Genomic DNA, 132721 nt, shown 5'->3' with positions numbered 1-132721 from the left:
GTCAAAAGGTCGGGGTCAAATACATAAAATTTCACTATTTCCACCATATCTATTGAATGCCTGAAGAGATTTTCTTGAAACTTAGTGTATACATGTATTACCCAATTAAGATTTTCTGGTGAAAGTTTGGGTCATGAGGTCAAAGGTCAAAGGTCAAAAGGTCAAGTAAAAATATTGAAACTTCTTTTTTTTCTCCGTACCTTGGAAAATTGTTCAAGGTATCTTCATGGAACATAGTATATACATATACTGACTGGAAGTGATTATCTAAAGAATGTAGGGTTCATGGGGTCAATGGTCAGGGGTCAAAGGTCAAGTGCAAGGCTTCAAAATTTTACTATTACCCTCATATTTATGCAATGCCAGCAGGGTTATTTTTTTACACTTGGTGTATGCGTGTGTAACCTAATAGAAATTCTCTGGAAAGTTTTTTTCTCTCTTTTTGCCTCAAAGGTCAAAAGGTCAAAGATCAAGTGAAAGTGCTGAACTAACTTTTTCCTCCATATCTCGGAAGTGGCTCAAGTTACCTTGAAACTTAGTACATATTATGCAGGTTCTACCTGAAAGTAATTATCTTATGAATTTTAGGGTCAAGGGCTAGATGAAAAAGGTAACAATTTACTATTCAATTCAGAAATTGCACTTTTTCTCCACACCTGTACCTTGAAAATTACTCAATGCCTAAATGTATGAATGGGTCAAAGTCAAGTTAAAGTCCTTAAATCCCTAGATACATGCTCTCCTATTCATCCAATTAAACCTACGTCAAGGAAGGTGAACATTCAACACATTTGTGACAAACTTGTCATTCCAATATTTTGCCAATTTTGTGAAAATGTAATCACACAGTGTCCACATGTACTATCTACACCTATTTGGAAAATCATGCATTATGGCGGAGGCATACCAGTCGCCAAAGCGACATTTCTAGTTTTTTTTTAAATCCCATGAGGAATTTTAGATCCAGCTGATATTTCTAGTTGTTGGTTTGACTTTTGTTTTAAATGAAGACCGTTTGAGCTTGAGTTCTGGAGTAACCCAGGTAGATATATCACAGACTTGGAAGTCTGGATGCCGTAAATTAAATGGAAGTGTCCAACCTCACAGATTGCGTAAAACAGATGTGACACGACAGGAATAGTGATGATGATGATGATGATGATGATGATGATGATGATGGTAGTGATGATGTTGATGGTGACGATGATGATGATTGCATGTGGCATCAAATGAGCAGCTCTTGATAGTCTATTGAATGCAGCTGTGTTGTAATTTTAGTGAAGTGATAATCATTACCAAAGTTATCAGATTGACTTAATCATTGGGTGTGATTTTTTTTAAATTCAGCTGCAAGTCATTGTATATGTGCATGCATGTGTGTGCGTCTGTGTGTCTGTGTGTCCGTGTGTGCCTGTTGTTATCATTCGTATCTGATGTTGTAGGCCGTGATGATTTTCCATTTAATGAAATGGAGTTGTAACTGTGTAAGCGTCAAGTAAATTACAAGGAACGACTTTACCTTGGTAAGAAATGCATCATGTCATTCTTATATGAACAGTCTATGACGAATACATATAATCATTGGACACGTAAGTTTTAACTTTCCTTGCCTTGGTTCCAATCATCATTGTGTAAACTGTAATCTACATGTACTTAGCACACAAATAATCATTGGACATGTATGCTTTGAATATCTCTTGACTTGGTTCTTCCGTAATCCGACTTTTATCTATCTTAAAGTCTGTCATATGTATTAGCAATCAATAGATTAAGAGGAGACTTATATGCAAGCTCTCATTTCATGTGTCAGTGCCACATCCCAAAAGTTATCCAGTTCAAGCCAAATCAATTGCTGATGATGTTTATTGAATCATAAATGAGATCTACTGTAGGAGAATGTGAAAAAGAGGATTATTGTATAACTCTACATTGTACACTGGTCAAAACTCTTTGTATGAAATATCATGCCTTAACAATGCACTCTGCAAATTTTGTCATAGTCCTTTGTCAAATTCGATCGCAAAATTAGTTTACTCCATTCAGTTTAACTTGAGACATTTCAGATTGAAGCTGCTTAAAAAATAGAGAATATAAAAAGAAATATGGGATATTTTTTATCATAACTTCATGAAAATTCTATATCATGTTACCAGTGAGGCATTACTGGAAAGCTTTTATTTGCTCAGTGTGACGATAGACTTACTTTAAAATGTATAAGAATGGCACTTAGCCATTTTGCAATCAAATTCCTCATTTGACATCTTCTGTTCCTGAAGATTGTAATTTATTTGTTGCTTTTTTGCCATTTAAATTATTTTAAACAGTAATAACCACTGTTCTGTGATAAAATCATTAAACAGAGGTACACATATGTATAACTTTCTCATTCATGTCTGCACTTGCACAGCATTCATTAAATTTTCCTCTATTATGTGCACACCAGCTTGGTCTTTATTGGGCCAGTATTGAATCGATGACTAAATATTAATTTCAAGAGAAGTTTGCTTAATGTATTTGCAGGTTGCTTTTATACATTTTCAAGAACATGCTGATTGAATGAGTAAAGCAAAATATACACACACACAAAAATAATAATAATAAAATAAAATAAAATTCAGCGCTTTGCTTTGCCGAAGCCTTGTTTTGTACACAGATTTCATTATGTCCTCTGCCTTGAAACCATGAAATGGATAAATAGTTTACTTTTTCTTAACCAACTCTGTAACAAAGCTTTACTTTGTACTTCTCTTGAAGATGCTCCATTGTACTTATGTAGGTATCCAGGTTAAAGTACCTAGTTGTACAATGGAATGTGGTATAGTAAAAAGGTTGGATATAACAAAACCATGTATCAGTTTTCTGTTGCTGCATGTACATGTATGCATTCCAGAATTATCTTGATTAAAATCTGTAATTTGACTCAAAGGTGATTGTGTGGCAACTATACTTTATTCTGATGCCTCAACAGATGTGTATGGTACTTATGGGTTCAGATACATACATCCAGGTTAAAGTACCTAGTTGTACAATGGAATGTGGTATAGTAAAAAGGTTGGATATAACAAAACCATGTATCAGTTTTCTGTTGCTGCATGTACATGTATGCATTCCAGAATTATCTTGATTAAAATCTGTAATTTGACTCAAAGGTGATTGTGTGGCAACTATACTTTATTCTGATGCCTCAACAGATGTGTATGGTACTTATGGGTTCAGATACATGCATGCATAAAGGCTCGTTTACACCGGATCCGGCACGGCACCAGGGCACGGCATTCCGGTACATCACACTGCGCGGCACGCCGTTTTCCCGTTTCCACTGCATACGGCACGGCAAAAAATAACATGTAAATTCCCATAGACAATCAGCGCTCGATCACCACTTGATTTTTAGCAGCTAGCTCTCGAGAAGTCTTGTAGAGTGACGTAATATCTCTGGACTCTGATTGGCCAAAGTGATAAATGCCGTGTGCCGTGCTCCAAAAATGGCTCTCAGATCGATTCACCAATCCGGCAAAAAATGCCGTATCCGACAAATGGAACGGTACCGATGCAGTGTAAACGGCTTCATAGGATTTACTGGGGAGCGATTTTTCGGGTTGCCGTGATGCCGTGCCGTGGTGCCGTGCCGGATCCGGTGTAAACGCGCCTTAATACTGTACATACATAAATAAGAGTGAGAGAGAGAGGAGAGATTGGGTGATAGATAGATAGGAATAAAAATTACACATGTACTAACACATGGTACAATATTTTAGGACGGCCCAACACACCCGGGGCGACACAGCTGAAGGCATTTGGACTGTTTCAAAGGTGCAAGTGACGTAATGATGTGTATTATTCGTTTTTATGAAGTGACGAAGCAGATTCTTGTTTTTTTTTTTTTGTTTGTTTGTTTTTTTTTTTTTTTTTTTAGGCCCTCAAAATCAACAACTCGGGGATCAAACTGCAAATTGCTCCAATCAATCTGACACGACGAGCAACATTATTTGCCATTATAGAATGGGCTTTAGAATCTCTGCATTCTGATTTGTCAATCATCATGCTTCAATTTTTACTGATCCACACTGAGCCATGCATCCGATAAAATCCGAACGCATGGCTCAAGTCCTGTATAGTGTTGTAGGTGTACCGGACGCATGATGGGGAAAATGGTTGTATTTCATGAATTTACAGGCCCATGTTATAAAACGAATGATGCACAGGCTTTTTTCGTGGGTCAATGAGAATTGGATGTTGTCGTTTAACTTTGGAAACTGCCTAAAACCCATGAGCGCAAAGAGTGGGTGTAAACAGTTCCAATTTTCACCGACCCACTCTGTTTCTGTCATATTAATGTGACGAACAAAAGACATGGCGAGGGAACATGCAAGTTATGCTGAGTCGAGGGGAAGTTGCATTCCAATGTCTTTTGGTAAACATTTCAGTACTTTAGCAATGATTGACAGATGAGGTCATCTCAAGAATATTAATATTGATTGGTTTGGAAGGACTTTTTGTCGGCGTTCCCAAGTAATCTGAAGAAAAATAGAAGAAAAAAATCGTTAAAAATATATGGAATGTTTCTAGATATTCGTTTCACCGCAAAAGTGATGTTGAGAGTATCATAAATCAACACAAATCAATGTGCATTTGGATTTCAGGGCCCCTTTAATTGCGTATAGCCTGTACTATACAACAAGTTCAATTGCAATATAGAACATTGTTATATGACAATTAAAATCCAAAATTCAAACACTTTGTCATTCATTTTATTTCATTCTTTTTGCATCTCAAGTTTGTCGAATTGCTCCTGACCCGAGTCCAAACTAGATAATCCTGGACGTGGATTGACGTAGAGGGGGTGATATAGTCTAGCTGATTGAGATGTGTTGCATGCAGTATGCAACATCGCTTGTTTGTTTTGTGAATATCTGTATTTTTCTAATCATGGATTTTTTTTTTTTTCTTGCTGTGTTGTGGTCAGCCAGTTCTTTTTTTCATTAATTGCTGATAACGTAATTAGATTGTGCAAAAAGTTTGTAATTAACACAGTCAAGAAATAGACCGTCTTAAAAAAAGATGCATATGATTGCGCAGATTATCCACAAACAAGCCATATCTATATTCTTGAGTCGGTGAAAAAAAAGCCCCTAAAAACAAGTCAATTTAATATTGAGATTCACCACCAGAATATTTGCAGTTTTCCATGACACGTCATGTTAAAAAACAACAACAAATAAACAAACAAAAACCTGCTGGTATTCAAACTATTAGTGTGCAATAGGATTTTAATGTCATAGCTTTTAGTTATCTCTAATTTTTATGGACATCAGTATGTCGGTGGAGATTATTCAAAAAGATCGCAGACAGAGCCTAAAAATATTCGCTCTATAAGATTTACGTTCCTGCTGTTGTTAGCGCTGTTATTTCGTCTGGTTTTGTTTGTTTTGTGTGTTTTTTTTTTTCTTCCTTTGTTATCAAAATGATCTCAATATGTTTTGGTGTGTATGTACGTGTGTACTGTTTTGGTTTGTATGTACGTGTGTACGTTTATACCCAACGTGTTACCCTAACACGTGTATTGTGCATCGCCTTTTTTTTTCTTTCTTTTTTTTTTTGTTGTTGTTGTTGTGTTGTGTATCACCGAGTTCTTTGTGACTGGTATAATGTTTTTCTTTTTCCTTGTAAGCGGCATGTTTGCACGTTTTTATGGTACTTGGAACAGAAATTATCTTCATCTCATGGATAGACATAAAGTAATAAATTCAAATGATAACATACATTTGAAACAGTCCGACCCATCTAGTCTAAGCTACAATATGTTCTGATAAAATTATATAAACTCATATGTATTCGTTTATTTTCTTTTACTGATAACCATGTTTGTTTTACAGACAGACATTGCAATACCATATTACTTTCATTTCGTGCAACGTGGGAAGATGGGGACGACGTGCACTGATAATAGGCAAATCATTACAAGACATTACCCAGACAAGTTCAGAATAAATAATAATGATTATAATGAGGACAAAATATTACCCTGTAATCAAACCCACAAATGTAATTTTGTTTTATTGCGTTTATCGCAAAGTTTTATGTGTTCTGTGTACATCAAGGACTCCATAATGAGGGAGTTAAGTTTGCACAAGCTAAAAAAAAAAAAAGAAGAAGAAGAAAGAAACCTGTGAAAATCAGCTGGTAGATTATTCCCGTGAACTAAAAGTGGCCCTGATCTAAAGATGATCTCTGCATTCTCTACGAAGGTCGATCTCAGCAACTGGAGACATCATGGAAAGACGACAAGATTGTGACGTCATCTTTAACAGCCAAGGATTTTTTGTCACGTTTTCCGATACACCTGCCATCTTCAGAGGAGTCAAGGTATACATGTTTTACAAATTATCATATCTTATCACTTGAAGTAGGCCTACGGTAGGTGATAGGGGCAAGTCGTGATTATAATTTTGTGATGTTCACGAGGAAGGATGATAGTGTGATAATTGGTTACAGCGATACTTTAAGATAGATGAATCTATAGTGATTAAAACGATGCAGCAATTCAACAAAAATAATCAGAAACCTACAAATGAAAATAAAACTTCATTCACTTCTTACCGTCAAGAGACATTACAAGTAATAAAATAGACATATTACTAAGTATTCGTGTAGCACAAAACACGTCCTCTTTATCAATACATAAAGAGGCAGATTTGTGGCTTGTAATATGGAACGAGAGAGTGTGCGGAGATTGAGAATGGTGATGCCTATACGAGTGGTTGACATAAACATGTGCGGGTTTGCGGTGTGGGTTTTCGCCAGGTTGGCGGTTTCTTCAGATGACACGTACGATGCGATGCGAACGGACATGGGTCTTCTTTCTGAAGGCATAATATTCAGGCCAGGTCGATTTCTGCGGTCCTATCAATGACGTCACAAGAGGGGTTCAATCCGAACACTGAAGAATAATGTATACAGTTTGTATTCGTTAGCGCTGTTGCAGCTGATAAAACGGAGGTGTTCTCTGGAGGTGCCTCGACTCTCCGAAGGGAAAAACCAGCTAGGAATCATTTCTTTTGCTTAAGATTTAAAAGTGGATGGCGATTATTATAAAGAAAGTGGCAGCAAATGAAACGGATGAGGCGAGGTGAGTAAATGCTCATCACAATTAATCATAATAACGATAATAATAATAATAACGATGATAATAATAATAGTAGTAGCAATAATAATAATGATGACATTAATAACAATAATAAATATCATATATAAGGCGCTTATTACTAAAGTTTCTAAGCGCTAAACATCTTGTAATGAAGAAGAATTAGAAAGGAGAAATTATATCATGAAGTAATAAGCAATTCCCCATCTTGGTCTTGTATGTGGCACAAGAAGTTATAACAAAGATATATACACTTTGAAAATGATAAACTCGCCTTCTGCAAATCATCCGACGACTGACTCCTGGCAACTTGAAATGTCGCTGCTCGTGAGATTCAAGAACAGATGCTAATATATTGAAAAGACAGATTTCTCGTGGTGGACAAGAACTCCGCCCCCCCCCCCCCCCCCCCACTGCCTCCACCCCCATCAGTCACTGGAACAGGCACAGTTAAAAGCAGTTTTCGTTACCTTATATGCAGTGTTTGGAGGAGACAAGTTTATCTGAAATTTGTTATAGACACTGTATGTCGGCCGTAACTGGGGGGGGGGGGGGCAATAAGATAAGAAGAAAATGGGTAATGCAATAATTATCTTTGGTGCATATATAAATTAGCTATTGTTGAACATATTAAAGCCCCCAGTAATGGCTGAAATAAACAAACACCCAAATCTAACAAGTCTATATCTCACTCTGATGTACGTACCATCTAAAGAATTGCAAGTTTGTTGTTGTTGTTGTTGATGATGATGATGATTTGTTTTTATTTCGTTGTTTGTGTGTGTGTGTGTGTGTGTGTGTGTTTTAGGGAATGATGGCAGTGCAAGTGATAGTTTTGCTGCTTTAGTATTTTCGATGGTGTGTATACGTGTTTGAACGTGTCATCACCATTGTTACACAATGTCATCTAAATCAAAATATTTCGTTGAGATAGAGATGTTCTCATGATGGACAGTTTCGCTTTAGGTTTATGTAGTTTGTTTGCGTTTTTTCTCACGAAGACTCATTTCGAAAACAACTTCAGCAACCCCCTCCCACACACACACATACATAACGCACAAACGTACGCAAATATAATCGAACACAAAGACATGCTCATACTCGAAATCCTTTATAGTATATTGTTGCACACATAGTCATATAGGCCTACGCATGGACAATACCGTGGAAGAAGATTATGTTATTAATTTTGAGAACCATGCCCCTAAAATGTTTTCTTGGTGTCGTCTGATTGATCGCAACGTTACTAAACGAAACTCTATACGGGTATTAATACTTTGGCATCTCAGCGAAATAACTTCAGGCATACTTACTTGCTTCACTTCATTCAGGTCCATTTTATACAACGTTCGAATTCTTAATGCCAATGATTTTAAACTTTACGGCAGCTACAGGTATACGTTCTGTCAGCAAGTTTGATACTTGAGGGCTGACACTGCGCACAATTCGTGAAAATAGAATACTAGCATGCAATATCCAGGGCGACACGTGCAACGTGTTCTTTTTCATAGAGTCACTTGAGACATTCACATAGATCTGTTACAATTGCGGGGGTAAGAAAGAACTGGGCTTAAAAACATTTCATTAATGATCACACTTCATAAGGAGGTTTGAAACTAATTCCGTTGAAAATTCACAAAACAATTATGCAAAAACGTAAGTTTCTGAAGTCAATAAACTCATGATATTCGCAAATGTCGGCAGCACGTCGCCATTTCATGACCTGTATAGTCATTGAGCCAGCTACAAAGCTACAAAGCTTTGGGTTTCACAGCAGCGAGGGGACGGAGACGGGACGGGACAGATGAAGATCGTCTTGCAGGTGGATGAGTATGAGAATGATTATTGTTCTTTTTAATGATGATAATCTATAATGATGATAATAATGCCTATTACCACAAATATAAATATATATATATATATATATATATATATATATATATATATATACTAAATATGTTTCATATTTCATATCTAACAATCATTTTGAGAAAGAGGGAGAAAGGGGTGGTAAAAGTTACGCATAAAACACCATCGTAAGTTGTCTGTTTGCAGACTGATCGAGGTTATTTGAGAACAATGTCATTGTAAGTTTACACCCTGCATGTTAACCTGTTCAGTTTCATTGGCATAAAGAGGAGTGGTATAAAGACAGTCCCGATAATGCTCCTATAATTAGTAATAAATTGATTGATGATAATGAAACAACCTTACCGTGCTGTTGTAAAGTCACAGTGTAACATTACATCACACACACACACACACACACACACACACACACACACACACACACACACATTTCAAGCATTTATCATCTCCGTCTCCCTCCCTCCTCTTTTTTTTTCTCTCTCTTCTCTCTCTCTCTCTCTCTCTCTCTCTCTCCCCCTCTGGTATATCACTGGTATGTGATATATTAATGCCCATACATATGGCCTTTGTATGTGTAGTAAAGATGTAATGGCAAACATAAAATCTCCTTAATATATTATTTAATTTCTCCTTAGCATACTTAACATTACACAATAGTCAGACATGAATCTGTACGACTCATATTCTATGTATCCATGCGAATATATTAAGATTTTAAAACTATAAAACAAAACGAACATACAACTGTAAATACATTTTACATACATACATACATATACATACATATACATACATTCATACACACATAATCATACCCAAACATATACATACAATGAATACTGGAAGGTGAAGGTCATTGAGATTATATTTTTCTTATATATATTGATTGCTTGATCTCGCTTTCCTCTAACCACAAATATTATTGACGGCGTGTCACACTGATATTTTAATTCTATTTTGATAAATACACCACACCAGCATGCACTTTAGGTTGTTAGTCTATAGATATTGCGATCTAAACCTAACGCAAAGAACTACGTCATTCTTATGACAGAACCGACACAAGCCTGTCACACAATCTGGGGTATATCTGCTTTTATTCTGTCAATGTATTCATCACGTCGAATCTCATTTTGATTTGAATGTTTACTCTCGGAAATAAATAGAAGCTCAGAATAATGTGGTGTAATTGAGTGAAAAACTGCTCCAGATCTCGTCACCCAGAAATCCAATATCATAATTATCATTCTTATTACTCGTCGTCGGCCTCGTTGTTGTTGTTGTTGTTGTATTCTCTCTTTGCTTTCATCCCGTTTCGCGATCTCCCGGATGCTGACTCGGCGATCCTTCGTATACAAGCTGGCAGCTAGCATGTTATCAAGTTGATTGATGCTGGCAAATTTACACGGCGTCTCATCTTCACGGAGAAGGTTGTGTAATGTAAAAGAAACATTGTATCATCTCAACTCTATCTAGGATGTACCCTGTGTCAACATGACCATTGTTAAAGGGGAAATCCAGTCCAAATATGAATTAGTCTGATAAGAAAGAGTATAATAAATTATTACGAGTTCAACGGTATAAATTTGATTGAAATCGGATGAAAAATAGAGGAGTTATGACATTTTGAATTTTCGCTATTTTTTGCAATATGAATGTGCAAATGGAAAAGTGAGCATGTCATTCCCTCACAACTTGCCATATAGTTTGTACATAAAATTTTGAAATTTCCAGTTTTTCATTCAAACACAATTATATGTAACTAATCACTGTTCTGAAGTTATTCAACAAGGAATAACGTCATCTTTCAGACTTCAATGACAGAAGCATTGAATTTTCGTCATTTTTTTTTACACGATCAATGGAAAATTGTGAGGATTTGACATGGTTAGCTCACTCATTCGCATATTCATATCCACTGTACAAGAACTGTTTTGCAGAAATTAGCAAAACTTCAAAATGTCATAACTTCCTTATTTTTCATCCGATTTCAGTCAGATTTTTACCGTTGAACTCGTAAGATTTTACTCTTTTTTATCAGACTAACTTATCTTTGGACTGGATTTCCTCTTTAAAGGAACCCAAAAGCTCGGATGTTAATGTGGATTGAGTGAAAGCAGCAATATTAGTATAGAAGACATCAGTGAAAGTTTGAGGAAAATCTGACAATCCGTTAACAGTAATTTTTTTATGGATTTTTAACAATTCGGTACCGTCATCGCTGGATAAGAAGACTACTAGAGTTCATTACGTCACTATCACATAGACAACAATGTAAAGAAAATGTAAGGAGAATTGCATGATTTCTTTTTCATGAAAAGTACACATTCCATCGACTTGTTACTGACATAATCTATGTAATGGGTAATATTATTACCCTTATTTTCTGAAAGGGGTAAGTCAAGTACTCTTTCACTTTGCTAGAGAAATGAAAATAATTATGATGAATATTCTTATCATATTTTCTTTATATTATTGTCCAGAATGACGTCATAAGTGTGAAAAGAAGACAGACAAACAATGTGTGGGTTGTACATTACGCACATACAATATAATGTCTCATCTTTGTATTCAACAAAAACATTCATCTATTCATGATTTATTTTCATGATAATTTTGAAGGATGGATAAGCTTTCTGTGCAAGAAATGGAATAAGGAATGATTTTTAATATGAAATCATATGGTTTTCATTGATTCCATGAACACTTTTTGCAGTTGCATTACTGTTTGCATTATTGATATACGTTATTTTTATCTTTTCACTGTGATGAACAGATCAAACAGCCAAACGAGTCACACCTCAAAGCTTCTGAAGAATGGGCATGAAATTAATGTAGCAAATCGACTCTTTCTCAGCCATTTTTATGGTAATAAATGAAGTATTGTTTTGAACCAACTGACAACCACTGCATGCAGCAAGTATAAGATCCGGCGTTAGTTTAGGCCGTTGCTGCATCAAATTCCAATAAAGGCAATGATGTTAAGTAGTCTGATTTGTTTTGTTTTATCCCCCAATAAAATTAAAGTTTAAAGCAAAAATTTGTCCCCACAGATTTCCGTCATTGTAACATTGTAATACAGAGCAATATTCCGCCTCTTGAGCGCAAAAATGCATGTTACCCCCCTATAATGTGGCGACGTATATAGTAGGCCTTAAGCTCCCATGCTGATGAAATAATCAGTCATCCACAATAATTAGTGCAGCGTCGATCCATCATTCGACATTGCCAGCTGCTCAGAAGTTTGAAAAAAAAGGAGCCGGGCATGTGAAGCCTTCTTTGTGAGTCGATGATACGACATTGTTTCGTATGATGTCACGTGTTGAATAAACAGCTTCATCCAGCTCGCGAGCGAGCGTCGCGGTGATACGGAGAGGGCAGCTCCTGTCATAATGTGCTCTATATCGCTCGAAGACATGGGTTGCTGCACATTAATTTTTGCGCATGCATGTCACTCTTCCCTGTCAATGCATCAAATAAACCGTTCGGCTTAGAAGTATAGCTGCGTTTGCTTTGGGAGAACTGTGGTTTAGTGGCTTATAGACTCCTGACTTTAAAACGGAGGCTCCGAGTTCGAATCCGGCCAACGCTCGCAGACATGGGTCGCTACACATTAATTTTTGCGCATGCATGTCACTTTTCCCTGTCAATAACAATGATGCATCAAATAAACCGTTCGGCTTAGACATATAGCTGCGTTTGCTTTGGGAGAACTGTGCATGGTATAGTGGCTTATATACTCGTGACTTTAAAACGGAGGTCCCGAGTTCGAATCCAGCCAAGGAATCAACTGTGCCCGTGGACAAGATGTTGTTAACCACGATGTCCTTCTCGTCTTGGGTGTAAAAACTGTGCACCCGGCAATGCTGGGGTATATATTACATAATGACAGGGCCCTATGGAAGAGCAGCGCTAACATTGACGGAGTTTATACAATGGATAAATAAGACCATAGTGTAGTGTATATGACTTCTTTTGTGAGTTAGATTTATATTCCACCTTCCTTAGGGCTTGTCAGTCGAACGCTCTTCATAACATCGGGCATAAAATTCCTTATATACACTGCCATTTATGTACTGCTTTTCTCCATATGCCGAGATAGTGATGGTAGGAAAAAAAAATCGTGTTTCCTTGATTTGGAAATGTAACACTCTCTGAAATCGTAGACTGCAGCAAACGTTTTCATTTCATATGGAATGAGGTACTTATGTGATTTTCGAGTGCTCGCGAAGGAAGCAATATCCCTTCATTTCAACGATAAACATGTCGAATCGTGAAATCTGCAATCATAGGAACAAATCCTCGATGTTAATAGGTATACCTAAATCCACCTACAAATTGAACATTAATCATATACCCTGATTGGCATCCCGTTCACGGAATCTTTTCAGATGAAAAAATGTCATGAATTAACATTTTTCATTTCCGGTTTTGATTGCATTGAAAATGTCAATGGAGTCTGTTGACAACACAGACTTGTTTGCAACCGTCTGTAGCCATTACTTTTGCTGGGTTTGCAAGTAAGCCACGAGATGACATGAATATAAACTGCTTTTTTAAGGCTAAAATACTCGTGAACTAGAATAAGAAGATACCAATAAGCTTCTGTGTGTTTATGTGTGTGTTTGTGTGTGTCTGTAATGGGCGTAAATCCCGGGGGGATGGGGGGGGATATATCCCCCCCCCCCTGAAATGGAGGAGGGGGGGATGGCCTGTACAATCATCCCCCCTGAATTTTGAGGGAAAAAATGGAGGAAGCAGAAATGTGATTGTAACAATTTTGACATAATTATTGCATGACGTTTGTACGCCGGCCTTCAAACAGGTAACATATAGCTGAACAGTATTCTATCTTGTAGGAAAATGTATACATAATTTTCTCAAGCGCTCGCTCGCTTCGCTCGCTCGCGAAGAAAGTAACATCGACATACAGTCACTGTAAGGTATGGCTCAGACGTTGACAACGTCAAATAGTATAGGCCTACATGTAAACATGCTATGACGCGAGTAACTGGGGACCATCTGCAAAATATGTACGAAAACAAACAAACAAACAAACAAACAAACAAACAATAACAAAAACTATATCGTCATAATTGAACCCCCTCCATTTCCTGAACCATTCCTGAGAAACGACAGTGACTCAGTCAGAATACATCTATGGGCATTCCCAGGGAAGATCAGGGGCGTCAAATCTATCTCGGGGGGGGGGGGGGGGGGCAAAGAGCATTTGCCCCGCCCCTTTGGAAGTGTTTAGGCAGACAAATCATTTATCCCCCAAGCAATTCCCGAGATGAGGACAAATCTCGAACTTTCTTAATGGAAAATTGTCCAAATATCCCCAGAACTATGCACCAGATCGTTGTATTGCAATCATAAGCATGCAAAAGCTCCGCTATACAGGATCCCTTTCGATAAACTTTGTACACTTTTGACATTGACGTATATATCCCTAATTCATCAGTGTGCAGCAGATCTTTCACTTAACAAAAGCACCCTCATATGCAGAGGCGTCGATGGGGGGGGGGGGGATGGTTCTCCCATAAAAGTGGGACAAACAAAAGCGAAAAATATAGCTACAAACGGCAGTTTTTGGAGTGTAAAATATCAAAATTTTAAAGCTCGCTCGCTCCGTTCGCTCGCATTCAACCATAATGCCATTCTCCTGATGTTGCTGCCAGTGACTGACAGCAGTTTTCGGCCGGTGCGCCCCCCTCAATTTCCAAAGCGAAAAATATAGCTACGAACGGCAGTTTTGGGACTGTAAAATGTGAAAATTTTGAAGCTCGCTCGCATTCAATCATTATGCCATTCTCCTGATGTTGCTGCCAGTGATTGACAGCAGTTGCGCCCGGTGCACCCCCCTTAATTTCCAAAGCGAAAAATATAGCTACGAACGGTAGTTTTGGGACTGTAAAATGTGAAAATTTTGAAGCTCGCTCGCTTCGCTCGTTCGCATTTAATCATTATGCAATTCTCCTGATGTTGCTGCCAGTAATTGCCAGCAGTTTTCACCCCAGTGCGCTCCCCTTTATTTCCAAAGTGAAATAATACAGCCACAAACGGCAGTCTTTGGACTGTAAAATGTCAAAATTTTCAAGCTCGCTCGCTCCGCTCGCTCGCATTTAACCGCTATGCCATTCTCCTGATGTTGCTGCCAGTGATTGCCAGCAGTTGCGCCGGGTGCGGCTCCCCTTAATTTTCAAAGCGAAAAAGTATAGCTACAAACGGCAGTTTTTAGACTCTAAAATGTCAGAATTTTCAAGCTCGCTCGCTCCGCTCACTCGCATTTAATCGCTATGCCATTCTCCTGATGCTGCTGCCAGTGATTGACAGCAGTTGCGCCCGGTGCGGTCCCCCTTAATTTCCAAAGCGAAAAATATAACTACGACTGTAGTTTGGACTGTAAAATGTGAAAAATTTGAAGCTCGCTCGCTTCGCTCGCTTGCATTTAATCATTATGCCATTCTCCTGATGTTGCTGCCAGTAATTGCCAGCAGTTTTTCCCCGGTGCGCTCCCCTTTATTTCCAAAGTGAAATAATACAGCGACAAACGGCAGTCTTTGGACTGTAAAATGTCAAAATTTTAAAGCTCCCTCGCTCCGCTCGCTCGCATTTAACCGCTATGCCATTCTCCTGATGTTGCTGCCAGTGATTGCCAGCAGTTGCGCCCGGTGCGGCTCCCCTTAATGTTCAAAGCGAAAAAGTATAGCTACAAACGGCAGTTTTTAGACTCTAAAATGTCAGATTTTTCAAGCTCGCTCGCTCCTCTCGCTCGCATTTAATCGCTATGCCATTTTCCTGATGCTGCTGCCAGTGATTGACAGCAGTTGCGCCCAGTGCGCCCCCCTTAATTTCCAGAGCGAAAAATATAGCTACGAACGGTAGTTTTGGGACTGTAAAATGTGAAAATTTTGAAGCTCGCTCGCTTCGCCCGCTCGCATTTAATCATTATGCCATTCTCCTGATATTGCTGCCAGTAATTGACAGCAGTTGCGCCCGGTGCGCCCCCTTAATTTCCAAAGCGAAAAATACAGCCACAAACGGCAGTCTTTGGACTATAAAATGTCAAAATTTTCAAGCTCGCTCGCTCCGCTCTCTCGCATTTAACCGCTATGCCATTCTCCTGATGTTGCTGCCAGTGATTGCCAGCAGTTGCGCCCGGTGCGGCTCCCCTAAATTTTCAAAGCGAAAAAGTATATCTACAAACGGCAGTTTTTAGACTCTAAAATGTCAGAATTTTCAAGCTCGCTCGCTCCGCTCGCTCGCATTTAATCGCTATGCCATTTTCCTGATGTTGCTGCCAGTGATTGACAGCAGTTGCGCCCGGTGTGGTCCCCCTTAATTTCCAAAGCGAAAAATATAACTACGAACAGTAGTTTTTGGACTGTAAAATGTGAAAATTTTGAAGCTCTCTCGCTTCGCTCGCTCGCATTATTTTAATCATTATGCCATTCTCCTGATGTTGCTGCCAGTAATTGCCAGCAGTTTTCGCCCGGTGCGCCCCCTTTATTTCCCAAGCGAAAAAAATACAGCCACAAAGGACAGTTTGGGGGACTGTAAAATATCAAAATTTTCGAGCTCTCTCGCTTCGCTCGCTCGCATTTATTCGTTATGCTATTCTCCTGATGTTGCTGCCAGTGGTTGACAGCAGTTGCACCCGGTGTGCCCCCCTTAATTTCCAAAGCGAAAATATAGCTACAAACGGCAGTTTTTGGACTGTAAAATGTCAAAATTTTCAGTACAAAAAGATTTATACCCCCCCCCCCCCCCGTTTGCTTCGCTCCCTCACATAACCGCTCCTCCTATAGGTCAAATCCTGTCTACGCCGGTAATAGGCCCCATTATTTAGTAGGCCTTCACAGTGATGTCGCACAGGCGGAGCAAGAGCTGAAATACCACGATTTAGTCTTTCAATAATATATTGTGAATATTTCATTTTCTTATTTTTCTTTTAAGAAAAGAAAATAAAATTTTCACCAAAAGTGTGCACCAGATCGCTGAATTTCAGGTCTGAAAATGCAAAATCTTCCTCGTGTGGGAGAGGGATACCCCCCCCCCACACACACACCCTCCCCCCGTTCGGTCGCTCCGCTCCCTCTCACAGATATTTAAAAAACAAAAAAGTGTCTTCATACTTTTAAGGTCTGATTTTCTGCCGAAAGTCATCTGACAAGCACACAAAAAAAGCAACAAGAACAAAAAGTCTTCATATTTTTGCTGCCACTTTCCTCCCACTTTATATTTCATGCAAAAGAGTGGGACATCCGGTCCCTGTAAAGTGTGTGTGTGTGTGTGTGTGGGGGGGGGGGGGGGCACCAAGCTTCTCCCCCCCCCCCCCCCCCCCCGGTCCGGTTATGGGCTTGTAATCGTGGTGATGGTGACCATCCCCCCCACTCCTCAGTACGGATTTACGCCGTTGGTGTCTGTCTATCTTATACTTTGATGGCAAAAAAGAAGAAATAAACCTTTTAAGAAAGTGTTGTTGTTTTTTATCCCTTCCATCCTTGTCATTTATTGTATCTCCCACCATTCCCTTTTATTACTCAAGTTATTTCATTCTGCAATGATGAGCATTGATTCATAACAAAAACAAAATAAAATAATCTCCGATTCCGAATCTTAGTCTACCTTGGAAAGAGAAAAACACAATAAAATATGTTTATATTTTCTTTATAGGCCTATTTCAAGATCAAGTTTCAATACACATACAGTACATTGCTTATAAATGATAATGATAAGGTCTTATTTATCCAGGGTAGCCTCTTCAGTGTTGCCACTGCTCTACCAGATGTAAAAACATCTTGTCCAAGGACATGTAAGCACTGGACAGGAATCGAACTCGGGTTCTCCGACTGGGAGTCGGGAGTTTTATCCGCTTTGCCACAGCGCCCCTTAATTGAATTCACTATAATCTCATGTTATTTCATTTTCTTCAATTGACATTTATTTCCACTCGTCTATAAACAGATACCGTAACAAAAATACAAATTATTCATTACGCAATTAGTGTATTATTTTCTTATTTTATAGAAAATACATAATAAAAGTATCATGAAGTATAATAAACTACTACACATATTTTTGTTGAATAACCAAGAATAACAATGCACACTTTCACTTTGGAAGCTTGACAGAAAAGTAAATATTAGAATGGGGAAATGGCCCATTAAGTTTATTGTAAGACGTGGGTCACTTGAGACGTATCATATAAATATGCACCGAAAATCATCCCAAATCAATTCATGAATAACAGGTAACCCAAACAAACAAACAAACAAACAAACAAACAAAAACCACGCCATATCATTATAAAGAGTAACTATTTTCGAATACAACCCCCCCCCCCCAAAAAAAAAAAAATTACAAATTAAGACACCGCATGCAGCAATTGCAGTGTATATAAGGTACAGATATCTCTGTCAATGATGTGTTTAGGTGTTGGCGTATAGATTGGTTTGATTTGAGAGTTATAGCCTACTCCAAAAGCCATCAGCTGGCTATGATATTTTTAGCTGTGTTCGACCCAACAGAACACTGCCACCCACCGGAAAAATCACTTATTCAAACAAATCCCCAAAGCTAATATCATTATTACATATTACTGCCAAAAGGGGTTGAGACTCGATTGTCTCTCATTTCAGTTCAGTTCTTAATCACAATTTATCGTGTTTCTTTCTTTTCTTTCTACTAGTATTTGAATAAAAGCGATCACCATTTGGCTCACAGTGTTATTGGCAAAATAAGGTAAGATAGTTGTACCGCCGAGTTATCCACATCCAAACGTTATCGGTGTGACCGATCCAGAAGCTCGCACTGGTTTACATCACTCGTTGCAGGTTTTAACCAGGGCGAGCAGTCGCGTAGAGGCGTTTTACGTCGGAAGATAATTCACATCGTCATTGACTGTTTATTCCAAGTGAGATCCATCTTCCTACACGCTGAGACATCAAGGTCTTCCCGCCTCTTCCATGAATTTCACCGCAAATCGTCTGTCACACGTCTGTGGCCGACCAGGGTAGGCATGTGACGCGAGTAACGAGTCGCACAGAAGGGGGAGTGGCAAGTTCTCGTTTGGAAGTATGTTTTCAGCGGGTTTCGGCTTTGAGGATGACTATCTCCAAATACAACAAATTCTATGCCATCTATACAGGCGATTACACTCGTGTCCATCGATTTTGCAGCGCTGTATATAGGTTTCATGGGCCACCAGGTATTTGGGGCTCCAACCCCTCCCCCAACCTGCTTTTGCTTGAAAAAAAAAAAAAAAAGAAAAAAAGAAAAAAAGAACAAATCTGGGTGGAAAAGTATGAAAACCCATGACTTTTGAGGGTTCCGTCCCAGAAATTTCACGTCGAAGGAAGGCGGAAGGTGGGGGGGGGGGGGGGGGGGGTTGAAAGGAGCAATGACCCTTTACCAATCGACCACGAGCACTGCTCTCCCTCCAGACCCCCCCCCCCCCGACCTACAAATACATAGAAAGCTTTACGTTTCCCCATGGGCTCTTTTCATTGTTGTTTGTGTTGTTTAATATCAAATCTAGAATCGGCTCCAATAGACGTCATCTATAACCTATAGCTGTCGTAATGATCTGCGGTTAGCCCATATGCTACCTTCAAATGCCATACTAAGTCAATATATCTTTAACGCATCCCCCCACCTTTAAAATCAAGATGACATTTTAGAATGTCCTCCTACAAAGAGAAAGGATGGTGCAAATTTTGATCAAAATATACTTATCGAAACAACTAATAATCGCATTGACATTTAAGATGTGGCATTTATAGGATAAACTATAAGAGCATTTGCTGGAGGTTCTCCGTAGGAAGAAATTGGCAAAGAACTTGACAGTTCTCTGTAATTATTGTTTGAAGATGTGAGGGTTAATCAGTGCCGCCATTTATCTTTCCGTTTTCTCGCAAATTAATGCAAAACACTGATAGAATTCTCTCTTCGTCGGCAGATGCAGAGCAGGGAGGTATCAAAGAGGGTGATATTCCTCATTTCGAAAGTTCGTTAATCCGAAAATGAAACACGGTTCGTCATTCTGAAGGTTCGTTCATCCGAAAATGAAACAAGGAAAAGTAGAAATTACGCGGTGCGTAATATATGTCCCCGCCGGAAGTAGCATTTTGTAGCAAAATGTACAATATAGGTCAAAAATCAAGGTAAAAGGTCAAAGAAGTCAAAGGTCAAAATTCTGTGTAGAAGTTTTGAAGCCCTCACCCAGCGCCATCAAATAAAGCAAACGGAATCGAAATCGGGTTAGAAATGGCGAAGGAGCAGCATTTTGTAGCCAATGTACAATATAGGTCAAAAATCAAGGTCAAAAGTCAAAGAAGTCAAAGGTCAAAATTCTGTGTAGGAAGTTTTGAAGCCCTCACCTAGTGCCATCACATGAAGCAAACGGAATCGAAATCGGGTTAGAGATGGCGAAGGAGTAGCATTTTGTAGCAAACTGTACAATATAGGTCAAAAATCAAGGTCAAAGGTCAAAGAAGTCAAAGGTCAAAATTCTGTGTAGAAGTTTTGAAGCCCTCACCTAGTGCCATCACATAAAGCAAACGGAATCGAAATCGGGTTAGAAATGGCGAAGGAGTAGCATTTTGTAGCAAAATGTACAATACAGGTCAAAAATCAAGGTCAAAGGTCAAAATTCTGTGTAGAAGTTTTGAAGCCCTCACCTAATGCCATCACATAAAGCAAACGGAATCGAAATCGGGTTAGAAATGGCGAAGGAGTAGCATTTTGTAGCCAATGTACAATATAGGTCAAAAAAATCAACCTCAAAGGTCCAAGAAGTCAAAGGTCAAAATTCTGTGTAGAAGTTTTGAAGCCCTCACCTAGTGCCATCACATAAAGCAAACGGAATCGAAATCGGGTTAGAAATGGCGAAGGAGTAGCATTTTGTAGCAAAATGTTCAATACAGGTCAAAAATCAAGGTCAAAGGTCAAAGAAGTCAAAGGTCAAAATTCTGTGTAGAAGTTTTGAAGCCCTCACCTAGTGCCATCACATAATGCAAACGGAATCGAAATCGGGTTAGAAATGGCGAAGGAGTAGCATTTTGTAGCAAATTGTACAATATAGGTCAAAAATCGAGGTCAAAGGTCAAAGAAGTCAAAGGTCAAAATTCTGTGTAGAAGTTTTGAAGCCCTCACCTAGTGCCATCACATAAAGCAAACGGAATCGAAATCGGGTTAGAAATGGCGAAGGAGTAGCATTTTGTAGCAAAATGTACAATATAGGTCAAAGGTTAAGGTCAAAGGTCACAACTGAAATTCTTTGTAGAAGTTTCAAAGCTCCCATGTAGTGCTATCATATAAAGCAAACAGAATCAAAATTGGCTAATAAATGACAGAGAAGTAGCAAATTGAAGATTTTGATCACACACGGACGCACACACGGACAGACGGACAGACGGACAGACACACGGACACACACACGTACGGAGTCCGTTTCATAGTCCCCTGCTCGAACTCGTTCGGCGGGGACAATAAGTCTATAGTTATTCCGAAAGTTCGTTAATCCGAAAAAGTAAAGAAGGTGATACTAAGAAACTTTCGGCATTACGAACCTAATTTCGTTTTGATGTTTGTTTGTTTGTCTGTCTGTCTGTCTGTTTGTCTGTTTGTTTGTTTGTTTGTTTGTTTTTGCTTTTTTTTTCGTTTGATTTATTCATTTATTTATTTATTTTTGTAAACGAAACCTCGGAATAATGAACCTTCAGAGTAGCGAACCGTAACCGATGCAGCAATGGATGTTGAGGATTCTGAGACATCGACATACGTATAGTATTTACTTGTTTACAACATTTTACATCCAGGCTTGAATTGTTGTTGTCCATACAACAGTTTTATCTTGTTATTTTACTTACAGCATGATAAAACAAAGGAAGACAAAGTAAGGAGTCGACAATGGTCTAACACATCATCGACCATCTCGTGCTCTGTCTGTCCGATTGTTTTCCATCTTCATCATGGCGTAACCTGTTTACAGCATAAACCAGCATAAACCTACAAAAATACAAATTAACATCTGTCATATTGTTCTTTATGAGTCATTGTACTATGAAATAATCAAGTGTCCAGGAAAGATCCGACATGTTCGCTACTTTGTTGGTCTTGCATCCATGTGGGTTACACCCAGTAGGTTAAAATTCATACAGCAAAGTCATGAAAGTAAAACAAAGTATACAAGACAAAGTGGTCCCAATAAAAGGTTGGAAACCACATTTTACTGTTGTATAGGACCTCTTTGCTTAAGGTTATCTCATCCATTTAAGAACTGATTTTTTTAGCAAATAAACTTTGAATTCCTCTTAAAATTGTATTGCTTTTTTTATATTTCATATTAGAGGTTTCGCATTATCTTACAATAAAGTTGGAAACCTGAAACCCCATCTCAACCAAAGCTATATTTTATGGGCTTTTGCACAATAATAGACCAGTATGTTCTCTCCCTATTCCTTTTTTTTTTTTGCCAGAGCATTATCTTCACTGATAAGAGCATGATGGTACAACAATCATCGTTGCCGATAGTATAATTGATATTTGATGCAAAAACAGGTAAACGCCATTTCAGGTTGTTGTTGTTGTTTTTTTCTTCTTTTTTTTTTAAGTGAGGTCATCAAATAGAGAAAAATTCAATTTTTTCAATGATATTGCAACCAAATAATAAGAAATATTTGTGGGGACACCATCGATTTCATATTATTTAATATTTTTTCTTGTTTTTCAGCAGCTTCTGTCTCAAATATCTCAATTAAGTTGATAAAAATGAATATATCGGTTTTTGCATAATTGTATGGAAATCGTGAAAGTCAAAAAGGGTTGTTGCTTAAGTTAGTAAACACACACCCTATATTGCCAACACACTTCTCCCCTTTTACCCCACCTCCTCCCCAAATCCCACCCCACCCATCAAGGCAAGCTGCCTCCATCCCTCCCCAACTCCGATGCAGACGCCATGTTCGCGTCCGGCCGGGCGAGAGCTGATGGGCGATCACTCAGCGAGGCGTCCCGCTACACAGTCAGTCCGCCCCTTCCCCCGGTGCCCTACCGCGACACTGTAATTAATGTAGTGACGATGATGGCTAACAGCACACGGGAAACACACCCACATTATCTCGCTTTGACATGCATGTCAATGCTTTCCATACATCCCATCTGCACGAGAAGAAGAAAACGAAAACAACGATCAAAGCTGTTCTTAAAGTTACTGCTGTTTTACGATGACTTCGCTTGCTTTCTTCGCTGGTTCCACTTTTTTTTTTTTCATCTCCTCTAATTTTTTGTTGTCTTCAATGTCTAGACTGCCGTCAGTTTGGGGGAAGATGAACTTTTTATCAGTTTTTGCTATCATCTTGATCATTACCGTATCGCATTATCGCTATTCACTGTCTTAAACTACATGGGTATGCATCGATAGAGACTTGAGTTGTTGGTTTTTTTTTTCTATTAGGGCCTACTATCAAACAGTTTGCACCGAACTGTTCTCAGAACGAGACATCCAATAAAAGCTTTATGGTCACTCTATATAATCTTTGTTTTCTCACCATCATCGATCAACTGTCTGGATGAAGCAGCCTGTATTGCTTCTAATCTCATTGCTCAGTATTGTTGATATGGTTATCAGCATATCATGCGAAATTTTAATATCCTTTAATGTCAATACTGAATACTTTACTTGGGACGCGTGTGGTAGACTTTTGCCGTCATTCATAGCAGACGAACCAAGACTTATTCCTCCTAGCCTGTGCTTTGCTTGCTACCTTCTTTCCTACCTGGAACAACGTGTGAATTTCCACTGGCCAATTAATTAAAACAAAGCGCATATCATTTAGAATTCACTTAGAACTGATAACCACCACGTCATCTGCACTTGAGCACGGAGCTACAACATTGTAGCTCCGTGATTGGAGTCTCTGCGACGGTTTATGTCGCGTCATTGGAGAACGACCAGGGCCCTGCCTCAAAACAACATCTTCAATCGTTGCTATAGGTTACAAGAACTGAAACTACCCGAGCAACAACTAACATGTTCCCCGTTGATTGGTTGTTGCCCCTCGGCTGTCATGGAAACCACAAGTTGTGTAAGATATATATGCAAATCTTGTTAACGGCATAGTAGAGGGATGCTGTCCGTAACAGTAGTGGGTGGGGGAGGGGGGGGGGGAGAGAAAGACTACTATCAGAGGGACAGCAATGAACAAACAGATGGAGAAATTGTGACAGATTTTACGTGTCGATAGAGAGAGAGAGAAAACAAAGATAGACAGATAGATATAGAAAGATAGATAGACAGATATGGAATTATAGATAGAGAGAGATATAAAGAAGATATATAGAGAGAGATTGGGAAAGAGAAGGAGAGAGGGAGAGAAAAAGCCTGAGAAGTAAAGGTCGACGGGTGGTTGACTCCATGAGGCAGATTAGATGTATCAGATGCATTCATGATTTATATTTCACCGAGTTTCAGGGAATCGCTATCTCATAATGCGTTCTGTCATTTGTGGAATTCTGGATCAAAATAATTTTGCTTGGCTTCTGATTTGAGGGAACGGTCGCCCATTCCACAAAATGAATGTAGACACAAGTAGAGTGTTCAAACGTGAGACGTAGATCAAAAGCGATCCATAATTCAGATGAAAATCAATGTTCTGTTGATCAGCATTCATCAACATCAAATTTTGTGTGAATGACCGACACATATTCTAAGACACAAATATTCTTTAAAAGAAAGGAGATTATTATTGAAGGAAAGAAATTATAAATTCATCTCTCTGTCATACCACAATAATCTTCTCATTGAACAGTGAGTATATCAGATATACAGTGTACCAATAAGATTTTGAGTGAAATCCACATTTTACATGCTTTTTTTTTCTTGCATTGTTAAGGTACTAAAATGACTCATGCCAACACAACATATTGATATCGTAAAACCAACATTTCACCTGCATCAAAATATTAATCGGCTGTATTATTCTGATATACTTTGTTACTTTTATCCTATATTAGCGTCTTTATAATCGTCCTTCATGTATTATCGCTTTGTTAGTATATTATTTATGATATTTCAATTATTAAATCATATCATAGTGCACTGTGATTTCATTTTTTTATAGTGCTTTTCAAAAGAATACAGAAAAAACACAGTCAATTTAAGTTAGTTAAAGTGTTTTTATATTAGATTCAATTTCAGTCGGCGTTAATGTATTAAAACATCTTTTCATTTTTTTCCACAGACAAGAAGCTGAACAATAAACGCCAAACAAGTTTCCTCTCTGTTTTCAGTACCATTCAACGAATTAACTCTAGCTCCAGACAATAATAAACCTTTTATTTCTATAATCATGGCATTTTCATTGAAAGGCGAAATAATTTTGCATCACAAACTTCTTGCGTTATCACACGATAATATGACCCAGACCCGAAAAAACCCCGATATAGTTTCGAAAAGTTGATGATATTTGATAGATATATTCATTAAATAAAATTGCCAACTGCTGAAAGTGAGTCTAACGTTCCAATGCTCGTCCTTCAAAAAGGAGCGCCCGAACTGAGCAGGCGCCAAACGCACGACCACACTATATAATCTATGGCTGACCCTTGACAAATTCTGAAATAAATGTCATCTGTTCTAAAACAATTACCGCCTGCTCTTCTTAACGACATAATTATTCGACGAGAGATGTTTCGGCGACGGATGTGGATCATAGTGAGGCGATTTATTACACTGGTCCGTTTTCACAAGGTCTGTATAGATTTTGGTATATCTCATATCTCCTCGAAGAGATGGAACTGTATCCTCTTTGGAGCCAGCAATATATGTCCCGGATGTAGGTGGCGATGTTCCCCAATGACTTCTGCTGAAAGACATTTTTCATACTCATGATGTTAGACCATTTTTATTATCATTATTATTATTATTATTAAAAGCTGTTTAAAATTGACCGCGATAGCACTGAGAGGTAATATCTACAGCTTAATAATGTCAAACGTCATTTTCGTTGACAAAGTTCATAATCGCATATCATTATCTTCAAATCATCAAATGACATTTTACTCATCAGTTCGGGTTTTCCCCTTGCGATGTCTACTCGAGATTAATTTCATTCGAGACATTCAATACTCTACCGCAAATAAAAAATTTGCTCAATACTGTCACATATAGATCAAGGAATGTAAACAACGAAACTATGCGTGTTAAATTTTGGCACATACAACCACAACAAAAAAAGAAAGATTGTTAAAAAATGTTCGTGTTTTTTTTTTTCTTTCATAAAAGTGACGAACGAAATTTATTTACTTAGCAGTGGACGTTGACATAGCAAAGAACAGCAAGGCGGATGGGTATATAAATGACTAAAAGTGTATGAAACTAATAATAATGATAACGAAACTACTTACAGTTTAATTATACAACTCATTTTGAACAAAATAACTAGCCACCTTCAATGAAAGGGAAAGGATTAAAAAAAACCCCACCTATTTATTGTCTACTATTTTCATACACTCCAATATCCTATGAAGCCTATTAATAGGCAGAAATAATTATGTACATCTTTCAATGCAGACTGAATGTACTGCAGTCACTATCTGTGAGCATCGGTAGTGTGAATCTGGTGTCGAGAATTATTTGAGTCAGACCTGCATATAGTCAACCTTATTTAAGCTGAATAGCGAGAATAGTAACCATGGTTACGGTTCATGAATGTATACATTTATTTTGATTAACCTTGACATTACACAGCCCAGAAGCCGTGACCCAATGAATTGGAGCAAATTGCATGCTTTTAAGAGATGAAATATTTTGTTACGAAAGCAGCAGGGTTACGAAACATCTGTCATCTTTACATTTCAACTTTTCCACATTGAACTTAATTCGTACAACAACAACAATAAAGAAGGATTTTATCTTAATACGCAATGTCGCCTATTTCTTGACATCTGCACTCTTGACTAAAATAACATTTCAAACAATTTAAAGCACAGTGTACCTTACTAAAGTATCTTGAGTTTGTAAAACACGTGGCAACTTGAAAACGTACTCTGTAAAGTTGCTGAAGATAACAGTATAAAGTTGTGATATCATTATGATTATAAAGATGTTCTTTGCAACACCAACTTTTAGATTATCTTTTTGAATAGTGATAATGATGAATGATCCTATTATTCACGATCCTATGGGATCATGAATATTGTCATCATTATCACTATAACAATAATCGTTTACTGGGATAATTGCTATAATCATTGTGACTATAGTATTACGATAAAAAGATGAATAACTATCATTACAACTTATCATTGCTATCAGTTCCATCATCACCATCATCATCTGTACTTTGATCCCAAGATCGATACTATCATTTAATTGATCAAAGGGATTATCAAAAAAGAAATAATGATAAGATGCACACACACACACACACACACACACACATACACTGTAAATGTTTTATCAGTACCATGGTCTCCGTTAAAGAACGTGATGTCATCTTTTCTGTATGGACAGTATCATGATTCGTGCCCTCATTGTACCTCCTTCATAGGTTCTGAAAAGGGTCCAGAATGTTAAAGTGTGACCAATAGGCAAGTTGCTGATACAACCGAAACATTTTTGCGTAATAGTTGGATGGATTTCTCGGAATTAATAGCATCATCAGTTGGAAGGTTGCTTTCTGGCAATTCGAGTTGTGTTCACATTCTACGTTAGCAGTCATCTGTCATATCTCTTCGTATCTGTCCATCCATCGACCAAGGACAGCGGAAACGCCCGACGAAAACTGCGAACCTTGGAGAGCAGACGTTCAGATAACACTTCATTTCGTTGCATGTGCTGCCGAGGAGCGGAAAGTTCGCAATTCCAGGCCAATGTTATAGATTATTACCGATGTCGCCGTGTTGTTCTAAAGATATATTGTACACGCTTGTGCATGAGGTTAATTACGTCCCGTAGTAAAAGGTCTCGAATTGTCACTGGGTGAGGATGATGGAAGAAAGACGGGAGGGGGGGGGGGGGGGCATGGGAGGGAGAAGGAGAGAGTAAACGAGGCGATGGGGGCGCGCATCTCGGATGAGAGGTTGCTGCAGGTATTCAATAGGAGAAAAGCTGGTCCGGGACGTCTAGGGCACCATACATGTTTGGCCCTTATCATAGTAGTATAATCCATACTAATATTTGGGCTTTGGTCTTCTTGAAAAAAAAAAAAAAAAAGAACCGGATGGATCTCGACATCAGTTTTTTGAATACAGACCCCAATCATTTAATTTGTTGCTCGTGTAAACTGGCGCTCTTCTAAACAAAATTAAGGACTGTTATTGAAGTATCCACCAATGAATATAACACACAGGTCTTGTTCATTTTTCATTCATTTATTTGCTTTCAACCCTCAACAGATTATGTACGTAAAAAGTCGAAGAAATGTTTACTGTTCACGCAAATGGAGCTTTGTGGAATTCTATTTCTATTTTCTTTATATTGTTTTCAATAATGACGTCATGAAGTGTAATAGTTTCCTTATCCAGCGATGGCGGCACCGACACCTCAAGGGCGTCACCTGTTTTTTTTTTTTTTTTTTTCCCAAGGGGGTGTGTATTTATGTTTCTGGTTCCACTTCCGGGTTTCTTTGTTGCAGCTAACAAGCTGACAAGAAAAAAAAAACAGAAACAAACAAAACAAAAGGCCTCTTACAAACCAAGCCTTATTGTAACTAGAGAGTGAATCAAACAATATTCATGTATATACCATGTAAATACACAATATCAATATTCTTATCGACGACGGAAGAAACCCTTTTGCAAAGGCAGAAGCATTAGGAAAAGGAGATAAGAATTCCATCTGCACTCATGGATTAAATACACAGAGAAATGCCCATTTTCTTTCAGTCATAATTATTACAGTGGTGCTTTATAATTTTATACATTCAATTTTTATAGCATGCTTCTTAATTCTTGCTAGGATCGACACTCTTGTGATGTGTCTTATGTTCTTTTCATCATAATTATAAAATGCTTGTGAGAGAAATTACTGATTACTTTCCTCTGATTCTCGCTCTCACCAGATAACCCACTGGAAATGTAACACGTAAAACAAACACACAGACACACAGACACACAGACACACACACACACTCACAACAACAACAATAATGATGATGATAATAATAATAATAATAATAATAATAATAATAATAGTAATAATAATAATAATAATAATAATAATAATGATAATAATAATTATTATTATTATTATTATTATTATTATTATTATTATTATTATTATTATTATTATTATTGTTATTATTATTATTATTATTATCATTATTATTATTATTATTATCATTATGCCCTAATAATTCCGTCCTCAATGAAAATTTATTCTTTGTGAGAGTGAAAAACATTTACCGGATACCCGAATAATGAAATCCATATCATTTTGACACAGCCCACACGCCTTCCCGACGATTTGTTTTTATGTAAACTTAGCGCTTTGGTACGTCGCGGATAAAACTTTGAAATGACAGCTAGGATATCCCGGGTTTTTAAGTGTCCCTCGTCTACGTATCTGGTCAAAATGTTTCACCTGCCATAAAGTATATGTCCCCAGTGACCCCTAGTGTAAATGGGTGCATTCAGCAATGCCAGGGCACTTTGTAGAACACAAAATAAAATGCACATTACGGGGGGAGGGGGTAGTAAACAAAAATGCACTGTGAGAGACATTTATAACAGTTAAAATTGTAGAGTCCGTGTACGCACGAATAGTGCAAATTTCTGTCATCGAGGAATGAATCATTTCACTAGTGGCTCGTAACAATTCATTATGTCTATTTTATATCCCTCCAACGAGTCTTAAAAAACCTCACTATAAGCCTACATTATTAGAATATCATAAAAAATGTTTACAAAATGCAGCACAGATAATTCGTGTATCGCCATGGATGTGATTTATACACTGCAGTCTATATACGAGGCCGATTACCGATTTTTACCTCTCAAAAAAAAAAAAAAAAAATGTGCATGTCTGACAACATTCGTTGTATATGCGCTCTATACAAAATATGCACCATGAATGTTGTCACGGTATAGCACATTCTCTTCACTGGCATTTTGTTTTCAACATCATCAACATTATGGTGATGTTTATATGTTTTGTCACATGACGCTATGTTGACCAATCACTCAACAGGATTTTATCAATGAATTATATTATGAGAATTATCCACCCTATATTAACTATGGAATTTTAGGGGCTCGAAATAATGCATGATAGTATTGTTTCATATCCCTCTAACGAATCTCCAATAGCGAATAATGTTTATATTGTACTGTATATTGTAATGTTATACTAACGCCCGGACCAGTAACGTGCATTATTTGTTTTGCAATACACGGGCAATGCATTCCATGAGTGCATACGAGCGGTATAACGGCGTTTTATAGTACAGTAAAGTTGGGACTCATGTGATAGCTCTGATTGAGATCTGTATCACCATTTGTGATTATCAATGATCAAGATGATAGCATCCAGGACCCTGAATAGGCAACTTAAGAAAACATGGTCCCTGTTACTATTTCGGTTTTAATGATTATCCTTATGTTATTCTCATGGTTATCATCACTATCATAAACATCACCATCATTGCCAATATTATTGTAGAAATATCACCACCACCACCACAATCACATCATCATCATCATCATCATCATCATAATCATCATCATCACCATCATCATCATCATCATCATCATCACCATCATCATCATCGCTGTCACTTGTACATTGTCATGCCTGTTTGTAAATAACTAATGGTCTTCTGGGCAGTTATGTCACTGAGGGCAGACTGAGGGCGAACCATCTAACAATGCGACCAATCTCGACATATTCAGCACCATTAAACAACAACAATGACAACTTTCGATAAAAATCATTGTATTCCCTTTGTGTTGTCCTCCTCTGTCAAAAAAAAAAACAAAATTAAAGAATAAAACAAGAAAACCCTTTCATCGTAAAAAAAAAAAAAAAAATGCCAGTAGTCCTGATCTTATTACTTAGCAAATCTTTATCAAACGTCAAGCTTTTACCCATGCCTCGGCGATCTTTCGAAAAAAAGACAAACACACAAACAAACAAGTAAACAAACAAACAAACCATAGACCACTTTTTGTTTTGTTTTCTTATGCCTATCTGTGAATTGTTTTCCGGCCTGTATGTCAGTTTCGTCTTGCCCTTGTTATAGTCTTTTTTCTTTGTCCGTTTCGTCTGACGTCATGATGCCAAGATTTTCACGCATGGAGTCCTTGACTGATCTTAACGAGATGCCTTTTAGTATTTTACAGAGTAATTCACAAATTTACAAACTTTGCTCTTCTTGTGGATTCCTCTTTTCCATGCATATACAGTTAAACTATATATAATCTTAACTGCTTATGTTAGTTCATATATCGAAATATAAAGACAAATACTATGTTTGTATAATGTGTAAAATTGAAATTTGTGTGATTAAAAATCTTTTATTCATGTAAGCGTTATGTATATTTATACCTTCGTATTATACTTTATGTGGAAGTAAAATCATTTGAATTGGATTGAATTGTTTATTGAATGACATTGAAATATTATATGCAGAAGTTCACCTTCATAATATGGTTCTCAGAAGGACTCAAAATTCATTTTCCATCATTAACTTTGCTTGCAATTTATACATCGCAAGGGTCTGCTAAGAAACTTATCTGCGCACGGCTGACGCGATTTGCCAGGATGGTGAGTTACTTTGGATCATTTTGAGATCAAAAGTGTAGAATAATTTCTATAGTATGCAATACAACTTTTATTCCTGAATGTGGATAGGCAGAACGTTACGTGACGATTGATCATGTCTTTCTTTCTTTTTTTTATATGCAATCGTATTTTCCAACAAGCTCAATGCGATTCTCTCTAAAATAGCGCGCAAGTGACTTCCGCTGCTGCCCGATTTGTCTTTTTTTTTTGTCGATAATCGATTGTAGACAACAACAACGATGCAACAACAACAACAACAGCAATAACAACAACAACAAATCGTACGTAACCACGATAGGGCACGTGCTCTACGGAATATGACTGTCGTTATTATTTCACATAATAATGACTTCAAGAATGCATTTTTTTTTAAATTCATGTTCCATATTCCACATTTCATACAAGTTTTATATTCCATTTGATTTGAAGCAGAAATGTTTTTCACACAATGGTCAGTTTGAACCAATAATGCACAAAATAATGTATAAGGACATATAATTGGCGTGTAATATGAGGAACCCACTAAAAAGCAAAGCTTGTAGGCGGCATATGAGTACATACAGAGCGTATCAAAAAGAAAAAAAAAAAGAAAAAGGTAATCCAAATTTGGAGGGCTATATCGTTTTATCATGTTTATTGTCCACTATGTTGACAATAATGTCATGCATGACAGAGCACACGAGCTTTAAAGACAATAATGACAAATTGCACTTTTTCCAAGTTTGCGTGTTATTGTGAATGAACAATGCATGTCTCACTGCATGGATGAGATCTGTCAATGAATGTTGCCAAAATAGGCCAGCCTGTACGAATCCAGGTTCGTGTTTAGGATATGTGTTTAGGTTTTCTCCTATAACATTTTATGGTCCATAACCTTTAACATCATGAACATGGCCCTTTGTCCGATAACTTGGTCGCTCCCACAGAGATCAGCCCACATAGTCCATTTTCTCTGTTCATATTCAACACATAGCTCCCTGTGACAAAATCATGTCTTGAATATGAAGAAAGTAAAATGTATAATGGTTTCGCCTTAATGGGAAAGACCAATATCGACAATTTGGCCATGTTAAAGGTTATGAACCATAAAACGTTAGAAGAAACCTATAAACACGAATCTGTAGTCGTGCATGCTGGCCTGATGATTTGACCACTTTCATTGACAGATCTCATCCATGCAGTGAAACATGTATTGTTCCTTCACAATAATAAGCAAACTCGGAAAAGTGTAATTTGTTATTGTTGTCTTAAAAGTTCGTAAATTATGCTCATTCATGCATGACGTTTGTCAACATAATTAGGTATCAGTGGAACGAGGAAGAGTTCCCCTTTCCTCACAACCAACATAGCGCTCTCCATAGCTGACAATATTATTAAATAGTAGCCCTCCAAAGTTGGATTACCCTTTTTTTATACGCTCTGTATAGAGCAAAAATCGACAGTTTTGCAGGCATATGAGAACTATGTTTTCATTTTTGTGCTGGGTGAGTCGTGAAGTAGTCATCTTTCCACCTCTTTCTATTTTTCCGTTTTCAGTCTTGTCGCGTCATTCAAGTATTAAATCTCTTTCTAAAGTGTTCATTTTATCAATTCATGGATGTGAAACTTTATTCATTTTCACTCCCAAGGTAAATATTATATAATGTGCTGTTTAATCAAGGCCTAGTTGGTGCATCTGCATTATCTTAAGATGCTGGCATTTTTTTTTTTTTTGCCTTGTTCATTATAATCTGAACATCACTGCTATTATAGTAACATTTTGAGCTGTAGGCCTATATATTGTATTGTATTGTATTTATTTATTTATTTATTTATTCAGTTTTCTTTACCCAGGGTAACCCCATCAGTGGTTTAAAGGGATAGCAGAGTTTTGGTGGAGATGAGAATTGGGTTTTTAACTTTTTGCGAAATACCAAGAAAACACTTATGATATAGTACAGAACATACCATTTTAAGAGGAATTCAAAGTTTATTTGACGAAAATCGGGTTTGGAATGACTGAAACATCAAAAAACAAAGTAAAACAAAGTGATCGTAATAAAGTGTGGGTCCCACGCTTTATTCAGAATCGCTGTTTTTGGATATCTCAGCCATTTCAAAACCAATTTTCATCAAATAAACGTTGAATTCTTCATAGAATTACATGCTCTTTCACATTTTAAAAGAGGTTTCTCATTATCTCACCAAAAAATGTTAGAAACCTGAAATTAGGTCTCAACCATAACTGTACAATCCCTTTCAAACACAAGCTGTTATCCTAGGGGGCCCTGCAACAGAATGACAAAATATAACAGTTTTGTTCAACAAACACAAAATAACAAATCAAGGACATTCCTTTTTACATCATAACATCAACACAATATCAATACTCTATATCGATGAAGAAATGCAAAATTAATCCTTGACGATAACAATACACAAACTCATATGTATCGACACATTACCCTAAATAAATGACATTGTACATGATATTCATTTAAAATGGACGCTTTTAATCGAGAGGGAAATGGAAGATTTTCATCTGAGTGGCAAAATATCGTGATATAGATTTTTTTAAGTAGAATAAATCGTGCCTTCCACATCAATAGCGCTATACAACCAGTCGCAAGGACATGACGTTGTTGGAGATCTGTGCTATGTATCAACCCAAAACAGGATTTTCATATTTGACGTGTACACACTAAATGGCAGAGTTGCTTTTGACGTGAGTATCATCACGTCTTCAATTTTAAGTGTGCGGTTGCAACGAATTGTACTATTCTGTAAATACTTCAAAATTCAATAACTTCGTCATTTGATGTCTGAATGTGATGAAACTTTTACTAGGCCTACTCTGCTCATCTGATAGAGTCAACTCAAGCAACGTAAATTGCGCGAAAAGAAAGTTATTCAATAGACGATGTCTATACTCGTGTGTGATGAAGTTAATTCGAAATCTTATGAATTTAGAATGAGCTAAATTGAGAATGCCTGGTGAATAAAACATGTCATCTCAAATTGTGATTCACGAAGTCTATAAAGAAAATTAAAGAAAGATTCAATGAGACATGGACAGCTAATGTGACTTAAAATTAATTGTAGCAAATTAATTTATTTGCTTACATGCAAGGATACCAGTTCGTTGCTTTTAGTATAGTCAATCGAAGTCTAACGAAATGTTCAATGAAAATATTTTGTATTCTTTATCCAGCTGTGTGAGGACATGTCGGCTTTACGAACGGGAGCGAAACATTCGGGAGTGGGAAGAGGAGTGGGGCCATGGGGATATAGGCCGAAAAGACACTATGACTAGAGCTTGCCCAGCCAGCTATCATGCACTGGTCGTGAGCACAAATCTCTTTTGTATTTAGCACCCATAGACCACGCATCATACGTCGATCGTGCGCATGACGTTTGCACAGATACAGATTGGCTGCAAACGAAATGCATATTTCGCACTGCCATGAAGCACACACTTTAGGTCGCTGCCAGTGACGAAACAAGCTAGTAGTGATCGTGATGTGAGTGTACTGCTGTTCATAACATGCTGATCCGATGGGGGCTGCGCGTGTAGGCTGTCCGTATCCGTACCGCTTTTACCGTACGGTCGCTGATTCGCGACACACACACAGTGAGCATACGGAAGACTATCAGCTGAGCGAGCGAGACAGGGGCCAATGATGTTCCCGTGTGCTTCCCCGTCGGACCGCTTCTAGAGCCTGTAGCGTTGGATTATTTACACTAAGAGATGCCTAGAAGAAAGCAGCACGCGCCGAAACGGTTGAAAGGTGGGTTTCTTTTCGATTTTTCCTGTATTTTGAGGTAATTCATGTCATGTTTTGCTTCCTCGCGCTAGCAGCCGAGCCTGATCATGCTGCGCGGTGCTTCAATGCAGGTCGCCTTTTTGTACGGCGGCGCCGATGCTCCGAAAAGGCAAGCTGTCGCTTGACGTGTTGACGTATGAGAGTGACATATTTCATTCGCCTTGAAACCATACTGATTGACATTTCTCGGTCAACACCCTCGGCAGGGTCAAGTGTTAGCTGAAACTAATAAATCACCAAGCGCCCAGACAGACATGCCATATGCTGGCGCCGAAGAAAATTAGAGAAAGCAAAAGGCGGCGTTTCTGTCATATCAATCGCCAGTATTTCAAGAGGCGTTCAAATTGCCTTTTCTCCATGACAAAAAGAGAGTTTAGAAGGATTGTCTCTGTGTAATTTAATTAGCCAGCATCATGCAGCCGTCTGCAAAGTGCTTGCAGAGGGTAAACAATAGAAGTGGAGCCATGGGGACCTGGTAGGACTCGCTGTTATGCTCCGGCGGCAAAGATCAAAGGGTCGGTCGGCCTGTGAGTAGAGAATAAGGCACAGAATGATGTGATGGGGAGAGCATTTGACATGATTGGTGGGCAGAGTGTGGTTGAGCAGGCCTTTTGAGAATTGTGGCTTTGCCTTCGTGACTGAGACATTTTGAGCTATGATTTCGATTTGGCTTGTGCTCATTGACTGAACAGCTGAGGAATACAGGACAGACAACTGTAGAAAGTCGCATGAATCAACTAGCAAAACAAGATAAATGGGTCTTTCAGCGTTAGGCTTTTTGTTCTTGCAAGGCGGCATTTGTAAATCTAATGTCTGCTGAGTTACTGGAAAGGGACAGAGTGGACTTCAGACTCAGCTGGGATAAATACCATGCCTGAAATCATGACAAGGCCAATCAATCAATTTAGATTCAAAGTGACTCCATAAGATTGCAGATGAATGATGAACGAATTAAGTGTTCAACTGCAGTGAGGTAAATTCATATTTTGGTTAATTCTGAACACTGTTAGTCTTTGACTTGAACAGCTTTGGAAAGTTTGGTTAGTTTGAAGTTGTTAAGGGGACAAAAAAAAAAGAAGAAGAAAAGAACAGGAGATAATTTTCCAGAGGTTCACTTAAAAGGACTAGGAGGTATCTGCATGAATACAATTTGACTAGCTTAATGACATACCGTTGGTAGTAGATTACTTGGGAAGTTGAAACTGTTTTATTGCATTTAGATTTTTGTGGATAGTCTCATTAGAATAGTTTCTTTTTGTCTAATTGTACAACATATTCCTAAATTGTAATTGGTCTCTGGATTTTCTCCAATATGTGAAGATGCAGACTCTGTAAATCGTCTGATAGTATTACTTTCCAAAGCAGTAACATCATCTCATATAAAGTGTTGCTTATAATGCTTGTGTGTGGGCTCTCATTGATATTTGAGTATCATGTAGGATCCAGTTATTTCCTTAAATGTCTATTACAAGAAAACATTGGTTTAGAGGACATTTTTAAAATGCAATCTGCTCATGGTACAGCACAAAGAAAGTTTCATCACTGGAAGTGAAGTGAAATACTCTTGTAAACTCAGAAAGTAATGCAGATTTTTTTTTTTTTTTTTTTTTTGTTTGTTTGTTTTTTTTTTTGTAAATATGAGAACAGAAGCAAATTTCCAAATCCATGTCAATCAAATGCAAAGAAGCAAATTTGTTCTACTTTGGTCTTCATTGGAAATGTGTTGATAAAAAACAATACAAATTAGAGTAAATGATGGACTTACAATGTACATCCAGATGAATAATAGAGAATCCATAATTGGATGAGCAGTTATTTTCTTGGTGTCATTGATGTAATTAACAATTTATTAACAAACAAAAAGGATAATACTTCATCGATGACATGTATTGGGAGAGTTAAGAGAGTTGTTTAGCCTCACAATGTTGAGGAATGTATTGAAGTCTATTCCACAGATTATTACTTGCTTCACAGCACAGTGTTACCTGCCTCTAAACCATAAAAGGGGTAATATATTAATCATTATTTAATGATTTAGAATGGCAAAAACTTAGAAGGAAGAACAAGAAACACATGTAACACTTCAGTATTAACACCCTCTTAGTGAAATTCTGAATAAGACTCAACACAACAAGAATGAAAATATTTTTACTGTATTAACTTGAACAGCTGTAACTTACCTAACAGTGCAAGTATAGGCCTACCAGTATGTAACTTTCACATCTCAAATGTGTCTTAAAAGTCAGGAAATGTTAAGTGTGTCCAAAATTTCAGGAATCTTTCCTGGGGTTTGGACACAAAGTGCCCAAGATAACACTTTTCTTGAATGAATGGATGAAAGTCTTCATTGATGCCATAGTTTGTAAGAACAAAAAATATGCTTCATGTGTTATTAGAGTCATGAAGAAATTAGAAAACTTGATTTTTTTTCCCCTCCAAGAAATCTTGCAAGCAGTGTCGGTTTATGATTGGCAAATTTTAGAGTATTCTACGAAACATCACAGTTGTGAGCAAGTATTCAAATCTGCACAAGGAGTCATAAGTATATTACAAAACTATCTTCTTATAATCATGAATACCTCACTATTCATTTCCCCTCAAACTTTCATGTAGAGTTACCTTGCTTTTGCTGCGCTGCATTTAGTCAAGTACAGTTGTAGAACTATCTTTGTAGTGCACTTATGATAGCCTCAGTGTCAATTCATGAAAACAATATCTTGCCAAGATGTCCATGACCCGCTCATTTGTGAAAATATAGATCTGTACGTGATAACAACAGCTTAAAACAGTATGTATTTCCTATGCTATTAAAAGTGATTCTCTTTGTTGTCGTTTTTGCCACATAAAAGATAATTACGATCTGTGGAGATATACATGTATACTGTATGCGCAGAGCTTGATACTGTACACTGTACTTTGTAGCTGTAAAGGGAATAAATTTGGCAATCCCCATTGTTACCATGGTGATTTGTCCTTATTGGATGCATGATGTTCAATGATTTGTGCAGTTTTTTCTGAATGTACTTTATGGTTATACAGTAGTTGCAGCAAGATAGACTATAAATTCAAGTATTTTATGTCTTGTAGAAGTGGGAATTTGTGTGCACCATCCTTTGCATGTAGTCTTGTATTAAGATGAATTTCATGTGTTTGCTGGCTGTTGGCACATTACTGATAGCGGTACCAGGTACATGTAATTGTTACATAAATTTACATCTTGAAGACAAATGTACCTACATATGTACAATACATTTACAGGGTGGTCCACAACTTGAAATTTGAGCAATTTGAGCTCTGAATGTGAGAAAATTGCGGAAATTGTATGTGTGCAGAGGGCACAGCAAGAGCACGTAGCATGCAATATTTTGTAACTTAAAAATGTCTGTCTTGTGTTCTATGCACAAATTTTCTAAGACCATTAAATGTCTTGCAAGTTTTGCACATATTTTTCACATGTTTGATTGCATCGTATTTTGAGCATGTTGCCAATTCTCGAGGATGATGCGTACAATTGTAGCATGTTGCTGGCTTTTGAGAATGTTGCGCAAGAATTTGAGCATGTTACATAAACATGCTCAACCCCCTCATGGACCACCCTGCATTTACAAGTGTAATAAAGATGATTACTCATTTTTATTTTCATGTTGTTGTCATTCTATGCACCACACCACATATAGCAATATTCCTTATTTTGGCAAAAAAATTTGACTAGATGTATATTTTATTCTGTTGTCACTTCTAAGTTCGAGCCATTGAAATGAGATTTAAAGAACAAGATTTGAGCAACATTCAAATTTGAAAAGGGAAACTAGTGTTATCCAGAAACTATGATGTACAGAGAGATTAGAAGTTCTTTACTTTGGCATTTTGGAGCCTGCAAGTTGAGAGTTGTTGAATTAGGAGATGCTCACTCTCTATTGAAAAATATTTTGTTCTTTTGATCCAGCTATTTCCTGCGTGTTACCTTCAGTTTATACTAGTACTTTCTTTAGAAATTCCACCTTTTGTTCCATTTCTATAATCCTCTATATTAGAAATGACTAAATGGGACATTGAATGTTGATGCTCAAAAGGTCATGACCCTACAACTTAATGTGCCAAATATTAGATGATTTGTCTTATCAGTCTTTTTGTCAGAAAAAAAAAATTAAATGTTCATCTGAAATTGAAGAACTAATGGCATACCTAAATACAGGACATGACTAATGGACTTTTCCTAGCCTCATGACAAACCTGCATTCAACCCTTTTTATACAAAGAACATTTTTATTGCAGATCTCCAGCTTAGCCACACACAGGGGCATCATGAAGCTTCCTGCAAATTGTGTTGTATTACAGTATACCCTTAGGTGCCATGGAAACATGCTGCTGACTTTTTAAAGTTTTCAAAGACTCATTCAATTATTCAGAGGATGTCAACAAGAATAGAAGGATCATTTTGAAACTTCAAGTTTTTGAAGCAAGGAATAAATTTCATCTAATTTCCATGCCAATTATGAGTGTGAAACCAGTTTGCACTAGTGTGTACTTTAGTTCTCATGCTCCACAGTAATTTACAGGTTGTAATGTGTCTGTGGAGGAATCTTCATAATTAGATTAATTAGGATACAATTTGATTATTTCCTGAGTAGAAGTTGTAAAGTCACTTTGTACCTGTGGCTCTTATTCTTTCATAGCCATATGTTTAATTGCAGTAAAGGATTTTATGAGCATGTTAAATAGAATTGTATAGCTTTTTCATGTTATAAAGGTTAGAAAGAAGTATTTTGCACACTCAAGGTTTGTACATGTATATCAGCTGATTAATTGAATGATCGATTCATTTGGATGGTCTTATATCAAATCACTCTGGGAGCAAATCTCATTTTTTTGTGTGTGTGTGTAAAGAATTGAAAAGAAGGGCAAATATACAAAACTTTCATATTAGTAGCACTTTGGAATTGTGACAATTTGGTAGACTAGACCACATGTTTTCATATTGTGTTAAAGTACAAGGCAATACTGTGTACACAGGGAAGACATCCGAAGTTTTATTTATTCACTATTTGAGCATTTTAAAGTTGTTGAATTGTATGACAACCCGGGGGTACAATTGTTTACAATAGCTCACAAGTCGCTACTAGAATACAATAATTTTGTATCCTTCATTACTCCTGTTCAGTGATTGGTCCACATGGCATCATGTAACCAAAGATATAACATTGCTGTGATATTGAAAACAACATGCTGTTGGAGAAAAATGTGCTACATATAATATGTATACTGTGACTTTATATTCATGGTATAATGCACTATACCATGGATATTATGTCATACATTGTAGATACAATATATCAATAATTTTTCAACAGTAGTATGAAAGTGCCCTCTGTATCACCATTTGGCCTCTGGCCTCACAGACCACCATGTATAACCACATCCATTGCAGTCTAGGCCCTACTGATTATCTGCACTTCAATAATAATGGGAAAATGATATTTTTAACAGTGTAACTGCTTTTTTTTTCTGTGGTAAAATTTGTTGGAGGGATATGAACCAAATATATCATGCACTGTTTCAAGCCACTTGACTAGTGAAATTACGAGTTCCTTGGTGACAGAAATGGCACTATGTTCTTCAGGGCTGTGCCCCTCAGAAAATAGTGCTCGTCTTGCCACCTTGGGGTCCATAATTTTCACTAGAGCCTCACAGTGCATGATGAATTTGTTTATTATGACTGATAAATGTTTGTAAATTTATCTATTTGGACTTGGCCACAGACAACAGTATTGTGTCACTTTCAGGTCAAACACAGCACCATTGTGTAGGAAACGTGTTCTCTCTTTTTTAGGTGAAGTATATTTTCAGTGCAACACATGCCTCATTTGATGGCTCTTCTTCGTTCATGTCCATGTCTGGATAAAAATGCAAAAACGCTAAGTAGCTTCAAATCAAAAGATTGTAGGGAAAAATAACAAACCTCAAAGGTTTTATCAAGAGCTGAAATATTCACACCTGTGCATTTGTATGTCAATTACTGAACAGGCAAACAATACACTGTACTATGTAGGTCATATAAAAAACAATTCAAGAACCCACTAATGGAGAAAATATTCATATGCAAATAAAGATGTCAATTAACAAACAAACAAATAAAGATTTAAAGAGTCACCATAAAACAGCTTTATGCACCATAGAAACGAGTGACTGATGGGGCAATTAAAAAACTGTAGATGATGCAAGTGTATTGCACTTATACAAAAGGAAGAGAAAAAAAAAAGCTAAGTAAGACAATCGTTTACTCTCCATTACTATCTGCAACCTATTTGTTTAGAATGTCACAACCATTCTGAGATAATTGTTCTGAAAGGGGATGGGATGAAGATGCAAAATCTGGCTGTGCTGCAGCAAGGTGTGTGTTTCCTATTCTCAGAACACAGCAGAGTAAAAAAAAATAGAAAAGGTTGACACCTTTTGTATATCATACGCAGTATAACCCCCCCCCCCCAAAAAAAAATAAAAATAAATAAATAATAATAATAAACCCAACAACAACGATGTAACAACAACAACAATATACATATCAGATTCCCCTGTCCTGGGCATGTCATTCCCAGTGTACCAAGTAACACTGGCTGCAAACAACCCGGATTATGGTGTACGTATACAGGATGTCATCCTTCTTGAATGCTTGTTGAGTGCCGCTGTTTGCGAAGTGTCCTTTAATGCATTACATGCATTTGCTTGGTCTGAGGACACCGTACAGAATTGATATTTGCCTCTCGAGTGTATGACTGTATGTGCACTCCCACCTTGTTTTCACTTGAACCATTTCTCACTCGTTTGAAATCATGCCGCTTTGATATGACCCCGCTCTGTCTCCTACCAGGAGAGGCAGGTTCTCATGATGATCACCTTGTAAAGCTCATCTGAATATAATCACCAACGTGTTGATGTCAATTCGTGCCGTGTTCTGTCTTCTGTGTGTACGAGATGCCACGCAGGCTTGACCACTGCCCTAATTAGCATATAGCGTTGTAGTGGTATTGATGTTACGGCTGATTTAATTAAACATGACACACAAAAGTCTTTTGGCTCGGCATTCCCTCTCCTGTCTGAATTATTAATGTTCTTCATCAGCAGCCTCACTGACATGAGATGGGAGATAAAGGCGGTATGGGTTATGTCATGTCTTGCTTGTATCTGCAGTTATCATGGGGTTGTGCTTACCCTATTTGTGGCACCAGTACTGTTGTGTAGGCGATCCTGCTGTTTCAGTAGAACATCTCAGTAGAAGTGTTAATGTGAGATTGAAGTTGAAAAAAAAAAACTGCAAATGGCATGACATCAATTATGCGGAACATGTCCTAGCAACATTGTTACTTTTACACATTGTACATGTACAATTGTAGATGTGTGATATGCTGTGGTTAAGGGTGTTTTCTTTTGATAGAAGTCACAAACCGAGCCCTTGATTCCTCCAAATGCCGAGTTTTACAAATGTTTAGTTTTACAAATGTTTTGCATGAATTCATGGGGTCAGGCTTTGCACACAAGATTAGTATGAGCAATAGGAGAGCTACACTGTATTTTCTATTGTACAGTTTGCAAAAATGAACAGGGCCATTATCCTATCATGCAGTTCCTTTGTATTGACTTGAGACAAACAGATATCGAAAGGAGAGAATGATGTTACAAATTTGATGCTGATATGGGTATAAACATGAAATGTATACTGTGCCTCATACAGTGTTATATGCTTTACCATGTAAAATGTTGCCATGGCATTTGAAAGGACTTCTTGGCAGAATGAAGTTCTTTTAATTCATTTGAATATGTTAAATAGTAAAGAGTTTGCTTTAACTCAAGTAAAGAGCACAATTTACATCAAATGTAATGACTATCCACGATCAGGGTTCTAATTCTGGAAGTTAATTCTTCTTCTCCTAAGCATGGCACAATGCGCCTGGTTGATACTGTTTGCTTTACCATTGCTTGTCACCTGGGGCAGACCACATGAGGTTGGCATCATTTGCCCATTTTCTGGTGTGGGATTGTGGGGTGGACTACTTCATCGGGTTATCACCCTGCTCTTTGCAAGGAAGTGAAGTGGGTTTTTTTATGTGTGAGTTGATTCTTGAAATAAGCGTCATCTAATCATAGCATAATTAATTGGCCAGTGATATTTACAAAGTAAGAAATGTACCACTAGTTGAAATTGAATTTATACAACTACAGGACAACTTTGTCAGGATGAAGGATGTCATTTATTGTGCTGATATTTACGTATGTAATGTACATACACATAATTTTATACAATACATTTTTCGGAAACGTTGTTTATAGTAATAAAAGATGGCAAACTAATCCCTCGAAACATCACAAGTCTTTGTTTATATTTTTTAGTTTGATATAACAGTAGTAACAAAAATCCATGGTTAGAGGGAAACTCATCAAATCACTCGGCAATATTATTCAGCGTTCACCCAATAAACAAACAAAATAGCATGCGTTCACCTTTTGAACTGAATATACTCACATATTTACACCAGTTATCTATAATCAATCATTCTCTGTTCTCTTCTTGTTGTTACTGTCATTATAAGTATTATCATAACAACTTTGTTACTATTAACCTCTATAATTTTCTTTTGGGCAAGCAACAAACTAACTGTCTCTGAATATCTTTCCTCTGCATGAGCACCACGTGTTTTCATTATGAGAAAAATAATCACAAGCGTTGCACTTTAATACTTTCTTGACAGAGATTTGTTATGGCCGATTTTGAACCGGGTCATCAGTATATTAATGAACATGGGAACCATTTTCTTCAAACTCACCAGCTATAGAGTACAGCCATGAAGTATGCGTGGAGGCGGAACAATTAGAATTAACGCATATTTATTTGAGAAACTTCAGTATTATTATAGCAACGACTGTACCAGTCTTGCATAATCAGAAGCAGAGTAGCTAGTAGGCCTATTTTCTTTTATTTCTGGAGTTAAACTTAATAATCTCGCATCTTTTACTTGTTAAGACTATTATACAGAAGAGGAGGGATTACGGGGTAATTTCAAAGTTCGCGCTCTCTATTCAGTGGAGAGCGTTTCTGCGGTAAACGCGGGAGCACTAATCTCTCACTCCTCTTGTGATGTTCAGAGAAAGTTGAGGGAATACGCGGGAGGTACAAAAACGTGCATCCCTTCCGTGTTCATTGGAGCGTACGCGGGAATCGCGGGAGCTACAAATCTCGACTCCTCCCGTGTTCACAGCAGGTTCAGCTTGAATACAACCTTACACAAATCCATTCCAGAATAACAAATTGTCATTATTACTACTATCATAGTAACTTTGTTACTCTCTCTCTTTTATAATTTTCTTTCAGACAAGCAATGAACACACTGGTAACTGTCTTTATCTATCTGTCCTCTGCATGAGCACCAAGTGTTTTCATTATTTAAAGAAAAAAAAAAAATCAAAATCACAAGCGTTGCCCTCTACTTTCTTGACTAAGTATTTGTTATGGCCAATTTTGCTCAGGGCCATCACTAGGTAGTAATGAACTTGGAACCATTTTCTTCAAATCCGCACCAGCTAGAGATCTTCAAAGACTTAAAGCAGGGAGGCGGAATTGCTTGAATTAACGCACTATATAATCTATGGGTACGGTTATATTTGAGAAACTTAAGTATACTATAGCAACGACTGTACTAGACATGCATATCAGCATCAAAGTAGGCCTATTTTCTATTATTTATTGAGTTACAATAATCTCGCATCTTTCCCTTGTTAACTCTATACCAGAGGAGGGATTACGGGGTAATTTCAAAGTTCGCACTCTCTATTCAGTGGAGTGCACTTCTGCGGTACTAATCTCTCATCCCTCTCGTGATGCTCAGAGGAAGTCGAGGGAATACATAGTACGCAGGAGGTACAAAAGCTTGCGTCCCTTCCGTGTTCATTGGGGCGACCGCGGGAATCGCGGGAGCTACAAATTTCAACTCCCCTGCGTGTTCACGGGAGGTTCTGAGCGAATACACTAGTCAGAGGTAAAATGGAAACTTGTCAAATCATTATAAAGATATATTTAATATGAAATTCACAAATGCGTTTACTTTTCGAATCGTGTTACATCGTCTGTGTCTACTCTTTGCCTCCTCTTGTAATCATAATTTTTATTGTCTCCTCTCATTTTGCAAGGGGTCTGTGCCGTCCATTTACTCACTTCACTAATTCCAATAATCATTTATGTCATTATCATCATGACATCATAATTTTCTTTTAGCTCTATAATTTCCTTACGGATATTTCTAAGCGATACGACAGTTGTTTTCTAAATTCTAGCTCTATTTTTCGTATGAGCACGGTATGGTTCCCTTTTCGTATAAGCAAATAAGCAAACAGCGGGCCGTGGGGCGCTCAATAAATTGTCGATTGCGCGTGCCAGCTGTTGTGATCGCATTTTTCTCGATAGGTTGTGAGTATCAATGACATTTCGGGGAATACACGTTCTTTAGGGGCTACACGTGTTTTCATGGTTCTCCCCGACGTTCGTGGCATAAAGTTACGGCAAATATATAGGTCCTAAGTAAGCAAAAAAATCTTTCTCGTACGTTGCCTTACGCTGTGACAGGGAACAGCTGATACGAAATAGCACAGGCTTATTAACTCATGCGGTACCAGAAACACATGGAAGACAACATTTTTTATTTATTTGTTTATTTATTTATTATCATTATTATTATTATTTTTTTTTTTTTGGTACTGCCAACCAATCGACTTGACGGTCAGAAAGCACGGTCGGAGAACTAGATGTGAGACACAAGCTAGTAGGTGCGTCAGTTACCAGGGGGCCTACGGTACTGGTCGTACCTACAGGAATACAATGTACAGTAATACTATCGCGAAAAACACATCGTGCTGTTTTCATGGGACTGGAAATCAATTCGACGTTCTGCATTTGTCATGTTGCATTGATTCTTGCCGTTCGATGTCTCCTCGGGACTCGCACGAAATGAGAAGGTAACGACATTGTACCGTTGCGTTCGTGGTCCAATGCGAATGTCTGCTAGTCTTTAATGATATGTAGCATAAATTTTCCTCGGGTTTTGCTGGGATTAATTCCACATTATTGTTTCAAATTACGCCTATATGTACTGTGATTACGCCACTCGTAACATTCACACAGTGCACATTGCATCGTCAGGAACAGTACTACAAGCAAGCACAACGTTGAATCGCGCGCTGCTAGCTGTGCTGTGCAGTGTGCATGCATGCTGCAATCGCGATCGTACAACTCGCACTGAACTGGAGTCTCGTTCGTGTGGGCGGGAGTTCCCTGTACTGTGTGCGGTATTGTCGCGATTTTTGGCGCCGCACACATCGTCCACGGACTTGCGAAAATTCTGCATGACAGAGCGCGGGAGTACGCGGGAGGACGCGGGCATACGCGGTAATCGCGGGAGTGACACGGACCCCCACAGGTTACCGCGAGCGGGACTGTACATTGTTTCCCTTGTTGGTAGAAGGTGGTAAATGCTGAAACTTTTCTGTGGAGGACAAAGTAAAAAGTCACTGATGCTTGGAAGAGCAGATGAACTCGGGAGACTTGCGGTTCAATGTATGTACATTATACAGAAATCTTACAATGTGCATGCATTCAAACTAAGGAATGAAAGAAATGTCCAGTGTTTTGTCATTGTACACTTATTTCAAGCATTAAATTTTGATAGGAAGCAATCTTGGAGTAGTTATGCTTGCTAATATCAGTGGTAGAGTATTCCTCTGGGCTACAGCTATTACTCAGCTACTGCGATCATTCTGCAACCATGCAGAATCTGTTGAAACAAATTACTCCTTAATGTGAAGGTAATAAATTGTATTTATTAATGATTTTGAACAATGCCTATGTATTCTCTGACATACATTATAAATCTACATGTTTCTTTGATTCAACAGAAGTTGTGTATAAATGCAAATTGTACAAATGTAAATTACTATACAGATTGATATGGTAGATCTTTCAAAAGAAAAGAGCAACATGAAATCAGTGTCATCAGTTAGTGTAAGACTATTCAAGAGAGCAAAAAGCCTGTAATTTCTGAGCAGACTTTTATAGAATACAGAAAATTTGAAGAATAGTTATGTACCTGTACAATCCCAGGACTGAATGGACCTGGCTGCCACCTTACAGGCATACTGTGTGTGTCTACTGTAAAACATGATATATTCGCGGCATGAAATTTTCGCGAATTGGAGCCGACAGCCTTTTTCGTGGCATGAAATTTTTGCGAATTGCCACTGGCGTTCAATGCATGTAGTGTAGAAAAAACTTTCGCGTGCATTTTAATTTCGCGAATTTTGGCACTCGCGAAATTCGCGAAATTAAAATGCACGCGAAAATTCCTCATTTTACAGTATATGCAATAGATAACAGAAGCACAAATGCAACTCTCAGCCTGTGACCAAGACTAGAATTAACAGTAGACCCAAGCGTGTGAGAGAGAGGGAGAAAGAGAGGGGGGGGGGGGGGGTACATTGAGAGATGGGTACATGGATTGCAAGGAGGTGGTGTGGAGAGAAAAGATGATGCAGAGGCTTTTACTGTGTACATGTACCTCCTGCAGCTGCAAGGATGCAAGTGTTATGGCAGAAAGTGATGACCTGCTGCCAGCAAGAATTTAATGAGAGGAATGGCAGTAAAGATGTCGTCGGATGCCACATGAAAGGTATCCCCTTGATTCACCGATCAGTGAAGTTCATTTGCAGGTTTGAAAGGTTGTCGCCCTCAGTTGCAAATCATTGTTGAAGAAGTAGACTCATTGTCAAACAGACTGACAATGTGTGTGATCGTTGTATCACATCAATGTAATTCATGCTCATGGTGTAGCCTCTACCGGACATGTGAAACATTTTGTAGAGGGAGTATGTGGAGGTGACAGAAGAATGCCTTCAGCATTCAACAAAAATCGAAGGAAATTCATTATCTAATGAGTAGCAATGAAAAATCTTTGCATCTGATGAATTGATTTCCCTTGTGTGCCCAAGGTAACGGCACTCAACTTTTCCCAAATAAAAAGAGTCTAAAATATTTGGCATCTTTTGCAAGTCATTTCAATGGTGCACATCACTTTTGTTACTTGAGTCACCAGCCAAATCAACTTTTATAGAGATTTTGTTTGTTCTGTAGTTCACCTGAGATATTGGTGTACTGTGGAGGTGGACTTTTGTGATATCATTCTGTCTGCTATCTGTTGCACAAAGTATTTTGTACAATTATGTCTGTCATGCTGTGTGTGTGTTTCCTGCTGTTTCAAAACTTTTCTGTTCTACATGTACAGGGTGTATCTCTTCTCTTTCCATCTTCTTCATTAAAGTGCATCATAGGTACATTTGAATCAAACCTAATGGGATTCACTCATATAGAGATGGGGGATACAAAGTTGTTCGGCAGGAACAGGTGGCCCCTGTAAGGATCCAGGGCCAGGGCTCTCAGTGGCTGAAGCTGTGCAAACTTCAAACACACTCTTCTTTAGATATGGAAATAGTGGACTTGGGTGATATCTTACAGAGTTATTGCGAGAGGTTGGCAATATAAAGTTGTTTGGCTATGGCTTAGGGGGAACAGGTTGGGATATGGCTCAGTGGCTAGAAGTATAATGATATCAACAGGGATAGACATTAGTGGTGGCCTGGGCCAGTAAAATTGATGTGGGACTACCAAATTTCCAAAATGCTATATTTGATTGGCTCGATGAGGCACTTCAATTCAAGATGGATTGATTATGTTTCAGTTTATTTTTGGCCACTTTACTTCTTTCTTTGGCCGCCAAACTTTCAGATTTAAAGATTTTAGTGGCCCAAATGGGCCACCAGGGAACAAAGTTAGTGTCAAGCCCTGATAAGCACCCCAGGGTGCCAAAAATGCACTTGCCTGCATGTATGGGGGCAACTAAAACTCAATGTCAGGCCAGTAAAAGAAATGATATTTGCCCATTAATGGTATGGGACCCTTCCATAAATGCCCATTGGCGTAAGTGGGAGAAAGGGCAGGGCTACAAAGGGAGGGCTAAGACACTTACAATGCTTTCAGACACACCGCGTTACTGTAAAGGAAGATATATTCGCGGCAAGAAATTTTTGCAAATTAGAGCCAATGGCCGTTTTCACGGCATGAAATTTTTGCAAATTGCCAGTGGCATTCAGTGCATTTATACACTGTAGTGTAAACAAGAACTTTTGCGAGCATTTTGATGTCGTGAATCTTGGCTCTTGCAAAATTAATGACATTAAAGTGCACATAAAATGGTTTTACAATTGTACAGTGCTTATGGAATATCCATGTACAATGAATGGATGTACCATGAGACCATTCAGACACAACATTATGATGATAGTGTATGGCAGCGTCAGGCCCTGCACGCTGTTAAATGTTTCATAGGAAGCTTGAGAATATATGTATGAGTGTTTGCCTTGTGCAGTATGAAATTTACATCATGGGCTTTGGGCATTGTGTGTGTTTTTTATTGTGTTGAATCCATTTTGTAGTTCGCAAAAATACATGTACGCCTACTTATAAGAAGACATGGATATATGAGAGCGTTCTGACAAAAATGTGTGTTGTATATATATCAAAGTGATGCTCAAACCATTAAATCGATATGCTGATTATGACGTATACTATATGATGTATAATATACTTGTGGCCATTTAGACATTAAAAAAAAATCCCATATCAATATGTCATAATACATTGTATATCCATACGGGAAGATTTTACTCTGAATTTAATGCAAGTTTCAAGCATCATCACCAATCTTTATAGTAATACAGGTACATTGCACTATGTGCATACTTTGATTGGTAGAAAATAAGGAGTATCTACAGGGCCCTTGAATACATGGAGGTACAATGTAATCATACTAAATTTATGATTTAATTTTGAGGGGCAGAACAAGAAGGTTGAGGTCAAAATTTTCTTTCAAAGTGAATTTCATCAGGAGATCCTTAGTGTACAAAGTCTCAAATGTAATATTTCAAACTGTACCAAAAATGGTTTATCTTTGTATTTTTATAGATAAATATGCAATAAATCTTTACGACACTACCTTGAATTATCCTATACACCCACAGTGTGGTATTTGATACTAACAGTTTAAATGACAAGCCAGCCAGACAGCAGGACATATAGACAAACAACTAGAAAACAATGCTTCTGGCACCACAAGTGCAGGAGGCATAAAAAGGGAATGATGCATTTATTGTCGCTGTTTTTATAATGTGTTATTGGTCTATAGGCCCTATGATATGTACATGTACATTGTACCATGTTTGATGATGAGTTATGCAGTGTGCTAGGGAGGATTATGTAAACACACAATATGCACATCTTGTATTACTTTGTCTGTATTAACAAGTAGGTTTATATGAACTTGTGTTGTAATGAGGTGTTCTTTCGTATATGAGCATACACTGTACAAAAAACAACATTTTATTTGGACAAAACAGAAAAAATATTTGTCTAATGATGCGAGTGAATTATGTCATGAACATTAGCTTTCTATGGTATGACAATGTTCTCTTGCTCATGTGCAACTGAATGCGTAACACATCGAATCACTGAAAAGACTAGATTACTGCATCAGAATGCAAATCATTCATTACAACAAACATATAGCTGATGAAACATGAATTATACTGGGAGTATGAATTCAATACTTGTAACAGAAACTCCTTGATCGTATTGTAAGTTCCAGGAATAAGTATATGATCAAAAAAAATCCATGGAAATAGTCATTGCAGAACTGCTTTTGAAAAGAAGAAATGAGAAAAACAACAAAGCCTTGAAGTCATTTTAGTCTTGTATATTATCAGTAGCACAGCTGTGATCGGATAACATTCAATGAGTTATACCTTCAGATACTGTAAAATGAGGAATGTTCGCGTGCATTTTAATTTCGCGTGAGCCAAGATTCGCGAAATTAAAATGCACGCAAAAGTTCTTGCCTACACTACATGTATATGCATTGAATGTTTATAGCGGCAACTTATGAAAATTTCATGTCACGAAAATGGCCGTCAGCTCCAAATCGCGAAAATTTCATGCCTCTAAAACATCTTGTTTTACAGTCATGATAGTACATTGTAGTTGGTATGTAGGCAGGTATCAGGAACAGTAAATTTTTGCATGTTATGAAATGAAATTTTTGCATGTTATGAAATTTGCAACACATACCAGTAACCACATGGAATTCCCTGTCATGTATTCAACGTTTGTTGTCGACAAAACTCAAATATATCTGTTTATCATCACAAGTTAAAACGAGGCAACTTGATGATCAAAGAGATGTTTATGTCGATGGCTAAATTTGGGTGCCTCTAGTCCAGATCAAAGTCAGAAAGCCACAAAGTGCATGCCATTTGTTGCCGTTGTCCTGATGGTATTTGACTCTGCTTGACTGCAAGCTGCATAAAAAAAAACACTCTTTGTCAGTTGGTGCGAGGTCAAGAACCAGTTGTCTGTGTATGGAAGTGTGCCTCCAAAATCATATTAATGATGATGCTTGCATCGGCCACCCTTTTGACAAGCATACACGGCGATCATGTGACTGCAGGCCACCATTCCATGGTGACTTTGCTATGCTCTCCCCTTTTCGTCCACACCGAATGCCCTTGCTCTTCGAGAGAATCACTGTTTGTGTACCCGACTTCTCCCCATTATACTCCTAGAATAACACTTCTTGCTGGTTAGGGTGCACAATGCAAAGTGTAATTATGCGACTGTGTTGCAAGCCATCTCTTATGAGTTTGGTCCTCCCGGCTAATTTTTATGATTTTTTTTTCCCCTCCTCTTTCCTACCCAACCTTTGCTTGTGCCAGCGTTCATTGTGCAGTGAAGAAGATGAGTGGATAGGGAGCCAAAGAACCAGTGGTACTGTTCAATGTGTGAATGTAGGCTAGTTCAAAGGATTCCTAAATCCTCTCATATTTTTTTTCTTCTTTTTTTTTCTTTGGCGGTGGGTGCAAAGGCATGTAAATCTGTCTGGTGACCCTTGACCTGTCGTCATGTAGGAAAGGGTCATAGCCACCGCTATTATCCCTGGTGCAGGCCGCCAGTGGAAAGTGCCAGGGGAATGGCTGTTGATGGAGCTTTAGACACAACTGAGTGACATAAGAAAGGCCGTAAAATCTTAAGTGGATTTATATGGAACATCTGTTTTCTGCTGACATTAGCTGTATTATTGACCAAGGATGCTATCTTGATCATAATGCTTCCTAGTTTTAATATATCAAACTAGTGTGTAAGATGTTTTTTTTTTCCAGAAGTTAGAATTTGACAGTTTACATAGAGTTAAATATCAAGTTTCTGTAACAAATGCCCTGCTACCTCCTGCATTCCCTCCACTCACACTCTACTGTTTGATTTACTGTTTCTAAACATTTTATTACTGTAACTCTGTAATCAATGATTTTTAAATACGTTCACATGACTGCACTACAGCAAAGTCTTATTAAAGAAGACATGAAGTTTGCAATCAGAATGAAACTTCAATTTGTTCATTTCTGAAAGAACGTTTGTAAAGCAAGGCACAGGATGACTTCATTTAAATGTGTAATTTGCATTTTCATAGATTTTATTCAATTCTTAATGTGGTTTCAAATTTAAAGATTTTTTTTTATTGTCCATTTCCACGTTGTGTTGATGCAAATATGTATGGATTTTGTTTAAAACTTTTGGTTGCATTTGAATCTTGAATTGACATAATTACTAATATTCAATAGTGAGCCCCCTGTTGATGCCTAAGGGCGTAAAACTTACATTGTTTACCACCTGTTCAGGTGGACTGCCGATGAACACGCAGCATTGAAATCTAATTGTGCACATAAAAATACTATTTCTCTCCTTTATGATTAATTTTACGCCTTCTCTCATTTCTCCTTCACATGTAATAAGATCTCATTTGTTTGGAGATAGTGCGCTCTCTATGTACAAGGCACTTCATAATTTAATGGTAGTTTTAAAAGCCTCTTCAGTCATAAGTATCATTATCCATATCAGGTTGTCTTACTTGAACTTTAACTATTTTGTGTTATGGGCCCACAAATGCATTACATTTACATGTACTTTCATGGAAGCATTATTTACCTTGTAGACCTAGATATCAGGTTATTACAGTAAGTTTTCATGATTCATGTTAGTTGTGATATACATGTATACCTAAAGCCAAGAAGACTTTTTGTACATTGTACATGTATGTATTCTATGGGATGTCCCAGAAATTGACAAAAAAAAAAAATCATGCATGTTTCAAAACATTGTGTTGCTGATCAAATTACAGTGGTTTTGTAAGTTTAACAACAATTGAGAACTAATTGACAAATTGGCCTACATCGACGTAAATAAGCACTGAATTGAAAACATGTCAACAGAAGAATTTCATGAATTTGAATAATTGAGAACTAGGCAAATACTATTTTGTGTGGGTCTGATGTGATTCTCTGTAAATTTATAAACCAAAAATCACTTTTTAACAGTCAAAACATGCAATATTTTATGACATCTGCTCAAAATGTCAAAAAAAAAGAAGAAAAAGAAAGGGTTATTTGAGATGCATGCAGATGCTTATACACATAGTCTGGATGCAGTAGGGTGCATTTATCAACTCACTTCTGGCTCAGAAATAAGGTTTCCAAACAACTTTCAAGGAGTTTTGGGCAATTGATAAATGAAAAGCTGTTTTGATTATGGGGTTAAAAACATGGTTCTGAAAATGCCAAAAATGGGATCACAAATGCCTTTGAGTCAGAAAAGCGTTTCTGTAGAGTTGATAAACACAGTTGTTTTGCCCATGCCAACCACTACCAACTACACATCTCTGTTCTCTTGGGTTAAACTGCTCAATGGAGCTACACAGTGACAAGCCCTCCCAATCGACTCACGACAGAGTTGATGCGCGCAACAACTCAAGAAACGCTATCTGAAAGGCATTCACAAACACATTCTGATAGTGGAAATTGAAATGCGTTTCAAACATGGGAAAGTTGATATACGCAGCCAAAGTCAGATTTTGGGCCTAACCTTTTTTTTTTTTTTTTTAATCTGCCCAATGTTTGTTTGTTTGTTGTTGTTGTTTTTTTTGTGTGTGGTGGTTTTACCCTATTTTTAAGGTGCTTATGTAAATCTGAATCTGGTGTATGATGCAACTCTTGCATCCTGTATAGGATTTTGAGATACAATGTACGATATCCACGATGGCCACCAATATGGCTGCCAAAATATGAAATTCCTGTGCACTTGCTTGTACATGTATTTCTGAATTAATGGTGGAAAATTAAAAAGTAAAAACATGGTTTAAACCTATTTCGCGGGTGCTGAATCTGGTTGAATCAACTCGTCCATCCCTGAGGGTTTTGAGATATTGAAGATAGCCACCAAAAATTGAAACTTCAATATTTAATCATTTCCGTATAAATGGTGAATAAATTGAAAATAAATTGATAGATTTACCCTGCAATTTATTTTTGAGGTACTGAATTCTAATTTAGTTGATTTAATTCTTGCATCTTCGAGGATGTTGAGGTATATTGAAGAGTATTTAAGATCATTTTGGTGGCCATCTCGAATATCTCCTAAAAGAAAAACACACAAATTAAAATTTAAAAGATACAATGCTGTACCACAAAAATTTTGTTCTTTTGACTTGGAAGGACCAGACAAAGGGTATATTGCTCTTTTTCAGTGACTCTCTATGTTACAGCATACATTGTACATTACTTGTACCAGGGAGTTCACCTCCTTGCCTGTACATAGTGATATGGGCACATGTTTTATCAACAAGTGTGTGCTGGCTGCTTCATTAAAAATCAAAGCCTACCTCAGCACTGTCTAATGGGATATCCACTCATCCTTTACTCTGAATCACAATGCTAAGCGTGAGTATCGTGTGACACTGAATGTTGCTGGTAAAACAAAAACTTAAAGCCAATAATCTTTAAAGAGGCAGAAGACTGCAGTGTAGTACTTCCTTTTTCTTTCAAATTTCACAGTTTCGAAGACACAAAGTTACGTTTAGATATGGTTGTCTACACTTACCTGGTACTAATATCTATAATATGTAGAACGTGGAAAGGAGAAATGCTTTTAAATTATGACCAATATTTTTGTAGCTGCTGAAAATGTTTATTTACGCTGTATTATTTGATTCTGAACATGAAATAATGTCACTCACAATAATCTATATGAGATGTTGTCCCACAAACTCATATTGATGTGAGTGTTCAGCCCCGGTGCTACGGTGCAATTAACTCACTGATAAGAGGCCAAAGCTTTTGAATTCTTAACGGTCATCGAAGCGCTGTGCGGAAGGAAGGACAAAAAATCTCGAAAGTTCACCTCCTCGTATCTCCCTTATTTTACCACCAAATCCCTTGAAACTTCACACATATATCAAATATGAATATATCATCCTTCATATGATTTTTGGGCGAAAACGCTGATGTATCTTTCGAGATATGTGTATTTTTCTGCTTGAGTCGACTGTGGGAAAGGGTTACGATTTTTTCCCGACACAAGTCTGCGCCTGCATGAATATGCATTTGATCAACATATTACTAGTCTGTATACACCAGACTCACTACCTGCGAAGTCTCGTGTTTGTGCAATTAGTAGTTAGGTAAAAATAAGAGCAAAAAGACAACCAACTTTAAGAGAAGATACTGGACATGCACAACTAGATCATCCTCCTGCGCATGCGTTTTCTACTGGTGAGTGCACGCTTAGCCAATCAGCGGTGTCAGGCTCGGCGCAATGCGACAGAGGTCGATTTTCGGTCAGCAGGGTGGTGAGTGGGCAAGAGAGGAACCCTGCTTTGTGCTTCAACTGTTTCAAGCAGCACAAAAACCAATACATCGGACTGCGTATTCCTTACGCCATGGATTTTACGTGGGTCACAAGTGACAGTGATCTCGATTTTTTCCAGACATAGCTGTGCGCCAAATGATACAGAAAAGATATTTGGAGAGCAGCATGGATATACTACCATAAGTCATATACCGAAGTTTCATTTTTGTGCAATGAAGGAAAATGTGAGAAAATAACACTTGTTTTGAGACCAAATTTTCTGTTTTGGAAGCTAAGTTTGGACATTATTTTCACACGTTTATCCTCAATAAAACCCCAAATAACTAACATTACGAGTTAGAGAATAGTTTCTTCTTCAGTTTGCTGTATAGATTTAATCATTTGATGGCTTTGAGGTGAGATATTGCGATTGTCCTGCAACACTTCCCCAGCGGTTTTACGCACACAAGCTGTCTACTTTTTGCAACTGAGGCTTCGAGGTCATAAGCTTTTGGCGAGTTAATTGCACCCTAGCGCCGCGCCTGTGTTGTGTAGTTTGTAGAGCACGTGCAGCTGTGTGGCGGGTCCATGAAATCCCCCTCTCCATGTTTGCTGCACTATCAATCACTTGAGTACATTCGGGATGCTGTATGTGCATTACCGAATGCCGTCCCAGAGGGAGTGCTTCCTGTTTATGCCGTATACCTACATTGTGATGGTTTGAAGTCATGTGGTAGAACCCACACATTTTGTGGCTCATCACTTTGATTGGCCAATCCATACACAAGATTTATTGCTTTTTGGGTAGCATTGCCAAAATTGATTTTTATTTGCCACTATTCTCACATAGCACCCCCCCCCCCAAAAAAAAAAAAATTGTTTGTTTGTTTTTTCATGTGAAGCACCGAATAAATTTCTGAATTGCGTATGACTGCAACATGACCCCAGGCACCTGAGTATAAAGCGGACCTACTGTAGCGCGGCGAGTTGCATCATGGAATTAAACAACAAAAGTCAAGATGGACTTTTCATCAATTCAATGGACGGAGTTTTGCAGTGGTGGTGGTGGTGCGGGGGGGGGGGGGGGGAGGGGGAAGAAGATTGTGATAGTTATGACATGTTTTTTGTGTGTGTCCAAACTTGAGAATGAAAGGGTTTTTTGTTTTTTGCGCTGCATTGCAAAATTTCTTCGTGAAATATAATTTTGGGCATGTGTGAACAGGCCTCTTGTTCCTCATCCTCACTTGATTGTCAAGAGAAGTGGTATTTGATATGAAGTAAATTACACATGTTGTTTGATAGAATGATATTATCATTATTCTCCATTAGCTCACAGAGTCTGTGTATTCTTCAGTCGCAATGTTATCTGTAAGGCCCAGTGAAAAATCATGGTTTTCAAAATCTGGTGACTTCACAGCAAAGTTTCTCAGTACACATTGTAGCTTTTACAAATATTTTACCAGGAAAAACTGTACACCGAAATGTGATTTTTCTTACCTTACCTGAAGTTTGCCAATGTGATTTGCAGTGAGATACCATGCACTAGAAAGCTTGTGATATGTGTCACTCAACTCTCACTTGCCAGCTCTCACTCTGTGGATTAGCGAGGAAAATTATTTTATTGGAAGTAAATGGGCCACTGAAATAGAGGGTACAGCACACTCAGGTAGGGTTTTTATAATTTTTTTTCATGCATGCACTATGCATTGGTTTCATTTTGCAAGATGAGCAGCAATATGGGCATGGATATCACCCAAACAAGCGGTGTTGGGTGTGCTCATTAAAAAACAAACAAAAAAACAAAAAAGAGGTTTCTCAGTTAAACTGCTTGAAGCACACATTTTATAATGGGAGACCGTCCACATCACTTTTGGGTTTACAGTGCAGCAAATTCAGTTGTGAAGGCAGCACGATCATATGTGGCATTGATAGCAAAAAAATTGAAAATAAAATGTAGGGTCTGGGGGGTTGCACCAATGCGACATTTTTTTATTCTCCTTCTTTGGGTGGGGGGAGTGGCTTCTGTCACATGCAAAATGTGAATTGCTAGTTTCCAGCTGGCTGGCCAGGCTATTGTTGAATGTGCACATGATTGCATGAAGGCTGCCAAGCCACGGGGAAAAGATTATACAAGTTTTAACTTTGTTTTGTATTGCAGATGTGATTAGATGCGATCTAACTTCACAAATTTTAATTTCATGATGAGCATAGGCATTCTAACATTATATAGATGATGACTGGTGGGGGAGAGAACATACCGAATGTTCCACCCGAAGGGTTTGAAATGCTATTGAGGGAGGTTATGAGGTTTACTTATAGCCTCCCGAAATAGCATTTCAAACCCTGAGGGTGGAACGTTTGGTACATGTTCCTGACAACAAAAGTCATTATCTGTTATATTATATGGGTTAGTCAAATACCTTTCCGTGGAAGCCATGTTCGCAACATCAACCACCAGCACAACGCACTCGATCGCTCGCGCACATTGTATGGAATAGGCAAATTTATCCTATCGATTGCGTGAAAAATATGATCGTTCAATCGTTTGGTATTACAAAAATGTTCTGCCCATGGGCGAACATAACCAATGTGCCTCCAACACGTGACTGTGTTTATCCAATCACTAAGGCCCCCCCAAAAAAATTGTTGCGTTGGCGTAACATGAGATTTTCAAATAGGGTCGGTCGGGCGGAATTTTTTTTTTTTTTTTTTTTTTTTTTTTTTTTGCTACCTGCATTTTACGTGTAAAACTTGTGCTCAGCTCAGTAAACAGTTACAACTGCTGCGCCGAATGTGCTGTGTTCATCTATTCTACAAATCATTTATGAGGCCGATATTACTGGAATTATACCCCTTCACAGAATTTAAAGATGTTGAAATCCCTATCCTGAATGTTTTCACTTCATATTTTACTATTTTGACTTAGATAAAATAGATGCAAATTGACCCATATGTACGATCTTTTCATCGCACACGGCGATCTCTATTACAGTCCCACATATACAGATTCGTGTAAGTTCTCCACACAAGAAACCTACGGCAAAACTGTGCACAATACATCGCAGTCTGAATGCTACGTATACACTGAATAAATCTTGTTAGAGTACGTGTCCGTGTTGGAAACAGATGACGTACTGATCAAGAAAGGCTTATGCGAGGCGCTAGATCTCTCCCTCGTACATCCGATATCCCCAGAGCCGTTTCCACTTCCGGGTTTGTGCGATCGCGATCGCAATCAACAAGATATTTGATATCGATAGCAAAAAAAATAATAAAAAAACATGGGGTCGGCGGAATTTTTAGGGTCGGGCGGGTTACGCCAATGCAACAATTTTTTTTTTTTGGCTTAACTGGTATTTGACTAACCCATTTGATATTGCTAGATGGTGCCTGAGGCTTGCATGAAAATTGCTTGACTTCAAGATAGCATGCGTATTCCAAACAGCTACATTGCATGAAAGAAGTCGACAACCTGGAAAGTCAATTTCCAGGTTGGTGGGCTGCATATAGCAAAACATTTCATGTCGTCTAGATATATTTTGTATTATGGTTTTTCACTGTAGTTATTTTGTGACACCAGCAGTCATCTGTGCTGCTCCGCCAACATCGAGACAGGTGTTGTTGTCACATAAATTGAAAAGTAACATCAGCGATGAGAACAAGAAATCCTTGCAATTGACACCAGATGGGCTGAAGGATGCTGGAAAGTGTTGCACCAGGCTCTGACCAATATTTGGACATTATTTATAACTTCCTGTTTTCCCTTGGAGCAAAGTTGTATAGGATCATGGCCCCCTAGTCTAACCTCTCAGACCCTCTTGTCGGTCCAACATATATTCTATACAACATATTTCATCTCAAACACTGCAAGTTTGAGTTGAGTCTTTGAGGTGTGATATGACATTAGGTCCTACTGTAGATGCAAGAGAGTGGTTAGACAGTAAACAATGAAGTAGGCCTACTTGTACTTTGTATGTGATAATTATCCCCTCCCTTTTGTATATAATGTATAAGAATGGAACTACTATGATATAAGTGCAGCACAAAACTGACACATACACCAGCAAAACTCAGACTGGAAGTTTGTGTGCTATATCACCCCCTCTTGCTTGGGACAGCACACAGTAAGGTGCCTGGGAGTTTTAGAAGAGAGTCGAGCAGAGACATCACGTCACACTTGAGAAGGGGAGGAGGAGAGATGGTTCCCAAGACTTTGTTTATGCCATGTATACTTCAACATGAAGACTTGATCTGACAGAAGTGCACATGTCCAATAACAATGTGCTTGCAATGTTCAAACCATGCCTTCTGCCTTTGCATGGAAGCTGTACATTTTTGAATTATTGTGGAACACATGTCCAAACACAGTGTATGTGTAATGATGTCTGATCCACTCCAAAGTGTACGTCATAAAGTCAGGGTTTTATACCCCTTTCAGTAACTTGTGCATTTTTGGCCAGCTCCCGGATCGAGCTAAATGGGCCTGCACCAAGCAGTAAAAATTGCTTTCAGTAACTGTAGCAGAGCCGCGCTACTTCTACGATGACCCATTCACAAACTTGGCCAGGTAAGGGATAACTACCATGGTAAATGAACGCGTGCTCCAGCAGAGGCACGGCCAAGTAATTGTGACCTTTGACCGTGCAAGGAATTTTGGCCCTATTGTTCATAAACTCTTCGATTGGCACCAGGTGCTAGCTTACAGCAGCGCCAAAATAGCCCGAGCCTGACGCGGGCCACTTTGGCCCGACCCACTCATAAACTCATAAACTCATAAACTCATAAACTCAAAAACATTTTACAACTTAGCTCGGGCCTGGTCCGAGCCAGGAGAGTTACTGAAAGGGGTCTAACATAACTTTTTTTAAACCCCTTTCACCCCTTTTTACCACTTGCCTGGTCAGGCAAGCAGATTTTCAAATTGTTGCAGAACACATAACGAAACATGAATTCTTACTCGCCCAAAAAGAAGTTCAAAATAAAGTTCAGACATTTAAGAAACTGATACAGAAAATCACATGTAAGTTAGCAGCTTACTAAAACACAATCATTTGAATAAACAGCACACATTTATTCACACATAGGAGTAACAAACTTGGTTTGATCGAGTGTTTGTGTTGCATTTCATTGGGGCTTATTCACCTAAATGTTGAAAAGTTGCTGAAATGAAATAATAGTGTGTTGCATCACAAAACAGTCAATATTTTTGGGCTTCTGTATGGTTGACTTTGTGGGTTTGAAGGGGGGGAAAGTAAAAAAAAAAAGTGGCTTCAAAATTTCATGCTTGCCCAATGTGGGTAAGAATTTTTTTTATTGTTCCAAAACACTTGCCTGACTTTGATTTTCACCTTTCCTGGGCTATCAGACAAGTGCTTATGTTGCACCATGGAAGTGTAGACTTACTTTGTGCATTTTTGTGCAATTGTTAGCTTGGGCAATATCTTTGGAAAAACATCTAATGGTAATCCTGAAGTTTTATTCAGGACCTCTTGCAGGCAGGTGCTTTGGCATGACTACATCAGTTTGTGAGAGGTTCCAGTTATGTGAAAATCATTAATACTGAAAAAATTAGTTTGTATTCTTTCTTCCAGTGACCAGTATCACAACATTATCAAACTTTGATGATGCTACAAAACCATTACATACCTACAGCTGTATGCATACATGTATGTACACAAGTTTGTATACAATCCCATTGTAATTGATTTCCAACACAAATAGTGGATACAAGCAGCATGCAACAATGTTTAGACAAGTCTAGAGTCTAGAAGTTGTAGACTAGGTGTTCTGCCGAGGAGCATGAGTTCACACTGGAGATGAGAGGAAGGTGTCCGTTTGTCTGCTGCCTGATGTGTGTGAATCCATTCATCACTGTCCCTAACTTGCCCTCCTCCCTTCTCAAGGGGCCTTGCTAATGACCTTCGGCACTTATAACCCCTACCATCCCCACCCCTCCTCCCCATGTTTAGCCATATAATACGTATCCAGATTATTTCCTCCCATTTCATATCCCCTCTTTACATTTGATATAAATTGCTCTTCAGAAGCTGCTGACCTTCTGGTGTAGACCTACTTGTTCTCCTGCATTACAGTTTGAAGCAGGTTTTTATTTGTCTGCTGTAGATTGTGATATGCTTGCCTCATTCCCTTTCCAATGATTTACTGGTATGTTAGCAGGCCTGACACTATAGAAACCCACCAAGTATATAATTTTTATAATGTATGTGTGCTTTATTGTATTTAATACCTCTGCCAGGGAGATTACAATTCTGTTTATGTTTTTGTCGGTGTTGGATTGTGTGTTTCGGTTTGTCTGTCCATTAGCAAAATAACTTAAAAAGCTGTGAATGGATTCGTATGAAACTTACAGGAAAAGTTGATAGTGACGCAGATAGCAGATGATTAAAGTTTGGAAGTGATCCATATAGCCATCTGGATCCTGGATACTTTTTATATCTTTTGGAAGGATTATCAGTGGCAAATACAGTGTTGTAGGTCCAACAAATGAGGGAGTTCAAGCTGTGCATATTTGATTTGAGGTGTGCATGTACGTATTGAATGCACACTTGAGGCGCAGTGTGCAGTAAGCTGCTGATGAGGTAGACTCGACATCCGATCAAAGATACAACAGAAAGGCTTCTTCATTGGGAGATTAGGGCGATTTACAACATTATGCTGTATGGGTAGAAATAAGCTACTAGTAGTAGTACTTAACAGAGGTCTGTGCTCTCACAGTGCTTTGTTAGTTATTTTTCTTATCATTTTGATTACTTTTATTATCATCAGTGATATTTGATATCAAGAGACTTAGTATACAAATTATTTCTTGACTGGCTAGTGAATGTGTTTCTCTTTCTTACAGCTGTGATGCATCATAGATAATGTGCTTTGTAATCTTACAAATTTCATATAACTCTTGTAAAATTTCTTGGAGAGTGTCTCGGGTGTCTTCTGTAACAGAATCATGCACATACCACACTCTCTGTTGTAGATGGTTTGCTAGAAAGTGGCATATGGGGGGGGGGGGGCTGAGCAAGTATGCTTTGTTCATACAGTGCCACCAATAAACCATTCTATTCTATTTCTCAACAGCAGTTACAATACAGACATTGATCTTCATAAGATATGCTTCTATTAGTGCTAGCTGCATAGGAAAATGATGTTCTGTATTCAGCAAAGAATCAGGGCTATCAAAGGCAATACATACTAAACCTTCCTGACCAGATGCAAGTAGTACTAGTAGCCAGGCTTCTTGTGAGATTTGTGACTGAGAACACAGACTGTTGATGTCTCTTGTATTGCAATAGTGTAATTTGCTTGATCTGCAGGTGACACTGGAGAGCTACTGTTGTATGTACGTTTATGTACATGTACATGTACCAGCAGGGGTGTGAACTTGCATCTGCTTTTACCTTTTTGAGTACACTTTGTATGTTAGATGCATCCCCCTTCAAATGACTTCAAGTGCCCTAGAAAAAGCTGGTTGACAGTTGCACATAATGTAAGTAGATACAGAGTTGGTCTCAAAAGGACTGGGAATTGTCTCATATAGGCCTACTGTAGGCCTATATGCCATATATTTAGAGTCTAATGTTTCACTAATTGGGACTTCCCAATGAGTTTGTTAGTGGTTAAATTTATGATTGTGGAGAAGAGTTATGAATGAAGAAATACATGCATTTCCCTCAAGGGATGTCAGGATCCAAGTTACTATTTTAGCATGTTGTTGAATTTGTCAGCATTTGTAGCATCTGACTCGCAAAATTTGTGAAAATGAAAAACCTGTGAAATGTATGACATATATTCAGGAGCAGAGACTTTATTAAAGATTTACTGTGAATGGAATGAGTTAAATGTTGATGGCAAAATACAATGTAAGTTGTAATGCCAAAAATTTGCAGAGAATGGATAAAATCAGCAGTTAGATGTTTGTATGAGTAGTTATGAGTTCATTTTCATCATTATACCAATGAATTGATAACTGAAGGATATCAATGTGCGCACAGTTTCATTGCAATGGACATGCTGTTTTCTTCCTTTTAGAGTGGGTTGGAAAATCCACAATGTTCATGTATTGAGTGTTCATGTTGTCTACTATGGTATAGTTCACACTGATAAGTTCAGGTAGAATCCATGCTTTTGCATGGTTTCATCAATGTGAATACAGTGTTTCTCCATGAGCAGAGATCATCTTGGTAGGTATGTGTTCACACTGGCACTCAATGTAAATACCACTGATTTACATCTGGGTCAGATCCAAACATCAGCTATGCATCAACAAACAATTCCAGTCTGACCTTGGTTGAGGACAAGTCTGGTCTCCATCTCCAGACACAACACTTTTACTCAAATTGTGAGACAGTGTATGGGCATATCAATCTTGCAATGTACAATATTCTTCTGATTTTTAAGTGGCAACAGTTAAGGCCGCTTTTTTAGTTTCAGCATGTGGAACATCCATTCACAAAATGTGAAGTAGTCTTATAATAATAAACCCACCTTGCCAAAACCCTACATGTAGATGCATAAAAGACAAAAGAAAAAAGAAATGTATACAGGATACACACGTAGACTAGGCAATGGGTGGATTTGTGAGCCTATAGCCAACAATATTTGGATTACATAATCTGATATTAGGCAGGATTTGGGAGAATTAAGGTGTCTCCTATCAATGTTTCCTTCACTCTCTGTCAAATTATGGTTAGCAACCACAGAAAGCAGAAAGAGAAAGAGAAAAAAAAGAACAAAGAACAAAAGGAGCAATGTCTACCTCTTTGCACAATGCTAAGGATAATAAAAGCTAGTGTCGGGGTTCAGCATTGTGTAGCACCATTTCATGTCCATTATCATACAGTTGTGCAATGTTGTCATGGTGACAACATTGCGGTTAAAACGATCCAAATGCCGATATTCCTTCCATGTCAACTTTTAAACAGTGAAGATTACAACAGAGCATGTAAATGAAAAAAAAAATATATAATCATTAGGATGCATATATTGTTGCATCATCACAAACAAGAAAACATTTTTGTACAAAATAGTACAAAAATTATTTTTCACACATTTTTGGTAACCCAGGGTACAGTGCTGACAAAGAAATAAATAATTCAACAAAATAGCAAATTTTCATTTGGTACCCCAGGGTTCCAAATATTGCATCATGTACAGTACTGGATTGTGTGTGATTGCAGTTGTACTTGAATGTGAGAATTTAAAGTGATCAAGGTATCTCTCTGTGATACTGATATTTGGTGCAACAGAAGCGGAGACATAATAGATCCCTTCAAAAATAAACATTTTGAATGACTTCATCATACATGAGCATAAGAGAGAATGGTATGGCTTTCAAATAAACATATGAAACTTTGGGATTCCAGAACTTTCTTATTTTGTGTCTTTTTCCATCGAACTATCCCAGCTTTGCTTGCTTGATTTTGACCCCTTTATTGAATTCACTACAAGGGGTAGGCCTATTATCTCATTTCGATGAAATGGTTTAGTACACAGTGAATACCAGTAAAGGAGTGCTATGGAAAAGACAAAAAAAGGGGGGGGGGGACAATTCAGGTTCAGATTGAGAAACTACCAGAATAATGTTTAAAGGTCTGCCAATGTTTCAGTTGGTTGTGCGATGTTGTCTTAAATGTCCAGTTTTACCAAGTAGGTCTTGTGTGTGAGAGAGTCTGAACTCATGCACATAAAAGATCCCGCTTCATTTATTCATCGCAAAGAGCAGGGTGTTTAACCCGGTGAAGTGGTACCACCTAACATCCAACTGGACCTGATAAAACACATCTTCTCAGATGGAAATGAAACGAACAAACAAACGACTGACAATTACTGTGTTTGATAAATTCCCCTCAAAGCCTTTAAGGATGGTAACAGAGGAATTAAAAAAAAAAAAAGAAAAAAAAAAGAAGAATAAAAGGTGGGGGAATCTCAAAATGCCCCATTTGCCCGGAGTGGGTTTTGCAGTTTACACAAGTAGAATGCATATTAATCCCCAGGTATTTGATTAATAGTTCCCAGTCTGTAAAAGAGTGACTTTTTACACGGATCCCACAGTTGTTGAGGTTGCCATTTCCTTCTGGGTAAAGCGTAGCAATGCATAATTCATACTCCTAAAAGGTCAAAGACATGTAAATGAAAGTGATGTGTTTTGGTTTGAAACCTTACCTCCTATAAGGTTCAGAGCCGACTGTTCTTTGCTATTGAGATTTCTTTTCACCCTGATACTTACATGCTGTGCGTCATCGCGTTACCCATATAAAGTCAAGAGATCATAAAAGGAAGAAAAATACATGAGAATCCAACTTTAGAAACATAACTTTTACAGTTTTCTGGCTTTCAGACACTTCATTTTATTGAAGTAGGGTGAGTTATATATAGATTTATAGCTTTTAATCTGAAAAATGTTTCTTATCAGCCAAAAAACCCCAAATAATCTTATATTTTATCGCTTTCATAATAATGCACCATATATAAGATGAATATTTTTCAATGTTATGATGCACATGTCTTATTTGTTGTGGAATATCCATTAATTTTTGCATTTGAGAACTATAAAGATACTTGTATTCTAAATGTGATCATAAATTCTAATGTGATTCTATTGTTTTCATTCTATTTTTCATTGTTGATTTTTGTAACCAGGTAGTAGTTACAGTCTGTATGCAGGTTAGAACATACCGGTATATCTTAACCCATTGAGGACGGACTGATTTTGCTACAACACGCATTTCCCATAGACATCTGCCCGAGTATACTCAGGACTCGTCCTCAACGGGTTAAAGATATGTTCAGGTGCAGTGGCCCCAGCTTAAAGGGCCCCTGAAATCCAAATGCATGTTGATTTATGATACCCTCAACATCACTTTTGCGGTGAAACAAATATCTAGAAACATTCCATATATTTTTTTTTACGATTTTTTTTTCTTCTATTTTTCCTCAGAATCCTTGGGAACACCCACAAAAAATCCTTCCAAACCAATATTCCTCAGATGACCTCATCTGTCAATCATTACTAAAGTACTGAAATGGTTAACAAAAGACATTGGAATGCACCTTCCCTCAACTCAGCATAACTTGCATGTTTCTGTGATATTAATGTGACTAACAAAAGACATGGTGAGGGAACATGCTAGTTATGCTGAGTCGAGGGGAAGGTGCATTCCAATGTCTTGTTAAACATTACAGTACTGTAGCAATGATTGACAGATGAGGTCATCTGAGGAATATTGGTTTGGAAGGATTTTTTGTGGGCATTCCCAAGTAATCTGAAGAAGAATAGAAGAAAAATCGTTGAAAATATATGGAATGTTTCTAGATATTCGTTTTGCAAAGGCGACATTGAGGGTATCATAAATCAACACAAATCAGCATGCATTTGGATTTCAGGGGCCCTTTAAACAGGAGGGGCCAGAAGACAAACGTTTCTCCCATTCAAGCTGGGCTTCTGTTTAAGCAGTGGCTCGTATTGGACTCATGTAAATCACCCTACATGAAGCCAAGCGTGTGGGCATTACACAAAACCAAGCACAGTTATTTCACCCATTGATATCCACGGTAACAATTACACATGCACTATGACACCCGAGACAAAACAGTCAATAAAAAATGACACAGCAATCTCAAAGTTTGGGCAATTTCATAACTGGAATGTAGCTTATCAATATGTTCTGCAAAGGTACATGTAATAATCATCCTCAGAGTTTGCAATACATATCAAATTACAATGCTTATGACCCTGCCAATGCCAATAAAATATATGCAGTGCTGCTATAAACTTGAACTTGTTTTTGATACATTATTTGAGGGAACAAAATGTATACTAGATACAACTCAGCTTTGAACATTTTTTTTTTTTCTCATATTCTTTTTCTGATCACTCGTCTTCCTCACACACACAGCCACACACATACAGAATGAGATGCACCAATATTGAAGTGGATGTATGAGTAGAAGCTGACACCAGTCCCCTTGATGTGGCCACCAGCACAATGCCACCCTACTGTGTAGTCCCATAAACTACATCCTACAGCCCAACACCAACTGTTCGAATTGTGCACAATAGGCAGGATTTATCTGGGATCAGTTAGCCGATAACTGTTGCAGTAAGGAATCAAAATCCCTGTGATTACTTCAGTGGACTGAGATATCATTTTTTAATATCAGTGAGAGAAAAAAGAAGTGGTTTAGCCAGAATATGACACAATAGAGATGTACAATGTATATGGTTCCAATTAAGCAATGAAAATGATAACATGTACAAAGTTTGCTACTTTGAAGTTTGTTGCACGCAAGCAGTGTTCCCAGTTAAGCGTCTTCACGGATATCAGGTAAGCACTACACATGGCTGAAGCACATCTATTTGAACAGTGGTGATTATGTAAGTATTCTCAATCAAGTGATTTCATTTAATCACTGTCGTAGCAAGCAAGCAAAAGAGAACACTGCACAAGTTTCATCTTTATCCCATTCTTGTTCAAGCAAATAAACAAGCACAGTCACAGTGAAAGTTTCGTGTAATACTGGATAAATAGTCCAAAAGCTTTGGAATTCTAAAATTTCACATATTTTTCCATGAAAGAGTAATTTCAGCAACAAATTACGTACACAAAAATGATCTGAGGTGATGTTACTATTTCCTTGAAATCTTCCTCCAACCTTGAAATGAATCAAACTGGCATATATTATTGTGATATATCAGTTAATTCTTGAGTTGTAATAATATAACAGAAATGACATTCTTGTGTTTTATTTTTTATTTATTTTTTTTACTTTTTTTGGGGGGGGGGGTTGTGATGTAGGCAGTAAATCATTGAAAGAGGGTGAATTTTTGAAACAGTGACAAAGCAATTACAAGTGCTTGCAACCTTACTTCCTAGTTTTACATTGCACCTCCGGGAATAGGTAAATTGAAGACCTCTGTATAAGTTGAGAAGCTCTGTACAAAGGGGGGGGGGGGATTACCCATGAAAATATAAGTATACCAGCATATAGTTATCTTTTGATAATCAGCCTATTTTGTTTTTCCCCAAAATGCCCCAGCCTGTAAGGTGCATTTGATGTACTTCATGATTTCATCAGCTGAATCTCAACCAAGCCTTGCAGCAATCAAAGCCAATGTTGGCAAGGACGTTTTATGGAGGAAACCCTTCAGAATAGCAGTTGACCTTGCATTAGTATCAATTTCCTGAACAAAAATAATCATTGAATCTAAAGCAGTTAAGGTACTCAAACATGTTTTTGTACTATGAAAGTCATAACACTCATCTGAAAGGCAGTAAAGGATATAAATACTAACAAAGAATTATTTTGAAGTAATTGAAACTCCTTTGTCTGTATGAAATGACCAAAAAAAAAAAGAAAGAAAGAAAGAAAATGGGGGAAGAAATAATTCTCCTTATGCAGTATGTGAATGAGACGGTGAGAAGTGTATTTGCTTCTCAAATGTACCAAAAATTATTGTCACTCTGTCAGTCATGCAAATGCACAGTGTGTTACAGCTGTGTGTGCAGATTTCAGGAGTCTTTTATTGGTTTAATGTGGAAATGCATTTTGGCATTGATGATGCTTCAGGTTTTTTTTTTTTTTTGCAATCAAATCTATGATTTTTAAGCTTGATGGGGGGAATGTCGACTTTATGTCATAGTAAAAAAATGATTTAGGAATTGGTTACAAAATGAAGTGTACATCCAAGTTTGATTAACCACAACAGTTTAAATGGACAATAAATTAAAGAAAGGTTGAAGTACAGCTAGTAGGAGTTGAAACCACTGTGAAATATATGTTAGGGCCACATTGGATACATCTTTATATAGTTTTCTTTAAACTCTGGAATCATTTGAAGCAAGAGAATCAACTGGAAAGCTGTTTGATCAGAAAACAGAAAGATGATATTTCTGCTATTTTGACTTACACCTTTTGTATCTCTCAGCTTTTACATTCTCAAATTTCAGGTGTGTTAAGAATTTCAGCAAGTATTCCGAGCAAGCAGATTCTTTCAATTCACCCTTGTGACGGTTTATTTCGGATGCATCTGCATAGAACCTAAAGCATGGAGTGATTGCATCTCTGCAGCATTGCGAATGTAGAGAAACTTGTTAGAATGCTGCTTTATTGTTGTTATTTTGCCATAGCAGCAAAGCTTTGACACAATAGTTTGCAAGTCTATAGCATGAACACCCTGGATAGTGTCAGCATCCAGACCTAAGCAAGAGTTTGCATCAATCCACCCCCCCCCCCCCTCCCAGAGAAGCCTGTGGTGGGAAGAAGCATGATGTACCTGGAAGTTGAGCAAGAAAAAAAAAAAAAAAACCTGTTAATATGGCTCTGTCATGCAATTGTCAATGAGCACTCTCTATTTTCCTTAACACTTGTTCACACATTGTCTCGATTAAAAAGTCTCAATTGAAAATTAATTACAACTAATATGTGGCTTGTAGAATACTGTTTAATCTTCTCGATAGCATGATAAAACAGTGCATTTTTATGCAAGTGATTTACCTGTTTGTGCAGCAAGCCATAATGACCTGACTTCTTCATTTTCATTATAGCACATTCTGTGCTTCATCTGTGAAACAATTCTCACAATTGTCTCTGAAATACAAGGAGATATATAGATGCAAATACCTGTTATATATGATGGCTTGTATATTTCATATTATCTCATCGCCAGAGGAGGATGCTAGGTCAGGATCCAAATGGCTTGTGTATATATTTGCTTTACATTTACATGTCAAACAGAAGTTGAAACTTGCAACATTACAGACGGCAGTTTATTGTGGTATCGCAGACAGAGAGCCTTAAATCCCAAGACTTACATAGTGGTTAATTGCCTCCAGCCGCTTAACTGACAATTTGACTTTTAGTGAGCGCCAGTCGTAGATGAGAATTATACAGTTTGCAGGTGGTACCCCTCAAGGTACATTGTAAATGAAATTTCCAACTCGTCAGGCAAGCATGAAATCCTCAAAGATAGACTCGTTTCAGCCATTCTACGGTGATCGGAGAGAAGAAAGCATGTTTCTGTGGGACGAGTGAAAAATGGCAAAAGACCCCCGGAGAGCGGGATGATTTAAGGAACATTCCCCCAAAAGTTCTAATCAATAGAGGCTGATGCCTTTCAAGCAGTAGAACCAGTGTACATAGATTTTAGTTTTCTTCCTCCTTTACCCCGTAAGCTGGGATTGGTTAAAGGTCCAGTTTACCTTTGGGAACAGTGATTTCAAAAATGTTCAAGATATCACATTTGATGCATATGTGTAGGTCTGTTGTATCACAAAACATCCTACCATATAAAAATTTCGCAGTAAAGCCTCAAATATAAGGAGATATCAGTGTTTTTCTCAATAAAGTGTAACTGTAGACGGTTTAGTCTGGAAACATTTTTATTATAACTGTTGTTCACATTTTGTGTATTTAAAGGGGATGGCTAGTAACCGATCAGTGGGAATCAGTGAGAATGCTGAGGGATGATTGTTCTAATCCTTTTGGGATTCATTTAAGAGTACATTATATATCTACTGTTGTGTAAAAATTATTTGCTTCAGAACGGTCTCATATTCAAGTAATGTGCAGATTAATGCCCCGTCACTGACCAGGCACGCTAACCTGGAAATATTAAACTGCACATTACTTGAATATGAGACCATTCTGAAGCAAATAATTTTCACACAACAATAGATATATAATGTACTCTTAAATGAATCCAGGATTGGAACAATCATCCTGCAGCATTCCCACTGATTCCCACTGATCAGTTACTAGCCATCCCCTTTAACAACACTTACATGTAACATTGATTATACAGATTCAAATTTTTACAGTGATTGTTTCTATCCCTAACTCACATATTAGAACTATTTCAAAACACCAATGTTGGGTTTTTGTTTCATCTGCAAATGGTAAATTATGACTTTAACTGATCAAAAAAAAAAAAGAGTAGAAAATGGTTCATGGATAAGGTGAAAGAAAAAAGTGGAAAAAAAATTGGCATTTCTCTAGATGTGAGTTGTATCCCTATGTGGCTTTCCATAGAAAAAGTAAAGAAGTTCTCATTCTCCTCCTCTTTCTGAAGCCCTTGGGCAGTCTTGAAAATGACTTGTATTATATCAGAATTATATTTTTTGAGAGAAGCATTTCCATTTTCCCCCATGTGAAAATGGGAGGTTGTGGTTGTGGAATAAGGATAGAAAGAAAGTACCGGTATATCATTAGCAGTCAATATGGGCATTTCCACAGTAAAAGGTACTTTTTGGGAATGTTGCATTATTTTGTGTTTCCATTGTGCATTACCTCTAATACAATACTATCTTTTAGATCAGTTTAATGAAAGATAACTTTGCACCAAAAACTTATTAGAATTTGTGCCAAAATGAAAAATTTGGGGCCAACGTATGTAAAGCTGGACAGAAAGCTATCTACATATACTGTGTCATATGAAGGTCCAATAATTAATGATCATTGAAAATATGTTGTTTTTCAACTGAATGGCCTAAAACTGATTAGAAAAAATATAACAGCACTCAAAGTCTGTTAAACACTGTATTTCATACAATTTCTAGACTTTCTGGAATGGTGAACATATGTAACATGGACAGACAAAACTGTCTTATTTTTGTCCATGTTACCTATGACCCAAAGCTGCAGACTTCAAAACACTATTCTTTCTATATAGAAGAACACCTCCCCCAGAAAAACAATTTATGGATGTACCAACATAAGATGTGCAGACCATTGTTGCAATCTACCCCAATAGCCCATAGCTGCTGCCTCTCACAGTTGAAAAGGAAGAACTAATGCATGTTGAGGGGAAATGCACCAGTGAGAGATAACTTGTGATTTCTTTGGCAAAGACTTCAGTTCATTAGATGATATCATCCACTGCACAGTAAAACAGATTTAACACTTGAGGCCTATTCACACACAATAGTAAGTGTTTTTTTGGATCATATTGCAAAAATCGATTACATTCTCCACTGTTCACACATGGCACACAAAAAAGTAATGATTATTTGACTGAAAAACAGCAACAAAAAGCAACAAAACAACTCAAGATAGACTAATTTGCGTGCGTGTGTCCAGACAAAGGCACCAAATGTGTTAGTTTTCATGGTAAATAAATTTATTTCATGAACAAGCAATATCTTGCCTATCTCGCTGCCTTGAACAGAAAGAGAGCAGCATTTGAAGACTTGCCCAGTTCAGAAGTAACTGTCACCATAATTATACTAATTGCTGAAAAATTTGGCCTTACATGTAGGCCTATTTGATGTGCTTTTTATCATAATCATAAGTGTGGATAATTTTTGTTTGAAATACTTCCATTTTCTGCCAAGCCAAAAGTAAAAAAAAAAAAAAAAAAAAAAAAAATGGAAGGGGGAGGGGGAGTCCCTGAATGCAGTGAATTTCAAAGAACTTGCCGTTATTTGCAGTTGTTATGCGACAAAAACTTTTCAAGGTTGGCTGTCTTGGGTGTTGACAAATTGTGTGGAGAGATGAAATGTGAAGTTGCCTTCAGAAATAATTCCAGTGCATATCTCTCTCAGTTTAGAAATCTATATGCTTGTCAGTGTCCGGTGATTTGATGGGCTGAATAGCTATCATTGAGTGGATGTCGTGAACACAAATATGCCCAGAATTTTAGTTGACTCATTCAGATTAAGTATTTAGTTTGAATTTTACAAGATTGTGGAAAAGGAATGTGATGTGAATCTCCCTACATGGGACATGATAAGCATTATACGCTCAAAGTAACGCAAGTGGGTCTGTCGTTGGATCCCGAGGAAAACTCAACTGCAGTAATCTAGGCAGCTACAGATGACAGAATCATTTCGGAAGCAGTCTGTAATTCATTCATCGGGGGATTACATTGCCAACTTCGCTAAAGCACTGCCTAATAATATTATAAGGAATACAAATGATGAACAAGGCAGTGTACCTCATATTCTGTTCAAATCTCCAAGGGGTTCGGTGTCTTTTTGATGAGATATGCATAATGCAGCCCATGTTGAGCCCCGACAGTTTTTGAGTCGGGGGAGGGTATTTTATTCTGCGTGTATTAGTGTGGCAGTCCGTGCAGAGAGGGACCCAGTTCATTGGCCTTGCATTATATGCTGTAAGATATGCAGCACAAGATGGATTAGGCTTCACTGCCTGTCACTGCCGCATCAATCTTGCTTGATACACGGCGTCGTCTCCCAGTCGGCAGTTCCCTGGTGAGAGAGGGGCTGTCACACAGTGACTGATAACACGCAGCTTCTGCTGGCAAGATGCTGTTTTTTTTATTATCCTCAGAGCTTTCCATGGCATCCCCACCCTCCTCCCCCTCCCCCTTCCCTCAGTGACTCTCACCCTCCCCACAACCCCCAACCCCCCCCCCCACCCCAAGCAAACAGCAACCTCCCCACATGACAATGATTTTTACCCTGCGATTATTTCAACTACAAAAGACTAGCTTATGAAAAGGGGGCTGTTGGAAAATTGATTGATGGTATGGACTGTTTCAGCCTCATGGAGATATTTGAAATCAAGTCCCAACCTGCTACAATTACATCGGATAGGGTCTCTCTTCTGCTTCCTTCCACTTGTAAGAGCTGCCCCCCCCCCCCCCCCCCCCATTTTAACATCCATATGGATATAAATGCTCTGCTTTGTACAACATCTAGCATATATTTGGAGTTTCTAGTAAATTCAGTTTGACCAACTGTAATCGGCTATTTGTGTTCTGGATACAGCTAGGCTGGAGATTTTTGCACTGTGAAGCGCAAAATAATTTGTGCGCTCTCACCTTACTAGATCCTGCCAGCCAAGTCAGGCTGTAACTTGCCCTTTTTATCATAAATAAAGTTTTGCTTTCTCACATTATGTGTGATCCAAAAAGGTTGCCTAACCCAGGTGATTTTTTTTTTTATTTCTTATCCTGTAAGATGTGCTACAATGTATTCAGGAGAGGAAATAAAGTTCTCTAAATCTGTTGCCCCTGGCAGATAAACAAGTGATTTGAGAATTATCATATCGCTCCAGCTCTTGGAGGTTCATGTGTGTCATGCTTGTGATCTGAAAAGAAAACTTGGGGCTGGTTTTTCTTGAACCAGAAAGAATTTTTTGCTATCTATAGGATATGAAGTCCTGTCTGAAAATGAAGGGTTAGTCTAGTGGGATTTTAAAAAGATGAATGTTAGAGGCATAGCCAGTAAAAGCTCGGAAGTGAACTCTTTACAGTAATTCCAGATTCGAGTATGCTAAATCAAAAAAAAAAAAAAATTCTCAAGCAAAATTCTTAGTGCAAGACTATCTAAATTGCCTAACCCAAATGGCTGTCATAATAACTTTAAAGTCTGTTGGGCTTTTAAGTTCTCATGAATTTTCAACAGACATGGGAAATTAACGCTGATTTCACTGATTCAGGGAGGCAGAAAAGAGATTAGCATATCATCATCACACATCATATTACAATATGATTATATGAAAATCATTTGCCAAATAAACCAATCAGGAATTGCCTTGCAAGCAGCACGGTAGTATATCGTCTACATGTGGTGTAGGCCTATACAATATGTCCCAATAAAAATTACAATCAAATTTTTGCATTGATAATGCCCAATATGATTAAACTGTCTAAATGCTACTTTAGGGTCTTAAAATAAAACATCTTAGCTTTATTTTGCAGAAAACCCCATTCAATTTGGTTAAGCAGTCACAGAGAAATGTGGAATGTTGTAAAGCATGTCATGAGTCTGATTCTTTCAAGTTCAGCACTTCGATGCTTTTGTGTGTGAATACAATAGACAGAAATTGGAGGTAAGAGATTCTTGACATCCTCTACAAAATTCCTCATTTCTCTTTGACCACTGAAGCAAATCAAATGGGGTTTTCTGTAAGATGTGGGAAATGAGTTAAAGTTTCATACCCTGAATTTGTATTTGGATTGATTCGCTATTTTTAAAAATATCATTGTGGAGGGTCCCGTTGTAATTTTTGGGGACATACGGTATATTCATTATTTCTGCAATAAAGGGAACAAAGTAATAATGGTGTGTTTAGCAGCACAAACACACACATACACGCACAAATGAAATCACACATTCTATTATTGACTGCATTGCATATACGAATGTCTGCAAAATAATTCATGCCCCTGGATTTCTTTTTTAATTCCGCCAATTTCTCATAAAGTACTATATTTGTGGTGGTGATCAGACATTAGTTTTGATGCATTACATTGTCATACTAAAAATCAGTACATTTCTAGTTTCATATCATCAGCATAAGAAGAGACATGTAAAGGATATTTATTTTCAAGGCTTCCAGACTTTATCTCAACTGACATTCATCATCAATATTGATTACAAGCCATTTGCTTGTAGTAACAGCATTCAGTGCACTGGATATCACCATATTTTTAGAAAATAATCACATAATTCAGGACAACCAAAAAGAAGGCAATTTTAATGTTCTATTGTTATGCAAATGAAGTTAAACTCATATTTATCTTAATTAGTAGATGACAAGTAAATACATAAAAGTCACACTGAAATACAACAATCCCATCATTCATTTATCAAAGAAACTGTAAATGCAAACTCACAAAACCTGCATCTGATTTGCATACCGGTTTTAATGTTCTTCCACCCAAAAAGATTAAGATAATCAATTTTCCTCTATCTGCATCCGAGTTGCATACCCATTTTTATGTTCTTTCACCCAAAAAGATAATTAATTTTTCTCTATCTGTGAAAATGTTAATGAAGATTACATTGTGTGCCAAATTTGCCTGTCCGAGGCAAAACAGCAACAATACAAAAACACACAAAACTTGCTTGAAATTAGACTTCAAATGGGGATGCTATATTCATGAATGTTATGAATGATTTAGAACCTCCGAAATGTTCATCCATCAAGCTTTAAATTCCATTCCTTGCATAGCAAGTTTTGAATCATTTGATAGACCTGTTCTGGAATGTATTCAGATTTTATGCATGCTTTGTTCTCAAAAGTTGCCCTGAACAACCACAAAATTTGCCAGAGGCTTGCCTAACGTAGCAACAGCTAGGCAAATTCCTGCCTAGGAAATTCAACGAAAGGGAGCTGATGAACAAAATGCCTCATTACTAGGCTGTCGGAAAAAAAAAATGCATAAATTGTAATAAATCACAGAAACGGTCTATTCAGCTTGATTCTACGAATTTACCAGAAAATAGTTACATTCAGACGGTGTCCACAAAATTGTCATTTTGTTGATGAAATTGTTGTTGTCACTTGTCAACGAAAAAAAAAAATCATCACAAAATTGTCATTTTGTGAAAAATGAGACCATGCAACACTTGGCGCCCTGTACTTAACTACGACCTTATCCTTGAAGTTAGCTTATATCCCCCTCTGAATGTAACTTATGTGTCTTTACCCATTGCCGGAGTCTGGTGACTTGGCAGCCATTTTGGGTATGCATATTAGCAGGTCAAGCTCAATAGAATTTTACTCAGTGACCAGATCTTTCGAGTCAACATATTGAAGAAGGGGGATACTCAAATTAGGCCTCGGCTTTTACTATCAAAAAGGAGGCTGCTAGAACCTTGTGGAGGTCCTTTTTCCAGAAATCTCACTAGACTAGGATAAGAGAATGATGAAGGTATTTTAGGTAAAACTGATATGATATGTATATATTCTGATAGGATATGGAACAAGGTGCAAAAGTGGTTAAAAGACATTATTTACCAGATGAAACAAAAATCAAGCTTTTGTGCTTTAAAATAGTTGTAAAATGTGAGTTTGGGATAGAAACAACCAATGTAAAAATGTTAATTGGTATAATCAATTTTAAGCATTGCCAAATATACAAAATATGAACTAAAGTTATAACAAAATTGTTTCTAGAAACAAACATCTGCAGTTATGGTTTATCAAGAAAAATAGTGATAGCTCCCTATGTTGTAGGCTTTATTGCAAAATTTTAGTATGATAGGATATTTTGTGATGCATCTGACTTACACATACGCATAAAATATGATAACTCAAACATCTTTTACATCTCTGCTCCCAATGGTACCTTTAAATGAAAGTTGCCTTGCCTGCTACTATAAAAGTAGAAATCTCTTTATATGCACGCAGAGTGGTTAACACACCTCTTTCCAATTGATATAGGTCTCACCTTTCTTCCATCATTGATGGATGACGTACATTTGATGAATTCACCATGTAACATAATTCATGTAGCACATGTTATGCCATACGACACTGTGTCAACAGTCAATGTAGTAACTAATGCTGTTTTGACTGACAGTAAATATTATGTGTGTATTCATGAATACCAATGATCTGTGAAAGTGGATTTTTCACAACATTCGTTCTAAGTACACAATTTGAATAACATGTAGACCGCATGGTAATTGTGTCTACTGGTGGCTTAAAAGATTGATTTTCTATTTTCCAACTCTTCAGTCTGAGTTATTCGTTATTCGTTAGTCATTATTCTGGAATGACAACAAATTTTATTAATTACTCTGACAATGCAAATCATGTTAAAGCAACACTATGCTAATTTAGCAGGGTAAAATGTATGTACTCGGAAAAAAAATAAAGAAGCCCAATGTACATGTATGTCGTGTAAGTTACGCAGTGTTGGATCACGTTTGTCTGGAAAATTTCTGCCCATTAAACTGAAATGCCCACCCGATTTTTAAGTAAGTATAATGTAAGACCAGATATTTTTGCGTGCAGTTTAATTTTGCAAATATTGTGAGAGCCAAGATTCGCGAAAATAAAATGCTCGCAAAAGTTCTTGTCAGCAGTAGGACCTGTGTATTGAAAGCCAGTGGCAATTCACAAAAATTTCATGCCATGAAAAAGGCTGTTGGCTCCAATTCGCACAAATTTTATGCTGTAAATATTTCTGGTTTTACAGTAATGTGCATAGAATGGCTTGTTCAGCCTGTGCAACAACAAACAAAGTAGAGTACCAAATAATGGGATATCCCATTGTGTGGAGACTACTGTATATCCATGGTATGACAGTGGTAAGTACATACTGCCATATGATGTTGCAGGGCTAATTACCCATTTTCCCCCTGTAAAGTCAATCACATATGAATGTCATTTTACATTTTGTCAAACTGATGTGGTGGTGACCTCAACCTACAAATCAAGCTTGCAAGATTTCTCAGTAGCATTCCACCTATATCCAAATTACATCATATTTTTCCTGCTATTTACCTTTTTGTTTCTGACTCTATTTACATATTGGTGAGGATGTTGACCAGAAATGCATGGGGACTGTTTATTTGTCTAGACCTAATATTGTTTCATATTATGTCAGTGAATTATGACTCTTGGCATCCAGAGCTGCTTTCTGTTCTGCCCCCCCCCCCCCCCTTCCAAGTAATAGAACACTGCCTACGGATAGTCTTTGTACCATCTGTCGCTGGATTGGCGGTGCTGCTTTCGTTGGTTGGTTGGTTGGCCATGTCGCCTTCCCCAGCTATGGATTGACCTCTCTTCGCATCCTCCGTTGCCCCACAAAGCTCTCTCTCTCTGCAGCCAGCGACACCTGTGCCTCACTCTAGTGACAACAAACTGTCTCCCGTACATCATGACATGTGTGTATGATCTGTCTGCTGTACAGGCCGAGTAAAATGCACAGGCCGAGTAAAATGCACAGATGTGTACATACACGCACACACACAAACAGTTTTTGCACAACAGAGGGTGGGTCTCGCAGGTGAATAGCATTTTTCTCCAATGAGATGGTACTCCATGGTCCTGAATGCAGAAATGCATCCGCGGGACAAAGTGGGCGTTTGAGCCGTCATCCAAACGATTAGACCAGGGGCCCTACGTTTGCAATGAAGCGATGTGACTTGCTTTAGGCTCATCGGCCATTTGAACTTGAGTAACCTGTCCACGCACAGTATTATGGCATGCCTACAATATGCAAAATGGCACCTGTGGGACAGACAAAATGAAAGCACTTGACTGTGAGATGCTACAGCTGTTCCTTTCAATTTTTTGTTTTCTCCCAAACTAGTGTGTGAATAAATGATAACTGTGTAATTTTTGCCTTCTGTGCTTTCATTTGCATGACAAATTTGTTCAAATTCAGCATAGGACCTTGCAATGGCAGCAGAATATTAATTGTGAATTTCCTCATGAAAAGTCTGTAAAAGTGAGCATGGATTTCTTGTAAACTGTTCGTTACTAGGTGTGTAACTGACATGTCAATAAGGTCTAGATGTTGAATCCAATTGTTGCAGTAACCTCTGTTCTGGGCGTCCAACTTTAGAGAAACGTTTCAGAAAGAAGGCAGGCATAGTTGATTATTATATGAAGGGAAGATCGATGAGAAGCGTGAAGTTGTAAAGGATGACTTCACAGTGGCAACCCAGGGACCAGAAATCTCAGATATCCTTGTACAATATAATCCACTTTTCTTCTTGTGACCTGTTGTATGCTTCATGCATGACTTGAAATATGTATGTAGGTTGAAGCTACAGAAACCCCCTCTTTATTACCTTCATGACTTGGTAATCAGTGTTACATGGCAATAAAATGTAAGTGGCTTCTCCAATTCCAAGTTTGCATCACACCAAGTTAAACAAAAATGTAAATGATGTATTTTTCTGCATCGTCAATACACTGAGAAATACGGAGCTCTCCAATCTGCCTCCCTGGTGCCTACAATCAAAAGGCATTTAATTAAGGACCTATGCAATTTGTGTCCTATGCAACTTGTGTTGGTTTATGATACCCTGATTATCACTTTGTAAGTGGTAAAAAGAATTTACACATACAATTGTGTACTATATCTGTATATTTTGCAATGATTTCTTTTCTACAATTTTTCTGTAGAGCACCTGGATAAGTCCACAAAAAAACAACAACTTTCAAACAAAGATTCTGTCCATGACATCATCTGTCAATCTCTGCTTCATTTCTTATTTGATTAACAAACTGGAGTCCACCTTCCTTGAACTGAACAGAACATGCATGTTTCCAGACATTTTCTTTGGCTAATCATCATAGTTGTATGGAAACACACAAGTTATTGTCATTTTGGGGGAATTACGGGCATTCAAATATCTATTATGAATCATACTGGTAATGTAGTAGTGAGTGACAGATGATGTCATTGACAGAATCTTGGTTTGAGAAAATTTGTGTGTGTGTGTGTGTGTGTGTGTGTGGATGTATCCAAGTAATCTACAGAAGAATTGCAGGAAAATTATGAGATATATTGGATATATTCATCGTATTTTTTTTTTGGCCACATAAGTGATGATCATGATATTCACAGATGGACACAAGTCAACATGCATAATTTGCATTGCTTCTATTTTCTGTGAGTGTGCACATGATGGGATACGTGTGCTGTGAGGTAATTGCAGTGAGTCAGTGATTTGAAAATGGTTGCACTAATATTTGTACTCATGAGAGAATGCCTCATTAAAAGCTCTGAAATGTTGAGGTGTATAGTGATGTGTCACACATGGACTCCGCATCCATGTAATCCTTTGTGCTCTCCTTTTGTTGTTGTTATTTTTCGTGTAGTACTTGGCAACTATCCAGGGAAATTAACCAGGAAGTGATACTTGGACAGATGTGTGAGGCATGTTGTTCATGTTCCATCAGTCTTGTGATGGACATGAGAGATAGAAGGAGAGAGAGAGAGAGACACACACACACACACATACATGGGGGGGGGGGGGGGGACACAGAGGGAGAGAGAAAGTTAGTTGGCGGTACCACTCAATCTCACTCCTATGAGGGGTTTGATCTCGACCGCCTCTTACATGACCTCAATCCACATTTAGGCACTAGCAGCGAGAAACTCATTTGCATGTCTCTGGGTGAAAGGCTGTGCCCTGATCTGAATTGCCCTTGTTCACCGAGGGTAGGATGAATGTTGCAGAGATCTTCGGTAGGAGATAAACATGGTAGTTTGACTTAAAACAAAAGTTGGCAAACTCGTTACTGTTTCTCTGCATACCCAAGCAATACGAAGCAAGAAAACTATCAACCGTGTTGTTTCGTTGGCTGTTGCGTTCTAGTAATGCTAGAGCCTTCTGTGTGCAAGATAAAATGCCCCTAGAGGTCCCTGGATGTTGCTGGAAGCTAATGAATTTGTACCTATCATTCTCTCATGATAGCCGTGTGGCTAAGCCACACCTCGGTGCCCCACCCCAGCAGGCCCTCACTCCCCCCCCCCCCCCCCCCCTTCAAATCTGGCAAGTACCAGCACCTGTTTCACTAACAGACACTTGCTCATGTTCATTGACAACTATAAAAGTGATACATGATACGCAACTAGACTCCATGGTACCTGTGGGCTGCTGCACAGCGCACGCATTCCGCACAAGTCGTAGGAAACAATCCTGAGCTGATTCTGTCCCAAGATTTGATATATGAGATCAAGAAGTAAAACAGACGGTAAAATACAGGATACTCAGGGTTCGTTTGTTTGTTTGTTTGTTTGTTTTTCTTGTTTTTGAATATGTGATAGCGTAGAAACTTGCTCATTTTATGTGGACATTGCTCCCCTATTCTGCAGAGTTCGCAAAAGAAGAAATGGTAAGATAGCATAAAGATTAACATAAGCCATTTGTATACAAAGAATTGTATCCATCACACTCTACAAATTTTGCAAACTTGCCTATTGATTATCAGCATTCAGAATGAAAGGGACATTGTCTCATCAACAGTTTAGAATTAAGATTTCCTTTTTGCACTTGCATTCACATCAATCTGTCTTGATGATGTTGTAGAGTATTATACATTTTGGGGCAATATTTTGTGGGGTTACCTGCTCATCTGTTTTCTTTTACGTAATTGAACAAAAAGTGTTTGATGGATATAAATGACAGTTTGCCCAGATGTGCTATAATGAGATGAAGATGGGCTAACCAGATTTTAGTCCCATATTTTTCAGGTCAAAGATTCTCCAACAAGCCCTCCCCCCAAAAAAAAAAAAAAAAAAAAAAAAAAAAAAAATAAGTGTAATTTTCCATCATAACTTAAGATATAAATGTCCAGATATGATATGATTTGTCAAGAAGGATAGAAATGAATAATCCTTTGGAAGCAAGAAATACTAGAGATGAAATGTCAATGGTGAGGGTCAAAGTTTAGTGTGCTGTGGTTAAGAAATATCTATTTCCCACTATAACCATTTCCAGGAATGTGTCTATTATAAACTTAATTAATCGGTGAGAGGGATAAGAATTGATAAAAAAATTGTTTGCATGAAACAGTAGGGTGATGCAGCTAGAAATTATTTAAATCTTACAATCAACTGCTCTTGTTTTGTACTGGGTCTTACAATACTTGAATCTTGAAGGTCCCAACTATGGACCCGTCTCTCCAATCAAAGTACACAAGGTGTGGTTTGTGCTTGTGTCAGGCATGATATTCTGTAGATTTAAATCTGATTTCAGATCTTTTTTTTTTTTGCTCAAGTCTATACACATTTTGCTTTTTCCATGTATCAAAATCACCCCAAAATTTGGATTTCCAATTTTTTTCAGCAGACCTCAATTATCATCTGTAAGGTATGATCTTAATGACACCTAAAGGTCTTGTTTACTTTTGGGAACAGTGATTTTAAAATTTTTCAAGATATGACATTTAATGCACATGTGTAGGTCTGATGTACCACAAAACATCCTATCATATAAAATTTTCACGGTAAAGCCTAAAGTACAAGGAGATATCTGTATTTATCTCAATAAACCGTAACTGTAGACAGTTTAGTCTGGAAACATTTTCATTATAACTATTGTTCACATTTTGTATATTTAACAATACTTAACAATAATCTTACCAATTCAAATTTTTACAGTGGTTGTTTCTATCCCTAGCTCACATCTTAGAACTATTTTAAAGCACTAATGCCGGGTTCTTGTTTTATCTGCAAATAGTACATTATGCCTTTAAGTCTGTCCTGGAGAATAGACCCAGACCGAAGATTGGTCCTCCAAAGAGCCATGATTTTAACGCTGGCCGCATCCAGGGACCACCATGCCAAAAGAGGTACACAGGGTAGGCGCACTTCACAGACAGCTCTCGTGCTGTAGTAGGTGTACGTTCGCACCAAAAGTCTTCTACTGTTTGGCTGTTGGCATGAGAAAAGCCGTTGTGGCATAGTTGATAAGACTCCCGACTCCCAGTCGGAGGACCCGAATTCGAGTCCTGCCCAGTGCTTGGACAAGATGTTTTACCCACCATGTCCCTCTCGACCCAGGTGTATAAATGGGTACCTGGCAATGCTAGGGTGTAATGATAATGGCAGGGCCCTCTGGTAGAGCAGTGGCAATACTGAAGAGGCTACCCTGGATAAATATGACATTATTATTATTATTATTATTATTATTATTATTATTATTGCTATTACTATTATTATTATAAAGCCAATGCCTTCAGCTTTTCAATCCTCCAGCTTTCAACAAGAAAACATTGCCAAAACCTATGTGGCATCTAAAATCTGTAGAACACGCAGGACCAATTAGACATTGTTCTGCATAGAGCCTCCACCATATATTTAGTGAGTCTAATTTTTTTGCAAATTGAAATTTTCCGCAAATTGGAATTTTCCAACAACTTCATGAGTGGTTAAATTTGCAATTGTGGAGTACAGTACTGAACAGAGAAGTGCATGCGTGCACACGACATTCATTCGTATGGTTTTAAATTCACGAATAGCATCCGACTTGCGAAATTTGCAAAAATGAAAACCTTGTGAAATATTCGTCATATACAGTCATTTGCAAGGGAAGTCCCCAAAGCTTACCCCTGCAGCTAGTATCAGTTCTTTCAGCCATTTGTAAGTTCTTGCCATAATTGGCTATCTACTTGTTATATGGCCTCTCTCTGGCTAGATTGTGCTTGCTATTTTTCAGGAAATCAGCAAAGTTATTTTGGAATGTTTAGAATGAAATGATCCAAGGACTTATCCAAACATGATCTACATCTATTATTATCTCATAACATATTTCCTTATTGCCATAATTGTAATCATGTAGTACCTGTAATTCTATATTTAAAAAAAAAAAAAGAAGGATTGAAGTTTGAGTGGCATTAGTAGATATGTTGGTTGTTGAGATAGCCGATGTGTGAAACATCAAAACATTGACATGATGAAATCATAAACCTATTTTGCAATGTATAATGTATGGATAATGTCATGTATATATACAATGTACGTGCCCTTATTCTAAGATATGACCTAGTTTTGAATGGTCGAGTGCAAGATTTCACTTCAGTCTCAAGGGCATTAGTGCCATTCAAGATGTTTTATAACTGGATTCTTTCAGAGGGATGTTTCATTATACATTTTTTCTTTAAATTCCAGATTGAGACACTGAAGCTCAGAACAAGTACAGTTCTGTAGGCCTACAGTAGAACTTGATCACTATCTTGAGTCTGTTTGTTAATCGATGTCATGAATGTAAAACAAAGTCCCACTGGTAGGAAATAAGCACTATTAGCACTAGCACTATTTTATGAGGGGTGCAGCCCTGTAGAAGACAGTGCAGTTTACACCTTACACACTGTGTACATTGTACTAGTATGCTATTGCGGAAAAAAAAGTAATCGATCGCAGATATGTATGATGACATTCATGGTATATACTGCACCATGAATGTCATCAAGGTATAGCATATTTTCTTCCATTGACATTTTGTTTTGACATCATTATCATATCATTGTTTTGTAGACCAATCACTAAACTGGATTTCATTAATTAGGGATATATTGAGTAATTATATATACAATTGTACATGTGCATTGGGTGAATGCAGCAAAATTAGTAGAACACATCAGTTGAAAATTTGAGGAAAAGTGGACCATCTGTTCAAAAGTTATGCATTTCATAAATTTAGTTCCAGCCATTGCTAGATGAGAAGACTACTACAGTTTGTGATGTCACATATGGGAATTTTTTTTTTTAAATCCCAAAAATATAGATTCTTAGGAAAAAGTACACATTCCCTCAACTTCCCTTGATATATATGTTGAGAGTAATATTATTCCCCTTACTTTTTGAAAGAGGCAGATGAAGTACTCTTCCGTTATGCCAGAAAAATGAAAATATGCTGCATTTTCTTTATGTCATCCATATGTGATGCCACAAAAAGTTGTAGTCCTCTCATCCAGCTATGTTGGCAGCAAAGTGTCAGAAATTAGTAACTTTTGAATGGATTCTCCAATTTTGATCAGACTTTTACGATGTGAACTACTAAATTTATTTGATAGCAGAATTATTCATACCCTTGCTTGAACAGTTTTAGTGTTGTGGAATGATCATACTTCGGTATGACTTTGATATATTTAGTTTCCATCTACCAATTAAAGAAATGAAGGGTTTAACTTCATTTACATAAAGATAGAAATATTGAAATTTCAATCGTTTTGGCTGTCCTTAATTATTAGATTTGAGAATGTTGAAATCCAGCGCATTGAATGCTTTCATTACAAACAAATGGCTTTCGATCAATATTGATGACTAATGTCCGAGTTGGGATTAAGTCTGGAAAGCCTTGAAAATAAATAGAGGTACATTTCTATTGCTATCGTAATGGGATGAAATTGGGATTATAATGATTTTTAATGTGATATTGTAAGGCATCAACTCGATGCCTGAGTGCCACCACGAATATACACGTATCATTTTATGAGAAATTGGCCCAATTGAGAAAAAAAAAAATGAGGGGCATGAATAATTTTGCAGACACCTGTATATTTGGGTTTCATTTGCCTTTGAAAGACTTGAATTTGCTGCTATGTTATAAAGCAAATATGATTAAAATAAACTTTAAGGCATAACTTTTTCTTTTTTGTGCAGGGCTCGATATTAGCATTGGCCAGGCACCTGTGTCTACTAAGAACTGATGTCGTGCCACCAAATTTTCAAAAAGGCTATCATTTGGTGGCCCGATCGGGCACCTAAAAATTGAAAATGAGTTTTTATATTGCCTTATTTCGGGCCTCTACATTTCTGTTTCGGGCCACCAAATTTTCGAATTCATAAGTTTTATTGGCCGGAACTGGCCACCAGACAAAGAACTTAAGAGTCGATCCCTGATGTGAGTTTTGATCTTCAAATTAATTCCACAAGATTATAAAATTGAAGTAGAGCACATCACAAAAATCAAGTGAAAGTAATCTTCTAAGATTGTCATGCTGTCTTTGATAGTTCACCCATCATTGCATCACAAATTTAAATACTGTAAGTTGTAAATCCTTTTAACTCAGATGGAGTTATATCTTCTCTGCTTATATTAGCTCCAGTCACATGTATGCTCAATATCTTTTCACAAGTGCAACAAATTTGTGTTTACACTTTAGTATGTGTAAATGACATTTCAAGCAAGTACAAGATTTTTCCACGTTTGGGTCTTATTCTTCAGCATGCCTTTGAGGTGCAGTGTATAAAGAAATGATATTTTCTTGTATGTAAAAAAAAAGATGATATGAGTAAATTTGCTTAATAAGAATATAAGCCACATTGTCGTATAAGATATTAAAGCACCTGTACCTTATTAATATTCATAATAATGGTTTTGAGGGGAGTGCATATTTCATGATCTGCTTTTTTGTTTTTCCTCCATTTTCAACATTTTTAGTAAGTATCATGCATCTACAGTAGGCTTCACAATTGTGTGATTATATCTAATTTTGATATGACTGTGTAGAATATGTTTATTGCTTATTTTGCATGATATGTTTAATAGTTATATTCTCTGTTGAAAATGAATTGAAATGACATGAAATAAATCAAAGAAAAAGGATATTAAATTTTAAAAACCGAAAACACTGTAGAAGCAGTATTGAGACACTTTACTTCATGCATGCAAACAGTCTATATCTTAACAACTAGCTGCTTTTGAGAAAGAGAAGGGGAAAAAAGAGACTACATGCACATTTTCTCTCCATTAACTGTTTGACTACAAGTACCTGAATCTATCTGCCAGTGCGTCATTACAGTTATAGTTTTTCCTGGATGCAAACGTCACCACCCAATAGTCCCGATAATTTGGTAATTTATCTGTGGAGATGATCTCTCCCCTCTCCCTCTTCTGCTGCAAGAGCGCCAGGCCTGCACTTATCGTCGGCCCACTGATCTTGAATGTCAGCTTTGGCGGTGTCATCGTGTCTTTCACAGATAAGCCGGAATGCGAGGAAAATAGATTCTGACACGGCGCGGAGTTGAACGGCAGCAAGCAATCGTCATATGCGGCCTGTCTCGTGCAGTTAGCCAGCACACCTTCGGACGGTTCAATTTCTGTGTGGGCAAAATTAGGGGAGGCGTCGGTCCAACTGTTCGATGCTAATGGTCTGTGATGGGACAGCGTTAAGTCCTCTTTATGGGAACAGTCTGTAAACCCAAGCAGCGCAACATGATCCCGTAAAAGAGCTTGATTTATGGATTGATGTGCAAATAGGAGTGTGTGTCCGTTCACTTCAATTTAAATGAAACGCAGGAATGAGAATTACATGTGGCAATGTGTGACTGTTAGAGTATTTGCCGAACATGTCATTCCAACTCATTTTCATTGAAATTGTCCTCTATGGAGTTTGCATTGGTGATTACCTATAATAGTGTTTAGCAGAACGTGAGATAAACCTTGGTTTCTTGGATGTCATCGTTAATGCCATGAATGAACAATGTGTGTGAAGCAGCTGGTTGTCATGGCTAGTGGATAATGAAGTCCTTTCATATTTGATGAAGTCTTCTTGTCTACTTATTTATGTCTGCTGAGCCTTGCACAGAATGAGATACCTCTTAATTTCCTTCATTCTTAGTTTTTTATGTTTCAAGTTTTTGAAAGAAACATTCTTGGAAAGTGCTTGGAAAGTTGCAACTTCACAGCCCTAGAAACTTTCCTATGTGCAGCATATTAGATATAATGTTGACTATCGCTTGTCAATTACCTTTAAGAAGCCTTCCCCCACCCCACCCCACCCCACCCCACCCCATCCCCGCTGCGCCACAGTAAACCCCATACCTACACCCCTCATAAGATTGAAATATAATTGAATATCAGTTGTCATTGCTTTCAGGTACAACTTTTATTTTTATATAAAGTTTATTTTTGTACGTCCAGACAGCATGAAAATGCCAGTATTATTCAAGTTTAATGCCAGCATTATTGTTGGCAATCATAGCTGCAGATTGGAAAAACAAATATAACCGTAAAAAAAACAACAAGGAAGGCGATGTGCATGATATTTTGAGACAGTAATGTACTACAGTCACCTGTACAAAGCTGCACATGACTGAAATTTATCACTCTGCATGGCTGCTCGCACACTGCCCTCTTTAGCAAACTTTGCTATATTGTCACAGTCTGGTCTGCCTTTTCATTTAGCTTCTCTAGAACCAGTCATTGCCTATGTTATATAATGAAAAAATGGACTTGAATATTGGCATAAGTTCTATGATTGACTTGGGGATCCCAAATGGATTTTAGAAGTTGACACACAAACCAAGGGATTCACGAAAAGGCTGTCATGGGTCAGAATCCTTCCCAGTGCCTTCATCCCTGGACAAGATGTTTTGCCCACAATGTCCCTCTAGACATAGGTGTATAAGTAGGTAGCTGGCAGTGCTGGGGTGATAATTATGTCAGGGCCCTCAGAGAGAGAGAAAAAAAAAGTGCTGAAACTGAAGAGGCTACCACGGATGAATAGCAGCCATATTATTTTTATCATCATCATCATTATTTTTACTGATAGTTGCAGCCACTTGTGTTCATGGTATGGGGCAGTGCAATTACAACTGCAATGTACTTAGTAGACTCAACATCCACATATCACCATTAGATTGATGGTAGTTCAGGTGCAGGGTTGGGCTACATATATCCAACATTCTGTCTCAATTTGGATATCTACACATTTCGAATCGTACGTTTTGTAATCTGTGAAACTAAAGGAGATTGAATGCAGGTGAAAAAAAGAAAGCACACTATGCATTAGTCCAAGCACAGATAAATAATCTCATGTTGTTACCCATTTGCTGGCAAAACCTATTAAGTATTCCTTGCACTGCCAGTGGCAGGCATGTTACCCGATTAACCCTTTGAGGATTACCATCTCAAAATGTCATTACCATCGCGTACGGACAGTTACTCTTTAGATGATGGCAGTTACAGAGTTGAAGAAGAAAATATTCAGGCTCTTATTACGAGCTCACACAAACACACACACACGACATTTGCCCCAGGTTAGACCACCAATGTAGGTTTCCCAAAACAGATAATCTAACTGCATGAGCATCCATTGAAGAGTTGCCATAGCTTTTGAATGTCAAGATATTGACAATTGAAGTTTTGTGTGTGTGTGTGTGTGTGTGTGTTTGTGTAGACCAGAGATAACTGTGCTTGCCCCACTGACCCATTTTTCAGATTGGCTTTCTGTCTGTATTGCCCTTGATATTTATGACTCAGATGATAGTTTATATAATTCTGTGATGTTTGAGAAGGGTAAAGCTGTCAAGAAAAAAAGCATGTGTATTCTCTCCAGCTGTCCCTCTCACTGTGTGTTTCTTATGAAAAAGAAAAATACATTTTTTTTTCTTTGCAGATAAATGTGATGAAACAGATGAAATATCTTGTTAGAAACTGAATTAAGGTGTTAGCTGTCTCTCACAATGAGTGCAAAGAGCAAAGAAATTATTATGATTTCTTGCATCCCCTTTATCCGTATCTTGCTTTTCTTTTTTCTTTTTCTTTTTTCCTTTAGGGGATGTAGGTGCCATCAAACTCTGTGGGGAATTTTGAGAAGGCGCATAATTTGATCCTGTCCTAACCTGAATATTCCCTGCAAAATGTGTCTAACAGTTGTTTTTATCAAACAGGTTCATCACGCTCCTGGTATTTTTTTTTTTCCGTGTCCGATTCTTGCACCCATTAGAAAACCCTCCTTCCCGTGCTTTGACTTTCTTCAAAGCGACAGACACACCCCCTCGGCTGACAGGCAAGATGTAACACTAGCTGAAATAAAAACATCCTTACACTACACACGTTGAGACAGGAGAGGACTGGCAGAGGGAGAGAGAGAAGAGAAGAGGAGAAAGGAAAGGAAGGAGAGGAGAGGAGCAGTGAAAGATGTGTGAAGTATAAAATATGATTGATGGGAAGAAAAACAAAGTTGATGTTGGAGACATGGGATGAGGCACATAACTGTTGGGAAGGGATACTTTATGTATAAGATATGTCACAAAAGTTGATACATGGCCAGGGAAAGGCTAGTTAGTGCACACGGTCAGGTAGGCGCGGGGTGGGTGAGAAGAAAGTGGTTGACGGAAAGTGAGAGACATAGGAGTGAGATATGGACGTGTGAAGAAAAAGCATACCAAACCTGGGGGGGGGGGGGGGGGGATGAAGCCTATTTTGAATGTATGCATATATCTATGATCTATGTGCATGTGTGTGTGTGTGTGTGTGTGTATGTGCGTTGTGTGGTGTGTGTGTGTGTGTGTGTGTGTGTGTGTTTGTGTTTGTGTTTGTGTGAATGTGTTTGTGTTTTTGTGAATGTCCATATTTATGTTGCATGAAGATGTGGAGTGAAAGAAAGAGATAAACTAGAGAGAGAGAGGGAGGGGGGAGAAACTCTTGTGCTCTATTTCTACCCATATCACCTCCCTACCATCTTTTTAAAAAGGGAGAGGGAGAAAGGCAAGCTGCTTCTCAGCCAGCCCAGGGGACCGCAGGGTGAAGAGGGATAGGAGATGAGAGGAAAATAACTGCATGGTGAAAATCAAATCACAGCAGCGACGAAGGGGAAGAAGAAGAGTCCAAGTTGAACTGCGTAACCAAGGTTGACTGAGGGGGTCTTGTTTTAGGAGTTAGCAGATCCGAGGAGGAAGGAAGCAAGGTAGATTTAGGCCATGCTGTGATGATGTAGGACAAAAGGGTGGTGTTTCTCAGAGCCCCCCCCCCCTCCTTCCTGAATCTTCCTTTTTACACTGCATCTTGTGTAATTGCCTATGCATTTATTCATCCATCATGTCAGGAGCAGTGGCCAACCCGTTCGCTTGATAGCAACATCAATGATGAATAGCCCGTCAGCGCCGAGCACTCGTCAAGGCAAGGCTCGGGAAGAGTGAAGGGCCAAAGAGCTGTGGCTATGGCCAGGGGATGTGTGTTTGTGTGTTTGTGTGTGTGTATGTGTGTGTGAGAGGGAGGGAGTCGGTTTGTGTGTGTGTGAGTGTTTGTGTGTGTATGTGTATGTCAGTGTGTGTGTGTGTTTGTGTGTGTATGTGCAAGGAGAATGAGCAGTAAGGCGAGCAAGCCACCTCAGCGAGCAGGAAGCTGTCAGAGGAGCCGTAGAGACATGGCGGCAGCGCGGTGGAGACGTGCTGGCGATGGCTCTGTCACCTCCTGTTTGTCACGGCTCTGACAGATGAGAAGCATGCCCAGATCCTCAAGGTTGCTGCCAATATCCCTCGCTTCCATCAACCCCTATCACTAAAACACATCCACAATCAAACCGACCCTCCATAATTTATATGTCTCTGCCATCAAGGGGGTAACTGCCTCGGCGTTAACCCTCCTCGTGCCAAGAAAAGCGCCCTCCCCGCACCCGTTTGCTCCGCTCACTCGCAGACCCCGCGAGGGAGTGAGCAGTGGTGCCACCGCCTGCCTCAATGTCTGTGTGTGTTAGTGATGGTGATGGTTACATTTCTCTCGTCAAGATATTGGAGAAAGATAGCGACTGTGGGATTCTGCATGATTTATTCTTTGGCCCGGCTTTCTCTCTTGCACTCATCTCTAGGGGTCTCAGAGCCATATCTCTTCAGAACCCTTTTAACCCAAAAGTCTTGACACATGGATTTGTTTTTGAAGCATGCTAACCAGTTCACTATGTGAATGTAAGCCTTTTCCCTTCAATCTATTGATGGCCCTTTTCCCCTTCTACTTCATCCAAACATTGGTCTTCCTGGCAATATTTGTTTTTCTGTTATGCAGGGACAAAATGTATGCTATCGATTTAGTGTTCTATTGGATCTAGAGGCTAAAGATGTTTTTGAAGTGGAAATGTAAAGACTGTATTTAGGTTTCCCCGTAAAAAAGGAAAGTCTCATCTAAAAAACAAAAACAACAACAAAATTATTTAGATCCCACCAATATCAACTCAGTATGCTGACATTTTTTCGTTTTTATACCATGTTTGCTTGTAATCCCTTTTTATGTCTTTTGCTGATGTGTGCTGAAATTTGAATTGCAAAATAAACTGGAGTGAAGAAAAGGAGGTGAAATCCATTCCGTCTTCATTATTCAAGTCTCAAAGAAAGGGAGAAATCAGGATGAGGGTTGAGTCTTGTAATTCCAGCCCATCCTCAGACTTTCTAGTTATTACATATTGAGATGGATGGGTGTTTTTAGGGCTGGGAAGAGGCTGGAAATGAAAAGATGAATACTAATCGAAGTGAATTCTCATCTGTTCTTTGAAGAAACATCCAGATTCTCTGCAGGCTGATGCCACCACTTCTCGTAGAAAGAGAGGGGCAGGGGATGAATGCCAATGATTCTCTCACGGTGGTAGGAAGTATGTTGAGGTGTGTACCAGACTACCAGGCGCCTGGGTACACTTGGTGATGAAATGACTGGTTGATGAAATGACAGTGTATGCAGGTTGCTCTAAGACAACCTACACGGATCATTAATCGCACAATATCAACTTGCACATATGTGTATCAGGGCTCAACACATGCTGTTTTCTATGATGGCCCAGTCATCATCTTTAAATCTGACATTTTGGTGCCCTAAAAAAGAAATGTAGTGTCCCAAAATAAGTGGAATCATAACGATCCATTTTGAATCTTAATTGTCCGATCGAGCCACCAAAAGAGAGCCTTTTTAAAAATTTGGTGGCCGGACATATATTTTTAGAGTGTGCCATCGGTCTTCTGTGAATGTCAAGCCCTATACATACATATTCATTCACATAGATAGATTAGGACACAAGTCACTTGCAAGTTTGTGCTTGTCATGCATCACAGATTTGTCTGCCTCTGTAGCCATTAGCAGCGGTTAAGCAATCCTGCACATCAAACTCCCACCTCCTTGCGGTGTGCCCATTTCCATTGCCAGCTGCTCTCCGCTGTCTTCACTATTTATTCATGACAATCTAATCTTTGTGATGCTGAAGACAGTTTACCAAAACTTGCTGAGTAATCTTCATATCTGGCTGCGGGGGTAATGCCATTATCCAGCTGAAACTCTTTTCATAATTCATTTCAGCCGAATTGATGGACTGATGCAAAGTAGTGACAAGTGTAGTTTGTCTTGATCCTCTGTGGAATCTAATTATTCTCATTGGCACAAATAAATCATGCACATGTGTGTCTCTTTCAGGAAATACACAAATTAAACACTGTACATCTGGATGTTATTAAACTGGGTAAATAACCTTTAAAAAGGTTGATCACTGGCTCATCATCAAATTATCTAATATGCATAATTATATGAAATGGTATATCACTGTTTACTTTCTGAATCCCATGACTTCTTGGGTGTCCATACATTAGTGAAACTCTTAATTTCCTCCATGTAAAATTTTAACTTTGTGTATGAAAGTCAAATGAACATTGAGCAGAGTTTCACTGAAGTAGGGATTAAAGGGATCATATAGTTTTGGTTGAGATCTGATTTCAGGTTTCTAACATTTTTTGGTAAGATAACGAGAAACCTCTTATAAAATATGAAAGAGCATGTAATTCCATGAGGAATTCAATGTTTATTTGATGAAAATTGGTTTTGAAATGGCTGAGATATCCAAAATAGAGCGATTCTAATAAAGCGTGGGACCCACCTTTTATTATGATCGCTTTGTTTTTACTTTGTTTTTGGATGTTTCAGTCATTCAAAACCCGATTTTCATCAAGTAAACTTTGAATTCCTCTTAAAATGGTATGCTCTGTACTATTTCATAAGTGTTATCTTGGTATCTGGCAAAAAGTTAAAAACCCAATTCTCATCTTCACCAATACTATACCATCCCTTTAAAGACCCACTGCATCAAGGCTGTAAAGGCAAGGAGAATTTATCTGCTTAATTCAACTACTTCATCTTTTCATTTGTTTGTTTGTTGTTGTGTTTTTATAGCTTTTTTACCTCACCCAGGCAGAATGCCTCAAGTGAACTATTCTGATCGCTCCCCGTCCATCATCCATAAACTTTTTCACTTTTCATCTTCTTCTTGAAAGTGAGGGGCTGGATTTTGAACAAACTTGGCAGGAATCATCATTATGGAGAGAAGATCATGGTTGTATAAATGGTGGTAATGCCCCGTAGGGGGGTCCTTCGGCAGGCCAAAATACCCCCCTCCCCCATTGGCCAATTTACATAATTTGTTACATTCTCATTGTCTTCTTGAAAATATGGTGGCATGATTTCGACCAAACTTGGCATGAATTGTCAAGGGGGTTGGTGCTCATGGTCAAGACAAAATAATGGTGGTGGTGCCCTGGGGGTAGTGGGGGATAGAGTAGGGTCAAAGTACCCAAAGATTTAAATATTGTTTGCCTTCTTGGAGTGCCATGAAAGCAAAGTGCACTGCTCAGGTGAGCCCTTGACATGCACATCTACTGTTACCTGAATAAGTGATAGTAATGGATTTCCAGATGTCAAGTATCTTGTTAGAAAATGAGCCAAAATAATTGGTAGAAGACAGGGATGCGTTCAGTGATCTGCACAGAATAGAAAAGACAGACGCTTGAGCTTTGAGTTGTTTTGTTGTGCTCTGACAACTTTCTTACAGCCTCATTACAAAAAGTGCGGTGACATCCTCCATTGGAAATGAGCGTTTTTAAATGCATCGCGCAGAGCGCACAATCAGGTATAGGACATTTACACGGACTCTCGATTTTACGAACTCATACCTCCCAGAATATGTCTTTTTGCTTAAATGCACCTGGTTTTTATGAAAATCTAGATTTCAAGCTTGCTCTACATACCTCATTTGTAGAGTTTTGTGAAAATTTTACATCGGTACCTTTCGAGTTGAAAATTGGGTGTCATTTCTCACTCAAACGCAGTCAGCTCTATGACAACACGCAGTTTTACATTGACGGCGCGGTGTGCCAAGTGTGAGCCTGAAGGCCATTTTGGAAGGGTTATTTTACTGCCATACCTGTTGTATTGTTGTACAATGCACCTGCCTAGTAAGTTGCAGCAAATACTCACGTGTGTTCATACTGAGTTTGGAGGAATTTTGTGAAACTTCGTCATATACTTTTTCAATATTCATAAACCATGTCAGTTTAGCCCCAAGTGAATAACCCACCAATATGTTCATACACTAAAGCAATTGCGTGCTTCTCACTTGAATATGCTACGCTGATTGGCTAAATGTCATTGGCCTTACGAGGTCGCATCGTGTCAACACGTGATCGTGACTTAGCGCGTATGCAAATTTATGACGTGACAATAGGTGCGTGCGTCTTTATTACTATTTAGATTTCATTAATACATTAGCTCAACGTAGCATTTGCGGCGCGTGATTGCATCGTGAATAATTCTGTAACGCTCAATGCACTGTGATAGGTGGTATGCAAATGACGGATCTACGTCATAGCTCATTATCTGTTTGTCACCGTCCGCGTGTAGACTTTTTGTAATGTGTGATGCCCACTTCTTTTGAATGGAAACGTATAGGGACTGGAGATGAACTGCAAGTCCAGTAGTAGTCTTGGACATTTTGAGATATATGAGTTCATGTTAATTGCATTTATCTTAACAGTGACAGAAACATGCTACTCTTAGGTTTGCAGCAATGCAATTTTAACCTCTTTTCATGCTATTAGTGGAAGTCCTAACAGGTCATATCACTGTTTTCATGAAAATTTGTGTCAGTAAGAAATTTGGGTTTAACTTCATTTGCATATATTTGCATAATGATAAAAACATTGAGATTTCCCTATCTTTAGCGGTCTTAATTATTTGAGTATTATTATTATTTTTTTTTTATGCCTCCGCCACGAAGTGGTGCCGGAGGCATTATGTTTTCGGGTTGTCCGTCCGTCCGTCCGTCCGTCCGTCCGTCCGTACGTCCGTCCGCTTTCGTTTACGCGATAACTTGAGTAATATTTACTGGAATTTTACCAAACTTGGTCCAAGTATGAAGTATGATGGGGCAATTATTTGATTAGATTTTGGGTGAAATCGGCTGAAGGTCAAAGGTCAAAGGTCAAGGTCAAATCATGAAATTGTATCCGTTTACGCGATAACTCAAGACTGGATGGAGCAAATTTCACCAAACTTTCTTGGAGGATGATGTATGATGGGACAATTACTTGATTAGTTTTTCAGTGAAATCGGACAGAGGTCAAAGGTCAAAGATCAAGGTCAAATCCTAAAATTTATCTGTTTACGTGATAACTCAAAACTGGACGAAGCAGCTTTCACCAAACTTGGTCCAAGGATGATGTATGATGGGACAATTAGTTGAGTAGATTTTAGTGACATTGGCAAGAGGTCAAAGGTCAAAAGGTCAAGGTCAAAAGCTACAAATGTTGCAATTTCCCCCATATCTATGCAATGCCCGAAGGTATTTTCTTGAAACTTGGTGTGGACATGTACTACTGCGTAAAGATTCTCCAGAGAGAGTTTCATGTCATAAGGCTTTGGCCTTATGGTCAAAAGGTCAAAGGTCAAAAGGGGTCATGGGTCAATAGTCAGGGGTCAAAGGTCAAGGTCAACTCCTCAAAATTTTACTATTTCCCTCATATACTAGTATATGCAATGCTTGCATTATTAGTTTCAAAACTTAATACATGCATTACCTAATGGAGATTCTCCGAGAAATTTCCAGCCAGAAGGTCAAAGGTTAAGGGTCAAAGGCCAGGTTTCAATGCCCCCCCCCAAAAAAAAAATCTATTTTGTACCGTCATCACACTCTTTCTTCGTACCTTGGAAATTACTCATTGCATAAACTTTCCCAAAATTCCCCAAATATGTGTACCTGCACTCTTAGAAAATTATAGCAAACCCAGTTCAAGACATTTCTGACAAACCTGTCATTTCAATATTTTGCCAGATATGTGAAACTGTCATGGATCACACATTGTGAAGACATTGTACTATACGCCTATTGGGACAATCATGCATTATGGCGGAGGCATCAGTCGCCATAGCGACATTTCTAGTTTTTTAATGGGGGGGGGGGGAAATGTAAGGATTCTCACTGGGGACATGATGAAACCAAGTGCCTTGAACTAAAAGCAATTGGCTTGTGATCAATATTGATGACTTCTGTCCAAGTTTGGATAAGTCTGGAAAGCCTTAAAAGTGAATATCCTTGCAATGTCTTTGTTATATGCTAATGAGATGAAACTAGAAATAGAATGATTTTTAGTGTTACAGTGTAAGGTATCAAACTTATTTCTGAGTGCCACTACGAATCTATCATTTCATGAGAAATTAGTGAAATAAAAATAAGAAAATATTGGGGTATGAATAAATTTGCAGACATCTATATGAGTTGTTGCTGTGTTGGGCAACCCACAGGCAAACTTTCTGGTTGTCATCGACTAGCTACCACTATTAAAGGGTTATGCATGAAATTTGAATATGTTCATAAATCAGTCTATTCAGTGAAATCATGCAGATATCTTAAGCAACTGATCTCTTTTTGGGAGTGTTCCTGAAGCATTCATCCCATATTTTATCTTCATTCTTTGATAAAGAAACAAGAAAAGAAAAAAAAATGACTCTGCAGGTCCCCCTGCGATTAATAACAACACAGAAGCTAGTAATACTTACATCACACGGAATATGAAGGCATTTATAGAGTAATTATCTTTTCATAGTTGTCTGTATGGATTGCGTATTGGTTCTTCACTGCAACGATGGTTACAAAACTACTGAAATCCTTTGTTGTTGGGAGCCAGCTGAAAACTCATGTTGACAGATAACCAATGAAGAATGGCACTATGGCTGAATGTATTGAAGTTTGTGGAGTTATTGAGTGCCTGTTCTTGTATCTTCTTTTCCCCAAACAATTTAGGATGAGCAGGTAGTGTGACCAGTAATAATAATGGTAATAATAATGATAATAATGATAATAATAATGATGATGATGATAACAATAATAATAATAATGATAATAATGATAATAATAATAATAATGATAATAATAACAATAATAATAATAATAATAATAATAATAATAATAATAATAATAATAATAATAATAATGATGATGATAATAACAATGATAATAATAATAATAATAATAATAATAATAATAATAATAATAATGATAATAATAATAATAATAGTAATAATAATAATAATTATAATAATTATAATAATGATAGTAATGATAATAATCTAATTATCATTATTATTATTATAGTAATGATAAAAATGATAACAATAATTGCATTTATATGACGCTTTATACGGGTGTGTCTAAGCGCACTGGTGTTATTTAAACAAGAAAACTGAAAACACAATTACATTAGGACAATGCAAAGCCAAAATAATAGTAACAAGAAGAAGAAAAAAAAATACAGCTGTGCAAGTGATACAGAGATACGATAATTAATAACTAACAGTGTGTGCCTCCAGGAAATAAAAAATATTACAACTGATTAAACAGATGAGTTTTGAGAAGAATTTAAAGGATTCAATAGATGAGGCATTCTGAATATGAAGAGAGAGTTTATCCCAAAGGGTGGGGGCAGTGGAAGAGAAGGCTTGGTCACCATAGCACGTTTTTGTACGTGGGCCATGAAGTAATTGGAGAGAGGAAGATGATCGGAGGGATCTGGCTGAAGAGGAGGAGCGAAGAGAGACAGTACACATCACTTTCTTTCCTCTTCCTTCCCTCTCCTCTGATAAACCTGGTCTTCCCCATAAATCAGTCACTTTTGAAGCATTTCTTTTATTCTCCCTGGTTCCACTGTATCATCTGTGGCCAAGATTTCTTACAACTACAAGTTTATACAAAGAATTTTCATCCTTCACATTAACTCTGGTCTGGGTCCTCCTCAATCTATATTTTACCATGATACAGTTTTGTCAAACTAATGTTTTTCTTCATGACTTGGTCACAGACATACAGTCTCACCTGTATAGTATCTCTGTAGTGCTCACCGTTCCAATATTTGTACACTGAGGCCCGAATTCACGAAGGTGGTACAAATAAAACCATGGTTTAAACCATGGACAAAAAACATGGAGCGCCAAGTGTCGCATGGAATATTTCGTTACAAAATTGGTCATTTCTTTGTAAAAAAATGACGGTTTCGTTTACAAAATTATCATTTCGAAAACGAAATGTTCATTTAGATACAAAATGTTGTCACTTCGTTACAAAATAATAAATTTCATCGACGAAATGACTGATTTTGTAACGAAATATTCCATGCGACACTTGGCGCACCAAGGTTTTTGTCCATGGTTTAAACCATGGTTTCATTTGTACCACCTTCGTGAATTCGGGCCTGAGTGTCCTGCAAGACCCCTCATGTCGAGATCTTTCTGGTAATACATAGATGCAGGACTCCTAGAGGTGACCATTAAGATGTATGTATGTTATTAAGGAGTTTCTGATACATTTTAAGCATAATTTAAATGTAATAAGAGAGCTTGCTTCAGTCAGTGGCTGTTATTTTCCATGTCTTTTCACAGATCAATGCATTGAAATGTTACAATTAATAAAGGATTATAGAAAAAATATACAAAACTACTTTATAGAGAAGAAACACAAACAAAAAAAACCCATTACAGATGGAACACTTGTAATGATGATAATTTATTTGACCCATAAGCCAGTTAAAGCAGATTCCCCTTTACTGGTGCAATAGTCAGCAGAGAGCCTTTTCAAATAGCAAAAAGAAACTCAGTTGAAAATCTTCATATTTTATACTGTTCCAGCTATATCAGTGTGTCTTAAGGAAACTGGCTTTGCATTTCTTTTCATTGCTATTCTCAAATCAAGTACAGTGAGCCAGAGATGATTTCCAATTGAGTTTTTGTTTGATTTCGGTGGAGCATTTGTCCTGAGGATGGTTTGACCTCTAAAATATGTTTTGGTAGGCAGAGCTCAGCCCTCAGCCTGAACCTGTATTCATTTCTGCGGCAAACAGTGACGCTCTTTTGACATATCATGTGTTATGTGTATGAAGTGCATACAATGTACACGATGTATGCTCACATTTTGTACACACTCTTTGCATGCACTCATTTTTGAGAGCTGCATGTTTGTTATACAGATCAAGAATTTGTGCCACAGCTGTTGCATGGAATGTCATTTACAGTCAGCAATTAGTGTCTGAAATGTTCAACGCTATAAACATGTTTAGAAATACATTTCACAAATGTGGTTACAAATGAGATGTTGTTGCTGTTGTTGGTTGAAAATAAGACAAAAAGAAATTAGGTTCAGGAACCAAATTGCTACTTGTCAAACATTTTTTCGATGTTGTTAATTTTGTGGTTGCCAGGATTTAGTAATCGTTACTTCACATTTCACAAAATAAGCAAGAGTGAGTAGCAAGTGACAATTTAGTACTGAATGTTTTCACTTGATGATTCCCTGCACATAAACAAGTACTGTGTTCGGCGATCGTAGTTCTGTATGAACATGTTGATATGCCCCAGATATTGCTACATCTTGGCCCATATGGTATGGAAGACCTACAGTACTGGTAGTTAGTAGTTGCATGTCATCAAGCTCTTACATGGCTTTTAATGATATTTTTGAGTGTCATTGCTTTTGCACATTTTCATATCCGTGCATTGTTTATTCAAAGTTTGAAGGCAATTCAGAAAATTTGACTCACAAAATATAAAAACTGCAAAAATTTCACCATCAGTAGACTAACCTTTTTTGCATTTATGTTAAAAAAAAACTACAAACCATTCGACTGAGGACATCTAGCAATCCTTGAAGAGTCATGACATGAAGCTGAAGGAGCTTCATTTGTACCACATAGTTAACCCATCAGAGAATTTGACGTTGGAGCGGGGAGAAGATGGTAAAAATATACAATTTCAGATTTCCTGAAGTCATCCTTCACTGAAGTGATGGCATAGTGTATATATTAGTCAGACATCTTTGAGGTAGTCATAATGAAATGTGATGAAAAATTGGGATTATTCCTGAACGCAAGCATCGGCCGGCAATGGGAGTTTTTGCATCGCGCAAAGCGGAATCTGGATGTATTTTCGTATTTGTGCTGACTCTGATGGCAAGACCCGTCCATCCATCAACTCTTTCTGACACTGGCGGCAGTCAGATTCGTCCCGATGCTTCACTTCTTCATCTGCGTGTCCCTCTCACGTCGTAATCCCGCACTGACATTCCAATTTACCGCTTGTCTTCCAGTGCCCCCGACCCGACCACTGGGACGGAGAAGACACCTCAGAACCAGCCCACCCCACCCTAATCCCCTCGCTGAGAGATAGCCTAAAACATTAATGCACTGGCGTAATAACCACACTCATCAAGGCAGTCAAATTACATCACACAGGCATCATCTTTCGTTTTGGGAGGAGGATTTTGTTCTCTACCTAACCCTCCCCCACCTCCCCTCCCCTGTCTGGCATTGCTTTGCCATGGATGACTGATTGATGTATCGGCTGATAGGAGAAAGAAAATTAATTGGCTAATGGGAGTCAAAAGAAAAAAAAACCCTGAAGAATGGATGCATGGAAAATATATCAAAGCAAATGAATGAATGACAAGTTAATTACATAAGTGTGGTGTATTGATAGATCAAATTTAATGCCATTGTGGAAGCAAAACTACTGTAATGGTTCATTAATCGCAAGATAATAAATGTGGGAGTATATCTAGAGACATATCCAATTGTCGATCATTATATCAAACTGAATGAGTTCGTAGATATTCTGATGGCTTTCAGCAAATGTCATAATGCAACTTATTCATTACTTTTATTCTGATGTTCAGTGATACCCAATAGTGCTATACTTGTATGTGCACTATGGACTAGTGATGCAGGAAATTTATTTCTATTTTGACCTGCAATTATTGAAGATTAGAGTTTTCTTTTTTCTTTAGCTCACCTGTGCTAAGGGCTTAAGTAAGCTATATTGCGATCATTAATTGTTTGGTGTTCAAATTTGGGGCCACTTTTCATAGTTTCATCTTCGTCTTCAAAAGGCACGGTCAAATTTGTCACCAAGTTTGGCAGGAATTATCGCTAGGGTGCTAGAATATATACTTGTACAAATGGGCACTGTGCCCCTCACCCCACCCCAAGGGGACCCCAAGAACCACAAATTAGAGAATCTTTACACAAAACCAAAAAGTCTTCTAGGAAATGCTGTGAGTAAATAGATTTAGTAAGAACACTTTATAGTTTGTTTATGGCATAGCCAATTGTGATGCCCTTTGGGCTGGGACCAAACTGGGGGCTACCTTTCACATTTTGATCTTTTTGAAAATGCATGTTCAAATTTTCTAAAAATTTGCTAGGTATCATCACCAGTGTGATAAATTATAAATCATACGAATGGACACCATGCCCCCCCCCCCCCAACACACACACACCCAAGGGCCCCTAAAGCCCCTCAAGCTTGCTATATTCTTCTTAGGTCATATTCAGCATAAATGCTTTGAAGGCGAACTTGCGATACTCAGATGAGCACTAGACTGACTGGGTCTCTTGATTATATAATGTTCCAATAATTTTGATGAATTGTGTATATAATCACAAAACTGTGAATGGGTTTTGAATTGTTTATTAAACTCATATTTGTGATATATAATCATAGTATACACAGAAGTTTGAATTGTATTACGAATGAGGAGAGTAATATAAATCTTTGTAGAAAATATAAGAAACTGGATAAGAAGAGTGCAATGATTATGTCAGATATGTCACATATTACTCTGCTTACTTGTCATGTAATCAGTGGTGAAATGTAAGAACAATGTTCATGTTTTCATGAATTGATGGTCTGCAGATTTACCATGTCGTAATATTCTTTTTTTATTTGCTTTCATTATTCACTCTTGCAGTGTGTCACACGGGTGGAGTTGAGAGTGGTGAATATGACAGCGACAATGACACCGGTGAAGAGGAGCCAACTCCGCTGGAAGAAAGCCCGGAGAATGAGGAGAGCTCCCCAAGTCATCCACCCTCCCTGATGCCGAGCAGTAAGCTCCTCGAATACACCACTCCTGTTGGAGAGGAACCTGACACCAGTGATGCCCAAAGTGGACCCACAGTCTCCCCCCTAGCTGGACTCGAAGCCATGCAGCCCCCAACTGGGATCGGCAAACCTGTCCTTCGTGCCACGGAGTTGGCCATGCAGAGGACGAGTATTCTCCTGTCTTCAAAGAAGGAGTCGTACAACTCCCAAAATTTCCTGATAGCAGCTTCACAGCTGGATGCTTGCCGTAGACGCCTCGATCCAATCTCTGGGGACAGGGAGCATACCCTGGGAAGTAAGCTCCAGGCTAGCCTCAGGTCCAGCAGATTGGCCTCAAACCTAGCCCACAAAGAACAGAGGGAAGTTCTCCCAGGCACTTCTATTCTCCAAGAAGAGGCTTTGGACCTACGCGTTGGACAGAAAAATAGATGCCTGAAGAAACATCATAAGCAGTCCAAGGAAACAACGTCAGATCTTAAGGAAAAACACTTGCATGCAAAGTCCAGTCGTACACTCTCCAGGGCTTCACATAAAGCAGTTCACTACTACAGAGATCCTCACAGTGTCGAGTCAGATTTGCTGCATGCTGAAGCAACCAGACGTTTACTGGACCACAACCAGAATTTCCCCAATCCAGAACATCGGCTGCAAACCAGACATGGGACTGGTTCTTCCAGGAAAGGCAGTCTTGATAGGAAGCTGGATCAGAAAGACAGGAGTGTGATAAGGAAATCCTCTGATGTCCAGTCAACCCAACAGAAACTGAAGATCAACTCCGTTAGTTCCAAAGCAGCCATCACAAACTACAAATGTCCTACGTGCAATCATTCTTTTGAAAACTACTTACGTTACACTGTACACCTAACAACCACTGGTCATGACAAACATCTCTCAAGGGTGCGCAAACACTACACAACTGAGGCTATTGACTTTCAAGATGAAAAATCTCGCAAGTTGGTGATGAAGTGCGTTGTCTGTGAAGCACCGTTTTCAAACTTGGAAGAGCTGACATTTCATATGATGCAGAGCAACCACTACAGCACAGTTCTTGGCCAGTCTGGATCAGATGATGCAGCAAAAGTTGTGATGAGCAGAGACCTGTTTCGAAGTCAGAGTGACAATGAAGATGAGACTGTTCACAATTCATCTTCAGATGGTCCTAGTCTCAACTCTAAGCTCTCTCCAAGCGGAATGCTGTTTCCAATGTTTAATGCCAATGCGTACATGGTCCCAGGCTTTGCCTTAGACCACAAAGCAGCACTCACTTCACAGATTATTCAAAGGCTGCCTGGAGATTCCTCAGTCATCAAACAGCATAGTTCTTCAGAAAAGGAGCTGAACCAGAAAGCTGGCACTGTCCAGTCAGTTTCAGAAGGCCACAGGAAAATGCTACATTCTGGTGACCTAAAAGTAAAGTGCCACAGGTGTGGCAAGGAGTTCAATCATTGTCGAAGCCTCGCCAAGCATCAAAAGCTTTCAAGGAATTCGTGCAAACCAAAGCATCCTGTGAATGGCACATTGAAAGGAGGCAAGAAGAAAGGAAAGCATCGGTATCATTTGCACCATCATCATCACCACCACCATCACCACCATCACCATCGCAAGCACAAAAAGCATCGTCATGAGAAGCGCAGAGACAAGGCCGAGAAACACCGTCTGCGACAGCTGAAGTTGGGAGATTCAGACCACCGCCGCCACAATGGAAAGGTGAAGAAGACTGATAAAGAGCATTTAAAACCAGTGCATCATGACAAGGACAGTTGCTCTAGTTCAGAATCGCATATTAGGGATCCCCTTGTATCAACTCCAGAGGAAGCATTACCTGCCATAGAGAGGTTGTCAAACTGGGCCAATGCAATTGGAATTCTCTCTGAACAGTACCCATCAGTAGCTGATATGGAAAGTGTTAGCCTTCCAAAAACCAGAGTGGAGTGTTCAAGCAAATACATCAATCCAGATGAACTTGATGTTGTCTTGCCGACAGGATCAAGAGTCAACACTGCGTCACTGGGAGGAAATCCACTGGGAAACTTGGCAAGCATGGTTGAGACTGCTAAAGAGCTAAATTTCAGTCCAGCTGCCTTCAGCAGTAACACCAAAAGCTGGGCCAGGCAGAAGAAAGAGAGCACTAAACCTAGGATTAAGAATATTTCTTCATTGCCATCAAAACCTGCATCAACAGTGGTGTATGTACCACCAGCATTAGCTCCGCTGCCAGATCCTTGTTCCTTGATCTACAACCAACAGCAAAAGCCTCTTGATTCCCTTGTGACTCCAGCTACAGCGCCAGCTACAGCTACAGCAATGTCATCCTCGAGGGAACCTGACAATGAACGCGACAAATCCAGCACAGGTAGCGGGGATCATTTCAGGGAGCTGAAATTTACCATGGCAGAAGCTATTGAGAAGCTTGTGACACGCTCTTACCTCAAGAGAGCCATTCAAGAAAAGATTTCTGGAACAGCAGAGAAAGATGACAGCAGCCTGGATATCAAGAAATTGCGCCACAGTACTCCTCATGAAGAGCCTGCCCTCGCAGAGAGGCTAGCTCAGAACACCTCAGCAGATTATTCCAAAGGAGAGCATTCTGGCATTCCTAAACCGCAGACTTCATCAGTAACTGATGACCAAGAAACAGATGGAGGTGACTCAAAATGTGAAAAGAGAAGTTCTGAAGATTGTGAGCTCAAAGAGTCTATGCCAAAAGAAGCAGACCCAGCCAGTGATAGCTGTGATGGCCATGGCTGTGACACAAAGAGGAACTCTGAAAAGTCTACTCCTATGTGTAGCACAAATTCTGTACAGAAAAACATCACTGCCCATGCTGACCAAGAGAAAAGAGGGTCTCCTCATGCTCCTCACTGGAAGAAAAGGATTCGGGCATCTGAGCACCTAGCCTTGATTGCGAAGGAGGCACAGTCGTCTCTTTCGAGAAAGAGTGTCTCCCCACATCTCAAAGAATCACCTCAAATCATAACTCACTCAAGTGCAGACAACTCCCCAAAGGCCACACCTGTAATAAGATCCAGCAGTGATAACACCAAGGGGTCTACTTCGGAGCAGGCTCCAAATTCAGAATGCGAGATGGAACCTACTGCCAACTGCAGAAATGGCTTGAAAAATGAAAAATCGTGCAGCATACTGGACAAGCAGCAGTGTGGAGAGGATAGTGATTCTCAAATGACATCTCAAGGGGAGGATGATGACTGTAGTATGGACTCCTTGTCACCTGAATCTGATGAGTCGGCATCCCAATCTCCCTGTGCTGTCAGGGTACATGAGAAACAGTCCCTAATCAGTACATCTCCCAAACCCCTAGCTACTATCAGTAGGGAACTGGAATATGGAAGAAGTTCTGTGCCACAGTTTTCTGAAAACAGTGGATCGTCAGAAGGAACGTCAGTGTGCAACTCGCATCAAATCCCTCTCGTCAATGGGCGTCCTCTTAAACAGGAGCAGGAGGACAACAGCTATGAGGTGGACACATGCAAGATGATGAGCCCTTCTGCTGGCACAGTGAGAAAGGACAATAGGACTGCAGAGAGGGCATCCCCTGAGATGAGCAAGGATATCAAGGGTGCTGAACACTGCAGTGAACACAATGGTGCTAGCTTGCCAGCTAAGGAATATTCTTCCTCTCATGACACGTCAAGTCAGAGTAAATCTGAGACGGCAAGGAATGGAGACTCTGATAGGGCCTCTCCCAAGCAAGGTCCAAGCAATGGCAGCCAGTTTTACTCTTCTCGAATAAAGATGGAGGTGACGTCACCGGAGCCAAGCAATTCAGAAACAGAGAGCAGGCATGCCCAGCCCCTGCTTTCAAATGGCAACCATGCTCCAGGAGAAGTCAGATGTAGCTCTCCTTCGCAAACATTGCAGACCAGCCACTTGTTTGTGGATACGCAGTCAGACTTTTCCTGTTCCAATGCCCTGGCTGATCTACAGTCATTTACCAACAGAGGGATTTCAGCCTTGAAGAGCTCCCGTTCCAGCTACTTCAAGTACAGGAGCGGCCAGCTTGGAGGGTTCATGCATCACAAGATAACTCCGGCGGAAAGTCCCCAACCGTGTCCCAAACAGCAGAGAGATGGGGTCATCTGTGCACCCAGGAGATCGAGTATTCTCACCAATAGCTTTGCCGTGAGCTCTGAGCATGGCCAGATACATCGAGTCAAGACGGAAGTGGCAGACAGCAAACCAGAGGAACTAGACAGAGATGGCAGGAAGAGTAAGACTCCCACCAGTCAAACAGTGCCTGGTGCACTGAACAATGAAAGCATGACCTCACCTGAGAGGTCACCATCGGCCCCAAAGAGCGATAGGCCCAGGACCCCAGAGTCTAACCTGAGTCCAGTCAGAGCCACTTCCTACCCCATGCCATCAGTATTCCCCGCCACCTCTGCCAGTGATGGCAATCCGCTGGACGCAATCAACAGGCTGGTGAATAAGACTATGGTGAACAGCAATTCCTCTCGGCACATTCCAGTCAAAGTCAACAAGCTCTCTGTCCCCTTCAAGGCACTGTGCGCCAGGAAGCGACCCGAGCTCTACACGCCTCTCCTCCCCAGCAGTGAAGCAATCCTCACCAACCCTCTTGAAGAAATGAACAAGATGGTGAATGGAACATGAGAGGTCTTATTGCCGTCTTCACTGCACATGACACAAACACATTGGCATTTTCGGTTCCCATTTTCATATAATGATCAGATGCAGGCTGCCCTTCAATTTTCATGGCTCGCTTTGAAATTTGTGTATTATGTGGGGAACAGTGTATACGAGCATTGCAAGCATTCATTTCATATCTACATTGTTTTGTGTATGTGAAGATAGGGACTGTAAAATCTCTTTTAGTGGAAAACATGTACTGTATATCAACACTGATAAAGTGCTTTTCATGACAGAAAAAACAGAGAACTTAATCTCACTCACATACCATTCCCCCCACTTGAAAATAATTATTATTTTGGTAGCCTGCAGAGGAAACAGTTGTTTAGTGTCATTGTGATTTTGTGAAATATGCCTCTGAAATATGATTTATCAAAGGATGATTTACATATAATGCCTAACCAAGCTTTCCAAATGGAACAGTTTGACTAAAACAAAAAGATCATGAGGCATTTAGAAAGTTGATCAAATAACACAGCACATTACATCCCGGCTTTGTATCGAAGGTTGCTCTGCAGGATATCATGATATTTCAGGCCTGAAGAAAAATTGTAAAGATTGACTCTTTTCAATCAGTCGACAGCATACATCAGAACTTCATTCATGTAATTTTTTTTTTTTTTTTTTTTTTTTTTTTTTGTGGGCTCCCAGGGTACACAGGTATTGGTATTTCTTTGGTTCTTGCCTCTTGCCTCTTGTCTCATTGATTCATTTTTCTCTGAGGCTTATTTCTTTTGATGTGAGATATTATCACCCTGTTACCTTTGTGGAAACCCAAATCTGGAACCCAGAAGAAAATGTGACAAAGGGTGTACTCGGGAAGCTACCGGCTCGCAATATTTATTTGAGCAAAATTTGGAACAAGTAAATCCCATTTTGTTTGTATAAGAAAGTATTTTTTTCAAGAATAAGCTTCTTTCTAAATTCTGTAGACAGAAACAGTCATATCTGTATTGATAGTAGAGAAAAAATAAATTGAGTTTGTGTATACCTCAAAGATCTACAATATTTTCCTTTGATTTATTTAAATGTATAAAAGAATTACTGCTTCGATAGATATAATTATGCTGAAGGAGAAATATGTCCCTCTCAGTCCTTGCTTAACCTTTCATTTGGCATTTTACACTTTATGATATTTCAAAACTTAGGCACCAATATCTCATCCTCTTAGGGATTCCACTTTGACCCCCACATACATCAAAAATATTTGCTGTTCCTCAATGTCAAGAATAATGTTAATGGTATCTCTTTGAACGTGTTCATCCTGATTGAACATTTGAATGAATCTGGCTTTCTGATTATCAATGAAGTCCCAATCATTCTCTTATTTGCTGTATCCCCCTTTTCTTTTTCTTTTTAACCAGCTTTTATTACATTGCTAGGCTTAACCTTGGGCAAAAATTGATTGCATTAGTGCCTCCTGCTCATAATTATACCAGTTTGTCATAGTTAGAATTCTCTGTAAAAAGTGACATAGAAAACATAGACAACTGCATAATGTCATATGATCGTTCTTTCAGGGTCTCCCAAGGTACACATTCAGATTTAAAAAACAACCTTCACTTCCTTAATTGCTAAAGAAATCTTGACATTGACAGCTTTGAGGAGGTATATAGCCTACCTGTACATCTTGACATTGTCAATGACAAGTGGAAAATACATAAGATCAGTTTTACAACCAGCACAAGCAAGGACATGCAATATTACATTGCACTGGTACATTCTAGTTCAGTGCATTATTGTACAGGTTGTAGCAGGCTAGCCAGCATGGGCATATTGTTTTAGACTTGTTGACCAGAAATAGATTTTTGTAGTTGTTCTTGGCAGTGGTATTGTTGCTGTTGGAATTAGTAACACAGAAGCAGAAGAACAATTTACTGCAAGGAGAAAGATACTCTGAGAAAACAATGCAGCAAAACTTAGCAAGATATCAGTAAAAAAAAGTAATAAAATAAAAACAAACTTTGAGCAAATTCTGGTGAATATGATGACACCTTATGTGTCAATCTTGAATTTATACAGAAATAAAAGCAAGAGCAAAGCAACAACAAATTATTGGAGATATTTGATGGCATCAACTAGATACCAAGAACACAGATGATAACTTTTTTAAAATTTAAATTCAGTGTGTATACCAAAGTTATAATTTCTCAGATTTTTATCAAATTTCCTACAACTTTCTGCATTTGTGTCACTGCCTTCAGTCAAATACCTGCTCCTTAGAGTGTATTCCACTTTGGGGATATGCCTACCCTATAAACTCCTTTGCTGAGGAGGAAATATATGCTTGAGAGTAACTTTTTTTTTTTTTTCAGAATTAAAAAAAAAAAAAAGCTTGCACTTATGTATTGCCCATCGTGATCTGAAATTTGTTACATGAAGTTTGAATTGTCCTGAATTGCAAGTAACACTTAGCAGTTTTCAAATCTCACTATGAAGCCCTTAACAGTTAACAGTGGTACCAATAACAAAAGATGGTTACAAAGGCACATTGACGAGCTGTGACTGTTGTGCGTGAGGCACCCAAGAAAGCAGAGCTTATGTGATACTCTTTATCATCCTTGTGAATGTAAAGATCCATAAAGAATGCTTGTTACGTATGATCTTTTTATGAAGAAGCACAGTTACAAACCAGGAATACATCAGTGACAGACTGGTATCCCAAGTCCCTCTCTGGTTCAGGATTGATATTGATTTTGCAGGAGAGGGGGAAAGGATTAGTATTGCAATATGTGCTAAGACTGCAAACCTTTGCGGAATATTTTGTGTATACAATCAGAACAAGGTCAAGCCAACTACGTCGACCCTGTCAGAAGTGAAAGGGATAACTTCTTTGTTTGATAAGCATCTTAAATACTAGTACATGTATTCTGACAACAAACATGAACAAGTCTTCTCAACAGTGTATGTTCCAAGTTGATAAGTGCATGCTCAGTTAATGGTATGCATCATGTTTCTTGTATTTTGCTGAATGTTTTCCTTCTTGGTTGTAAAGCTGTTGATTTTGATGCAATGATGTATATATTCTTTAATATTGCATTTCTCTAGGTGCCATAGCTGTAATGGAATCTTAAATGTACAAACCTTGACTTTTTATAAGCAGCAGTAAAACTGCTCATGTATTTATTTAAAGACCAGTATTACTGGGTAAGATAATCATATCAGTATTTTTTTTTTTCATAGTTGTGTCTGTGCTAAACTTCAGATTCTTTGTGTTTCCATTTTTTTTCTGTATTTTCTACTCTAGAATCCTGAAATGTATATCAACCGCACAAATATCATGTAGCACTCGTGTTTAGTTATATTCTATTTTGTCATTGTCAGCCATTGATAGAATGCAACTATCAAAACATAACAAATGGATTATTATTATCCATGATCATAAATTTTGCACTGGAAGTGTGAGTTAGACGGATGTAGTCATGAAATTTATACATGTTTGTGCACAACATTTCATTGAGTTGCGTTCCTGTGACGATGTCAGGATTTATATTCATTTACTGTTTTTATTGCGTGGGCTTCTTTATTTGGGGGGGGGGGAGGGGCTGGAATAGCTTTCTCGCCGTTCATCAGTCTATTAGGTTTGAGGTGTTTGACTGAATCATCTTCAAACTGACCTCACATCTCTGTAATATTTTAAAAGTTTTTAATCTTGTTTAGTTGAGCAGGCCTCAACTCCAGAAGAAAAAGAAAATGGAGCTTTCCCCCTCCCGAGTGATCGCAGTTCCAAATTTTATAGCCATGTTTCATGTTTACTGTTCGATATCAGTGTGTAATAAGTGGATTCTGGTAGTTACACATATGGGTTTATTCATCTCCCATCATGTGAACATGTCTTGTCCATGCATAATGTACGGTAATGAGTCTGATGTAACACCATACAGCATTCAACTTGCCTGTATTTGTCTAGCCTTGTGTGCTAATGTGCATTCGAGTATTCTTTTTTTCCAGTCTTGCCATTTAGTTATTTTTTTTTAAAGGAAAATTTGTCCATCCCATCAGTGTTATCAAACTATCAATGCCAAATTGACCACTTGACACAAGGAGTAACCTCCCATGTAAATCCTCGGCAGGTGGCAACATGAGTAAACAAATAGGAGCAAAGCCAGTCTTGTCATGCAATGAAATGAATACTTTGGTGCACAGGTTTTGTGTTCATCTCTGTAGTGTAACTTCAAATGCCAGCAGGACTGATTTCTGTGCTGCTAGTGCAGATATGGGTGCCATTACACCTAACAACAGATTGCCAATACCGCCAATTCACACCTCTGTGCAGGTTTTTTCTTTTGCTTCCTATTGTGGTGCACCAATTAGCTACTTTCGGTACATTCTTGTAGCAGGATCGGTGAATATAATTCTCTTATGTGTATGTCTCTACAAAGTGTGCCATCCACACTTAAGGCCACAAGAAATACTTATCAACGAGTATGGATTTTTTTTTTTGGGACACTTTTTTTGTGTGTTTGCTTGTGGTAGTGGCTTAAATCTGTTAAAGTAAATGAATGTGCCATAGAAAGACCAATGGAAGATTAGAATTTGGTTACTGTAACAGGGTACTCCAACTCTCCCACTTTGAGGCATTTTTTTTTTTTTTTTTTGCAAAATCTCTTGCTCTCCCACTAGATTTTTAATTTAACATGCACTAGTTGCGTGTCTCCCCTTTTTAAGATGCGTTATCTCTTGCTTAAGATTTAACTTTCTCCTGCTGAGGTCTACTCATTTTATACATGTTCAAAAGTAAGGCTGAGATAGCTCCAAAGAGCATCTTTGATCCGACAGCTGGACCCTAGCCTTGAGGGACTCCGTGCTAAGCACACGTAATATTGTGCACATGTTTGTGCGATTGGGAGTCTCCAGTTTGCTAGGGGGTCCAGACGGGAGAATCTTCCATTTTAAGAGATGCTTCGGGTGCAGTCTCTGCGTAACTGCGCTGTTTTCTGTTGGCTAGGTGGTTCATCGGGTGGTTTTTGTTTCAAACTACACTGATTAGTGCAGATATTACAGAGTAACTGTCTAAGAAGAAGATTAAGCACAGATCATGCTAATCCTGCTAATCCCTTGTTTGTGTTAGATTATCATGGGATAATGCTTGCTTAAGGGTATGTCTAATACCAATGTGACAGTCACATTGGGAATGTGGAGGGGGTGATAAATGTAACTGTTTGTGAAATATCTTCCCCAAGTATACCAAAGTGCATGACACAGTAATGATGAATGGTAATAGGTGTATTGGCAAAGATTTTTTTTTTTCAGCTCTACAGATTTTGCCAGAATTTGACATTTGATATAATTACATCAAGTAGTTGACACGATATGAATCTCTAGACACAATATTTTTTTTTTTTTCCTGTTTTGGAAATGACAGAAGAAATCAGTTCCTGGAACTACTGGGTGCAAAAATTGTGCGTACTGCCACATGAAAGTTCTCTCTGACATGCATGCGACACACCCATGGCTTAGCAAGAATTGGCCTAACTCTGCCAGTTTTATCTTTTAAGGGGGAATTCACTTTGGTGTTGGCCATATAACATCATTGAATTTGTATTATGCTGTAGATGTAAATTCAGGGAGCAATTGCATCCAGTGATTTCGGAGTAATAATGCAAGGCAATTGAGAAATAAATCAATTTCTATAAATGTTTCATTGCTGTTATCATCATTCAAAACAAATTACACGTGAATAAAAAGAACAATTGATTCATATGCCATGTGATTAGTGGAGGTGGATTGATTTCATGTTTTCATTGCCAATATGTATTATTAACATTGATGTAAAGTTTTGCAGGTACTGACCTTAGAAAGTCGTGAAAAGCAAATTCAGGCATTTTGCTTGTTTGTTCGTTTGACATTTGAGAAAATAGCCCATGAATATTTAAAGATATGCAATATCAGCAAATTTGAAAAGTAATGAGCTAGAAATTCTATTACCCACTGCAGAGAAGTGGTAGTATAGCCAGGTGCACACATCCACTGGCTCATGTACTCTAGATTGTAAAATTCTAAGACTCCTGTTATATTTTTCATTGCAGTCACCATGACATGGGGGCCTGGCCAGCTCCCATCCCACCCGCATCGGAAATGAATAGACAGATAAATGTGTACAATTATAATGGATGATCAATCTTCTGTGTCCAGTACATTGTTGCTGTGATGTTTGCACCTCTTGATATTTTTCACTCCCACCAAGAACATCATTTGCTTGAGTAAAATGTACAAGAGGAGTTGATGCTCTCAGAAGGATTGCATATTTTTCCTCAACATCTCATCCATTTGACTATTGAATTTTGATTTAAAATTAGAGGTAAATATTGCAATGTGCCACACACTTATCCAAATTAATACCTGTCCTACAGAAATTGGAAGAGAGTCGCAGATTGATGATTGATGAAGTTTATTTAGGATTCACTGATATTTTTTTTTTCTTCGCATTTGTCCCTCCTACAAGCAACATGCTTTGGTGTTAATGTGAGGACATCCTGCATTGTAGATTTCCTCTCAGAACAGGAATTTATACTGGATACTGAGATAGGGCATTATGTGTGGTCACAACCATGTGTGCAAAGTAGGTGAGGATTACGAAATCTGACATGAATGTATATTTGTTGTTGTATTCGGGCACAATAATGTGAAAAAAAAACCTAGCATTAAGCAATGCTTTCTTCTTTTTTTGTGTGTGTTTTTTGTTTTTGCCTTGTTCATTGGTACTGAGGAGTTGCAATTGCACTCTAAATGTTCATAATTCGCGCATGAACAGGAGCACTGCAGCAGAAAATGTGTTTCAAAAAGATAATTGCAGTTTGCATGGTTGTTGCGAAAAGTATACATGTACATCAGGTTAAAGCCCTTTTATATTCAAACGAAATCCCTTCTCCCCTAGCTCTGTTGGATTCATATGTAGGATGAAATCCCCTCTGCCTATTACAGATCAAATTGTAGATGATTTTGCAATCATCCAAATTCGTTTTTCACTTCTCTGGTAATGGTGAAAAAAAAAGGAATAAAAGAAATGCCTTCTTTTACACTTCAGGCAATGAGAAATGACGAAACATGATTTTGTTTTAATTAAGGTCGAAGAAGCTCATCACGTAGCCCAAGGATAAAGAAACGACTTGAATCTCAAGTGAATACCACACTCTGATTATGGATGTAGAGAAGCAATATTTTTGTCCAATAAGCCACCAGTTAAAGCTGCTTGGAGTGTACCTCTTTCATTTCGGATGCCCCAGAGTGATATGCAAATAAGGCACTGACTTCTAAAGAAGTATTACGGTGGCATTTCAAAGACGTCTTGGAAACCTCAACTACAAAAACATTGCCTTGTTGTTGTGATCTGCAGAACCTAGTCTTAAATTTCATTTTTTTTTTTTTTTCTACCCAGGATGTTAAAGCATTCTAAAGCATTCCTGCACACATTCTGAAATGGCACACTCATTGCAATAGATATGAAGTTTTATGGCAACTCATCAAACTTTGTATCCCAATGTCATTGTGTAATGAGGCAAGCCACCTATTCGATGTGGGGTATGGATCAAAGTTAGAAGTTTGAATGGTCTGCAAAACATGATGGAAATGTGTCAGTAACATCAAGAGTTTGCTGCATGGATTCTCTCTCCCTAATTTCAGAAAGCTTCTTGTTTCTGATCAGCTGGTCGGTTAAGGTCAAGGTCAAGGTCAAGTACAGTAACCATCTTTTTGATTCGAAATCACACTGACTAGCAGAAGGCAATCCATTGTTGCTGGGTTTTTATTATTTTGTAGCATTGTTTTCCAATGTAGATGGTTTTCCCACTTATATGTGTGCATGGATATGGTATTGAGGCATAGAACCCCAAAAGAAAAGAATTCTTTGTCTGATTCTATGGTCTTATCAGGTGTACATGATGTAAATATTTTGTGAATCATTGTATTCCATGATATTGTCGCCAGCAGTTAGCATATTTATATACAGGACAAATATGGATATATCAAGGGATTTGTTATCAGTGGACACACGCCAGAACTGAATGTTAAACAGTCGTGAAATAAGACAGTACATGCATGACGCTTAAAACGTTGAACATCATGATATTTAAACTGTGGAAATTACTGTAAAATATTTTTACATCAGATCAGAGTCTAAGATAATGACTGTATGTTTTATTTGCTTGTTTTATTGTTTTGTTCTTGTTACTGTGAATTCAGATATATGTGATGACATTGTACATTGAAATGTGTTCATGTTAAAATTGTATAAATTAATCTAGCCATTAAAATATGATTAAGTGTCAAACCACAAACACTATCTGTGCATATTACTGTTAAAGTCTATGTTATATTTTCTGCCCTTTTTTTTTTAAAGACGAATGGTACAGTGCACATTATGGTGACACATGTTACAAGTGTAGCATTTTTTTTTAAGTGCTTGATATCAGGATACAGAGCTTTGAAATTCCTCTTAAAAGCATGCCTGAACACATGTTACATGGAATTTTGTATGGTTGTATATTTCATGGTTTATGTAAATTGCAGAAAGTGAAAACAGACATATTGCAACCCAAATGTAAGTAGGTATCAACTTAAACAATAGAGTTATGACTGTAAGACTCATATCTAACACAGGGTAATGAAATCAACGCAAGCAATGTAACACCATGACATCAACATATTTTGAAAACATCTGGAAAACTTTACAGGAAAAGACAATGATGGTGAATGAAAGTAAAAAATAAAAAAAAAAGAAAGAAAAAAAAAGATAATGGCAGAAAACTTTTTCTCCCCAGACATAAACTGATGTCATTAATACATGAAGTTGGAGTGTTCAGGATTTCAACAGAAGTCTTCTGTTCATGTTTCAAAGCCTACCCGGCCCCTCCCCCCTTCCGTCTAAAATCCACAAAATCCTCCAACTCCCTGGCGCGATCTAGCATGTCATTTTCTATTGTTCTCATCCATCGACGGAACCATAGGCTATAAAGCGCCAAGTGTCGCATTCTAAGTCCTAGTTTTCTTTCTCGGACTGCATGGTTGCTGGAATATTCATGAGGATCAAGACGAATTGGTTTCCACTTCGGAGGGGAGAGACGGGAGTTCAATCTTTAGGCTCGGGCGCGGAGTTAGATGAATGACCACAGGACTCGGTCTGTGGGGTGATTACGTGACAATTATAGATCTCTCCCCTGCCTCAAAGGAAGTCTTACATCAGGCTCTGCATAATTATTCATCCCTTCGGTTTGTGACTAGCATAATATGAGGCAGATTTCTACACAAGTCTGGTGTAAAAGACTGGTGTGGATAGCAGTCATGACATCATAATCTTAACATGAAAGACATCCTTGAGCTTACATCTATGTATATCATTGGGGCACTCAAAAGGAGGTCTCTCTCTCTCTGTCTGGCTGAGTCTGTTATATCACTTCTCTTTTATTGATTATGGAACACCAAAATTGCAGATATTGATTATTTTTGTTGCCCTGTCTTTTCACTTAGATTAATTGAGGCATGGAATGTTCACTGTGTAGAATTACCCTCAATAATACCCAACCTTAAAAAAGGAAAAATCATCAGATATAATAGCAAAAAGGCATTCCGACAAATTCAGAATTCCATCTTTGCTCTGGGGCAATAATGCAAAATAACGACTGTGTGCGTGTGTATATAATATGTACAGTCCAACCTCTACTAGTATTACTCGGCCCTCTCTTATCCGGACTTTTCTGTTATCGGGATACCTCCAAGCAGTGAAGACAGGGGAAAAAAATTAGACCAAATCGCTCATCCAGATAATTCAATTCCGCGGTATCAAGACATCAACTATAGGAACATATGGTAATATACATATATATATATGTATATATACATATATATACATATATATATATATATATACGTAAGTAGAGTGTGAACTGCAATATGGCTGACAGTGCTCAACTATATAGGAGCCCATGTAGTACAATATATAGTAGGATGGAAGGCGTTGCTTTATTAGTGACTTAGCTGGACAGTCTGTTTCGGCCGAAGCCGAAACAGACTGTCCAGCTAAGTCACTAATAAAGCAACGCCTTCCATCCTACTATATATTGTACTATATATATATATATATATATATATATATATATATGTTGAGAATTCACGTATTGGCTCCACGAAGAAATGAAGAAATAAACTGGTAATGCATTTTTTTTACTAGTAATGAGTTTATTCGAGTCTAATAAACTCATTATTTATTTCTTCATTCTTTATATATACATCCATTATACATGTATATACATACATATATATATATATATATGTGTGTGTGTGTGTGTGTTGTTTGAATAATTTATGTTCAATGTGTTATATTGAAAAAAAAAAGCCTTATATGGTAAAGCTAAAGGTTGTTCAGTCAATTTTGTCTTACTCTTTATCAATAGGAAAGCAGGTGACAAAGTGCCATGTCTTTATAAAAATGAGCCAAATTGTTTCTGTCATTTACATTGACCTGCTTGGTGTAAAAGCCTGGTGTGGCTAGCAGTCATGACATCATAGTCTCAACATAAAAGACATCCTTGAGCCTACCGTATATCATTGGGGCACTCAAAAGGAGGTCTCTCTTTTTCTGGCCAAGTCTGGTATATGATTTTTTTTTTTTTTTTTTTTAGTATTGATTATGGAACACCAAAATTGCAGATATTGATGATTTTTAGCTTTTTTTTTTTAGCATATTATGGAACACCAAAATTGCAGATATTGATGATTTTTAGCTTTTTTAAGTAAATCAAAATTAACTATTTCCACTGCAAAGTCGTGTGAATTAATTTGTGCAGTTAATCAACTTGACAAAGCCCTATGGGCAAAAATTAATTCAAACATTGTCTTTCATGAGTGTCCTGAATAATTACTACTGTTGTGAGCCACTTATATATATGAATATATATACATATATATATATATATATATATATATATATATATAATATATATATATGAATGTGTGTGTGTGTATGTGTTGTATGAGTGTTTTATCTTCATGTGTTCAGTTCTACTGAAATACCTCATTCACAGGAAAGCAAGTGACAATATTACCATATCCTTTACATGAGCCAAATGTGTGTGTCATTTACATCGACAACAGTGCAGTGTTGTGATGTCTTTTAGAATTCTATTCCATTCTATTCTATTCCATTCCATTCCATTCCATTCTTTTGTATTCCATTCCATTCCATTCCATTCCATTCCATTCCTTTCCATTCCATTCCATTCCATTCCATTCCTTTCTATTCTATTCCATTCCATTCCATTCCATTCCATTCCATTCCATTCCATTCTATTCTATTCTATTCTATTCTATTCTATTCTATTCTATTCTATTCCATTCCATTCCATTCCATTCCATTCCATTCCATTCCATTCCATTCCATTCCATTCCATTCCATTCCATTCCATTCCATTCCATTCCATTCCATTCCATTCTATTCCATTCCATTCCATTCCATTCTTTTCCATTCCATTCCATTCCACTCCATTCCATTCCATTCCATTTTTTTCTATTCTATTCTACTCTATTTTATATAACGCTTGAAGAGATCCTTGTCATTTGATTGGTTGCTTGACATTGATCATTCGGCCCATTTCACCATGTCATCATCCGTGCAATTGTGGCTCCATTTACCGTGCAATTTTGGATCCATACGATTTGCTCCATTGCACGCTCGCCGAGAGCTTGTCTACACACTACGCATGTAAAACGCTTACATTTGCAGTGTGTGTATGCGACAGCAAGCTAGCGTAAAGCACTCGGTGAGCACTCCCGCGATCTCAGATTCTCTCGTTTCTAAAGTACTAAAACATCAAATGACAAGGATCTATCTTAGCGTTATAAAAAACAAATAAATGTTTTTCATTCGTGCAATGGACAGAATATTTCATTCGGTGAAAGATGAAATGTTTGATTCAGTGACATCACTGGATCATTTCATCTTTCACCGAATGAAATATTCTGTCCATTGCACTTATAAACATTCATTATTTGTATACTAGCTATTCCATTCCATTCCATTCCATTCTATTGAAGTGTTTCTGCTCAAATTTTACATCCAATTAGAACATGCTTTTTCCAATCTAAAAATCAAACAAACACTTCTTAAGCAGATTAAGATGCTCTATCACTCTTCTGTCATAATGGCAGAATATTGTTTGGTGTAGAAAGAACTAGTAATTCATCAAGGGAAACTCCATGTATTCAGGGTGACTGTGAGGTACCGTACTGCAATAAAAAGAATAGGGTCAGTCATGATAATGAGAGTTTCATTGACGAGACAAAAACAAAATTTAGAAAGTTATAAAAGTGTGATTTCTTTTCCAGAAAGCGTTCACCAGACTGACCCTGGTCAAAACCACGATTATGGAAATTAGATGAGCAGTTGTATTGTCCCTGCTATTTGAGGGGAAAAAAAACTCTGTAAACTTGTGCTTTTTTGTCAATTTCACAATAATTGTAAGTCATTCCCCCTTGTCACCATTCCTGAATTAAGGAGAATGGAATCTAAATATAATTGAATGTGGACTGAGTAAATGCAGCAACATTTAATAGTAGAACATATTCCTTAAAATTTTAGGAAATTGGACAATCCATACAAAAGTTATGAATTTTTTTAAAGGTATGGTGCTGCCATATAGCTGAATGAGAAGACTTCAGCCTTTTGTGATGTCACTGGACAACTGTAAAGAAAATTCAACATATTTTCACTTTTCAAGCATAATGAAAGAGCACTAATTGACTTACCTTTTTTCCTAAAAGCAGTGGAAATATTATTTCCCTTAACACAAAAAAGAAATGAATGTATACTTTTCTTGAGAGAATGAATTTTGAGATAATCTCTGTACATATTTTTTGTTATATCATGTTCCATACGTGACATCACAAACTGTACCTAGTCTTCTCAACTAGCGATGGTGGCACTTAAGTTTTAATGATGCATAACTTTTGAATGGATTGTCCAATTTTCATAAACTTTCACTGATGTGTTTTACTAATATTGTTGCATTCACTCAAGGCACAATGTACTTAAAGCTGAAAACTAGAAGGGATTTATCACAATCTTTTTTTTTGGGGGGGGGGGGGGTTAGTGAGTTAATTGGTATAGTGTTGTAGAGCTTGATCTCCTCTTCGTTATGTTGTCAATTTTAAATAGTTTTAATTTTCAGTTAAATGTTTTAAAAAAAATATAACTGCATTGGTGCTATTTTATCCGACATGTATATTCGAAATGATGCTTATGAATCAACCCACACTTTTGATCAAATGAACTTTTTTTTTATTTCATGAAAATTGATTATTTTATCTTTATATACGTTCAAATCTTAGAATGCGACAGAGCCCTTCTGGTTCTCTCCTATCCTGAAATAAAAATTATATATATAATATAGATGATTTCCTCCATACATGCATTGAACATTGCAGGGGTACTCTATAGCCTGTATAATAGGCCCAGAAAAGGCAACCCTCGAAAGCGTTTATACAGTTCTATGTACGCTCCTACAGCACTTATAGTCGATCAGGAAAATAACGCATTGATCGAAGGCTATTTTCCATTTGCCGTGGAAATGGAACAATGCTAGCTAGCCCATAATTTCGCACGTGCACGTGCAAGTAAAGCACACTGTTTACATCGCTTTCCGTGCCTACATACATGAACGTGTGAACTGCTAAGGCTGGTGGATGTCGTCGCTCTCGAAGTTTGTCGCCTCACGTTCAAATGTACGCTTCTGAAATGCCTAGAGATACAAATTTCATTTTGACTCATTTAGGAGAATTAGAAGCTCTTGCAGAAGAAATATTGACGGAAAAACAGCAAGTAAGTATGTGATATTCATTCACATTGAGTCATATTTGTTCAGCGTCGACGTCGACTGACAGCTGACGCGACTGCTGCGCACTCGCTGCTGCGACAGGACTCTGTAACTATTGACTAACGCCAATTACTATGTATGGGACTATTTTGTGGGAATAGTCTGTGAGACTCGATTGTGCATGTGATTGATATTTATTCTGTTGTTACTGATGCGTGTCACGGTGATTATGGACAGGAACGGTCGGATGAAGGTTATTAAAGGTCTGCAATAGGGACAAGTCAAATATACAGTCAAAACGCTGATGATCCACCATTGCTTTAATACTAGCAACAGGTAAAATCCCATCCAATGCAATGCAAAAACACGAAAAGGGCAATGTCCAGAGCACTCCTATATAGGCTATGCCTAGTGACCCCTAGACAGAAAAATTTGTCTGAATGGAGAAATCTTTTGAAAATCAGTTTTTTACTTTCATGGCTCTTCTCCGTAGACATAAAGGAGGGGATTCCCTGGGCCGTGAAGCCAGACGCAACGTATTCTCTGCGGAACGTGTCCCAGACGACAAGTAGACACTACTGTGTAGGCCTATGCCTATGGGCGCTACACTTTTATTTTCGCGTACAAATATTTTCGTGAATGAGGAGGTCACAAACATTTTCACCAGATGTTTTCGCAAACTGACACAGAGGACTCTATAACTTAGGGTTAAGCGCACTACTACCTTGGCATATGATAACATTTTCGCGTGTTGTTAAATTTGTGGTCCAACTGTGATTGTGAAATTCGCGAAAATAACAGCTCAAGTTATATGTACACCTCAATCTTTCACTTCAGTTAAAGTGACCCTATGCTCAATGACCCCATGCTGAACTATGAACACTTGGTCAAAACTGTCCATGACGTTCCACTATTTGTTGTTCTTATTGTGTTTTTTTAAACCATATCCATACTATAGACAATGAGCCTATGCCTACACACAACACAAAGAAAGCCAATTCCCCCTTCAAAAGTGTGACAGAACCACAAGGGATAGTGGGGAATCGGAAGAATTGATTTGGCAATAATTTCTCTGGAAATGATAAATGTGTGAACTACATTGTAAATGACATTTGCCAACAGGGACTCCAGGCTAACAATGTGACATTCGCCATGTTTTTTAAATTGCAGCATGTTTCATTGGGAGTCTGATACAACAAACCCTCATCATTTGCACCCAAACTTCCTCTATTGAAACTGAGTGAAGAAGCTCTACAACTGAGTATATTGAGCAGTACAATGAAAGCATCAGCATTAATAAACCCTTAAAGGGCTAGTATAGTTTTGGTTGAGACCTAATTTCAGGTTTCTAGCATTTTTGGTGAGATAATGAGACACCTCTTATTAAATACAAAAGAGCATGTAAATTGTATGAGGAATTCAACGTTTATCTGATGAAAGTTGGTTTTAAAATGGCTGAGATATCCAAAACAGAGCGATTCTAGTAAAGTGTGGGACCCACACTTTATTACGATCGCTTTGTTTTACTTTGTTTTTGGATGTTTCAGTCATTTCAAACCCGATTTTCATCAAATAAACTTTGAATTCCTCTTAAAATGGTACAGTATCCTCTCTACTATATCATAAGTGTTTTCTTGGTATCTCGCAAAAAGTTAAAAGCCCAATTCTCATCTCTACCAATACTGTACCATCCCTATAAACATATAGAAAAGACTAAACATCATAAAGTAGTGTCTTCTAACAAATGAATTAGTATTTTCACATTACAGTTGTACTTCAGTGGCCACTTACCCTGGGTTTCATCCAGATACCATTCTAAGATTTAGTAATTTGTACCAAAGCGAGGATGCAGGATTTCACAAGGCACTCAAGTACACCATTTGGAAAGTTGAATGAATGAGCGAGTGTAGGTTTATGAACACAGGTGCATATGGGACTTTCATTGATTGAGTTGGAACACGTCCGAGGCAGTGAAAGAGTGATTGTTCTGTGTGATCTCCAAAAGTTTGGCTTGTTAGTTTCAAGTTTTGCTCATTTCTTACAGATTATTCTGGGGGGGGGGGGGGGTTCAGTTTCTGGATATTTGCTTTTAATGCTAAATAGGAGAAAAACATGAGTAGTTACTCCTCTGCAATAAAAGGGTATCTCACCTACTGAGCACATTCTGAGACAGGCATTATTTTGTGAAATGATGTCTTCATGTTTAATTTGATTTGATTTTGATTTGATTTATTTCTTCATTCAATCAGATACAATTTGAATACAAATTTCAAAAGTACAAAGAAAAGAATAGCAAGTACAGTGAAATAAATTGATAACAGTACACAAATAGATACAAATAGGTGATTGCATTGAGCAGTGTACATACACAAAAACATGAAATAAAATATACATGTACAGTATTTTTCAGTAAATGACAGAGATCATTGAATGCAGGAGACCACCATCATAAGTGATTAAGCTTGAAATGGATTGGGGCCATATGATAGCATTATCTAATTTTGAACATTAAACATGGCTTCTTGCAATTGCTGTAATTGTGAGTACGATCTGAGTGACAGATCCAAGAGAAAGACAGAGACACTGCGTACAATGTTAAGAAACTACACCATTTCCTCAGTAAATGCCCCAATGGCACTTTTCATGATGATGATACAGATGATGATAATGATAATGATAATGATGATAATAATAAGGATAATAAAAGTAATCATTATTATTATTATTATTATTATTATTATTATTGTTATTATCATCATCATCATCAACATTATCATCATAACAGTAACAATAATAATGATAATATTTGTAAGGATAATAACAACCATATTCATTTAGCACATATCACACACACACACACACACACACACACACACAAAATGAATGTCCCTAATGCCCATTAAAGGAAGGAGAATACAGAAATAAAGGAAGATAGACATGAGAGAGAGAAGAGGAAACAGGGCAAGATAAAAAATGATAGAACTTTGATGTACAGCGCAAAGCTATATTATATCCATTGACAAGTTAAAAGAAATATTATCAAAAGACTCTTCAAATCGTCTGTTGTATCGTCCTGTTTGAGATGCACAGGTAATTTGCCAGTTGGAAAGATTTTGCACAGTGAATAGTGATGTTGATGGTATCATGAAAAAACCAATATATATATATATATATATATATATAAATTTTTTTTTTTTTTTTTAAGAAATACATCGTAGTACAATAATGCATGGTGCTGACACCAGAGAGGGAAAGACTTCATCACCTCTTCTTTTCCACTGTTCACATCTATCCGGAATATTATCTAAAGCCATGCTTCTCTACCAGTGTGCTGCGATGTTGGCTAAAAATAGAATAAAAGATTGATATGTGATCTAACTGGGCCATAAAAAAAAAAATAAATACAGTGTAATATAAATAAATTGTAGGAGCCAAAGGGCGTTGGGTTGAAAAGATTGAGAAGCACAGATCTTAAGTATTTCGAGATGTCGAGAATCTGACATCCAAGTTGAAGAATTCCAGCAAATCACATTCATACTTGGGAGTAAAGATTGATAGACTTCTTGCATCTACATCTGCACCAAAGAAGCCACTGAGAGGAGTGAGTTCTCTGCCCGTGAGAAGAAACCGTCCACCTGCTTGCGGAGGGAGGCCAAGATTTGACATTGCATGAAAATGGTACATATGGAATCATTACTTTCTTTCCTTACAGAAAACCAAACCCAATTATATTTATATTTTTTCATTTTTCACGAAAAGGACACATTCCATTGACTTGTTACTGACTTACATGTATATAAAGGGTAATGTCATTCCCCTTGCTTTCTGAATGAGATAGATGTCAAGTACTCTTTCATATATATGCTAGTAAAGTGAAACTATTGATTTTCATCATGTTTTTTTATATATTTTCTATATTTTTTTGTCCATGATGATGCCATGAACTGTAGAAGTCTCCTTGTCCAGCAATGACTGCTTCGCAAAGTCATAACTTTTGAATCGATTGTCCAAATTTTTTCAAACTTTCACTGATGTGTTCCACTTACATGGCTGCTTTCACTCTACGAAAATTTTCATTTGGGTTTCGGTTTCCTTTAATTTAAGCAGTTGGAGATGCAGATATGGGTGATTTCAATGAATTAAGATTCCTACATCAAAGTACATTTGTTGTTGAAAAGAGAAAAGAGGATTTGGTTTTTGGATATCTTGAATATGATATTTGTGTTTTGGTGTTTAATCATGATAGCCATGTTTAATTGCAGGTAGATGTGGGTTTTCCATATATTTTGATCTTGAATATTCCGATTCCAATTCCAATTCCATTTCCATAATGGCACTTGATATGTACAATACAGTCAGCCTTGCCTAAGTCAAATATATTTGGACTGAAGAAATAGCTTCAACTTAGAGAAAATTGGACTTACGAGGGATTAAAATCAATATGATATACAGTCTGTAAGGAGAAGAGGACTTGAAAAGACCTTCAACTTAAGCGATTATTTGACTTGTGCAAGGTCGACTTAAGCAAGGTTGGCAGTGCAATACCTTCCTACCAAAGTATGTTGTTAGAACATGCATATTGCTGTCCTGAGTTTGTTTGTTTTTTATGCCTTTTCAAGGATGAAAGAAGATTGAATAAACAGGACTCGTCTTGTAAACATTATAAATGTGAATGCATGTTTCTGTTTCTTTCCACAGGCAAGCGCTGATCCATCATTTCTTTCTAAAGCAGCCACATCCCTTAGGAGCGGAAAGTGTGTGACCGTAGTGCTCCAGCAAATTAAGCAGTAGGCAACATTTAGCAAGGAGACTATACACTGTGTTTACCAAATAATCACAAGTGAAATCAAAAGTAACAAATCATCATTCAAAGTGACATCCAGCAAATTGGCATCCTACCAGAACTTCTCACTGGCTGCAGACCAGCCTTCAATGACCTCAAGAAGAAGTGTCCACCATGAAGGACCCTGAGGGTTCTTTTGGGAGAATCTCAACCAAGGATAAACAGGTGTGATTTACTCCCACAGCTCATGTTCATGAGGATTCTGAAGCCAAAAGATTAAAAGAAAAAAGAAAAGATAATCATAATGCTGTTTTGCTGTGGTATGGAAGCTGCAGCGAGCAGGTGATATGAAAGCTTGATAAAAGTGGTAAATCTTACTTGGATGTCATCATACCTACAGCTGTATTAGACTTTTGTTCAACTGTATGTTTGGCTAAAATTCTATAATAATTGAAGCCATATTGCTTAGTTGACACTGTAAGTAGAGTAGTGTAATATGAGCTTTGAACATAAACTGCAACAAGAGAGGTAGATATTGTACAATCAGGAGTGTTGAAAGACAAATAATTCAACCCATTTGGTAATGAAGGTGATTGATCAAACCTTGGTATTACATACAAATGTATTGCATTTTAAGTGTACCGAATGTTAAAGGTAGGGAATCCCATTTGCATGCCTTAAATGAAGAGTTGTATAAATACAGTGGTATGTTGAAGAGAGTATCATTTTAGAAACTCCCATAAAGTATTGAAAGTGGAAGGTAACATTTAGTACATTTTTATTGACCATTAGATTTTGAATTGAATTTTGGTCAGGCTCACCGTAAATTCCAGTACATTACTAGGCTACCTTTGCAGACCCATGCACTGCATGTTTGTCCATCATATTTTGTGAAGAAAGTTAATCAAAACTTACAAACATTTCTATATACATTCTTGCCACACAAAATGTTATTACATCAGCTCTTATACTTTTAGATTTGTGTTTATAGATAAAAAAAAATACAGAAGACTGCAACAAAAAGGCTTAAGTGTGGCTGACACATGAACTACTGAGTAGTTAAGAGTTTTGTGCATTATTCAAATTGTAGATAACTGTTGACTTCCAAATTTCTAAGCAGTGGCCTAAACAAGTCCCCTGAGGTTCATATTTAATGTTTTGCTGCATTTTGGGAGGTCTGTAAAAGGTATCCCCTACCTTTAAAACAAAACAAAACAAAACTTACAAACACCAGGAAAGAAAAAAAGGAGTTGTCATTTAGCCTAATAACCTGTGCGTGCATGTGGGTCTGTGTGTAAAGGAGATGTCATCAAAAGAATCATACTTGCAGTTTAAAATGGAACTTTCGTTTTGCAAATCATAGACACAGCACAGCCTCCAATGATGTGATGCAGAAAATGGTAGCTGGTTTATCAGTACGGAAAGTAGGCTCTGAGGCATATTCTCAGTTTCTTGTAACTTTCATATCCACAGGCTTAACAAACTGGGAATCTCTATGGGCATTCCAGACACTGCAAGATGTGTTGATGTCATACTCAAGGAGTTTGGTGTCACCCTATGTAAATGAAAGGAAATTATGACTGAACAGAGGAAGACCAAGAGAAAACCCCTCCAGTATGAAGATGGTAGGATCATTTCCAAGCACATCTAGCGCCCACAGGATGCCGGGGACAACGGTAAGAAGGGATAATTTCACATATGCGTGAGAGAACTAAGTGCTCACATTTTGGTTTTTAAATTGTACTTGCTACATGTACATATAGGTTGAATGTTCTTAATTCAGTTTGATTTTATTTCTTTCCTGCACCACCAAAAGAGCCCAATGAAGAGGTTTTGTATTATATTCATAATTCAAGTTTCATTTCCTTCTGGAAAATACTAAAATAACAATTTAGATAATGTGCATAGAATTCCTTTTGCCCTTAATATTCAGACATACATGTACCAGCAATATATTTGAAGTACGCACTTGAACTTCTACCCGATGTTGTGTGTTTGACACAGTTCACTTCTGTATAACTACCCAGTTCTTAAGTCACATGGTTCAGACCATTGTAAGGAAAAACCACAGGAATACATGAACACAGCAGCTGCACACATGGAGACATTGACCTATGTAGCTTTTACCAACATTTACGTTAGTCGCTATAAGATTAACATCAATATCTAAAGTAGTGGTGAATAGTAGAGAGATATACTTTGACCGATTTCACATCTGCTTTCTCTGTCTTTGGTGCTTGTAAATCAGTGCCCACAGTGCCAGCCCCACATCTCGTGAGGAGCCAATGCCAATACCCCAGCCACTCCCCAAGCACCCTTGGCTTATCACACTAGATGCTCTTTCTCTGGACTCCTGCACAGGAGGTAAGCAGCATGCATTTAGTTATTCAAATGTATTACATCTGTCCAACAGATTCAGATACAAAATTTGTACACTGTATCAATTTAAATGACATAACAATGTAAAGTTTAATGAGACAGCATTACATCTTCCATTTCAATTTTACCAAGGAAAAAAACAACAAAAAACAAACCCTGACTAATTATGGAGCTCCACAGCACAGCAGAAGAAGAAACAAATAAGGGTAGGTTTGTTCATAAGGAGATGACTTTTGAAGTATGGATAGTGATGTTGATGATATGACTGAAACAGCGTAAGATAATTGCATCATTGTTACAATTTTAGCTTATGACTTGTTAAAAAGTTATCAATAATGCAACTTTTTTCTTATGCCTACAGGTGCCATGTGGTGTCTTCCCAAAAGATGAAACTAAAGTTACAGATGTGGTCTATATCCTGGACCATCTTCAAAAAGTATATTCCATGGAAGGAGTCACCAATACCAGTATTCCTCTATGTTAAGGACCCCAGCTGCAAAAGAGGTTGTGCTGCTATCGTAGCTATGGAGGGACATCTTGCCACAAACTACACAGCCCCAAATCAGGAGTGGCACAAATATTGACTTTACGTTGTAAGAGGTATTAGCAACGTTGCACAATTGCAGTCAACTCTGAGAAAGTGAAAACAGAATGATGTGCATTTAGTTTGCAATGCGACAGTGCAATCCAATATCATACCGCAGTTTTAGAAGAGGCTGGATTCTGCATCTTTTGGTAATGTCAGACAAGCTGTGCTTGAAGACTGCAGAATGAGAATGATAAAGGGTAGAAATATTGTGGAATTCCAGTATCTCTTACCTAGGGGATTTACCCTTGGTGAAATGAGCAGCAATGATAGGTGTTCGTACGTGTTTGTTTGGTGTTTGTTTGGGGTTTTTTTTTCTCCTGCTGATTGTAATTAATATGCTCTTTTTCGTCCTTTCCCAGGACATATACAGTCAACTCCGGATACCTCGAATTCGTCGGGACTGAAGAAAATGGTTCGAGGTACGTGAAATTCGAGGTACGCAAAATTCGAGGTACGCGTACGTACGTCGAATTTTCTTCGACTTATCCGACGTTTATCGATTTTCAACATGGTATCTGTTATAGTGCCTACCGATTGTTTGCATGCTCATCAATTGGAATTGAATCGATATGTTATATGAATGAATTGAATGAAAATCGGAATTGAAATCAGAATATCAGAAATTAAGATTTTGGTGGCCCTATCGCGCCACCAAAAACGTCGGATGTTCGCCTTTACTTTTGAAAATGAATAGCGGTAACAATCGGCTCCGTAAGGTACTAAAATAAATGTCGGATGTTTGCTCATACTTTTGGAAATGAAAAACGATAAGACTCAGCACCGTATGGTGCTAAAACTAATGTCAGATATTTGATTTTGCGTTCGGAAATGATTAAGGACAACATTCGGCTCCGGAAGACGCTGAAATAAATGTCGAATATTTGCTTTGACGTTCGGAAATGAAAAACAATATTCAACTCCGTACGATGGTTAGATAAGTGTCGGATGTTTCCTTATACTTTCGAAAGGAAATAGCAATAACATTCGGCTCCAGAAGATGCTGAAATAAATGTCAGATGATCGCTTTTATGTTCGGAAGTTCCAATAACATTCTGGTCCATACGATGCTAAAATAACTGTCTGATGTTTGCTTTTAAATTTCGAAATGAATAACAGTAACATTCAGCTGCGTTCAATGGTAAAATTAATGTTTGATGTTTGCTTTGACGTTCGGAAATGAGTAACAATAACATTCAACTCCTTACGATGATAAAATAAATGCTGGATGCTTTTACGATCGAAAGTAAATGGCAATGACATTCAGCTCCGGAAGATGCTAAAATACATCTCGAATGATTGCTTTTACGTTTGGCATGTTTGAAAGTGAATAGCAGTAATATTCTGCCCCATATGATGCTAAAAAAGTATTGGATATTTGCTATTACATTTCGAAATGAATAACAGTAATATTCAGCTACGTTTGATGATAAAATAAACGTCTGATGTCAGCTTCGACGTTCAAAAATGAAAAAACAGTAACATTCGGCTCCGTACGATGATAAAATAATATTGTCAGATGATTCATTTCACTTTCGGAAGTGGACAGCAGTAAAATTCGGCTCCGTACGATGATAAAACAAATGTCGTATGTTTGAAATGAATCACGGTAATATTCTGCTTCGTACGATGCAAAAATAAATGACAGATTGTTGCTTTTACATTTGGAAATGATTAACGGTATTAATCCGCTCAGTTGAGATGCTGAAACAAATAGCGGACGTTTGCTTTCACATTTGGAAATGGATAAGGATAGCATTCAGCTCCGTAAGATGCTAAAATGAATGTCTGTTGTTTGCTTTTACATTTAAAAATGATTAACGGTAATATTCGGCTCCGTAAGGTGCTAACAGACTAATAAATGTTGGATGATTGCTTTTACAATAAGAAATGAATAACGGTAACTTTCGGTTCTTTACAATGCTAAAACAAATGTCGGATGCTAACAGATGTCG

General features: G+C 38.0%; 2 protein-coding genes across 3 annotated transcripts in view; both read left to right on the top strand.

Moving 5' to 3' along the window:
- The first annotated feature begins 35500 nt into the window (after positions 1-35500).
- On the top strand, positions 35501-109324 carry LOC140233186 (uncharacterized). Its single transcript, XM_072313300.1, has 2 exons — positions 35501-35569; positions 104415-109324. Exons 1-2 carry the CDS (start codon positions 35530-35532, stop codon positions 109175-109177), a joined length of 4803 nt encoding a protein of 1600 aa, XP_072169401.1. The 5' UTR covers positions 35501-35529; the 3' UTR covers positions 109178-109324.
- A 13533-nt stretch (positions 109325-122857) lies between these two features.
- Positions 122858-132721, top strand: part of LOC140232972 (p53 and DNA damage-regulated protein 1-like) — a 17470-nt gene continuing 7606 nt past the window's right edge. Inside the window, exons 1-2 of one of the 2 annotated variants that reach the window (XM_072313079.1) lie at positions 122858-123023; positions 127717-128026. In XM_072313079.1, the coding sequence (XP_072169180.1) occupies positions 127976-128026 (51 nt within the window). In that variant the 5' untranslated portion in view covers positions 122858-123023; positions 127717-127975. The remainder of the gene's footprint in view (positions 123024-127716; positions 128027-132721) is intronic. The other variant, XM_072313077.1, reaches the window with a different exon arrangement.

Source organism: Diadema setosum, chromosome 9, assembly GCF_964275005.1.
Source record: "Diadema setosum chromosome 9, eeDiaSeto1, whole genome shotgun sequence".
Lineage (NCBI taxonomy): Eukaryota > Metazoa > Echinodermata > Echinoidea > Diadematoida > Diadematidae > Diadema > Diadema setosum.
Note: the sequence above shows the minus strand (reverse complement) of the source record. Positions and strands in the feature narration are given on the sequence as shown.

Excerpts from the sequence above, each read along its gene's own strand:
- LOC140233186 (XM_072313300.1), top strand. The coding sequence starts at position 35,530 with ATGCCTAGAAGAAAGCAGCACGCGCCGAAACGGTTGAAAG. Across the intron at positions 35,570-104,414 it reads CGCGCCGAAACGGTTGAAAG|TGTGTCACACGGGTGGAGTT; the intron begins GTGGGTTTCTTT and ends TCACTCTTGCAG.